The 144,179-nt window shown below is 37.1% G+C and overlaps 6 protein-coding genes, 1 long non-coding RNA gene and 2 pseudogenes across 13 annotated transcripts in view; 4 read left to right on the forward strand and 5 right to left on the reverse strand.

Annotated features, from left to right (window-relative positions):
* The first annotated feature begins 779 nt into the window (after positions 1–779).
* LOC121296788 lies at positions 780–27,063 on the forward strand (annotated as a pseudogene).
* A 12,258-nt stretch (positions 27,064–39,321) lies between these two features.
* kif3a (kinesin family member 3A) lies at positions 39,322–54,476 on the reverse strand. Of its 3 annotated transcripts, XM_041223430.1 has the most exons (19): positions 54,304–54,476; positions 52,372–52,654; positions 52,047–52,191; positions 51,706–51,790; positions 51,293–51,398; positions 50,951–51,090; positions 50,380–50,577; positions 50,104–50,278; positions 49,625–49,723; positions 48,421–48,489; positions 45,531–45,539; positions 44,191–44,347; positions 43,552–43,732; positions 43,329–43,439; positions 42,856–42,981; positions 42,419–42,472; positions 41,980–42,048; positions 41,498–41,625; positions 39,322–41,046 (listed from the first exon to the last, which is right to left on the reverse strand). In XM_041223430.1, the coding sequence occupies exons 1-19, from the start codon at positions 54,313–54,315 to the stop codon at positions 40,998–41,000; spliced, it is 2,196 nt and encodes a 731-aa protein (XP_041079364.1). In that variant the 5' UTR covers positions 54,316–54,476; the 3' UTR covers positions 39,322–40,997. The 3 variants fall into 3 exon arrangements, with proteins under 3 accessions (XP_041079364.1, XP_041079365.1, XP_041079366.1); XM_041223431.1 differs by lacking the exon at positions 48,421–48,489; XM_041223432.1 differs by lacking the exons at positions 45,531–45,539; positions 48,421–48,489.
* Positions 54,477–57,828: 3,352 nt separating this feature from the next.
* Positions 57,829–65,595, reverse strand: LOC121296967. The gene is made up of 2 exons (XR_005947122.1): positions 65,528–65,595; positions 57,829–58,778 (listed from the first exon to the last, which is right to left on the reverse strand). It is a non-coding gene; the product is annotated as an uncharacterized LOC121296967 (long non-coding RNA).
* A 1,665-nt stretch (positions 65,596–67,260) lies between these two features.
* LOC121296989 (POU domain, class 4, transcription factor 3) lies at positions 67,261–69,166 on the reverse strand. The gene is made up of 2 exons (XM_041222972.1): positions 68,883–69,166; positions 67,261–68,576 (listed from the first exon to the last, which is right to left on the reverse strand). The coding sequence occupies exons 1-2, from the start codon at positions 68,997–68,999 to the stop codon at positions 67,689–67,691; spliced, it is 1,005 nt and encodes a 334-aa protein (XP_041078906.1). The 5' UTR covers positions 69,000–69,166; the 3' UTR covers positions 67,261–67,688.
* A 10,961-nt stretch (positions 69,167–80,127) lies between these two features.
* Positions 80,128–93,786, reverse strand: LOC121297265 (RNA-binding protein 27-like). 2 transcript variants are annotated; one of them, XM_041223470.1, is made up of 21 exons: positions 93,584–93,786; positions 91,697–91,815; positions 91,471–91,610; positions 91,295–91,374; positions 90,533–90,723; positions 89,763–90,035; positions 88,629–88,853; positions 87,604–87,755; positions 87,162–87,315; positions 86,799–86,943; positions 86,319–86,478; positions 85,806–85,997; positions 85,123–85,260; positions 84,362–84,487; positions 83,923–83,997; positions 83,656–83,823; positions 83,359–83,463; positions 82,911–83,102; positions 82,517–82,600; positions 81,413–81,523; positions 80,128–81,141 (listed from the first exon to the last, which is right to left on the reverse strand). In XM_041223470.1, the coding sequence occupies exons 1-21, from the start codon at positions 93,640–93,642 to the stop codon at positions 81,058–81,060; spliced, it is 2,973 nt and encodes a 990-aa protein (XP_041079404.1). In that variant the 5' UTR covers positions 93,643–93,786; the 3' UTR covers positions 80,128–81,057. The 2 variants fall into 2 exon arrangements, with proteins under 2 accessions (XP_041079404.1, XP_041079403.1); XM_041223469.1 differs by having other exon boundaries at positions 89,763–90,038.
* A 1,423-nt stretch (positions 93,787–95,209) lies between these two features.
* Positions 95,210–109,316, forward strand: LOC121297606 (leucine--tRNA ligase, cytoplasmic-like). Its single transcript, XM_041224043.1, has 32 exons — positions 95,210–95,343; positions 95,802–95,914; positions 96,264–96,351; positions 96,680–96,760; positions 96,878–97,018; positions 97,284–97,445; positions 97,536–97,648; positions 97,851–97,914; positions 98,108–98,175; positions 98,408–98,633; positions 98,762–98,849; positions 99,015–99,091; positions 99,378–99,431; positions 99,710–99,850; positions 100,101–100,178; positions 100,493–100,578; positions 100,765–100,830; positions 101,009–101,091; positions 102,586–102,724; positions 102,869–103,081; positions 103,516–103,573; positions 103,694–103,757; positions 104,284–104,467; positions 104,578–104,668; positions 105,063–105,203; positions 105,450–105,590; positions 105,985–106,095; positions 106,740–106,850; positions 106,952–107,056; positions 107,453–107,548; positions 107,992–108,124; positions 108,460–109,316. The coding sequence occupies exons 1-32, from the start codon at positions 95,338–95,340 to the stop codon at positions 108,663–108,665; spliced, it is 3,528 nt and encodes a 1,175-aa protein (XP_041079977.1). The 5' UTR covers positions 95,210–95,337; the 3' UTR covers positions 108,666–109,316.
* A 3,355-nt stretch (positions 109,317–112,671) lies between these two features.
* Positions 112,672–133,856, reverse strand: sh3rf2 (SH3 domain containing ring finger 2). Of its 3 annotated transcripts, none has more exons than XM_041224045.1 (11): positions 133,756–133,856; positions 132,212–132,625; positions 124,655–124,924; positions 123,705–123,800; positions 121,641–121,943; positions 117,401–117,531; positions 115,987–116,157; positions 115,248–115,513; positions 114,258–114,547; positions 113,600–113,895; positions 112,672–113,073 (listed from the first exon to the last, which is right to left on the reverse strand). In XM_041224045.1, exons 2-11 carry the CDS (start codon positions 132,593–132,595, stop codon positions 112,893–112,895), a joined length of 2,388 nt encoding a protein of 795 aa, XP_041079979.1. In that variant the 5' UTR covers positions 132,596–132,625; positions 133,756–133,856; the 3' UTR covers positions 112,672–112,892. The 3 variants fall into 3 exon arrangements, with proteins under 3 accessions (XP_041079979.1, XP_041079978.1, XP_041079980.1); XM_041224044.1 differs by having other exon boundaries at positions 113,600–113,898; positions 133,756–133,855; XM_041224046.1 differs by lacking the exons at positions 123,705–123,800; positions 124,655–124,924 and having other exon boundaries at positions 113,600–113,898; positions 133,756–133,855.
* A 1,782-nt stretch (positions 133,857–135,638) lies between these two features.
* LOC121297497 lies at positions 135,639–138,751 on the forward strand (annotated as a pseudogene).
* Positions 138,752–140,534: 1,783 nt separating this feature from the next.
* LOC121296769 (PRELI domain-containing protein 2-like) overlaps positions 140,535–144,179 on the forward strand; it is a 16,507-nt gene continuing 12,862 nt past the window's right edge. The window contains exon 1 of one of the 2 annotated variants that reach the window (XM_041222538.1): positions 140,535–140,910. In XM_041222538.1, coding sequence (XP_041078472.1) covers positions 140,836–140,910 — 75 coding nt within the window. In that variant the 5' untranslated portion in view covers positions 140,535–140,835. The remainder of the gene's footprint in view (positions 140,911–144,179) is intronic. The other variant, XM_041222537.1, reaches the window with a different exon arrangement.

Genomic DNA, 144,179 nt, shown 5'->3' on the forward strand with positions numbered 1-144,179 from the left:
TTGTTGTTGTTGGTTTAGTGCTATTGAATACTTATACAGTATCTGTATTTAGTTTAATGTTGCTAAACTTCTCAGTTTAAAACTGCCCTCCTGATTTTGTCATCTCGCTGTGCACCTGATATGTCCCATTGGAAAACCTCACACTCTTTTTGAAATCATCCAATAATGGAACCTCTATGTTACTGGGTACCCAGCATTCCAGTGGGTATATACAATACCAGACAAGGTGTTCAGCAATACTTGAGGAGTTCAGTCAATAAATAGTTGACTTTACTTAAATTGATCTGTTGAGTAAAATGCAGTTATATATTGGCTAAGTAACAATAATTTGCTGCACGAACATGGATATATATATATATATATATATATATATATATATATATATATATATATATATATATATATATATATATACTGTGTTACAGACACCTGCCAGATATGCCATTGACAAGTAAAGGGCAGCTCTCCGCCCCTTTATTTTTACACACACACACAAAAAAAACGTTGGACTAAAAACCAAATATATGTTTATTACAAAATGGTTCAAATATATTGATGTACAAAAAACATGTCGCAAAAAAAAACATATTTTATGACGTAAAATGAATGCATGCTTAAAATTGTTACTTAACATAAAGTTTCACTCATATTGTGACAGCATGTATATTGTTATCTACATTAACATCACACAACATTACAATGAATTAAGTCTTACTTTCTTTCACTTTCACGAACTTTCTTGAACATAGCAGAGCTTTATACGGAAGTGTGAGTGTTTTGTTTCCGGGTACAGGGGACCGTATATTAACGCGGCAAGACAATAAGTTGAGTTCGTGAATAAGTACGGTAACAAATTATAGTGCCACGCATAATTAGAAATGAATATAAAATAAACTTTGACTTTACCTTAACTTGTGTCAGGGGCAGGTGTATGTTTGAATTAGCAGGAGGGACAGTCACTGCGCTGCGCTCAAGCAGGGCAACAGAAACATTATTAATCGCTGCACATGCTTGTGTTAATGAGTGCTATGTAACATTACAAAGGCGGGTAAATAAATAAATAAGAAAATACAAGTCTGTATTTTACATAACCGATAATTTGGTTGGCTTTGCTCCGGTTCTGGAGCCGGAGCTAGAGCGGGGTCTGCTGTAGCCATCCAGAGCATGGGGTCCCTAAAACATTGTTTTGTTTAATTATCTAAGTAGTCCATAGTATTAATACTGTTTCATGTATACACACATCAGCAACAAATGTGGATTTTTGTTTGGTATCCAGATTCTGTGCTGTTCCAGGTTTGACTAAAAGCTTGTCACAACGTATAGGTAACAATCTCAGGTGTGTCTTATTAAACTCCTAGTAAACTCATTTAGCACTTATCATGGACTACTGTTACTTCAGGTAGGTTAAGCCAAGTTTAGAGCTAAGCAGTGTCTGTGAAGCTAGCTAATAATAAAACCAGGAATTGGTAGAGGCCAGGAATGATGTTTTGGGGTGAAGTTTCCAATTGCAGCGATTTTTTTTTTTTTTTTTTTTTTTTTTTTTTTTTGGTACAGAGACGCAGCCTCTGACGACACAGCAAGATGTCGAAGATTGAAAAGGTGAGCATCCTCGAGTGAGGAGCTTTGGAGTAGAAGATAAAGAGAAACAAGAAATCTCTTTCTTCAGCCCCTTAACTGTACTAGCGGGACCCAATGGGGCTGGCCAAACTGTATGTTGAATGACCATGTGTATACATGGGACCTTTTTTTTTTTTTTTTAAATAATGTTTTCTTTAATTCATTCTGATTAGATCAAAAACTTTTTTTTTTCAACTGTTTGAGAGGTTTAGAAGTTAATTCTTGTATTTCAAAGCACAGTTTGATTCAAAAGCTTTTATTTTATTTTATTTTTTTATAGCAGTTAAATGTACAGTATAAGTATTATAGATCACAACTGGAATAGAGCAACTAGTCCCTAATGTAACACTTTGATTTTCTGTATACTGTACTAGAATGGAATGGAAGTCAGGGAGATCTACGTTTTCATGATACTTATACTGCAGTCTGCAGACTATTCATTGTGTTATTTTTAATTCACAAGCCAGACAGGAAGCTTGATGGTATCAGCAATCTTTTTTAATGCAAAACAGGTATTAGGTTGACTACACTGGAAAAGGTGTCCATATATGCATTTTAAGTGCCTCTATACACATGCTTAGTATACACTGCTCTGAATATCCCATAATATTTTTCAAGAAGCTTACAAGAGACTCTATGGGCAAAGGTAATACTGACCCACCCCGGGCCAGACTGTTACATCCTAAGTAATGCATAATGTTTAAAATAATTATGTCTGTTGCATAAGGTTGCCAATGAGACAGACGTCAGGGCCCAGATTCGCCTGCAGTTCAGAGACGACTATGGGGAGTTGGTTGCTGTCCAAAGATCAATGGTTTGCACCCAAAAAGGCAAGAAAACTGAATTGAAAACATTGGAAGGGGTCATCACAAGAATTAAGTAAGTCTAGAGGTCCACCAGCTGCATTGAATTGATCTTTTGCTTAATTAGACCTTTTTAATGGTTTTCAACTCTTAAACAGTTGCAAAGTTCAAGTTACTTATAAAATGTTATAACTAACTTGAAATATGCAACTCTGAAGAGCTGAAAACAATTAAAAAGGTCTAATTAAGCAAAAGATCAATTAAATTAAGGGTCTCGTTAAGTAATTGAATGCTCAGTTGGAATAAAAACCAGCAGACACAGTGGGTCCTCAGGACCGGTTTGTAAGGCATGTCAATCTCCTGCAGCACACTGGCTAATTAAAGACAGTTGCCCGCATTTCTCATCATTATGGTTATGAACCATGATCTGTAATACTTTAAAGTTTTCGGACAGATTTTTTTTCATATCAGTCTAGTGAGTGATACGTTATGTAATGTAGTGTAGCACTTGAAAAAAGGAAAAACCCAATAATTTCAGACTAAAATCACAATGTTTTAAATCAGATTAAATCAGATTTGAATGTCAGATTTTTTTTCTTGCAAATTTTTTTACCCTTTTTAATTTTTTTTTTTTTTACCAGAACATGAATCCCATCTTCGCAGTCTCCGTTTGGAAAATGCTGATGTTTTAAACACATCAATGTTACAGGTTAATAGGAGACATGATTTATTTGACACACACACACACACACACACTTGTCTTCGCACCATCTCAATTTTGAGTCTTCTTTTTAACAAGTTTACGGTTTGAAGGCCAGGGGCTTTTGTCAGTGTTTCCTTAGTGCTAATGAAGTGAATAAGTTTGACACACAAAGCAATGACAGGAACAGGCACAACGACTTGAGTTGGCAAACACAGCAACCACTTAGCATTCCGAAAAAATGCCACAAACCATGTACTGGTGCCATTTTTATGTTTTTAAATGGTGTACGATAGAGCTTAGCTAATGAGGGCCTGTATATTGTGTTTCACTATATTAACACTATACGGCACCCAGGGTTGACATTCACTTCAGTAAAAACCCACAATGGCAAAAATATAACGCTGTGTAAATGTGCAAGGTGAAAAATACTCAAACATTTTTGTATGTAAGAGATATGCAAATACCCAGATGTTCCAGGTAATTCCCTTGACCATGTTTTAAGTCAGCAGATAATAGCTTGTCAGAAACTAGTCTATTAAAACTCATATTTTATAAATAGTTGCCTTTGTTTCATCCATTTTCTTTTGATTTTCTAATAACACATCACTTAGGCCTGACTCTTCTAAGAAGTGTCCAGAAATTGATGTTACACACATTCAGTTGATGTGACTCTGTAGCCCCTAATTAAACTGAGATTTAATACCCTTGAGTGACTGTTGTTTGAATGTTTTAATAGAGGGTCACATTCCTCCCTTATCTCAAACTAGAGTAATTAGGGTGTTTGACTTCAACTTCTTACTATTTTGTTTTTTGTTTGCCCCCTCCCCACCAACTTTAGAACCATCTGTTAGACATTGACAAAAACCTGGTCAAAGTGATGAAGCTTGATAATGATATAAAAGCTCTGGACAGCAGGAAGAAGCAAATGGAGGAAGACAACTGTGAACTGGAGGAAAAAATGGAGCAGGTACAAACTACTTTCACAATCACAGATTAAACCCATCATTGTAATGTGCAGCAAATCTCTCTGTTTAGACCACCAAAGGAACCAAGTAAAGCTGTAAATGGGTAACTTGTCTGAATAGCAGCAGATGCTCAGAAACCCCATTGTCATACAGGGAACTTGAAAAGGTTTGTAGTTAAAATGAGCTGTTACACAACCTACACTCTGTTGACCTATATGTAGATGTTCCAATAGGTAAATTGCCTGTGCTAAAGTAAACCTAGAGACTCCTAGACACTGCATTCAGGGTTGTTCAGTTGCTGTGTGGTGGTAAAAGTGCATACAGGCACTCCTTGTGAGAGCCAGTGCGTTGTAGCCACAGACATCACCCCCCACCCCCCAATTAGTTAAATGGTATTTCCTATGCACCAGTGTCAAACCAAAGTGAGAGGAGGAGACAGCAATGGAAAGACAGCAACGGGGATCCACCGTTGAGCTCACAGAGCAGCTCTGTCAAACTAATACAACAATAAATGGGCAATTCATCTATAATAAACCCCCTTCTCCAAACTGGAAAAGACTTGATGTTTCTATGAGATTGCCTTCAGTAATTTGAGTTCATGCAAATACAGGACAATAAGGCATTGCTTAGATAGCTACACTCTTTCTAATGTGTTGCTTTGTTTAAGTCTGGTGTTATTATTGTATTGAGTAACAGGAAAGCATCCCTTCACTGATTGTTAAAGATTAGGTCTTTCATCACATTCATCTTCAGCTAATCACTTTTAGCTGCATGTGTATTTTGGTCAAACTTGTAACATTTTTGGGCCAAAAAGATGAGCTTTCCAGGTAATCGAGCATGTTCAAGGTATAAAAGTTAGCACATAAGTAATACAGGGCCAGTGATGAGGGTAAATGTGAGAAACATTTCATAGAAATTAGGAAATGGTGTCTCTGCACACTTTGTGCAGTCATCTGCAGCTTCTTGCGCATTTGCAAAGACTGTAGAATAAACACAATCAGCTAATGATTACATGATGGTAGTTTGGTTTGCTCACGCGGTCACACCAGTTAAATATAGACTTGTGACATTTGCAGGACGTTGTGAAACCAGCTAACATAGTTCCTCTGCTTTGCAATTCATGTTGTTCCCCAGTTGTTGTTGCAAAGTGGGCAACTAAGCTTATAACCACTGTGTTGAAAAGGAAGGCGTAGAAAGTCTGTTGTAAAATCACTCCCAAAATAGTGTATACTCTGCCCTTTTTTAGAAGCTGTATATTTACACTATATGTTGTTATTTAGCTAATAATTATTTATTTATGCTCGGCTCACCGCTACCACCAGTGTGCTGACTTGGGAGCGGCGAAGACAAACACACGCTGTCCTCCGAAGCATGTGCTGTCAGCTGACCGCTTCTTTACACATTGCGGATTCACCATGCAGCTGCCCAGGAGCTACAGCATAGGAGGACAACACAGCTAACAGGCAAGCCCACGGGCGCCCGGCCAGACTACAGGGGTCACTGGTGCGTGGTGAACCGAGGACACCCTGGCCAACCTAGACTCCTCCCCATCCCTGGCGACGCTCAGCCAGTTGAGGACCGCCTCCTGGCAACTCCCATCCACGGTCAGCTGTGGAATAACCCAGACTCGAACTGGTGACATCCAGGCTATAGGGCACATCCTGCACTCACGCAGAGCGCCTTTACTGGATGCGCCACTTGGGAGCCCCCCTGTGAAGCATTACTGATAAAGCTTAACTACGCTGTTAGGTGTTCCAAGGGACTGACGATCAGTTGAGAAAAATGTATCAGAATCACCAGAGAACTGTGAGGTAGAAGGAAAGGTGATCAAACGATTGTCACTGTGAACTGGAACGAGCCAGCATTGAGTGTATAAGGAGATCTTGAATAGATCGGAAAAACTAGGAATATATTCCAAGTGAATTTATGTCAGCGTAGCACACTAGAGTCATTCTGTAGACATAGCTGTTACTTGACATATGGTTTTGTCTTTCATTTTTTCAGTGCTTTTCTTTAATAAGTCTGACTTTATCTAAATCAGTTAGTGGGCTGGGTGACAGGCTTTTGTTGCTGTTGCATCCTTTTAGATGTTTCTTTAAACAAACTATTATCGATTTACAAGATAAAAAAAACACTAGATCAGGTTCCAGAAGACAGAGTTGAGAATCCCTTCCACACTTCATGGAGATCTGAGACTGTGTGCAATCAGTGAGTCGTAAGTTGGTTATGATCCAGGGTTCCTCACAAGTGGGGGGAAAAAATTAGCTGTTACTTGGAGTCTACACTGTACATTGTCAGTCTAGCCTCATCCAAAGTGGCATTACTTGTTTGCATGGGTGTTGCAATAGAATATTAAATAGTTTCAGAATTGCTAAAAGATTTCCAGTCTGCATATTTTAAGACAAAAGGTAATTTTAATTATCTGCAACGCTGTACCTCCCTTGGGCTTAAACTGTAATAACTGCAGGTAAAGTATATCCGATATGTGTAAAATAGTAACTGTCGAGGAATTTTTCATTTCTCCCTATTGGAGTATGTACTGGTAACTGAGATTGACCACCTACATTCACGTTCACCCCCAACATGCTCTGGGCCAAAACTTTAACTGAAAAAACACTAGTAAGCTTAAAAAAAGAAAAATCTTTGAGTTCCTCGTTACATTTTGCTTCTCATTAAGATTGCAGTATAGATAGATTGATACATTTTCTTGTAAACAAGTATCTTCTGCTATAGTTTTCTAGATGTTTGAAGTCACCAAATTGTGTGCTTGTCTTTAGAGGGAATTCGGAGAGAAAGAAACAATGAAACAGCAGTCTATCGACGAGATAAGAGATGAAAAGACGGAACTGGAGCAAACCATGTACCTGAAGCAGGATATTCAAAGCAAAAAGCAGCTGGAGCTGAAAGCTGTCAAGTCAGAGCTTCAGAAGTTGGTGGGATCATCAGACAGATTGCAGGAGCTGGAGCAGGAACTCATGAAAGCAGTAAGCAAGAACATTCAACATTTTTGACCAGTTGAATCCATAACAGAAAATTAACGTTTAGTCAAAACTCAACTGAATAACTTAAGATTGTAAGAAGATTCCGTTGATCTTTTTTTTTTTTTTTTCTCAAGGAGCGGGAGCTGTGGTGGAGAGCTCCAATGTAGAAAGTTTAAAATCAGAGGTTACTGTGCTTCAGCAGGAGAAAGTGGAGCTTGACCGAGCCCAGCACAAACTGGACCAGCAGAAGGAGTTGATAAACATGCACACAACAACAAGAACACAAATGGAAATGCCAAAAAAAGATAAGGTGCAGTACCAAATAAAACAGCTAGTCTTCAGAGAAAGTGTATGCCAGCAGTATGCAGTACCCCCACCTTTATAAGGCGACCTTTTATATTGCAAAACAGGTTAGAAGGCAGTACATTGTCCACCTTGACTATCATTGTAATAAACATTCAGTTATTACAGTCAAGTTTGCTGCTGAATATGTGTTCTGTTTTTATTTATTTTTATAAAAAAAAAAAAAAAAAAAAAAAAAAAAAAAACCAAAATACCTCATTCTAATCGGATATTGTGCAAAACGAACTTAGCGGTCATGGTTATGTAAGAGATTGTATAAAGGACATTTTCTTGGTGCAACAAGAAATCCCCAAAGTGTAACACTGCCATGATGGGACTACCCATTGCACCTTAGAATCTTGCAAATGGGCCATACTTCTGTAAAAATCTATATATGGATAGAGGAAATGCACTAAGTAGTTTGCTGCACGTACCTTGACATTTGACACATGGGTGACAAATTAGATTGTGTGATGATACCATACTTTTAAGAAGTCATCCACCTCATTTCCATTCACAGCACACATCGAGTGTCGTGATATATATATATATATATATATATATATATATATATATATATATATATATATATATATATATATATCAATAGAAATATAAAAAGCTTTCTGTGGATGGTGTGTTGATTGAATGCTATATTTACACACACACAGTGCCTATGGAAAGTTTACACCCCCTTTCAATATTTTCACCTTTTGTTGCCTTATAGCCTGGAATTTAAAATGCATTAAAATTGTTTTGTTTTTTTTTTCAACTTCCAAGTGAAAAAAAATATTCTAGAAATTTTTAGAAAATTATTTAAAAATAAAAACTGAAATAGCTTGGTTGGGTAAGTGTCTACCCCCCTTGTAATAGCAACCCTAAATTAGCTCAGGTGTAACTAATAGCCTTCAAAATCACACACCAAGTTATTTGGCCTCTGCCTGTGTTAAATTGTAGTGATTCACATTATTTCAGGATAAATTCAGCAGTTCCTGCAGGTTCCCTCTGCTGGGTAGTGCATTTCAAAGCAATGGCTCAACCATGAGCACCAAGGCGCTTTCAAAAGAACTCCGGGACAAAGTTGTTTAAAGGCACAGATCTGGGGATGGGTATAAAAAAATATCAAAGGCCTTGAATATCCTTTGGAGCACGGTCAAGACGATTATTAAGAAATGGAACGTGTATGGCACCACCAAGACCCTGCCTAGATCAGGCCGTCCCTCCAAACTGGATGACCGAGCAAGAAGGAGACTGATCAGAGAGACCAAGAGGCCAATGGCAACTTTGCAAGAGCTACAGCCTTTTATGGCCAAGACTGGTCAAAGTGTGCATGCAACAACTATATCCCAAATACTCCACAAATCTAACCTGTATGGTAGGGTAGCAAGAAGGAAGCCATTACTCAAGAAAGCCCACCTTGAATCCCGTTTGAAGTACGCAGAAAAACACTCAGGAGATTTTGTAGCCATGTGGCAAAAAGTTTTGTGGTCTGGCGAAACCAAAATGGAACTTTTAGGCCTAAGTGCAAAGCATTATGTTTGGCTCAAACCCAACAGAGCGCATCACTCGAAGAACACCATCCTTACTGTGAAGCATGGTGGTGGCAGCATCATGTTATGGGGATGTTTCTTATCGGTAGAGACTGCAGCACTTGTCAGGGTAGCAGGGAAAATTAATGGAACAAAGTACAGAGAAGTCCTTGAGCAAAACCTGCTGCCCTCTACAAAAAACCTGAAACTGGGACGGAAGTTCACCTTTCAGCATGACAACGACCCAAAACACACAGCCAAAGCTACATTAGAATGGCTAAGGAACAAAAAGGTAAATGACCTTAAGTGACCCAGTCAGAGCCCCGACTTAAATCCATTCGAAAATTTGTGGCATGACTTGAAGTTGCTGTCCATTAACGCTCCCCAAAGAACTTGACAGAGCTTGAACAGTTTTGTAAATAAGAATGGTTAAATATTGCCAAATCTAGGTGTGCAAAGTTGGTAGAGACCCATCCTAACTAACTCACAGCTGTAATTATGGTGTGTAGATAAGAGGAAAGAAGTCCTCATTTAAATGCATGAAACTCTGAGGCACTGTTACAACAAAATGTGAAAAAAGGGTGTGTAGACTTTCTATAGGCACTATATATATATATATATATATATATATATATATATATATATATATATATATATATATATATATATATATGTGTGTGTGTGTTTGTTAACAATCTTACAATAAAACAAAATCATATTTGTAAACACAGGGGCTGCATGTTTTAATGACATTGGCCTTGCTGTTAAGTGCAAAGAGGGGCTTTTGAGGTGGGCAACACTTAAGTTCAGAAACTAAAGCCCTGAAAGAACAGATGTTCTCATTAGTAAAGAGGCTTGCTGGAAATGGAGACATCTGGCGCCCCTAGGATGGACTGCATAAGTACATCTTGTCCAGTAGAGGTGGAATTGTAAATAAGTATGATCTCAAAATGAATCAATGCATTTTACAATATCTGGGATCTGAGGTGTATTTATTTGATTCAAATGATGGGATAAATATCGCCAGTAGGCAGACCCAAGGCTATGAAAATAATAATAATAATAATAATAATAATAATAATAATAATATATATATTATATAGCGGACCACCATCACAAAGCACTTTACAAGATACGAGACTAGGGTGTGTGAACTATGCATCAGCTGCAGAGTCACTTACAGCAACGTCTCACCCGAAAGACAGAGCACAAGGAGGTTAAGTGACTTGCTCGGGGTCACACAGTGAGTCCTCCTGATTATAAGCCTGTTTCTTTAACCACTGGACCACACAGCAAAATCCCATTGCTTTCTACACTGATGCAGATGTCGCTAGTAAGGAGTAGATGTGCTGTGTTTTGGACACATTTAAAAGGGTATTGCGTGGATATCCAATTTTTCATGTTGTAACACCTTTAATATATCAAATGAGAAATGTAGCTTTTGTGCTGTTATTTGAATCTGCAGTTTTTAAATAAGCTTAATGCATTTTATTTATTGTTAGGTTTTCTACTGTTGTCGCCCTCTAGTGGACAAGAAGTAAAAGCTCTTAACTTTAACACACGTTATTTTTTCAATTAGATTAATTAAATAGTGTTTTATGTTGATTACATTATTCTAGTTGGTGGTTCAGAAAATCAACCATGGTTTACAAAGCTTCAATAATTCCAAAAACTTGTTTTTAAATTAGTCTTAGTGTGACTAAGGAATTCAATAAACTACTAAAAATCAGTTTTCTATTTGCCTTTTTTAGAGTAAGGACCTGGCTTCAGGAGAACAGAATAAAAGTCACATTAGCACTGAGATCAGACAAAAGGAGCAGCAGCTGGCGAACTACGAGGAGAAGCTTTTCAATGTGTGCGGAAGTCAAGATTTTTTTCGGACCTGACTAAACTGCAAGATGAAATTGAAAAGTCTTCCAAGCAGAGAGGTAGGTCAGCACTATTAAAAGCATACTTCCTATCATTTAAACTTTCATAATGTTTAATTTATTTCCAATTTTTTTATCTATCTATCTATCTATCTATCTATCTATATATAAAATATATATAGCATTTACAATTAAGGAGAATATAACTGTTAATAAATGCTTTGGTTTTTTTTTTGGCCGTTTTAAGTTATTAATAAAAGAGATTTTTTTTTTTTAAATGGTATTGAAAAACATCAGTTAAGTATACCCTTTCAAAGGAAACTTTACAGCGATTTTCCAATTACTGACTCTCAGTTGCAAAGGGGAAAAGTCCGCGGTGCACCCCTGGTTACGGTTGCACAAGCCTGTAGGTGATTTTTAAAAACCTTGCAGATAAACAATATTAGGACATCCTGATTGGACACAACTGGATGTTTAGTTTTTTATATTAAAAAAATGACAGCTGAAACACAGACAAACACATCCGCTCTAAAGCATTGCATTTTGAATTGTTATTTTCTCTCCTGTTTGAAGCCATGCTTGCTGGAGCCACAGCTGTGTACACGCAGTTTATTAGCCAGCTGACTGAAGATCAGGAGCCCTGCTGCCCTGTCTGCCAGAGGCTCTTCCCATCGGAGGCGGAGCTACAAGATGTGACCAATGATTTGCAGTCGAAGCTGCAGCTTTTCCCAGACAAACTGAAGAACACTGAACTAGACCTGAAGAGAAGGGAAAAAAGAAGGGATGAGATGATGGCGCTCAAGCCTATAAGGTAACGAGAGCCTCTGGGTAGGGCTGGTTAAAATGCATTGTCGTGTGACAAAAAAACATCTCAAAATATATACAGTGGTGCTCATAAAGCATAACTTTCTGGCCTGCACATGTGCATGATTTAAAGTAATTCGAAAAAACATATCGGTTAGTACAAACAAAGTCATTTGCACTAAAATTACTTATTGTACAGGTCTAACAAACAATAGTCATTGTTAAAGGAAATGATACCCAAATAAGGTGATAATGTGGTTGTTTTAAGATAATATAACAAATCTGTAAAGTGCTTTCTGTAACTAATTTAAAATTGAATTGAACAGTTTCAGTAGTTTGAAGCCGTTTTCAAAAGTAATTCTTCATATTTGATACCTTAATTGTTATATAGCTGGTGGACCCAGATTAACCCATTTCAAGCCATTTTATGTTAATCGCAATAGTCAGTGGCCCAGTCATGGCAATCTTGTGATGAATGAATTGGGCTGATAAAAGATGAGAAAGAGAATTGTAGTGGCTTCATAACAGCCACAAGAGGTCTGTCTTTCACATAATATAAATGTCAGCTTCCCCTTGAATCAACTCTCTGGAAACAGAGGCATGGAGACAGCAGAAAACTGTAGTAGCTTCATTGCTGCCACAAGATGTCTTCCTTGTGTTGGAGATTATACACATCTCAGCTTCAGTAGGTGCTCTGAAACTAATTATGAGACCAATAAACAGCTGTGCATCAGCCTATAGAATGAACTAATTTTGCTTCATGAGGACAAATGAAACCTGCTGAATAATGTTACGTTAACATATTGAATTGCACACTGCTTTGTAGTTTTCCATATACTTAATGAAAAACTGCAGAAAATTGAAAAATGTGACATTTCCAAAAGTAAAATGAAATACTGTACTATTATTATGGCTTCCGGTAGACTTTTGCGATATCATTTTGTAGTTTCATTGATTTTACATTGTTAAATAAAAGAGCTAAATTATGTTCATAAAGTTTTGTCTTGTTGTTTTTTTTTTTTTACATTTTGATTGAATCTAAAATTCTAGGTGATGCAAAAGTTATTGCCATAGCTGTGTGGAGATATATATGGAGCTCTCTCTCTCTCTCTCTCTCTCTCTCTCTCTCTCTCTCTCTCTCTCTCTCTCTCTCTCTCTCTCTCAACAAGTAAAATGCTCAATGCGCAAACTGCAAAGGGAAACGTTCTTAAAATAATACTGCACTTTTATTTCCAAGGCAAACAATATCCGAGTTAAAGGAGAAAGACCTGCCTGAGCTACGAAACAGAGTGCAGAATGTAAACCATGATATTGAGCATCTCAAGAGCGATATTGAGGAGCTGGAGACACATCTAGCGACCCTGATATCTGAAGAGGAGACTGCAAAAGTTTGTCTCCAGGACATTTCACTTATGGACAGATACCAGGTAGAAATGTCATTTTTCAAAGACACACATTTTGGTGGTGTCCAGATAGAAATTGTGAACAAATACATACACTCTGAAGCGAGTTTACTCTTTTCAATTGAATTTTGTGGGTTTTTCCCACACGTTCATATGTGGAAGGCATGCAAAAGATCCCCTAATATTCTGGACACTCAAGCTTTTTGTGTGCATTATAATTCAACAAGATAGGCGGTAAATGACAACCGTGTAGTCGCATCCTGTCGAGTGGGAGCCTTTTAATAAGTGGGGATACTCTGAACTTTCTGGGTTTACTTTTCTGTTTATAAAACAAGTACACGATTATGAAATGTTGTAGATGTGGTCTCATTTAATAAAAAAAAAAAAAAAAAACTCAATTAAGGATTTTATTTTCCTGGACTCAACATGGACAGGCCACCAGCTGAATGGCCATTCCATTACAATTTGTACACTAGATTGACATTTTAATAAACACCAAAAAGTCCACTTCTTATCCTTAACTGTTGGAATTCAGATAAAAACGTCCAAGATAAACATCCTAGTCCAGTACTCAAATGTTTAGTAAGGTAAAATAAGCAAATGCACAATATGTACATTTTTTGTTGAATGAGATCTGGGATGCATTCAACACATAAGCATTTGAGACACTCTGAATTTTATTTTTTTTTGCACAGTTTGTGTTTTGAAATTAGCAAGAATGTATTAAATCTGTAAGATTTATTTGTGTCCACGTATCAGTATCCTGTTTGTAAAGTAGTTCATTTAGTGAACAGATCAAGATTTCAAAATCCATTTTCTTACCTTTTTTATTCACTGGTCACAAAGGTAACACTATAGATGAAAAGTGGCTTCCTGGTACCTAATCACTGGGTGTTTTAGTTCAAAGTCCTTTCAATGGGGTAGCAGCAATCTGCAATTCAAACATTGGCATGTCCTGATCTGTTGTGTTAGATGGACCTGAGAGATGTGGAGCGGAGAATTGCTCAGCAGGCTGCCAGGCTCCAAGGGCTGGACTTGAGCCGCACAGTCCAGCAGGTCAATCAGGAGAAACAGGAGTCACAACTTAAACCGGACACGGGTAAGTCAGTGGAAGCCATAGTCACAGGGGTACATATTTAACTTGTACTGTAGGTAAATAAGGCCCCATAATACCGCCTCAAAACCAGTTCTGTTATATGTAGGGATTCTTTGTATTGTACTGGAGAGCTGGGGAAAATAAAACTTGAAAATTAGTTAACTGCTTGAAAATGTACAATAGGCTGTTATTTAGTATTTCAGTTACATTGGGTATGTACGTTCTTTCTTTCTTTCTTTCTTTCTTTCTTTCTTTCTTTTTTCTTTCTTTCTTTCTTTCTTTCTTTAGCGTCCAGCAGAATTGAGCTGAAGCGGAAAATGATCCAAGATCAGCAGGAGCAGATCCAGTCTTTAAAAAGCAACGTTCATGAAATCAGTACTTCAAAACTGCAGATTTCTAGTGACATGCAGCGCTGTCAGCAGCTGGAGGAACAGTGTGCTGATCTGACAACAGAGATACAGTCTTTGTATAGAGAGATACGGGTAGGCCTATACAGTGTGCTGATCTGACAACAGAGATACAGTCAGGTATAGAGAGATACGGGTAGACCGATACAGTGCTGATCTGACAACAGAGACAGTCTTTATAGAGAGAGATGGGTAGTCTGATCACATTTTCTGCTGACTATTAGGGCTTTAGAACCAAAGACAAATCACATGGGCACACGTCCCTATGTTTTGTCTTTCTTTTTTTGTTAGTGAATATTCTTACCAGTTTTTCCTTTTTCAGAAGTGTCACTTCTCCTTATCTAAAGTTACTGTTTCCAAATAACAACACTTATGTCTTGACAAAACTTGATAACAACTGGCATGCCATTTCAAATTTGGCAGACAATCAGTTTTTTCTTATTTTTTTTTAGGATGCTAAAGAGCAGGTATCTCCACTTTCAGCTAACCTGGAAAAACGTCAGCAAGAGAAACAGGACTTAATTGAAAGGAAGAACCACAAAAATGATGAAGCAACGGAGAAGGTCTGAAAAATGTCACTGAGTTTTAACATGCAAGTCCGCTTAGCACTCGAAGGCCTAAAATTGTAACTTGAGTTTTCTTATTAATAAACACAATTAAAGAAAAGGTTAAAAACATCAGTGCCCATGAGAGAGAAGTAGAGAAATATGTTCAAGAAGGGAAGGAACAATACAAAGAGGTAAAGTTGCGAACCTTCGCATTAGAAATTCCCATTTACCGTTTCTAGCACATGTTATTTATTCAGCTCTGTACCATGTGTTGTAGCAAAAAAAGACGGAACTGCAGGACACAAATTCACAGCTGCACGAGGCTGAGCGACAGAAGGAGAAGATTAACAAAGAAATCGGTCATCCGACAAGACATTGACATGCAGAAGGCAAGTGAAACGGTGTTGGTCTGTCTTTATTCACAAATCCTTTGTGCTCATGTACGTATTTTATTTTTTTCTTCCTAATCCTCAAACAGGTTTGTAAAAAGATTACAGCATACATTCAGCTAACGGGATTCTTTGCATATATTTGCATGAAATAGTCTCAAGGCTACCAGCACTGCGTAAGATCAGCTTACGGTATGTCGAAGTCAAAATTCGGACTGCTAATTCTGTACCAAGTCCCATATATCGTTTAAAGGGCAAACTATATTCACTAGTGCTTGCCGTTTTGAGGTGCTAAAGGAAACTGCATTCTGTTTGAGTTACAGTAAGCATTGTAACACTGACTGCATTTCAGTGGTGTTGACAATGTGATAGATCTCATAGATATGGGAAACTGTTTCTGTTTAAGGTGATTCACGAAAATGATTAAACTGCTTTTTCATTGTCTTTTGCAAAATATTAAAGTTCTTATTTGTACAAAAAAAACTGAAAAAATAATGCTGTGTCAAATTTAGACATAAGCTACCATTTTGGTTACTAACCCGCATTTTTAGGATGTTAAAATAGATTACGTTCACAGTGTTAAACGGTTACGTTTAACACTGTGAGTCAAATGTATGGCATTAGTAATGTCAACTTTTTAATAGTAGTAGACTTATTCCAGGATTTATACAAGTTTTGAGTTACAGAGTAGTTTACAGTATGTTGGCAGTGAATGAATATGAACTATGTTGGTTGAGCCTGTGCTTGGAATACTGTCCTTTCATGCTCGCTCCTCTCTGATCTACACTGTGATCAATTATCGTGTCAGTAATGCGTGCCTGATTGCTTCACAGGTCCAAGAGAGGTGGCCGCAACTTTAACATGACTCTACGCAAGCGGATGGAAGAGCTAAAAGAAGATGCAGCTAAAAGAAATAGAAGTGATGCAGCTGAGAAAGTAAGAAGGGTTTACGGTATGGGACTTTTTATGGTCAAGATGGCAATAAAATCTCAAGAGAAGGAGTAATTTAGTTAGAAGGAGCCATTAGTTTGCACCTTTCCCTTGTAGCTCTGCCTATGGAGCAGACTGGTCCTTCCACAAGTTATTAGCTCATGGACACACATTGATTGTGCATTGCAGAGATGCACAGATACAGATATGAGATAAGGGGGCTGGGGAGGGTAGTTTAAATATGTCATATGTAAGAGGCTTAGGTCTGGTACCAGGTTCTGAAGTGCTTCAGATTACAGGACTGGGCCCTTTTAAGGATTTAGTGGGTTTTTTTTAGTTTTTTTTTTTTAAGTGAACGCAGAGAGCTGGATAACACAGTGGAAGATTATAAAAAGAATCGGAGCTTGGCAATGGGCAGGCAGAAGGGATTCGAAGAGGAGGTCATTCGCTTCAAGAAAGAGCTGCGAGAGCCTCAGTATCGGGATGCAGAAGAGAAGTTCAGAGACGTGATGATTGTAATGAGGACCACCCAGCTGGCAAATAAGGACTTGAATATTTACTACAAGACACTTGATCAGTGAGTTAACCTTTCCTCCAATTATAGAACTCTGACATACCCAAAAGAAGAGCCTGCTCTTCAAAAAATGTATATACTTCTCACAAGTGGTTCTCTGTAGCAGTGAACTGCTGGACGTGAAAGCGCATAACATGTATCTGGTAACCTGCATTACAGAGCTGAAACTGCTTTAGGGAGTTGCTAGATATGTACCTGCTTTAATATAAATTCCATTTAGGTATTTATAGGGGTTGGTACTTAAAGAATGAGCTAAGTCCAGTGAAACCGGAAACAGGTTTAAAAGAAGTGGACCCGCTGTTGAGAAATTAAACGCAGCGATCCTGGCTTTTATATATGTTATTGTTCAGATTTAAGGTGTAAGACTTTTATTAATACAGTACAAATCCATTACAGCTTTGACAACCATACACGATTCAGAATGAAAGCCATTTCAACCTTATAAACACCCCTGTATTAGAATGAAGCCAGTATGACTCCTTTGACCTTGTTTAAAGCAGCATCCTGTGTAACTTCATTAGATCACAATCAAGGCTATGGTAACTGCTGGGTTTCATGAAGCCACATTGATTGTTACCTGGAAGTCTGTGAGAAGAGGAAGGCTTTTGAAAAGGTTGCTCCATGACGCTGCAATCTTCTCCTTCTAGCCTTTACATCTATAGCTTGGTTGGTTGCAATGTAACATAAGTCACGTATCAATACATTTAATTTTCACTGCCACTCATGAACGTCACTGCAGATTTCGGTATTAGTTTGCAAGGTTCAGCCACGCCTTGCCACCTACAGTAAGTGTTGTATACTAATGCTTTTAATAATAATAAATTGGTTTTAGGTATTTGGAAACTTTTTGTTACACAATACGTGATCCATTACATCCTTTTTTGTCCCCCCCATCTTGTTCATTAGGATAAGCAGATTTTTTGAAGGAATGTGATAAGGACATGCTTAGATTCTGTTATTAGCACAACTACAGAGGTCTGTACTACCCTTTTTTACATTACAATTCAGTCGAACCAAGCACCCTGTGTCTGCTATAAAGACCTTCGTGACTGAAAACTTTTAGCTATTACAAAAAGTAAAAGTGGAGGATACCCTGACATGCATGTCTTGTTTTAATTCATAAAAGTTTGGTTGACGTATTAATGGATAACCCATAGGGTCTATTGGGGGTACAGCAAGGCAGCTCGGGTGTGTGCTTTATACACAGGGTGAGCGTTGCCTTCTAAGAATAACAATATGTAGGAGTGTGCTGCAGCTTTAAGTATCTGTGGAGGAAACCCTTCCCGGTCTCTGGTGGGTTTTTATCTAATACAGGAAGTGGTAGAGTCATCATGCTGCAGTTTCAGACAAATAAGACAGTCATCATTTATAGGTAATCAGTTACAGGATCAAGCTCTTGTAGTTTAAAGTCACTTTAGCGAGGGCCTTTTTATCTATGGCAGTGGCTTCCAAGTTCTTTGCAAAAATGTGCATAGCTTGTTCGTACTGTTTATACATCCACAGTACAAATAAATAGAGCTCTACTATAGAATTGTACTATTTAAGGGGTGAAAAGAAGTTGCAGCTAAAAGGTAGGAACTTAAAAGAAATGGGAGAGATACAAGTGATGCAACTGAGAAAGTAAGAAGGGTTTACATAATGGGACTTTTTTATGGTCAAGATGGCACACAGTATGCTGTTAAGTCCTTGCAGTAAAGAAATAATAAAAACAAACTTTTGCTTTTGAGAAGATGCTCAAGCCAAGGCTTATTTTATGTTAAGGTAAACTGAGGAAACATCAGTGTTACACGAGCTTCAGTTTGCTGTGCTTCACCCATCGGCTTCATGCAGAGTGCAGTAATGATATACTTTCCCGCCTCATATCCCCAAAGCCTTGATGAGTCTTTTCAGAAACAATTTTTTGCCGGAATAGTTAGTAAGCAGGGCAAATAATGATCTGAGCAGAAATGACAGCAGGGAATCATACAGCACGCAAATAATAGGATATGAAATATTAGGATCGTTATATTAATAAAAACCCTTTTAAAAGGTAGTGTTTTTTTTTTTTTTTCACAGCTGCAAAACTCTAAAATGTTTAAATCTAATCTAATAAAGCATGGATGTGGTAACACAGGAAATCTATGGCTTTTATCTGATCATTGACTTTAGCTAAATGCATTGTGCCAAGTCATCTTGTTCAGTTGTTACCGCTGCTTGCTGAGAAATAGCAGCATATTTGTAATAACCAGAATGTGCTGTGGGTCCTATGATAAGACCTTTGGAGATCAGGGTTTTCTTGAGCGTGGGTTTTTTTTTTTTTTTTTTAATGGTTGGCCCATTACCTGCATATAGATTTACATTTTTAAATACTCATTTAAAAAACTTTATATATATACAGAAAGGAATACATCCCCCCCCCCCCCCCCCCCACCCCCAAAAGAACTGCTCTACAGGTACGTGTAAATGGCATACGCAGTTAACCTCTAAGCCATTTGGATATCAATAGCTCATAGTGGTGACCAATCAGAAAATGTTTCCAGGCGCATGCACCCGCCTCTTGCACCAGCTTATAGCCAATCATATTCGTGCTACCACAGCAGGTGTATGGTGGGATTGGCAGTGGCGAAAGCACACAGCCTCCTTCGTGCTGCACGTGAGTTCCACGGTGCATTGGCAAGGTCCGTGTTCTCTGGCTTGGGGATCCTGTGTTGGAATGGGATGTTAACCTGGCACATGAACTAGGATCCTTTCTGTTGTGAGTTTGCAAGGCAGCCTTCGCTTTGATCACTGCTGAAGCCCTTTGCGTTTCCATAACAAAATCAAACCGTTTTTTTTTCCTGTTCATTTTTAACAAGCAAGAAATAACACACTGCCAACGAATGACCAGTAAGTCGAACTGTGGTATAACTGAAAAAAAATGTATATAAACACACAAAGTGAACAGTAACATAAATTAACCTAGACACTGCAGTACCTAATATCTTACTGCATTTTTCTTTTTAGCATTAATAAATGTTTACAAAAGAGTAGAACTGAACTGTTGTGGTCTCAACCAGGTCCTGAGTACACAACAAAAAGAGAGCAGTAGAGCAGACACATTACCTAGCACAACATGCTTTCCAATGCGTTTTGAGTTGTTTAAAACAATTAAAATGTAATCGTAATAATAATACAAGAGTGTGTGCGTGTATGTATGTATATACAGCTCTGGAAAAAATTAAGAGACCACTGCAAAATTATCAGTTTCTCTGGTTTTACTACTTATAGGTATGTGTTTAGGTAAAATGAACATTTTTGTTTTATTCTATAAACTACTGACAACATGTCTCCCAAATTCCAAATAAATATTGTCATTTAGAGCATTTATTTGCAGAAAATGACAACTGGTCAAAATAACAAAAAAGATGCAGTGTTGTCAGACCTCAAATAATGCAAAGAAAATAAGTTCATATTCATTTTTAAACAACACAATACTAATGTTTTAACTTAGGAAGAGTTCAGAAATCAATATTTGGTGGAATAACCCTGATTTTGAAGCACAGCTTTCATGTGTCTTGGCATGCTCTCCAGCAGTCTTTCACATTGATGTTGGGTGACTTTATGCCACTCCTGGTGCAAAAATTCAAGCAGCTCGGCTTTGTTTGATGGCTTGTGACCATCCATCTTCCTCTTGATCACATTCCAGAGGTTTTCATTGGGGTTCAGGTCTGGAGATTGGGCTGGCCATGACAGGGTCTTGATCTGGTGGTCCTCCATCCACACCTTGATTGATCTGGCTGTGTGGCATGGAGCATTGTCCTGCTGGAAAAACCAATCCTCAGAGTTGGGGAACATTGTTAGAGAAGAAGGAAGCAAGTTTTCTTCCAGGACAACCTTGTACTTGGCTTGATTCATGCCAAAGCTGCCCGATTCCAGCCTTGCTGAAGCACCCCCAGATCATCACCGATCCTCCACCACATTTCACAGTGGGTGCGAGACACTGTGGCTTGTAGGCCTCTCCAGGTCTCCGTCTAACCATTAGACGACCAGGTGTTGGGCAAAGCTGAAAATTGGACTCATCTGGGGGTGTTTCAGCAAGGCTGGAATCGGGCAAATTTGTCTTTGTGAAGGGCGCATGAATCAAGCCAAGTACAAGGTTGTCCTGGAAGAAAACTTGCTTCCTTCTGCTCTGACAATGTTCCCCAACTCTGAGGATTGGTTTTTCCAGCAGGACAATGCTCCATGCCACACAGCCAGGTCAATCAAGGTGTGGATGGAGGACCACCAGATCAAGACCCTGTCATGGCCAGCCCAATCTCCAGACCTGAACCCCATTGAAAACCTCTGGAATGTGATCAAGAGGAAGATGGATGGTCACAAGCCATCAAACAAAGCCGAGCTGCTTGAATTTTTGCGCCAGGAGTGGCATAAAGTCACCCAACATCAATGTGAAAGACTGGTGGAGAGCATGCCAAGATGCATGAAAGCTGTGCTTGAAAATCAGGGTTATTCCACCAAATATTGATTTCTGAACTCTTCCTAAGTTAAAACATTAGTATTGTGTTGTTTAAAAATGAATCTGAACTTATTTTCTTTGCATTATTCGAGGTCTGACAACACTGCATCTTTTTTGTTATTTTGACCAGTTGTCATTTTCTGCAAATAAATGCTCTAAATGACAATATTTTTATTTGGAATTTGGGAGAAATGTTGTCAGTAGTTTATAGAATAAAACAAAAATGTTCATTTTACCCAAACACATACCTATAAATAGTAAAACCAGAGAAACTGATAATTTTGCAGTGGTCTCTTAATTTTTTTCCAGAGCTATATATATATATATATATATATATATATATATATATATATATATATATATATATATATATATATATATATATATATATATATAATATGTATGTATGATGACAATCTGATCTCTGTAAAATGCAGCTTATTCTACTACATGCTGTAACTTTTTAAAATATTCATTATAGTGTACTATAAATAGATTGAATGTATCCTCAGTATAACATATTCAATATACAGTAACTCTTTGGCCTAAAAAACTGAGGTAGAGAATATTTATATATCTCTCATTATTTTGTGTCCTAAATGCTTCGGCTGTTTTAAAGCATTTTTTTATTTTTTTTTTATGTGTTTTGCAAGACTAGATGTAACACCTCATAGATCACAGAAGCATTGCAACCATAAGCAAGTATTTTGTGTGATTAGTCTTTCCTGGTATGTTATTTCACTTTAACACTAGAGCACACCATCTAGTGGTAAAGCTAGAAATAGCATTAATGTTCTGAAGGCCTATTGCATTATATTACAAAAAACATTTTCCGGAATAATATAACATGTATTAAGATATGATTATGGGATGGAATTTATTTTGTGGTATTATACCATGTGTAACAGTTTGTTTAGAGGACCACAGGAGGGTAATGTATTGCTTAGGATAGTAAACCACAGTATTGTCTCATTCTTGTTTGCTAATTTGTATCCCCACACTCCACCCCAGGGCAATCATGAAATTCCGTAGCATGAAAATGGAACAGATCGACAAGATTATTTTATACTTCTGTCTAGGCTTTTCGTTAGAAACTGTGACCAGCCCAGTAATTGCAAAACATTTCTATTGCCCTGCTTCCTGTAGACATTGAATATGTTGAGATCCGATCTGACGTCGATGACAGTGTTTCGGCGGAGAAGAGGAGGACCTACAACTACCGAGTTGTGATGATTAAGGGTGACGCAGCTCTGGATATGAGAGGGAGGTGCAGTGCTGGACAGAAGGTATGGCCTTGTAGCCTTTACCGACAGAACTGAGTCAGAGGGGCGGGGTCGATCTCGCGTTCTTTCAAACTAAACCAGCCAAGAAGAACCTGAAGTAATGATAAAGAAACTCATTGCTTTGACTTTTTGTTCAAATGTTCATTTTGGCAGGTCCTGTACTCCACATTTGCTCAGACATGTTAGAGGTGTTCCCTTTGTTAGTGCTGGAATGCGGTCACTCTCATAAGCATTGTCACCTTACTTACACCTGCAGGCAATGCAGAAATAGTTTATAAGATGCAAAATAAAAAACAAATCTAAAAACACATGCCCCCATTTACTTCACGCACGGACCATGTCTTAAGATGGAACCTCAATCAAAAGATATTTTAATTCTCATGAACAACTGGGCAGGCTGGACTTGATATTTGATTGCAGCAGTACAAGGAAGTAGTTTGTGATAACCCAGTATATCAGGGAAACACACATTTACCAAGTGTTATATTAATAAGACTACCTTAATGCTTAAGGGTATTTGTTTTATCTTGTGACAATTTATGAAAAAAGAGTCTGCAGGTTCAGCCCTGATTTACAGAAATAATCATGATACTTCAACAGGATTCTGAAGTTACGTGACAAGAGATAAAAACTAGATAAAAAAAAAACCCAAAACTGACAGTGGTGCATTTCCTTAGCTTCGTTTCAGAAAAAAAGAACAGATAAAGATCACATGAAGTAGTTAAAAATATGCAGAAGAGATAGGAAAACCATATCCTATTTCTCTTTTTAGAAATGACCAAATATGTGCAGGGTTCCAGTGTCGTTTAAATCCTGTAACTTTACCTTTTTAGGGCTGCATTTTTAGATATTGGGGAGAAAAATGCGATATATATATATATATATATATATATATATATATATATATATATATATATATATATATATATATATACACACACACACACACACACACACACACACACACACACACAGTGGCTGTCAAAAATGTTCACCCCCCGTGGACTTTTCCACATTTTATTGTTACAACATGGAACCAAATTGGATTTAATTTTGAGTTTTTGCCACTGATCAACACAAAACAATGTGAAAGACGAAATCTACAAATTGTTCTAAATTAATTACAAATATAAAACAGAAAATAATTGATTGCATAAGTATTCACCCCCTTTGCTGTGACGCACCTAAATAAGCTCTGGTGCAACCAATTGTCTTTAGAAGTCACAAAATTAGTTGAATGGAATCCAACTGTGTGCAATTAAGGTGTTTCGCATGATTTCAGGTTAAATACACCTGTCTCTAGGAGGTCTCACAGTTGGTTAGTACGTTTCCTAACAAAAACTACATCATGAAGACGAAGGAACATTCAAAGAAAATCCAGAATAAGGTTCTTCAAAAGCACCAATCGGGGGTAGGATATAAGAACATTTCCAAGGCATTGAATATCCCCCGGAGCACAGTAAAATCCATTATTAAGAACTGGAGAGAATATGGCACAACTGTGAATCTGTCTCGAACAGGCCATCCTCAAAAACTGGAGTATCCGGGCGAGAAGGACTCTGGTCAGGGAGTCCACCAAGAGGCCTATGGCAACTCTAAAGGAGTTACAGTCTTCCACAGCTGAGCTGGGAGTCACTGTGCATATGGCAAAAATAGCCCGGGTGCTTCACAAAACTGGCCTTTATGGGAGAGTGGCAAAAAGAAAGCCATTGCTGAAAAAAACTCACATCAAATCTCGGCCAGAAGGCATGTGGGACACTCTGAGACCAAGTGGAAGAAGGTTCTATGGTCTGATGAGACCAAAATAGAGCTTTTTGGCCTTAACGCTGAGCGCTGTGTTTGGCGCAAGTCTAACGCGGCACATCATCCTGAGAACAGCATCCCTACCGTGAAGCATGGTGGCGGCAGCATCATGCTATGGGGATGCTTCTCTGTGTCAGGGCCTGGAAAGCTCATGAAGATAGAGGGCAAAGTGGATGCACCAAAGTACAGAGAAATCCTGGAGGAAAACCTGCTGAAGTCTGCAAGAGACCTGGGACTTGGGAGAAGATTAATCTTCCAGCAGGACAATGACCCCAAACATACAAGCAATGCCACACTGGAGTGGCTTAAAAACAAAAAGGTCAATGTCCTGGAGTGGCCCAGTCAAAGACCGGACCTCAATCCAATTGAGAATATGTGGAAAGAGTTGAAAATTGCTGTTCACCAAGGGTTCCCATCCAACTTGACGGAGCTTGAGCAATTTTGGCAAAAATGGGCAGTGTCCAGATATGCAAAGCTGGAGGAGACTTATCCAAATAGACTCATGGCTGTAATTGCTGCCAAAGGTGCCTCTACTAAATATTGCCTCAAGGCGGTGAATACTTATGCAATCCATTATTTTACGTTTTGTATTTGTAATTAATTTAGAACAATTTGTAGATTTTATTTTTCACTTTGACATTATGGACTTTTTTTGTGTTAATCAGTGGCAAAAAACCCTAATTACATCCATTTTGATTCCATGTTATAACACAATAAAATGTGGAAAAGTCCAAGGTGGGGGTGAATACTTTTGAGATTGTTCTGTAAGTAATGTATGTAATGTATATCTCAGGTTCTTGCTTCACTCTTCATTCATCTGGCCCTGGCTGAGACATTCTGTTTAAACTGTGGGATCCTGGCTCTGGACGAGCCGACCACGAATCTTGATCGAGAAAACATTGAGTAACTGGCGCATGCTTTAGTCGAGTAAGTATTCAAGGGGCTCTGAAGTCATTCCTATCTTGGCTGCCCAGTGTGGTGCTGCCTTGTTAACATGCAAGCGTGCAGCAAATATTAATCATCACAGGGCTGTTCTCAAATGCATGTCAGAAAAATGTGTTTTTATAAATGTTTAATATTACAGGACGAATGCTGCACTTTGAGGTGAAACTATAAGAAACAAAGTCAAGCTTTGGTTTATTATTATTATTATTATTTAATTATTTATCTATTTATTTATTATCAGATGCCCTTATCCAGGATGACTTAGATTGCCTTTTTAATGCCTTCATTGCTGGAGCCTTTTGCTAATCTTTTTTTAAACAGTTGAGTCATACAAGCATTATTGAAGTCCAGACTGCTGGATTACAGGACAATGTGAGGACAGGGTGTAGAAACATCACACCCAGTATTATGTCCTAGTAACCTTAAATAACCTTGTGTTCCGTAATGTTTTTTTTATTTTTATGTTTTTAATTATATTCAGTAGTTCGTGGTAATGTTTTCCCAGATTTCTTTTAAAAATCAGATACATTTAGTAAAATACAGTGATATCTTGGTGGTTTAATTTCTTTGTTTTATGGTTTGACTCTTATAGCATGCCGGTTTGGTATAATGGAAGTTGCAATATGTTTTGTAGTAGGATAGACTGAGGTGTCTGCAGAGCAGTTTACCAACATAGTAAGCAACTAATCAACCAGACATTTGATCTCCATGTGTTTTTGCCGGTAAAATATTTTAATAAACATTGTACATGATACATTTCTTTTGCTTCAGGATAATTAAGAGCCGTTCCCACCAGCGTAACTTTCAGCTGCTGATTATTACACATGACGAAGACTTCGTGGAGCTTTTGGGTCGATCAGAGTATGTGGAGCATTTCTACAGGATCAAAAAGAACACTGATCAGTGTTCTGAGATTGTGAATACGCTCGGATCATACCTTCACTAACTGAATGAGGAAACTAGAAAAAGCTTGAAGACAAACGTAATGCACAATTAATAATACAGTTTAATATTCAAGCCTGCAATAGCTATTTAGACCAAATGTATTAATTGATTAATATCAGTTGCATCTGTGACTAAGCATTTCTGTCTTTTTTAAAAGCTCTACTCTAATTAAACATCATTATGGCAGGGAGCTGCGTTGTGTGTGTTTTGTTTTCTAGTTTAGTTCTAGTTATAATTCTGTTCATTACTGTGTTACAAATAAATCATTGTATCAGTGTATTTGTCAAAGGTTAACTAACTGCATTAACATTGAACAATTGGGGTACAGTATTTGTTCAAAGAAAATGTTCTGAAAAGGGGTCTGTTAGTAACTTGACTGAAAGGAAGTCATAAAGGAGTTTCCCAATATAAAAAAGTACATATAACGGACGTTATTTACAGAATTGCTGTCATTTTGTGAGATAAGCTGTCTATCTTTGCAGAAATAAGAGAGAGAAGTTGGAAAGGAAATAACTACTGTAGATAAGTTGTCATGTATTCAATGTATTTTAGTTGAGTACTGGATTTTACAAGATAATTGCATGGTGATTTTGGGAATGTTTAAGAAAAAGAAAAAAAATCTGCTGCTTTGTGAAGTTCTTTTATTTCATAATATGTTGGTTGTGTTTTTCATTTGGAAATAAAATGTTAAAGAAAAAAAAAGCCAACGGCTTATAATCAGTTGTTATAAAAAGTTATTTTGTAAGCAATTAAAAGCTTATTAAAACCATAAAGGTATGTTGGTGTGTTTTTGGGGTTTTTATTTTGGAAATATTAAAAGAAATATTCTTGTCTTTAAAAAAAAAAAAAAAAAAAAAAAAAAACCTTCCTGATTTTTAAAGTAGGTTAAATAAGAAAGTGCCCCCTTGCTGCAATAGTAAATCCATAGACAATAAAAATATATAACATGCACACTGGTTGTATTGTTGAAGATTTACAGTGGGCAAGACAAGTGTGGTGTATTTTGTAATGATCAGCACTGCTTTGGTCTACCCAATCAAAGTGGGCTTGTGCGGAGATGTCCAGGGGGACGGGAATATGACACTTGCTGCAATTAGTCCCTGTTTCCAGAGGGGTTCAAGTTGTAGTGCGGCAGACACAGACAACATTACAAAGGGAAAGGTTTGGTGCCTTTTTTTCATGTTCGCTACGCAGACTCAGACCATTGAACGAGAGGTCTGTGTAATAGACTGGCTGGCCACAGTGAACCGTGTCTTGGGCCTTTCTTTGTGCTTGAGATAAAAGATCAGTTGTTTATATGGTTTATATATACAATGTGACCATATTGTTAAAGTGTTGTGTTGAAGGTGTACACAGATACACATAAAGACCATTATATATAATATATATATATCAATCCATTACGTTAGTATTATGCTCATTCTCGCAATCACTGCACTTGTGGTCCCATTTAGTTTATGTTTGATAAATGTATGACTCAGTTTTCTTAGAAGACAGGCTGCCTTATGTTGTTGGTTTTGTGCATTAAACAAGCTTGAATGCAAATGTGTACAAGACATTTAAGATACAAAGTAATAATAATAATAATAATATTAATAATAATAATTTTGTCCTGCAATTCTGCAATGTTCCTGGGTGGCTCAGCAAGAAAACAAGGGCATTAAGTCTGATGAATGAGGAGGCCACTCCTGAGGGCCAGAACTAAAAATAAACCCTGAAACAGGGAATTAATATGGAAATACTTACTGCTTATGAACCTCTGTATTCCTTTGTTAAGGAATACAAAGGAATTAAAGAAATAAAGTAGTCAAAGAGTTTCTTGAGTGAAATTAACGCAATTATCTTTATTCAGGGTTTCTGTATGTGTACAAACCGTGGGGTGATGCGGTTCCGAGTTTATCCATACATGCAAGAATGAATATGTGCTGTTCATGGGATTTTATTTTTAAAACTGATTTTGATTATGGTCACCCAGCTTGCAACTGAGGAGACGAGAAACAGGAAAAAAAAGAAAGTTTCATATATACTGCCTGCAAGTATCACAAGTCTCTCAACTGGGTATCCCTAAGCAACCTCTTGGGAAAAGGAATGCTAGTGAGATGATCTTTTACCAGCTTATAGAACATAAAAAGCTTATATAGCAAGGAATATTTTTTATAAAGATTAAAATTCCCAAACTGGACTTGCATCACGTTTAGGGGCTGATTTAAGAATAGGCGTCATAAAAACCCATTGCTTAGGAGCAATGCAAACCTATGAAATTGGGTTATGCTACCAAAGATGCCATATGGTCCACTATAGTGGAGAAACTCAATGCTGTTGGTGCTACCAGGAGGACACTGAACCAGGTGATGAAAAGGTGAAATTCAGCTATTAGGTCTAGAGTGAGATGATAAAGCCTTACCACTGTATCCTCCGGCATCCCAAATACAGAACACTTCAAGACTACACGCAACAGTACAACATATCCTGAAGAATCGCCCCAAAAAAACATAATTAGTTTTCGAATGAATACCAAGTTTCACTACAGCATCTTTCTAGAATGTTTTTAGCATATGAGCCTTTAAAATTTGCACTTGTTAATGAGCACGGAATTATTAATCTGGGTCATTGGTCTGATAATAAAAAGATGATTTTTAAGCATTTTAAATTTCAGGAAACATGAAGGTTTTAGTTTTGTGATAAATAAACTGCAGTTGAGTTCTTGGAAGATGTTGCACAGATACGATCAGCATCAGCAAGATTTTTTGGTTTGTTTGCATGTGACAGATTATATTCTAATTGGGCACAAAGTGGAATGATGTATTTCCCTTCCATAACAAATGCAAACAGAAATGTTTTTGTGTTAATCAGTATTCCTAAATTCCTGCCTAATTTCAACTCACTGCATTATAAAATATCAGCTGACCAGTTTGTGTTTTCCTATGATTCCCTTTGCTGGCTACTTATTGCACCCATGTAATATTTCTTAGGAGATGTAATCACTTGTGCCTAGGCTGCAACTATACACCTCTACACTCTGGTGCAATATGTACAGTATTCTATATATTGCTGTTTAGGGGGTACCTTGCCTGGAGAGGTCATATTCTATACCCCTACCATGGTATGATCCTGGATTCCAAAGGATGCATTATATATAACTGTTCTGTTATCTTGTTTGTTTTTTTTTTTTTTTTTTGTTTGTTTTTTTGGGGGGGGGGGGGGGGGGGGGGGGGGGGGGGGGTGTGTGTGTTTAACATAGTGAATGTGCTTTATATTTAAAAATCAGATTCCAAAACTAATGACCAATTAGCACCAACAGCTAGTTTTTCTTGCAGTTTCAGCAGTATTCAAAAGCACATTCTATGTTAATTAATTCCAAGATAAAAATCATACAGTATACAGTGCAGTGCACAAAAAAAAACCTTATCTTCTTTCTAAATTAAAAAAAAACACAACTGAGTCATTCTGACGATAATATTATATATATATATATATATATATATATATATATATATATATATATATAATATATATATATATATGTTTTTATTCATTATTCAGCAAACAAAAAAAAACTACCTCTTTGATACTTTAAAAGGCGTTAGCATTTGTCCATTGATATTCATTTCTTGCAGGACTTTAGTCAAGCTCTTAAATCATGCATTTAAAATACATGGTTCTGCTTTGTTCTGTGGTGCTCTTGGTGCAGGGAGGACAAACCAAGAAAAGGGAATTGATGTATAGAGAACTAATTAACACAATTTCACATATGAAGGAAAAATTGGTAAGTTATTTTTCTTTTGCTGCTAATTTTTATTTGCTGCTTAAGAGTTGAAATCCTGTTTTTGGCCAATCACATCGCTGATCTATTTATTCCTATCTCGGTTAGGATGAATGTGACATCTTTCTCCCAAACATTTTTGAAGATAATAAGGTTGGTTTGTTCTGTTATTATTTTTGTGTATGTATAATAAATCCAAGTGGCTTGATATCAGCATGAAAACAGAAAAGGAAGAACTTACTGAGCACCTGTTTAATTTCCTATAAGAAGTAAAGCCCATTGCACACCCTAACTACATTTCATTTGTATAAATATAAATAATTGTTTGATAAATGTGTGCATTTGTCATTGTATCTTACATCCCAATGGCCTGCTATTGAAAACTTTCTGAGTGGATTTCTCCACAGCCATAAGCAGTTTAAAGCTGTTGTATTTAATCATACTTAGTAAATAACGTTCTTTTTTTCCAGGCTGCAAAGAAAGACGTTTACTGTACGGTCATTAATGTTTTACAGAAGACTAACAAGGAAAAAAAATGTATCAGAATAAAAAATGAAATCTCAAAGCTGATTAGAAATTTGAAGGTAATTTTTTTATAATTGTTTAAGTGTGTTTAATAATTGCACTGTGTTATCTATTCATTTATCACAATATTACCATTTCATTTTTTTTATTTTATTTTTTTTTGTATGTGCTTTAGAAACAAAAACAGCAATGCCAAATACGTGAAGACTCTCAAATCATGATGCCCACATTTCTGGAAGGACTTCTTCAATATTTAAAGACGATGTACAAAGAACAGAAACAATAGTTAATAATGAGAAGTAGCAGGACTGTAGCACAACCTTTTCAATACAGTAATGTATACATCAAGCATAATTTCAGTTTAATATATCTAAGTCTACAAGCGATGTTTGCAACGCTGCACGTCTGCAGTGGCTATTTTTCTTATGGTTCTCTATATAAATGCAATCAATTGAATGTATTGAAATTGATTAAAGTATGGTTATCTGAGTTAGCTAAGGTCATCTTCTTCTTGCTTAGATTCTTTGAATCCTTTTCTGTTTTAGTCATCTTCACATACTGGAAGTTCAGAGCACTGTTGTGTTCTCAATAGAGCTACCAGAATCATGTCTAATCACCAAGGACAAGTGGTGCGCAAGTGTAAGCATTAACCTGCCCCCCAACCCTGCAACACCGAAATACCACTACATAGGAAAGTGTGGTGTTTCTTAAATTCACAGGAAGCAGTGTTGCAGGAGGACCAGTTAATGGTTACACTCTGGTGTGTCAAAGCCAATTGGAATTAGTTAACTCAGTTATTTCCTAACCATGCCAGAGGCTTTAGAAATGTGACTGTATTTTCTTATTTATTTATCTTATTTAAAGCCATATTTTTTTCATAGAACACGTTTGCATGTAAAATACAGTTCATTCCCAATGCACTGCTTTATAAAAAAAAAAATTAAAATAAAAATGCTTCTGTAGTATTTGGTACTCTCTGAAATACAACAGGCAGGTCAATAACATACATCCACACCATGTCTGTCAATTCAAAACCAGAGCTATCTGTATAATGTATGATGTCCATGAAATACACTGAGTGTACAAAACATTAGGAACACCTTCCTAATATTGAGTTGCACCCCCTTTTGCCCTTTTGGCATTCAAACATTGCTCCACTTTTATCAAGGGGCCCAATGTGTGCCATGAAAACACATCCCACACCCCACACCATCACACCACCACCACCAGCCTGCAATATTGACACGCGGCATGATGGATGCATGTACTCATGTGGTTTTCTCCATACCCTAGTCCGATGAGTTGTGCATTCTTTTATGGGTCTTTCGAGACCGATGTTGTACTGGACTGTCAGTTGACTAACGGTATCCAGTCTGTTGCTCTGCACAATTCGTGTCAGCCTCCTTTGGCATCTTTCATCAATGAGCCGTTTTCGACCACTGGCCTGCTGTTGACTGGATGTGAAAAACCTAGCAGCGCTGCAGTTCTTGACACACTCAAACCGGCGCACCTGGCACCTATTACCATACCCTGTTCAAAGGCACTTAAATCTTTTGTCTTGCCCATTTACCCTCTGAATGGCACGCATACACAATCCATGTCTCAATTGTGTCAAGGCTTAAAAATCCTTCTTTAACCTGTCTCCGCTTCATCTACACTGATTGAAGTGGATTTAACAGGTTACATCAATAAGGGATTATAGCTTTCACCTGGATTCACCTTGTCAGTGTATTTCATAGAAAGAGCAGGTGTTCCTATTGTTTTCTACACTCAGTGTGTATATATATATATATATATATATATATATATATATATATATATATATATATATATATATATCAACTGTATGTACAGAATAATATAGAATAAGAATTCGCAATGACATGTTTAATTATCATAACAATAAGATATAAGGCCACTCTGGCCTTTCCTCTCCAGGTCTAACAACCATATTAATCGTTTAATAGAGAGAAAAAATATAGAATTCTCCAGTAGCCCAATGGCCTTCTAGGACCAGACGTGCCACCCCCACCCCCCCCCCTCCCCAAAAGTCGTCACAATTGGATAAGCATTTTTAAAGACAATAGACACCCATATCTATTTATTTCATCCTTCCAGTACCCTTTTAACTAGTCTGATATCACAGCTTTTCTTTTCCTGTGAGGGCTATTAATATAGAGCTTTTAATATAGAGGTGATGAGGTGACAAAAGAGTTAAAACCAATAGAAATGTTGACTTGAAACAACTTTCTTTGTCGGGGTGAACCACGTGTGAATGTTGTGGTAGTGATTTAAAAAAAAAAAAGAAAAGAAAAAAGAAACTCAGTTTGTAGTTGTTATGAGGAGAGATTCTTTTTAGGTATTTATTGAGCAAGCAGCTTGTAATATAGAGGTGACGTGAGCCATCTCTGCAGCGATTAAAAAACAAACAAACAAACAAACAAACAAACAAAAAACAACGCAGTTTGTGGTTAATATATGTGGTAAAGGACAAACAATGACACGTGTTGAATCAGTATAAATAATTCACAGTGTCGAGTGCCATTAAACATGAGAAACTGGATTATTTTTCTTACCAATTCAACATTTTCAGTTGTTTATTCAGCTTAAAACATTGCTTCCTAATTGATACTTGTTCCATAACGAAATTCAATGTATTGCTAATTAGGTAATTTGATTTTGCTCCTTTGTTACGCTTAGTTCAAACAGGAGTTAAAATGTTTGTCTCTCACATTACGAGATCCGAGTATAAACCCACATATAGACCTGAGTCTAGCCCTGCATATAGCGCTTTCTATAGACCTGTATAGACCAGAGTATAGACCAAAGTATAGACCTGTATAAACCTGAGTATAGACCAGAGTATAGCCCTGCGTATAGTTCTTTGTATAGACCAGAGTATAGACCTTTATAGACCAAAGTATAAAACAGAATAAAGACTTGTATAGACCAGAGTGTATAAGAACATAAGAACATAAGAAAGTTTACAAACGAGAGGAGGCCATTCTCTCCATCTTGCTCGTTTGGTTGTTAGTAGCTTATTGATCCCAGAATCTCATCAAGCAGCTTCGAAGGATCCCAGGGTGTCAGCTTCAATAACATTACTGGGGAGTTGATTCCAGACCCTCACAATTCTCTGTGTAAAAAAGTGCCTCCTATTTTCTGTTCTGAATGCCCCTTTGTCTAATCTCCATTTGTGACCCCTGGTCCTTGTTTCTTTTTTCAGGCTGAAAAAGTCCCTTGGGTCGACACTGTCAATACCTTTTAGAATTTTGAATGCTTGAATTAGGTCGCCACGTAGTCTTCTTTGTTCAAGACTGAACAGATTCAATTCTTTTAGCCTGTCTGCATATGACATGCCTTTTAAGCCCGGAATAATTCTGGTCACTCTTCTTTGCACTCTTTCTAGAGCAGCAATATCTTTTTTATAGCGAGGTGACCAGAACTGCACACAATATTCAAGATGAGGTCTTACTAGTGCATTGTACAGTTTTAACATTACTTCCCTTGATTTAAATTCAGCACTTTTCACAATGTATCCGAGCATCTTGTTAGCCTTTTTTATAGCTTCCCCACATTGTCTAGATGAGTCAACAAAAACTCCTAGGTCTTTTTCATAGATTCCTTCTCCAATTTCAGTATCTCCCACATGATATTTATAATGTACATTTTTATTTCCTGCGAGCAGTACCTTATACTTTTCTCTATTAAATGTCATTTGCCATGTGTCTGCCCAGTTCTGAATGTTGTCTAGATCATTTTGAATGACCTTTGCTGCTGCAACAGTGTTTGCCACTCCTCCTACTTTTGTGTTGTCTGCAAATTTAACAAGTTTGTTTACTATACCAGAATCTAAATCATTAATGTAGATTAGGAATAGCAGAGGACCTAATATTGATCCCTGTGGTACACCGCTGGTTACCACACTCCATTCTGAGGTTTTTCCTCTAATCAGTACTTTCTGTTTTCTACATGTTAACCACTCCCTAATCCATGTACATGTGTTTCCTTGAATCCCAACTGCGTTCAGTTTGAGAATTAATCTTTTGTGCGGGACTTTGTCAAAAGCTTTCTGGAAATCTAAATAAACCATGTCATATGCTTTGCAATTATCCACTATCGATGTTGCATCCTCAACAAAATCAAGCAAGTTAGTTAGACACAATCTCCCTTTTCTAAAACCATGTTGACTGTCTCCCAGGACCCTGTTACCATATAGGTAATTTTCCATTTTGGATCTTATTATAGTTTCCATAAGTTTGCATATAATAGAAGTCAGGCTTACTAGTCTGTAGTTACCTGGTTCAGTTTTGTTTCCCTTTTTGTGGATCGGTATTACGTTTGCAATTTTCCAGTCTGTCGGTACCACCCCTGTGTCAAGAGACTGCTGCATGATCTTGGTTAGCGGTTTGTAAATTACTACTTTCATTTCTTTGAGTACTACTGGGAGGATCTCATCCGGCCCGGGGGATTTGTTTATTTTAAGAGCTCCTAGTCCCTTTAACACTTCTGCCTCAGTTATGCTTGTATAGAACAGAGTATAGACCTGTATAGACCTGAGTATAGACCAGAGTATGGCCCTGTATAGACCTGAGTATAGCCCTACATATAGCACTTCGTATAGACCAGAGTATAGACCTGTATAGACCTGAGTATAGATCAGAGTATAGACCTATATCGACCAGAGCATAGACTTGATTATAGACCAGAGTATAGATTCGACTATAAGGGCATGTGAGCGTTCTTCGATTTCATAAGCCTAAAGCCAGAATTGTTTTTACACCGAGCAATCGAGAGCAGAGGTGGGCTACCGATTCAGGAGAACAGAGATCAGCCCTGTTTTTTATCCACTCTGAATGTACTTAGTGTCGGGCAAGTAGGGTTTGCTGTTGCGCTATGAGGAGAAGCAATCCCTGCTGGTTTCCCATCCCCCACCCCAGGAGTGCCAGAGCCAATGTGACGCCGCCCTCAGGGTCCCCAGCAAAGTTCAGCCTCTTTGCACAGCCTGGACGTGAACTAGTGCCATCCAAGCTGTGTGACTCGTCCCATGCTCCCAGCGGCAGTGCTTTAACTGGATGAGCCACTCGGGGTCCCTTGTATTAGTTTACTTTTAGCAAACAATATGACATACTAAATGGAAATCGCAAGCCCTTTTCTAGTGTTACATTTGCAATGTGTAATACTAATTAACTACAGTAATTATTGAAATGATTGTTCCCTAATAAAATGCTATTCACTTTTTTGATTAATTGTTCTGATTCACTGTGGTTTCGTTAATGAGTACACAGTTTTCCCCTTCTCTTCAAAGCCACTCAATTTTAGTTAGAAGGTTTTCAGAATTAATCAATCAGAAGATCAAAGGGCGACGTTTCAAATGAGTTCTGGATTGTATCTGTCCATGCATGTAAGGTCAACTATGAACATGGTATATACTGTCACTTTCAAATACCAGTTTGGTTATTTGAAATGGTGAAAACATCTCACAAAAGATTACTGAAGCACTAGAATGTGTGCCGTCATCAGATAATGGTATGAACAAAACATTTCTATTAAAAATTGCATCCTTTAAAAAATGTGATTTATTTTTCCCAATAATGAGTTCCTAACTGAAATTGTAAAAAATGTAAACCAAATACACCATTATGAACACATCAATGTCAGTTTTAATTTGCATTCACACATTTGAATTAAATAAAATAATAATCCTGTTGCTGGCGAATGGCCAAAAATTGGCCATTTATTATTTCTTAGTCATAGAATAAAAACTGTCTTGTAAGGTAAACCAACTTGTGATGACATTATCACAAACTGACATCATTATCAACATCTAATCTTTAGTGGCCAAAATTTCCTTCCTATAGTTTGCATGCTTGCAAACGAAGATAATAAATCTGGTTTGTGAGTCAGAATTTACTGGCAAAGGTAAAAGTTGGGTATATATTGCGCTGCCTGCATTTTCACCAATCGCCATCAGCAAGAACTACCATCTTGAACTCCTGAAAAAGCAACGCTCTGAAACCATGACTAGAGCACTGCAGAGCATGGTTCTGCTCTTTCTTGCTGTATCTATAAATGCTGCCTCCATCAAAGATGCCACTCTGAAAGAGAAAAAGCATTTGGAGGAGCTCATTGACATACTTCAAATAAAGAGTCAGGTAATGCTTGTCAACTAGTTCAACTTGGTTCTGTTAATATTGTTACATGCTGTGGGGTGGGGGGTAGAGAAGTATAGTGTAACTGGACTAGTTATGCTATACTACTAGTAATGTAAAAAGCAGGGTAAAGTAAATAGAAGTGTGAAAACCATGTACAGTGGCGCTTGGAAGCATTGGCGATCGATGGTTTCACATCCTTCAGCTGTCTGAAAGTAACATAACTGGCAACATCATGCTACATTATGCAACTTTTTTGCATATCCTTTTCCACTGAAGGCATTAGTTTCAACTGGTCACTTCTGGTTAAACACTAACAACTATTTTCTTCCTTTTACAGTGCGCAACAGAAAAAGTAGCTCTAGTTTCTTTTATTGACTGCAAGGTAAGGAAACATTGATATCCACATTTCCCTTTTTGTTCAAAGGTTATTACAGCGATTAATGGCATTTTCAATACATTATTTATTGTATGATATGAAAACTAAACAAAAAAAATGAAACACCAAGCTCAGTGATAGACCAAAAAATGTATTCAGTTTACCTTTAATGTATGGTTATAAATAGAATAATGATGCATTGTAATAACCTCTTTATCTTTGTATTTTATTTTAAAAGCCTGATGTGTTCTGCAAAGCTGGAGCAGTGCTGAAAGATCTCAAATGTGGAGAAGGAGATTCTGTTTCTAAACTGTACCGATCCCTGATGGGATACAATGCCAAACATAAGGTATTTTACTTACTACATTTTACATTACATTGTACTTTACATTTTACATTACATTTTACTTTACATTTTTGAGAGCACATCCACCTTTTCTTCAAAGATGAAGGGACATTTTTTGGTGGCTCCTTGCCACACATGTAACATGAATATGGATTTCACTTAAGAAAGCATGAGCCCATGCGTTTGCTTAGTCTTTACCTTCAATCACCATAATAATTACTAAAAGTAAACTGCCGGTAACACTCCACTATAAGATTTATGCATTAAATCTTATAGTGCATTTATACATAAGCTGTCCTGCCTAGGTAACTTACCCTTTCAATGCTAAAGAAGAGGTGATGACTTTATTGCATATATAGTATACTGTACAACAGTGCCATAATGGAAGAGCAGTAGTGCAAAGCAGACAACTTGTTGTGTCTGCAGGCCCTTACCCAGCACTGACAACACACACAGCAACTACAGCATTACAGCAGGAATGTCCAATTATTTTAATAATGAAACCACTGCTCTTTTGTTTGAGGAGAATCAATTGCAGAGACATTTGATGCAATTTTTAACCATGTTTTAAGGGGTAAATCCATGTAGCAAATAACAGGTTTGCTAAATACAAAACGGGGCAAAAGTAATACAGAAAAGATGATAATATATTTATCATGAAAAAAAGATAGCGGCAGTAGACAAGCTCACCTCAGCCTCACTCACTTCTTGTATTTTTTTTTTTATTTTTGGAGTTTTGTAGATTGTAATTTATCCTCAACTTGTTTTTGGTTTTTGTTCAGGCATCTTGTAAGGTCAGCAAAGAAGTTGAGATCGAGCTCCAAGACTTTCTGAAAAACCTGAATCGGTGTGCTAAACAGCATTATCTGAAAACCTACGGGCATCACTGAATTATTTATATATGATGACAGCATTACTGTATTATTTATTTAGATAGAGTGTTACTCATTTATAGACATGTTGAAAACAACATGTAAATGATGTATTTAAAAAATATATAAATTAAAGTAGTAAAAACATTATTTATTCAAACATGAAATCTCCAGTGTTTGTACTTTTTGACATGGTATTGCTGCATGTTTATGCTTGTTCATTTGAAAAAAAAAGCAGGATTATTGTAACTTGCTATAAGTGTGCATTTCACATTTAAAATAAAAATAGCCCAGATAACAAATATTATAATCACATTTCGATAGCCAGAATACCCTAAATGTATAAAAAGACTATTGTGACTACATTACTCACACATTAATTGAACAAAATCTCTCTCCACTCTACTCTCCTAGCCACCGCTAGCATCTATGTTGCATGAATTAAGTCATAATTGTCCGACAGTCTACCTTCTGCAAAATATCTTTAAACATTGTGTCTTAAAAATGAAACAGACAGCGCAATCTGTTGCTTGCACTGTTGCCTAGTCTTTGTCCTAATGTTATCTGTCAATCAGCAAATCACGTTATCTGTAATGTGGGTCACTGCTGAAGCTTTCACTTAGACCATGCTTGCAGAAAATCTGAACAGAGCAAAGAAGAGAACATTTACACTTTTATACCTCAATCACCAAAATGCATGTAGGGCCTTTCCTTTTTGAAGTAATGCTAAAATCTGCCACCATTATTTGAACAATGCTAGCTATTTCTATTGTTCATTACATTGTGTCACTCTTAAGTAAAAGTGAAACTTATATATTACCTGAGTGCTTATTGAAAAGGGAAACAGAAGAAAAAAACATTAAAAGTACACAAAATGATAAGCATGTGGTAGTTTATTTCTTCAAGACTTGCTGAATATATACACATATATTGTACCACAGAATGCATGACTTACTCCCAGGTGTATATAGAGAATAAGGTCACTACTGTTGACACAAGCATTTTTCCTTTTTATTTACTGCATTCCTGTATTGTTAAAAACTAACCTCAGCCTTGCTAATCTGGAATTCTCCAAAAGCACTGGCCCTGCTACTGCTTTATCGTCAGCAACTGGAAATCCTAATGCTAATAATCAATACAATTTCTGTGCAGGTATAAAAAAAAAAAAAAAAGTACTACTTACAGAAAAAACTTATTATAATATAATTTATTTGTGATCATTAATAAAATGATTTCCCCTTGAAGCCCCTTGGCTTTGTTTGTTTGGTAACTATTATGTGCCAAAACAAAACTTCCAATGCATGTTGTTAAAGTACAGTTTTGTAATTCACCAGCTATGTGCACTTCTTTGGGTACCACTGGGGGCAGACTGGAAATGAACATGTTGATCAGTTCAGTCAATGTAGTTACCACACATACCAAAAGAAAAAAAGAGCGCTACAATATTAACTAAATACATATTCTGTGTCCTTAGAGAATGCTACAGTACTAACTAAATACATATTTTGCGTCCTCTGCAATAGACTAGTAGTTATCCGGATATGCATTAAATCAAAATATAACACTAAAGTGATGCAATTATGCAAACTCACTTGAGTGTAAGCAGCGTTGAAGTATTATTTGCAAGGGTCTTGGTAAATGCCAACAGTGCAGAACATTTCTGCAGTGAAACATTTAAATCACCACAATGCATGCTTCATGCTTGGAATTAAATTAAAGTGCATGCATCTGCAGCATTAGGTAATGCAACATTATAGAAGCTAACCACTGTATGCCTGGTTACAAGTCAGAAAACCTGTATGGTCCAAAAACAGATTACAGATTAATGTAATACAAGTGTCATATTTTGCATATAGACAGATATTAAAAAGTGTTGAATCTGTGGATTTTTATTTTTATTTTTTACAAGCCGGTGTTGTTCATCCAATCCGCATATGGTGATGTTTCACTGAATCTTGTCCTGCTAGTATGCTGGCATAAAAATAAGGTGCAATACGTACATATTCAAGCAATTCTGTTGCTAACAACAATATTACAGATGGTCCAAACAATTAATTTAGCATTTATTACACAGCAGATGTGTTTACTTGCATTCAAAAGTACTTTAATACTCTCAGTCTTTTCCAGGTGAATGTCTTCACAATGAACTTCAGCTGTCATTAACCACTGTACGTTTCTAGTCAACAATCCAAAACATGTGACCTGTATCATTTGCATTTCATCATCACAAGACAGAATTTTACAAATAAAAAATAGTAAGAGCTGCACAGTTATCCTATGTGGAACATTGACATATTAACACACTTCCAGAAGTTCCAACTAATGTTACATTGTATGGTCATGCAACACTAACAGATTTGTTAAAGACTATTAAGATGTTAGTTTATGCTTTAAATGTTACTACATTTCTTTTTTTAAGAATGTGATCCTGCTTAAGATGTGCCTTAATATTTCAGAAAGTCCAACCATAAAAATCTTAATACTTATCTAATTTTATCTAGTGTTTTCTTCAAGTCAGTCTTCCTTTGAATTATAAGAAGTCATTTTTTTATTATTGAAGAAGGGAATCAATTACTGCTTCTGCTTTTGAAGAACGTTTTCTGAAACAAAATAATACAAGTTCAGTGAAGCTTAGATTTGGACAAAATATAGTTAATAATATATAATAGGCCAGCTAAAGCTGCAAACACCAGAGCCATATGGATGATCAATCAAACACCACTGCCCTATGGATGATCAATACCCAGTCTATCACATGCTTGAAATCAGTTCAGACTTACTGTAGTAATGTTTAGCAAATTAAAATCAGGTTTTTATTATCCCTAACCTAAAAAATTACCAATGTTTGTTAACAGTTAACAAACAAAAACAGCCCTTAAAATAAAGTGTGACAGTTTATTTTATTAAAACTATAAAAATGTCCCTGAATTAAACATATTCAAGAAAAACACACACTGCATGTGAAATAAGTAAAGACATTTTAAAAAATATTTTTAAAAAACTCAGTGGAAGGTAGCAACCCAATAACTCAACACTAGTGTATGAAGTTACCTTCTGCCACTTTTAGGCCTTGATTTCCCCCCTTTGGAAGTTCTTGGTCTCTCTAATCTCATCAGGGACTGCCTCAGACTTTCCTCAGTGTAGGCCAAGTAAACATGGGACAGGTCAACCTCGAACGGCTGCAACAATCAACAAGAACAACAACAAAACACACAGGAAGATTAAACAATGCTAGATGTGCACAGCTGCTTTCACAGACCCCAATTAACAGTAACCTTGGGCTAGCTAATGTCATCTTAGGTAAAGGTAATCAAAGAAAAGTGCTCGACTGGGATCTTTGAAAAAAGAGTCAGATTTTAATATTGATCCCCTTCAAAAACAGGGGGAATACAAGCTGTCACTAGAGCTTAATAAAAATGACAGATGACAATTTTCTTAACACCTTAGCACCAAAAATAAGACTATTGCGCATATTGTGACTAGGAAAAGATCGCGGTTTAAAATGTACCAATAAATAAATACACGTCACTTACATCTTTTTCTGTGTTATCAGGTAAAGGACTTTGTTTTCTCATGTTATTTCCAGTGTACGCAACACATTTCTAAAGAGCAAAAAATAACAGCATGTATTAAAAAAAAAAAAAAAAAAAAAACTAAAATTGTCTTAAATAAAAAGAAACCACTCTTAAGTTAAAGGATTCATTCATAAAAACATCCACAAATGTGTTATTAAAGATGTTGACACTTAATAACAAGGAATATATTATATTTTAATGACACATTACTACCGTGTTAAGCTATATAGCAATTATACTTTTTTAGTTTATAAATGATTAAGTTACATGCTATACAAACACTGTGTTGTTAGAACATGCTTTAAACTATATTTAATCATGGATTGTTTCTAACAGATTATTAAGCTAAAATGATACCATGAAACATCAGTAATGCTGCAAAACATTTTCAACTTACCAGCTGCCACTCTCCAATGTCTTCATTCCAGTGCACATAGTTTTCAATCATCTCCTACCAAGGAGGAAAACAGCATTTCAATAGCACATTTTTTTCAGAATATTCTAATTCCAAAGTAGACAGAAAAGGCACACCATTTTTAAGCTGGAAACACAACACTGTAAACCAATGAAGTGTGCAGATTTGAACAGAAGATCTCATTACAGTATTGCAGAAATGTAGTATTAATACCTTGGGATAGTCATACATTTTTAGTTACCTGGCACATGTAAAACACAATTGTTATGACAATTCTTTATGACTGATTTCGACTTTGTCATGCTTATCTGTAATGTAAAACAAACTAAACACTTTATTAGATATACTGACTTTCCATGTATGCACATGTAAAAAAGATGAAGGCAATAGAGTGGCGTTGTTAAAAGAGATTTGTCTACCTGGTATTCCTGTGGTATAAAGTTGTCAATAATCAACATCTGGAGTCGAAGCTCTCGGCTGAGCTGCCTGATATTCTCGAGCAGCCCTTCGATTTCCCTCTGATGCTCCTGCTGCAGGTCAGCCATCTAGTAGAATTTGAACAAAAGTAGAAAAAACACTCAATTGCATGTCCTTTGACAGAGCAATTTAGACAATGTTGCAACACGTTAGCGAACATCAAAAACCCACGGCTGCTCTACATTTATATTATAGAAATATACGTACACTATATGTTGGGTATCAATTAATTATCCCAATTGCATTCCTTAGCCAAAGCATTGTCTGATGAACAGGCCTTGCATACTTAAAAGACAGAGTCATAACGACAACTATGTGTACCCAATGCCTATAAACTACAACATGAATAATATATTACAATCAGGTCAGATCCTCCGCATTTCTCTTTTATTAAAACAACAGACTATTTAATGACCTCAGATTTCGCTGCCATTAGCATGGTCCACACTTTCTTAAGCTTCTTGGTCTTTCCTTGAGCCTCTTCTTGTAAACTGGTGTATTTCTCTTCAATATCCAGGCGCTCTTGCTGTTTAAATATAAAACAAAATATATACAGAAGTTCTAAGTGAGTGAATTTAGTTGCTGTCCAGGTCACCGCTGGCACACCTACTCGACTTTGGATTTCACAAAGCGGTCACCTCTTTCTCTTCCAGCTCCCTGCGCAATTGCTCAGCCTTTTTTTTTCTCTCATCAAGTTCGTTGTTGGACTCTTCAAGAAGCTTCTCCTGCTCCTCAGCTTTGGCCAGCAGATCCACTCCCCCTACAATCACCTTCTTCTCCAGGGCAGACAGCTTCTCCAACAGAAGCTGATGCTCCTGTCTATTAGCACAGATGATCAAGTGTTACAAATAGGTACAGCACAAATGCCTGATCAAGGAATATATATATTTTTTACATTTTTTTTAAAGCTCAAATGAAAAGGTACACAACAAAGTTGTAACTTCTGCCTAAGACATGCATTAGTATTTGTTTATCTTGTGCAAGGAACAGAACGACTGTGGGAAGAAGTTTAGTGACAAAAAACTACAAATAAATGAATCACTGCGCCATTGTATTCTGCACTAGAGTATTCAGTTGTTCAGTTTAGCAAAATGTTGGCATTTGTTGGTTTATAAAAAAAACTATTTAAAAAAAGATATCTGCCTACAAAATTTGAAGCAAATATCTAAAAAATGGTTGCTTTTGATCCAGAATCCATAGTCACATGGAACATCATGCTGAAGTTTCCTTTAGATTGATGCTTAATAACTGAGGAGGGGTGGGACATTATAACTTACTGAGCTTTAAGCAAATCTTTCTCCCTCTTCTCCAGCTCAGCTCTGGCCTTGTTCCTCTCTTCTTCCTCCATGTCAAGTTTAGCTTCAAGAGCCTTTCGTTCCTCTTCAATCTTGGCCTGCATCTCCACCATTTTGTCAGGGGAGACCTTCTTTTTACCTTAAAATACATGCATTTTATTTTTTAATGGCCAAGACCTTGTTAAACCGCAATCTATTCTTGTTAAGCATTTTTAACGTGACTCAATGCCTCTAAACGCAAAGCTCAACCCTAGTGGTGCAGGACAATACAATATAATTATTTTAAACTCTGGGACCATTAAGAGAATCAAACAAAATTACAAAGGGCATAAGAATGATAGATAAAATATTTCTTGTAGCCAATGCTTGGGAGTAATACTTTAAACTATAAGCAGTTTGACCACTTCACTCAATGACACCAGTCCTTCATACAACTGTGGTAAAAGCAACAAGCTGCTGTCGCCTTAGGGACAGCAAAGCTGCAGCTCAGTTATTTTTAGAACAGCACTAGCAAGCTGGAAAGGACTTAAAAGTAAAAAGAGAGTACAAGTGGCATCAGCAACAGAAAAATTCAAAGTGATATACTTCATAACAAAAACGATCACATCGTGGATGATGAAGAGACTCTTGTTGCAAAACTGTTTGATCCAGTCTAGCTTTTCTACTGCAAACTTAATTGGCCTATGAAAAAAGCGTAATTAGTCACTGTGAAAGCGTGAAAAGACCTGCAAACAGATCAGACTAACAAACTTTTTTTTTTTTTTTTTTTTTTTTTTAAAGTTAAAACCCTGTAATAACAATTATAAAAATTTTAAACACAAATAAGGATGTCATCCATTGGTAATATGTAAAGCATACTGTATTAATTCATAGCTATACACCTGGGCCATAAATACATTCATGTGCAACGCGGGATGGATAAGAAAGTCATGGGCAAGCTAGTTTTGGCTTGGAACATTCCCAGAGTGATAACAGACTTGTATATATCGAACACCGTTCTTATTCTGTCGGCACTGCAGCTTTATAGGCAATTTACATACAGAATGCCTACAGCCATGTGAACACCAAGGAAACAGCTATGCTAGGAGAAGTATGCAATAAAAATGATCATATGCAATAGGGTATACTTGTGCTGGATACAATAGTTTGCATTTGCTGCTAATGAACAGCATAGTGATGTGTAACTAGTCTTTTGGCAATAGTGACATCAAACACACATACACTCACATACAGCGGCATGACTTGTAAGACATATATAGATGCAAATGTGAAACTTCCAGCACGTGTAACAATGCAAAATCATAAAAAGGGATTAAACCAACCTGTTTGATCTTGCATAAAGAAGAAATTAGCAAACAGGGAGGCAGCATTTGCATCAGGAAAAGAGAAAAAGAAGAAAACAAAGCATTACTTCTTGATTTTTAAACCCCAGTGCGAATCAAAGAAAAACCAATCAAAACACACACACACACACAAAAAAAAAAAACACTTTGGTGAAGTAAGAAGAATGAGAAACTAACAACTTCACAAAACAAGTAAACACTGATTTGTGACACAAGCAGTGGATTCCATGGGCTCCTGGCACAAGAACTACACAAAGTAAAAGTGACTTTCCCCTTCTCTGCATTAATGCTACCATTTAAAACATGTGAATGAGTTTCATAGGAAAATCTGAGCAGTTGCTGAGAAAGTTCACCAAGGAGACAGCACTGCTCAGATGCAGGATCTCTACCTTGTGAAATAATCTAGAGCAGTGCTTGTCAATCCTGGCCCTGGGCGACCCCTGCTGGTTTTTGTTCCAACCAAGCTCTCAATTACTTAATTGAACACTCATTTGAACTAATAATTTGCTTAATTCGACTTTTTCAAATGTGTAGTTTATAGGAAATTGGAGATTAAGTTCCTTATACAATTTTATACTTCACTTGAAATCTCCATCTGTTTAAAATAATTTAAGAGCTCAGATTAGGCAAAATATTAGTTCAATTAGGGTTCAATTAAGTAATTGAGATTTCAGTTGGAACAAAAAACAGCAGGATTGCGAACCACTGATCTAGAGAATTCACTGGGAGTAAATAAGAATGTATAAATGGTTCCCTAATCTCTACTGAAGGGGAATAGTCATTTACAAATGAATGTAGCCAGTATTCACAAGGAAATGACTTACAATACAATGAAAAGCAGACAAGAAATGGAAGCACAGCAATGATCCGCTAGGCAAAGTAACAGGAAGAGCAATCAGTGTTTTGCTTAGAGTGAAAATGGTATGCCAGTATTCTGAAATGAAACATATTTTGATACATAATATTTATTTTTCAGGCGATTTTTATATATATATATATATATATATATATATCGATTTGCATTAGTTGGAAACCAGTATAAGGTATAGGCTTGCCACTGTTCGATTTTAATTGGTAAAGCTGGTTAAATGTCGAATCCCCCGAAATATGAGTTAAACTGGAATAAAAGTATATAGGATAAGCGTCAGTAAAACCATTCCATTTTAAATTTTCTTACCAAAAATAATCATTTAAAAATTGTCTATAGTCTGTCCCTATAGTTCTGCTCCGAACGGCTAGGTGTCACTGTCAGTCAACTCAGTGGTCCCTGCGTAGGCTACTGTAGTTTCACTGTCAGTCATTTCATCCTGTTCTGACAGATCTCATCGACTGAGGCAGTTTACATGACTGTCAATCACCAAAACCCGCACCAATTGTGCACTTTCATTTCCCAGCTACAGCGCCTTTCATTTGAAGCGCCTACTTTGAAATTAGCAGGTTAATGTGTAGTTAGGCTTTTGCTATAGGTATACAGTGACAGTTACTAGTTTGACTTGAAAACGGGGCACAAGAGGGAAACACTTAAGAGTATTGTGCACAATACCCTGGCCGATGGCTGCCGTCTGCCTTGCCTTCCAATGACCAGTCCAGCTGTGCTGAAGCAGGAGAGGGAGAGCTCAGACGTTTAGTAAGTGCAAGTTAGTTCTGTTCAACTATCTAAGGTTTTGTTCTGTGTGTATTATTTTTACTTGTAAATGTATGCTATAATACAGCGTAATACATTTTTATATGCTGCGTTTTCTACAGTTTACTTGAGACAATTTAATTTGTGTAGGACCTAAATCTATACAAGCTATAGCTCCGCTGTGACCAAACGTTATTTCAATTAGAATGTTGGTAACCATGGTTTTGTTGCATGTTGAATACGATAAGGGATTTTGCTAAATGAGACGTTTCTCAATGGCATACAGTGTGTGTGTGAAGCACATAGATCACACCCATTCTGCTTGAACTGAAAAATAAAGATCGAAAAAAAAAGAAAAAAAAAACCCCAGTAAATTCTTTCAAATATAAACGTCGATATTAAATCAATTTGACAAAAAAAAATTTAATCAAATAGTAGCAAGCCTAACTATTTATATATGTATATTTTGTTTTAAAAAATGTATGTTTTGTTGCACAATGTTCATTCATTTTTAATATGAAGACCGAAACGTGTAAAACTCCTAAAGATTTTTTTTTTTTCTTTTAAAAAAGATTCTCTGAATATCTTTGCAGAACTTAAAAACGTAAGGTGCACTTGCATGTTTATTCTGGATATTTTGTACAGACTGTTCCAAATAAAATTACATAAACTCATAAATTAAATACTCCAATTGTTGTTCATTTTTATAATGTGTACTATTAACTTTACCAATGCTGCTGACTTAACGTTTCTGTTTGGGAAACAGAAAACAGAGTTAAATGACATGATTTTGAAATGTAGTATGCAACTTAAATAATATTTAAATACTGTTCGAAGGACAATTTATTAAAATGGAAAAAACACATTAAAAAAATATATAAACTTGATTAAAGTCTCACCAATTATATGCAACTGGCTAAACATTTAGCTGTATTTGTGGCTAACTTGTAATTTCATGTCTTTGCACATCACATTTTTCCATAAAGCACCTCTGTCAGGACGCAAATTCAGTCTATACATGTTTAGTGAAAGGTGTCGGCATTAAAGGCAATGAAGAAAAATTCTACACATGCAATCTGATTATTCCTTAAGCCTGTTTATATAAAACAAAACTGATATTAGCTTTTTCTTGTAGGGACAAAAACATAAAAGGGATAACTTTGGTTTTCAAAAGATGGCCAAAGCAGCAAAAGAGAAAATGCCAAGAAAAAACTAATGTGAAATCAGTTCTCTTTTCCCACTCACTAGTATGGGATTTATCCAGAGGTTTCTCTATTACAGAGCATGTGGAGTCTGAGCTACTGCTGCTACTGCCTGTAAGAAAGAGAGAGAAGCTCCAAGAGAAACCCAAGGGGGACAGATAACAGAGGAATGGCAAAGAGTCACAGGGTGAGATTACTTTAAGGCTAGTGACTGGAAAGTTTTCAAACAGCTTGAAGTAGAAGAACAGGTTTATTACTATTTTTCTCAAAATATGTTTATATTATGCTGTAATTCTTATTTTATCAATACATCAAGCATTTTGTACCCCATACATCTTTGTTGACTTGCAAACTCATACTTTGTCTAAAAATATAACATGTTCATAAATAAAAATGACAAAAATATAATAAAGTTAAGTATAGTTCTCATTCAAAATGTGACCCAGTGTTACAGATTTACCTACAATGGATTAATTAATCTTCATGTCACCACACAATGTCATATTTCAAGCTGCATTAAATGACATAACACTAGAAATAAAACGAAAACATACCCATTCTACTACTTCAAGCAAATTTAGAGATTAGTTTACAGCTAGAGAGAAGAACGTAAGAACACAACATTGAGCTTTAATGCAAACACCTGCACCCATTTCTGCTTTAAAATGTGAGAGATCAGGCCCTTTAAAGCTTTCTGCAGATTTTGTGTTTCAGGTGTCGCAGATTAGAAACTAGGCCAGGATACTTTTCTAACCAGAGATATTTCAAAAACAGTTTCATGCAAGATAAACAAATAAATAATAAATAAATTTAGGAGGAGGAAGCCGCAATTTGAAAATGAACGCTTTTGCAAACATCAATCGCGGTCCTGAACATAATAGTTGTAATACAATTGTGTGGATCACAAAGTGCTGGTAAGGCACTGCAGTGTTGTAACATCGACTGATGTAATGATGAAACCATCACAAAAAACCCCTAAAATCTAAAAAGAAAAGCATCAAAGTAACGCGGTAACCCACAAGCCTACTCAACTTCCTCATGAATAGCAACCCATTTAGTTAGGGGATTTCTTTTGTATAAGCCACATCATGCTTACAAACATCTGGACTTTTTCATGAAAAGCTTTTTTTTTTTGTTTTTCTTTAACTGAACAATGTGTTATTGAAACGCAACGCGATGTCAGATAAGATGCTTCTGCATGCTAACCCCACATCTGGATGAGCCGTTCATGCATTGTCAATTCATACCCCTGCGCTTCCTTCTCTTCTCTCCGCCTTCTCCAACTTCTCCTTCGTCATCTTCATCGTCTTCAGATCCACTGTCGTCTGAACCAGAAATCTCTTCCCCTGGACAGATTGACAATTAAGCAGTTTATTTGTCCTTTTTTATTTTTTTTGTATCCATGCTGTATCTATTTTTAATTTACTTGTAACAATATGCTATCATATAAACCTGTAGTAAAATATTACTTTAAATATACGTATGTCTTGCAATTCTAGGGGACTCTAGAGTAAGAATTAAGACGTGAAATATTAAATTAATAACAACCAACCTGACATTAGAGTTATTTTACATTAGTAGGGCTTTTGAAATACATTTTTTTTTTTTTTTTTTAAGAAGACAAGCATGCCATCTAGCTGTTGCTAAGGCAATATGTGAACAAGCCTTTAAAAACGTAGACCTGCCACTGCAAACTGCAAGATTTTATTTTATTTTAAATCCATACCTTCTTTCAGTTTTTTCTTGAGGTCTTCGATTTCCTTCTGAAACTGGCGCAGCATAGCATCTTTGGGGTCCTCATTAATTCTGGCCTTGTTCTTAATATTCTTTGCACGGTTTGCATATCTAAGTGTACTGATGGTTTCATCATAGTTGTAGTCTGCCGGTCCAATGTTTGCACACTGTGAGGCAACGTTAAACATGCTCAGCAACATACACAGCAAAAGATGCATAGCTGGTTTTGTTTTTAACTGTATTTAAAAGTTATCTTTAGCAGCCTTACCATCATGGTCTTTGAGTTTCCTCCCAATGAATCCTGCAGCAGGCGGGTCAGTTTTGAATTCCTATAGGGGACATGGGTGCTCTTCCCATCTACCAAAGCAGAGATGACGTTGCCCAAGGTAGACAGAGAAAGATTAATTTTTGTGGCCTCCTTTAGTCGCTGTCCAGTTGATCCGGTCTTTCCTTGTCTCTCTGAACCCTACAAAAAATGTACAGAAATATGCATTTATAAACAAGCCAAAATTGTGTGCAATGTACTGTTGACAATATCAGTTCAATCACCCTTCTGACAGACAGCCAGGCGTCACTCTGAGGGACAAAAAGGGAATTCTGCAGCACTTAAACACATCTTAACTGCAATTAGGAATGCCTGTACATTTTCAATTAGACTTCACGCAACATTTTAATAAAAACTTATTTTAAACAAATATGTTAATGTTCTAATATATTTGTCTTTTTTTCCCAGAAATATTAAAGGCTACAAAGCACATCAATGACACACATTTCTTTGATGTCCTACAGATCGGATCATTATTCAGTATGGCAATTAATATGAGAATCCTAATACTTACAGCCAGGTCCACAAGGTGCAGTTTGCCCATACGCACATGCTGGTTTCCGTCAACCCCTTTCTCACTGCATTCAATAGTGATTGTGAAAATAGCATGGGAACGGGAGCTGTGCTCATTCATATTCGTGGCTCCAACAGAACCTAAAAAAAGACATATGTTTTCTCAACTCAGCTGGTATTTTTAAATCTTAAAACAAATACCCCGAGGATATCAAAGTGCAGCTTGATTTCTTCACTATATTCTTGTGATTTAATAACTGCAAGACTCCATTTTGAATCCTTCTATTTGGATGCTAATACTATTTTAAATGTATAAAAAGTTCAGACGTGTGTATATTCTTACGATTTTTATGTCCTAATGTCATGATCCGGTCCATGTCATCTGCATTGTTCACCACATACCCAGAGAGATCCTTGATGTATACTCCAACATCAGGCCTTTCCTTAACCTGGTTCACAGGACAAATAAATACATTTAAAAACGCAGAACTAGCCTGTTTATATGCAATGATATACTGTCATGCAACTCATGTTTCCTTGTAGAAATAGATTTACATGCGAAATAGTCTACAGTTATTAGCTATGTCATTTTTACAAAGTGCATTATTACAATTAAAATATAAATGTATAAATCAGAATAAAGCTTGCTCTATTCAAAACACAAAAGGAAACCCATCTTCTTCTGTGGTATATTATTAAAAAAACAGAGTGGTACTCATTTGCTAAAATAGGAACTGCATTCCTTTTTCTGCTCACCTCCAACCTTTGCATCTGATCTTTTCCTAGCAGGTCGCGAACTTCTTCATTATAAATTTCCAAATAGGACACTCTGACCAGGAACCTGTTAAAAAATGAGTTTTTTTTTTGTTTTTTTTTCTATTTACTTTAATTCCGAACATTTTTCCAAGTTAAACCACAATTGCTCAGATTTACCTTTTAAAACTGCACCCAACCGCACAACAGTGCATCACTTAGACATTTGCTTTTTCCCCCACCGACATATGAGCCAAACTAAAACAATAAGTTAGTAATAAAATTAGACAAACACTTTGCCGAGAAGTATTTGTCAAATGCCGTCTTTAGTGTTAATTAAATACCTGGTATCCCCTTCTGCTTTTGCAATGTGGCCAAACACGTGAGCAAATGAATTTGGAATGATTCCTCTAAGTTCAGGCACGGCTCGCACACCTTCCATGGTAAAGGTCTTCCCAGTTCCTGTCTGCCCATAAGCAAAAATTGTACCTAACAGGAAAAAAAATATACTATTTAATATAGGCGCCTGTATCTTACTCCAGTAAAATGTAAGCAATCACAGAGGAAGGTTTTTTATTCAACTATATATAAATCATCTTGAAGTTTATTTATGTCTTCTGTGTAACCATTATTATATACTACTACAAAAAGCTTGGAAAAACCACTCACCATTATATCCTTCTAAAACAGAATCTATAATCGGTCTTGCTGTTAAATTGTACACATCCAGCTGCTTGCTGTCTTGTCCAAACACTGTATCAAATGTGAAAGTTTTCGGCGGCTCATTGGTGGAATCGATTTTATTAACAGTGATTGTCCCTCTGATCTCATCCACAGAGACTGCCTGCTTGTACCCCATGCCTTTCTCCTTCTGGTTCATTGGTCGACATCTCACCACTACCTTAACGGTGTCACTGGTCTCCACCTTTTCTTGTTTCTCAGGCTTGGTGCTCTGTGAAAATATCAAGCAATATTTAGAAAGTGAATAAGGATATTTCACACCATCTATATATTTTTTAATATTCCTTGATTTTCAACCACAGGAGCTGCATTTTGAAGGAAAAATACTCCTTAAAACTCCTTTAACTCTTTAAAGCTAAATTTCTGGGGCGAGGTGGTTTGAGAAATTACAATTATGTGCGTGCAACTAATGTCTTCCTCTGTCACAACTGTGATTTATCAAATGGAAAATCATACAAAAATCACGGCTCTGGAGGGACGGAAATTACAGGTGCACACCCCCTAGTGGTCATTTTTTAATCACTTCAGAAATTCGGAGTGGTAGAGGGCCAAGACAAGTAATTAAATATAATGAAAACACAGTATATAAAATAAAGTACTAACTAAACTATGTCAATCCATCTGGTAAAATGTCTGTTAAATGTTGGAACCAATGTATTTATATTGCAGTTCCTATAAATTAGATGACCCCTATTCTGAACTGATTTGTAACGGGGTAGTTAGTCGCAGTGCTGAAATGATGGGGATATCAAGACGTGATGATGATGATGATGATGACACATCTTATGATGGAAATTGAAACAAAGGCCGTTTAACACTAATCATGTGACTTTTTGTTAGAGCACAATACTAGATCATGCATCACATAGAAAGGTGGATGTACGCCATTAATTACTGCACACAACTGTAAAAGAGAATAGAGACTTTGTCTATGTGTTTCACAAGCAGTGCTGCTTCAGAATTCCCCTTTTGTATATTATTAAAATGACCAGCGAACTGCTCGCACTTTACACGACACAAATATGTCCATCCTATAGTATTCACATGATAATGGTGCCACTGTGTTTTTATCTGCAGATATTGTGATAGTGTGACTTTTGAATATATACCTCAGATATACAAACTGACTGGAGGCCTTGAACCAATTTGTACCCCGTATCCACTAAGATTACACGGAGAGAGAGAGAGATAGATAGATATATATAGATAGACAGATAGATAGATAGATATAGGGCACACATTTAGTAAACCGCGAAACAGCACTCTTACGCTACAACTGTATATTGCGAGAATCTTGTTCTATATAAATTCTCCACCCTTATTCGCGGTGTCCGGGAGTCGAATAAACTCTTACTGTTTTAGGAGTATTACTGTAGTTAAACGCACAGCATAGTAGTTCCACAAAGGTACAATAAATATGTAATGCATTAATTGTTTTATCGTTTACGGTTTTTATTGTTTTTTTTTTTTTTTCTTTTTTTTTTAAGGTATTTAAAAGAAATGATCCTTCCAAAACACAATTTAAAAACACAGCCCACGGTATATACACACAAAGAAACCAACAAAAATACCATGCACATAACTAATATATGCAACACAAATGACATGCTTTTGACAGTCTATTCCTGTTTTGTGCTGTCGGTACTCGCTCTGACAAAGCAATAAATAATATGGCCTATTTTAGCCATTTGCATCCTCCTAGTACTGTACGTGAGTCAGCCCACCATAGCAACAGTACCGCAGTGCTGCCTGCTGCAGAACTCAAGAGAGGAGCCATTAACACAAACTGCCTACTGACTACAAAGCAGCCTGTAAACAAAGCAGAACAGAACAGAATTCCACACTGAACAGATTTCCTACCGGCATTGTCATGAATTAAAATCACAAATGTCCTTCGGCGAGACGCTAGAACACGTCTGCGTTCGTTGTCAAGATTAATATATATATATTACAATGATTATATTATTTGTACAGACACAGCCACAACGCCCAGTAAAAACCGAACAATGTACTTTCTCCTTCGACTAACTGAGCATGAGCAGTACGCATTGGCTCGCCCAGTCTGAGCGACGCATACAGACAGAAAAATTAGCCACTTAGAAATAGTCCTAGTATCAGCGGTAAGCCAATCAGCTTGACTTAAATGGGGTGTGCGTACAGTTGTTGATTGACAGATGAACAAACCAATTAAAATAGCATATCTGAACGCCAAGGGCGTAAGTTCTGAGTGTCTGGTGGTTGCCAAGGGAGATAATTGCAGTTAGGTGGTTAACATCGTTCTTTCTTTCTTTCTTTTTCTTTCTGAAAGACGTTCTTTCTTTCTTTCCCTTTCTTCAAGACTCTCTTTTGTCACCCAACGTTCTTTTTTTTCCCTCTTTCGTGCTTCTTTTTCCACCTTCTTCAAGTTCTTTCTTTCTTTTTCTTTCTTTTCTTTCTTTCTTTCTTTCTTTCTTTCTTTCTTTCTTTCTTTCTTTCTTTCTTTCTTTCTTTCTTTCTAAGGCACAGATGACCTCTCTTTTCTGCAGAAAAATAATTAAATAATAAAAAAAAAAACCTGGCATCACTTTGATGCAGTATATGTTGAAATAGATGAATAATGTAGTTTTGGACACAAAATAAATATATTTTCCATTGAAAGTGTTTTCAGTTTTTCCCATTGCTTTATATGGGAGAAAATGGCTTTTTAAAATAAAATCCTCACATGAAGTTTCCATGCATTAAAGGGTTAACAAAAAGTTCCCAAACTAACTGACAGACAATACCAGCAGGTGGTGCTGTGCTACGGTAATAGGCATTCAGACATGGCAGGTTTCTTCCTGGGACAATAAAATACAACCCCCCCATATACAATATTAAAGATGAATATGTATGATTGCTGTTGGTGTCAACTTCAATCTCAACATGTACACTTCTAAAAGTCGTGTGAGGTCAGGAAACACAGAGGGAAAATAATAAACCTATCTTCCACACACTTGTGTCTTAGAGTCCAATGGCATGTGTGCAAATGCACTGGTAATGCAGCAATGCAAAATGGTCATGACATAAAAAATTTAGAAAGTCCCAGATGTGAAAACAAGAAGTTGCTGAGGAAATTGAATATATGTGGCCTTCTTTGGTCACAACAAGTTACCAAGATGTATATCCATCATGGCTTTGTAGCTTGTTGTTTGTGGAAACTGTGAATAGATTTTTTTTTGTTTTTGTGTATAAAAAAGTTTAACCTTTTGCATGGAATTGCTTACTAACTAACTAGAAAGAGTTCCCAGGCTAAAGAGTGTCCATTCATTTGTGTGGAGAACAAAGCAAGTTTAGTTGAAACAGATATAGTGTTCATCCTACAATGAGCATAATAATTGACTTTATTCATAGGTTTTATATCCATTTCCTTTATTTGTTGTATATTACTCTGTCTGTAAAAAAGACTGACAGTAGAACAATCTGAAGTGCTGTGTAAATTAGCAGTGTAAGTGGTACCCCAGAAATATGTATTTTAGGTTGATACAGACACCAATAAAAATGTGTGCACATATAAAGTATGCTATGTAACATCATTTGTACACTGAAACAGTGTGTTAAAAATAAGTGGTTTTATTAATTAAATACCTTTACAATTAAGTAACATTTAATTTAAAAAGTATTAGTAAATATTGTGTGCCAGGACACTGCATCCAGCTTTTCTAAACCATAACAAATACTGTATTCATTTAACTAACAGTTCAAATAACAGTTCACCACTAGAGATGTGTGAGTCCTTTTTAAAATATGTTTCAGGGTTCAGAATGTGATAATAAGTTTTACAATGCCACCTGTGCATGTAAAAAACAATATGTAAAAAACAAAGATTTGACTTCCTAAATCAAAGGGAAATGAGTGGCGTGATTTACCGCAGGCAACATGTTATGACAGCATGTTAGCAATTTTCATATCTGCACTGCTGGCAATAGCATGGTTTATCACATAACATACACTGCAACATTGCTGAGCACATTACATACCAGGAATCAATGATGTTGAGTAAACTATGTCTCTGGTTCAAGCAATACATTGTGTAACAGTGCAAAGTTGTCAGGTTTTTGTTGTAAAATTCCTGTACAGAAAATACTGTAGTTATTAAATAATGAAATTGTGTCAGGGCAAAAGTGCTTAATGTAAATAAGGTGTAAATATAGGGTTGGCAGGGAGGAGATTAAAATCCTCCCTGCCAGAATACACTTGGGAATGTGGCTGGAGCCTCAATTGAATGATTGATGGTTAATTACGCTCCAGCCACATACTATATAAAGAAGAGAAAATCCTTTGTCTGGTGAGTTAGGTGAGTTCCCAGCTCCCAGTGCCCAGTGCCCAGTGCCCATTGCCCAGCCTGACATCAGTGCTTCTATTGAATATTGTTTTGTTTAAACCTTTAATCTGGCCACCATGCCTCTGTTTGATTGTTCCTGTGTTTTTTTTTGTCTATTAAAAGCGTGCATATGTGCTTAAACTGCAGCTTTCTTGAGTCTTCTGAGTCTTTTTTGACACTCTCCTGCTACAGAAATAAAATCCGATACAAATTTCATATACAGGGTTTCAGGTGTCTTGCTTAAGAGACAACAATAATGTAAATGAGAAATCAAGACCAAAGACAGGCATCGCATGTTTCAAACCCAGATTTCATGACGGGTATAATAAAATAGTCATGAGTTACTGCCTCCGGGCCATAGGTTGCAGTCCTTACATATGACTGAGCTTTTGTTGATTTTATTTGATCTGGGTTCGCTGCATTTAAAAGCTCAGCTAATTGAGCACTGCACACTGACATTTTGTCAGATTTTGTGAGGCTTTGGATGAGGTTTGATGGAAGATTTGAAAGTTTGCCCCAGGCTGTCTGCAGGGCCAAGACAGTAAAAGTGGTAGCAGCATCTGGAGTGGGAGACCCTCAGGTCTTGTATAGACTGTGCTGCTCTGTTCAAAGCTAGTGGGGAGTAAACCTCATCAAGGCTGTGCTACAACACACACACTCTTATGTACTCAATTACTTTTGTCAGCTTCAGCCAAAATGGCACGTGTAAACATAACTCCCCCCCCCCCCCCAAAAAAAAAAAAAAACAACTATGCATTTGTTGTTGAGCTTTTGTATATTTCTTTCAAAGCAACTATTTTTTTATGAAATGGCAATAGCCTGTAGTTCAGAAAGTATTTCATACCAAATTTATTGAGGACAAATTGGATATACGTCCTAATAAAAGCACCTCTGTCAATGTGCCTTCAGACAGTAGGCCTAAGTGGTGTTCAGCAATAATACAACAAACAGAATCATTATTTTTTTTATTCTGAGATGTCCCTATGTGTTGCATTCGGTAGTCGTTTAAAAATGAGGACTGTTTCTCCAGTTCCTGAGGCTTTTAAAAAAAAAAAAAAAAAAAAAATGTACACCTGACTCTAGGGGTGTGATATGTTCAAGTCACAAAACTTGCTTCTGTAGAACACATATACAGTACAGTATATCTTGAACCCAGCCACATGTAGTTTAATTTGTTGCTTGTCTGTCTCTGGGAGAAGATGTTTGGCCTAATGTATAACATTATGCTTAAACTCTTCTACTCATTTTATAGTCCAATAACAGCTAACTTCTCTGGGCCTTATATATGACCATTAGTCACAAAGCACGTCACATGATTCAGCTTATTTAATCCAACAGTGTATTTTGTGTGTCTATGTAGAACAGTGCATGAATGTGTTGCCTTGATCAGCTGCCATCGCACCGCTGAGATCTACAGTGGAGTGCAGGCCTAGTCGCAGGTTGATTTAATGATAGTGCATGCATTATGTAGAATGACCTTAAGTGACTCTAGCGCCATCCCTTGTGTGCTCTTCCCACAGCCATCAACACAACAGGGGTTCCTGGCTCTGAACTGATGCTCTGCCTTACATTAGTGATCATTGTGAAGACTAGAACTGAGATGTATGGCCTACTGCACATCTAGAGAAAGCAGACTGCACAGGGAATGCATTTGTCCTACGGTAGCCAACCACTCAACTGGTACAGATTCATTGTTTAGTATTTCAAATGGATGATACAAGCATAGATACAAGATACTACAATGCCATAAAGGCTAACATGGATTTTTAAAACTGTATTTTGAAGCTGCCTTTGTTGCCTTTGTGCTTTTTCCGAAGTAGGGCCTATATGTGCATTAGTCAGCACTGACTAATGCATTGTTATCCAATGGCACTACAGTAGCACAATCTTTTGCCACCATATTTGCTTCATTTTCTTCTTCTGGTTTATATTCTGTCACTTGCTAATGGATGTTCCATCTCTTTTTGTATCACATCAGTCTTCCTAACATGTGGCCCTGGAAAAGAGCAAGAAACCAATTACAGAAGAATTGTTGAAGCAGTTAAGAAATTATTATCTTCACACCTGTGATAGCCCAATTCAAGAAAAAGAACCCCAGAAATGTGGTATTAATTTGTGCAAGACGTGAAAGACTGCCCTTTTAAAATGAATACCAATTGTAGCTTATAAGCACCCATTTAAATTGTGTAATAAGTTCTAGTTCCATAGGAAATCTTACCTTGATAACTTAATAACCGTGTAGCTAAAAAATCTGTGATGAACTTTAGTTGAGACAAATACACTGTGTAAGATTTCCTAATGCCACCAGAACTGCCTAAACAGAATAATAACACCTTACCGATTTACTTCCAGCATAGATTATTATGCCGACTGGTTGCTTGTTGTTGCTATACATGCTGCGCATTAAAAGCACCTGCAAATCACACTGTCAAACCAAATGTGTGGAAGTAATGAGGACATCATTTTACAAGCGTCTAAAACAGTCAAATATTATAAATGCAAGATTTGATAGGTAATAAACAAAACCGTTTCCTTGATGTGTTTCTAGATGTTTCTACTCTCATTAAGCTGTGCCTTATTCAAACTGTATGACTTATTATCCAAGAGATACAGGTGTACAGTGAACGGCCATTAAAAATAAAGAAGTACAATGGCATTTGTGTAATGAGTGTCCTCTTATGTCCTGGAAGTTTGATGGCATAAAACAACAGAACAGGAAAGAGGCTGTGTGTTCTGTGATTGAATACCCCTAATGATCAGTTCAAAAGAAATTGCTTTGTTTGCTTTCACTACTTTTTATTTAAAAAAAAAACTAAAAACTAGTCAACAGAATTAAATATTTCACAAGGTGTCATACTAATCATGTTATCTATATGGGTCTACTGTTGCTAAAGATTCAATTCTCTACAGTGACTAGTCAAGTGCTGCTTATGTTGTGTTAAAAACTTAAGGGTTTAAGTTTTGGGACTGTTTATAACAGAAATGAGTACATTATATTATTATGACCTGTTCTGTAGTAGCAATTCTTTGATGAAACACATGTATTAGTTGCTTTAGAAAAGAGTAATCCTAAATAATTTGTATTCAAGCCGAGTTTTCTGCTTTAACAGCAGACTGTAAATGGTACAAGGCACCTTTGAAGATTACCACGGGACTCTTCTCCAGGTTTTCTCTAATGATTTGCTGACTTAGTTTGAAATGGTTGCCCATGTGATGGTGATAGGAGCAGACTAATAAAAAGCAGGGAGATAGTTTGTTCCCTCCGTGTTGGTCCTGTTCTTGTTTGTTGCTGCTGACATTTTATGAATTATTGAAGTGTCAGTGTCTTTGCTCTCCCACTTCCTTTTCAGAGTTGCTTCGATCGTCGTCCTGCCTGGGAGCACAGCAACATTCAGCTCGGCACTTCGTCTGCTGCAATTAACAGTGCCCATTCCCATTGTGTCAAGCATTGTCTCTGCATCTCAGACAAACTTTCTTTCAGGGCTAGAGCTTGCTTTCTCCTTTCCTCTTGCCACACTGCTATACCAAGATGAAAAACAAAACCGACGTAAATAAATAGAGAGATGGGCAACAAACCCACCAGCTCCAAAGCAGCAAGTGTTTTTAATTTTTAATGGACATTTTTTTTTTTCTTTCAAATGATCTATTTGTCATATTATTAAATTAATCTTTTAAAAAAAAATGCAAGCTGGATCTAGGCAACCTTGATTGGATTACCTTGAGAACAATGATCAGTGAAAGTAATTGGCAGTAGTAACAGTATGTCTGAGTATAAAGATAATCTTTCTAGATTGTGCTGCTGTGTATACTCTTTTGATTACAGTCTCTTACAGTTACTCTGTTAATGGTTGTTCCTTTCAGGCAGGCATTGTTGATAATAAAACGATCTGAAGCGTAATGGCCTGAAACGATAATGAAGAAAAACGTCTCTACATGCTGTACTGGGTAAAATGTGTGCTATATTGGTTAGTGCCTTTCTGAAGCTCTATTTGAATGTGCAAATGCAATACCTTTAATAAGCGATGAATAATTGATCTGTCTCTCACTCTCCACATGTTCCACTCCTTCAGCAGATTTCCTCTCTGTTTACCTCATAAACAGTTTGTGATGACATTCAATACATGTGGTATTTCATCTATCAGTTATTCACACAAACAATCCATGTTTAAAACACTTCCCATAGAAACGATGTTTCTTCCAACTTTTCTCCTGTCTATGAACTTTTGTACTCAATCGTATTGAATCACAATCTTTACTTTAACATGGGGTTGTCAACAGCAGGGCTTGCTTGGGAGAAGATTCAGGAATGAGTTCAAAGGCAGCTTTTTGACAGCTCTATTACAAGGCTATCTCATGCTAAATTGTAGGAAAAGGTGTTCATTGTGTCCTATGCTCAAGGTTTAGGATTGTAACAAAGCAAAACGAGCAAATATTTTTGGGAAAACAATATATAACGGTTCCCTGACAACAAATACACATTAAAGGGTTTTTGACAAAGCTAAATAATGTTACACTGTATGAACCTACAGTAATGTGTAGTAGTAGTAGTAGTCATAGTAGTAGTATCAAAAAAAAAACCAGACCCATTTTCCCTTTGTGGCACTGAAAAGCTCATGGTATTTGATGTTTAATTCATGTGATCAACTATTGCTGTCACATTGCAGATATAAAGCAAAATATTGAGTAAATGCCAAACCCTCACTGATGCACTTCGGCTACACACAGAAATGCATGCTCTCCAGTTCTAGTAGAAAATCTTAAATAATGGCGTGTGTTTCCCAAACTCCTGGCTTACATCATTCTCCTCTATTACATTAAACTATTAAACAATATATTTCCAGATGCAAATCTCTGATGATACACAACACATTGCTTTCATGCATATTCAATAAAATACTTTTGGGCCACTGCATTCTCATAAATGTTATTTCTGTATAGTGTAATGAAAAAGAAAAAAAAAGTTCTGCAGGTTGCTATAGTATATTCATTTATAAGTATTTAGTCTTCTGTTTGATAACCAGGATAACTACTTTGACGGAAGCTTACTGATCACGAAACTGCCAGACAGTGAAAGACTGCCATGCTTATGTAAATATACTGGGGGAAGAAAGTCCAACTTCAAAAGCACAGAAGACAATTGAATGCAGGGAACATTTCTTGGTGCCCTTTGGGGACTGCGTAACAGGTGTGGCATGATGTGCACAAGGAAACCTTGATCTGTGTATCATGTAGCCACAGAGCTGCTATCATATGGTATCAATGCTCCTTTTAACCCTCCTATAAGCTCCTATCGATTTTCCCTCTACATTAGTTTTTGGTATTAATTATTGATGGGATTTTTTTTTCCATCATGATTTGCGAAAGCACATTTTGTGTAAAAATCAATTGAGTGAGCTTCGTAAGTGACTTGTTTGGTTTCTCCTGCTTTCATCTCTCTGTTGAATGGCTTTAGGGAGAGTGATGAGGATATTAGGGTAAAAAATGAAAAGAAAATCAATGCTTGCTAGCTATTCATAAGACACATATCAGCAAGGGGCTTGTCTGGGAGAATCTCTTGCTATATGTTAAACTCAAGTCACTATCAATTTCAACAGTAAAGGTGTTTTTGTTTCCACTGTACTTGCATGTTGTGTTCTTAGAATCCTGTCACAATAGACAGAGATAGGCAGAGGGACTAATGGGCTGAAGTTGTTCTTTTTGTAAACCAACCTTGCACGTCGAAAATAAAACCCTATATATTTATATATATATATATATATATATATATTATATATATATATATATATATATATAATAATATAATATATATAAGAAATATAAGTAAATATAAGTAAATCATTTATATTCATTTAGTACTAGCATGTTTTTATAAAACACTGTAATTATAAAATAGTTTGCTGGTCTTAGCTTAGCCCCCAGTGGACATATGGTCCACATGACAAAGCTACCACAGTGTTGTGGTGTGTGTATACTGTAGTGAAATACATGTTAATATCCAATGGAGAGATCATTCCTGCTAGATATTGGCTGTTTGAAGAGAGTTTCAAGATTCTAAAGTCCTGTTTACATTAGAACCTGACTGGCTGACATGATCCGTGAGATTTAAAAAGAGTTTCTATTTTCATTACCTGACATTAGAAAGTTCCAGAATTCTTATGTAACAGATAGTATTTTGTATGTTGACTAGTGTTGGAAAGTTCTGGACACTACTAGAACTTCTATAAGCTATTCATTTATTTTGTCACATTTGATGTAATCTTTAACCAATGTCAGTTCATGTTGAAGCACCTTGTGGAAATCCAGAGATTTCCACTGAGAGCACAGCCAGCAGAGTTCAATGTTCACTACGGAGTCAGTTTTACAGAGTGAAAGTTGCCGATTCAGTCTATGTAAAACACAGTAGGTGTGTACACCAGTATAGGACTGCAGGATCCAGGCCAGGGAACCGGGCTGTTGAAGAAGAAACCCATAGCTCTTTGAAGACTAGGGACTGCAAGAACTAAAGATACAGCAGCCTATTTTGTTTTTGTGCTTTTAACAACAATACATGATTCCATGTACACAGGACTCTACCATCTTATTTGCACATAGCTTTAATCTCAGCTCTGTGGCCTCAGCGAAAAACCATAACTCTCAAGTGCATTCGTCTACACAAAATCTATTTCAATGCACTTTTCAGTTTTTACTTCATCTCGGCTGCTAGCTTCCCATTCAATTGCCAGCACATTGACAATGAACATTAATATTATCAGATTTAAAACACAGCTAATGCAGCTCCTAATAGCTAATTGATCTGATGCAACTAGCAGATCATATAGAGGTCTGGAGGAATATATACAATTAGTCCAGCTTTGGAAGGAGGTGAGTCTGAATTGAAACAGGGCCATTTATAGGGATAATTTACAATGGTGGGACATTAAAGACACCTGGGAAGCTGTAAATAAACAACAGCAAAACAAAAAAAAAGAGTCTGCCGAGACATCAACAAAGAGAATGCCCTTCATGCAATAAAAATCATGTATTATGAAATATAAGGTTGTATAATCAAGTCTTACTGCAGTTCAGCTGGGTGGAGTATGTTTGTTTCATTAGGTGAACACTTCAGTTCTCTATGATGATCCATACAATTAAATAATTGATCAAAATAATATATATAGTACTGTAATTTAAACAAGTGTATTATGGAAATATAAAGTTATTTTGTATCATAATCAAATACATTATATCAGTAATATAATTACAGCATTATAACAGTAATATAATTATTAGGTGAATTCACACAATTTGTCATATTGCTTTAATTTCCACCTAAAAAATACATGAAAATCTTCCAAAATGATTTCAATAATTTTCATTGCATTTATTTTAGGTTCCATTGATATCTGAGACAGATATGACAAGATATCAGTCTTTGTTCCCAATAATTGTCAATATATATGTGTGTGTGTGTGTGTGTGTGTGTGTGTGTGTGTGTATATTCATATGACAATGGGTATTTGTGTGTTACCATTAAACAACACACTAATCTTTAAATGCTTCTTCTGGAAAAGTCGAGAAACAGGACTGACTGCCTGAATCCTACTACAATATTTCATCAGGCGCCATGAGGCAGAAGGAATGGAGAATGAAGCGGAAGATTGGACGATTATCCTTTTAAGAGTCTGAATGGCGATGTCCATATATTCTTCTAACTATTATTATTTATTATTATTATTATTATTATTATTATTATTATTATTATTATTATTATTATTATTATTATCTGGTGAACGTCTAGTGTAGAATGTATGCTCGATTTTGGAGATAAGCTTCTTTTATATTCTCCAAAGGCGTTCTCCACCGTAGTGATGTTTAGGCTATTAAATATCTTTATGGTTCGCTTCTAAACTTCTTTTGTGTTATTACACCCGAGACGTGCAAATGTCAAAATAATGATTCACCAAGAAGAGACGTAAACTGTCGTCTGTTCAGCCTGTTGGTTGTTTCCATTGATCATTGTCACGGTGTTGAAGAGCACAGAATGACAATGAAACCCGCATGTTAGTGTGTGTGGGTAATCTGGTAACAGCAAAGACAAGCACAGACGCAAGACGTGTTTTTTACTTATCACATACAGCAAGCACCGCTTATTAAATTCGGGTCCTAATTGTACATGTAAGATCCTCGCGAATATACATGTAATATATATATAATATATATATATATATATATATATATATATATATATATATATATATATATATATATATATGCAAAATGATATTTTGCGAATTAGGCGCATATACTTCAAAACACAGACACTGTCGTACAAGTGAGTTTGTACATAAAAATATGGTATGCGTCACGTCTATGCTATTTAATTGATCCGTTTTCCAAATGTCAAATAAATGCTATAAATATTAAAAATTTAAATACTGGAACATTATATAATTGTGTACGCTAAAACATGCATACAGTTGTGATGTTTTTATTAATAACACTATCTTACTAATTGTATCTTTAAAATAAATTATCTCTTAATAAATGTTAAAAATGATTGATTCCAACAATGCCGTTAAATATCCACTCAGTTTGTGAAAAAAAAAAAAAACATTCATTACAGCAAAGTTTTTTTTTTTTCCAAAAGATTGATAACTATACAACACAGAATTGATATAATATAATACAGCCTTGAGTTAATTGCACATTTGTGGTGTAAACTGGAAAACTATTTTTGAAGAGAAGTGAAAATAATGACATTCTTACCTGAAATAAAGACTATTTCATCAATTCAAACCCTTATGGACATTTGCCGAGTCTCTTATGAAGACTGAACTGCCTTATGCCCTGTTTTATATCACTATAGCCAATTAATATTGCATACCCTTATTTTAAATTTTCAAAACCCACAATATAATGTAATGGCATAAGGGCATTTATTATTAAAGGACACTTGATTGGGGGGGGGAAGCGTTGGGGCTGATTAAAAACACTCAGGAATGAGACACAAAGTATAGCTGTGAGATCTAAAAACTACATGGAGGAAACAAACACAAGAAGAATTAAGAACATCACAACGGGGTTTTATTTATTTATTTATTTATTTATTTCTGATTTAGAAGTTTGACTGTCAGTCATTGAAATTCAATAGTAAAATATTCAGCAAATACGTGCTCGGACCATTAATTTTTAATGGCAAGAGAGCTTTAGGGATTCATAAATAAAAGAGCGTTGTATTTCTTTAAACCTCATAAGATTACATAGGCTCAGTTGGTTCTTGGTTTCATTCCGCTTGCACTGTAAAAAGGACCATATTTATACTCAAATTAAACGTTCCGTATATGCTATTATGTTTAAATTCAGCCAAAAAAAAAAATTTGATGCAGCCATATTTAGAATAAGCCTTGTGTATAATTTAACGTTTTATGTATTTTTTGTAGTGTAGGTAATATAATATGACTTGTTTGTTCATTTATTTGTAATTAAAAATGCTTTTAAGAAGAGATTGACAATGCTTGTTTATTAATACACACATTGTTGTCTATATTTTTCATTAAAAAATTCATACCCAAATTGACCTATTTGTGTTTTTGTTTTTGGAGCAGGTGGCAAGAACAGTGAATGTAAAATGTGGTTTAGTGGATGTGTACAATGAAATGAATGAAATGCAAGCCGATCAGAGAGAACTGGAATTATGTTAAATGGGACGATAAATGTTTCATTAAAACCTACAATGAAAACACGGTTTGATTTGTCACGATATTGAAGTTTGACACTTGCTTGCATCATTTTTGGCATAGTTGACCTGATTAAATTGTGAAAACCAAATTAACTTAAGAGGACAGTGCGTCACTTTCCCGAGTTAGTCAAGTTTTACCGACTTATGAACTTTTCAAATGGGAAACAAATGAATGCATGGCTTTATGTATTACTTTGCTCTTCTGGACAGTAACAGACAAAGAATGTAGGAGAATAATTTTAGAATTTTAAAAATAACAACGCATTTATTGTCACAACTATAGACAAAGACAAAACTACATACACACTTTATCAGGTACAAATAAGGGGTGCGTTTAGGGTCATGGTTTACCTCTAGGATACCAGCGTGATAAACAAGTACTCTGTGCTTAATATTTCACAAGTACAACTGAAAATAAATGCTACACATGGCGTTTAGCGTCACATACTTAGTGTATGAATAAAAGATCACAGTGATATAAAACACAGTATATGGTTGCGTGGTGATTCTATAAAGTTTAAAAATATACTTATTTTAGGAAGAGTAAATCAACTTTTTTGAACAAATAATGGAATGAAAAAATGTTTTAAGTCTAATATTTGTCTCAGTCGTATCAGTGAACCAGCATGCAACGTACGGGCAACCTGTAAAATACATTATATATATATATATATATATATATATATAATATATATATATATATATAGATATATATTATATATAATATATATTGACTGCATTTATTTGACGAATAAATTAGATATATTTAAAGATTTTAAAAGTGTTCATTTTTCTGTCAACTCTTTTCCTGTAAAATGTCATATGCCCTTATTCAGAATTAATTCTGAAAAATCCAAGCTTACATTTTTGACACAGGTATTTTTGTTCAGTTTAAACAAACCCTTTATAAATTATTAGATTATTGCAGCATGGAAACAAGACCATTCATCAAGTAAATCTTAGCAACAAACTTCTCCAAAGTGACAAGCAATTACTTTTTAGTGCACAATACATATGTTTACAAGTACATTTCTACAAATAACGTCAAACCTTTAGACTGTGGTATATTTGAAAGAGTGAACGAGGCAAAAACTCTGTCCATGGCTTATATTGAAAGTCCTTATAGAAGACATGAATAGATCCCTGCTATATTCTTAATACAATATGAAGTCACACTGAGTATTGCAGTTAGTGAACTGCTGAATATTTCATCCTTTTCTGCTTTTGTCTTTGATTGCAAAACCAGACTCTAACTACGTTCTTTTTAAGGTCCAGTTTTTCTGCGATGGCCGCGATTTTTTCCGAAGAGGGACGGGGTTGGATGGCAAAATATGCCTCCAAAGAGCGCTTTTCTGGTGCTGCAATTGAGGTGCGTTTGCGTTTTCTTTCGCTGCCATTGAAAAGGTCTGGCTTGTTGTTCTTCTCCCGGTACGCCGCCTCTGCTTCTTCAAGCCAGGCTTGCAGGACAGGTTTAAGAGCGATCATGTTGTTGTGGGACAAGGTCAAGGACTCAAACCTGCATATGGTGCTCTGGCTAAGGGAGCCTACCCCTGGTATCTTCAGGTTGGCGAGGGCTGAGCCAACATCTGCCTGTGTCACCCCAAGCTTGATCCGTCTTTGTTTAAATCTCTCCGCGAACGCTTCCAACTCGCGCGGGTCTGATTCCACATCGTTAATGCAGGTCATCCCATTGTGAGAGGAGATGGAGTGGTGGTGCCCCATGCCCATTGCTTGGTGGAGATGACCCATGGTTTGAAGATGATGCTGGTGAACTTGAGCAGACATGACAGACGGATCAGGTGCCCCCATTCCGGTTAGACTTGGAGAGATGTGGTCCAGAAGGTCTCCTTCCAGACTTTGGTGCAGGTGGTGGTGCGGGTGTGAGGTCAAGGTGGACGGGTGAGAGATGGGAACTGTAGAAGAGCTAGAGGCGCAGGAGACACTGCTCATGGTATGATAGGTCACGTCTGGCTTAAAAGGATGGCTCTTGCCGTGGGAGACAATGTCAACAGCCGCCAGAGCTTCAGCGCGGGCCAGCAGACTCTCATCAAAGCCTCCAAATATATTGCCCTGGAGCTGCAAGCAAGAATGCGCACATTGGAGTCAGTGGGGAATTCTGTCAACTCAGGATTAAAAAACATTTTCAAGCACAGAGAGAATCCTCCTCAAAGCCCAGGTCATAAAAATTAATATGAAGGCAGAAGCTTTGCTTGAATAGACATGAGGATCAGAGACAGACAGAAAGAGAGCGAGAGAGGGAGAGAGAGAGAGGGGGGTACAGAAGTACAGTGATCTGATTGTTCTGGCAACATGAAAAAAACATTAAGCCAGTGCCTGTCAAAAAATTGTGCCTTAAAGCACTAATTATGCAGATTTACATACCTGTGGGTTTGGGAGGCAAACTCTGCGCATCGCCTCTGAACTGGAGTGCAGGCTGTATTTGGGCTCTTGCAGGGTATGGTGCATAGAGAAAGGCTGTTTGCTATTCATGGTCATCATCTTTGCTACGCACCTTGCAGGTGAGCGGTCCTGGCATAGATGCTGGGTTGACTCTCTGGCTTGTTCCTGTCAATGTGAGCTATTTCCAATGACAGAGCCTCTCTCTATGTATCTCTCTCCACCTGCTTCTTTACTCATCTTACAAGCCGCATGCCAGGAATAGGACCGGCAGCTGTGCGCAAGCGTGTTACAAGCAGAATGAGAGGAAATTAGCCCGAGGAGCCAAAGCCATTTAGTTTCAAAGATGTTCAGTGTGACCTGGCTATTTTATGGAGGCTATTGATGCTAGGTTTATTAAAATGCAATTGGCTACACCATATTGTATGACGCGCTCAGGCAGCAGGGTGTAGATGTGCCTTGTATTTTAATTACCCACATTACTAATGGAAAGCACTTCAGCTCAAAACGAATAGTCCCAACTAAAGTGCAAGTAAAGCTGTATATGTTTGGTTATTTACTGTATATTTATGTATGTATTTATGTGAAGAGTTTTACATTTGTTTTACATCATTCACGCGAGCGCGTGCGCGCGCACGCACACACACACACACACACACACACACACACAAACACACACAGAGTAAAAAATATCGTATTTTGAGCTGTATTTGTTGATTAATTCAAGTGTATTTCTCTATTATTAAAGGTAATTTTTTACACTAATATTGAACAACTTTTACCATGTTAATATTAAGGTGTGTGTGTGTGTGTGTGTGTGTGTGTGTGTGTGTGTGTGTGTGTGTGTGTGTGTGTGTGTAGAGCGAGAGCGAGAGAGAGAGAGAGAGAGAGAGAGAAAGGGAGAGAGAGAATTAGTCTTCTGCAATTAGTTTATGAACAATACATTTATATTCCAAATGTTGTTTAAAACTATATATGCTAGTATCACCGAATGACAGGAATTAAGCGAATTAGATTACTCCTGTACAATAAATGCATAATACAAGATCAGAGTCGCTGGGAAATGTTGTTTCCTAAGGTTTCAAAGAAAAAAGAAAGAAAGAAAGAAAGAAAGAAAGAAAGAAAAGAAAGAAAGAAAGAAAGAAAGAAAGAAAGAAAGAAAGAAAGAAAGAAAGGATAAAAGAAAGAAAGAAAGGTTAAAAAGGCTTCAAGAGAGAAAACGTACTTTCATTATTCTGAATCTATATCATCAACTTATCCATTTTTTAGGAGCTCGTCTTTGAAGAATGTAAGTGGACAATGCTGTGGTTGCATTCAGCACGTGTAAATATCATAAGCAAATACCTGGCTTATCTTCATAGCATTCTGTTGACATTCAGCTTCATTGAAATTAAATGAAGAGACAGCCATTACGCATGCATACTGCTAGATACGGTGTTTAGTTAGTAACTCGCTGACATATATTTAGAAGCGCCCTTGGGACAAATTATTTCTGACATCTCGTCACACATCGATATGGTCTAAAATGTCCTAACATCAACGGTTTGTTAAATACATCTAAAAAGAATACTCAACAACACAGAATTGCGATTTCCTGACCCCCTAGTTAATCTTTGTCTGAGCTGTTAAAATGCTCTGGAGAAGGGATCAAAGTATCTTAAATAACTTTCTCAACATTGGGACTGACTGAATCATTATCCCAATATTCACGGAATGTGTATGTATAATGTTAGAATGACTTATACCACCTAAGCCTATAGTTATTAATTTCCCTCAAACTTTGTTCAGCATGAATTATTAAATGCATTAATGGGTGGTTGTTGAGCTTCAAATTTGACAGTAGAACAAACACACACTGTGGTGCAATGTCAGCTAGTGGATTACATTTTTTAAAAATTGCGATTAAAATTTAAGAGATTTTAAACGTTGCTGCAAGCCCGTAACATTATTAATATTATTATATTATATTATTATAATATCCAATTACTGGATTCATTAATATGATTAATTATTGTCTAGTTTTATAGTAATGACTATAGAGGTATGTACTACTACTACTACTACTACTAATAATAATAATAATAATAATAATAATAATAATAATAATAATAATAATAATATTCTGGCAGTGTATCAGTCGTCAGCGACGTGCTCCGTAAAGGATCTGAATTGTGTACGGTTAACTCTTTCATATTTAGTGGGTTACAGGGTCCATTGCAGTTATTTTCTACAATAAAGCCAACTCTAAAAAAATGTATTGAAAATATGAAGGCGGTTGAAAAGCACACCGGACTAGGGAAAGAAGAAACTTCCTGAAGTTTTTGAACTTTGAAGTTCACTTTTCACGTTGACACTTGGCGTCGAAGTCTACAGCATTGAGTTCAGCACCTTGGAGAGCTCACAGCTCAAAACAAGCGGAGGTACCCGAGACAAGTCATGCCGTCCTTCGATAATAGTTTCTGTCATCTTTCCGGGGACTTGATGCATCAAGATGCCTTTCTTACATCCCCAGCGAGCCCAGCCACAGTTGAAGATAGCTTGCATGCTATCATTTTTCATCAAGCACAGCAGCTGCACAAATGGAACCTGAACATTAGCGAGTCTTAGAAAGAACTCGTCTCAGTCACATCAGGGGAGGGAAATCACCGTCTTGTCGTATATCTGCATGCCTTGATTTATTATAAAACATTTAAAGCAAATCATTTATATTTCACAGGGCCTAAATAGCTACATGAAAGTTTTATCTAAAGTGGCACCATATTTATCGCACACCCGTGTATGCTGGAGGTAATTAATAGATGTATAAATTGTATTGGATTTCCACTTAATTATTTAACGTAGTTCTTATGCTTTCGTGGCTAGGATGAAAGTCAACATGGAAAACAACAACATATATAATACGATATCCCATCATTATCGGTTTAATAATCACATGGTTTTTAATGTCTCGAATATGTTCATCATTTAAAGCAATAATATCATGCTACTTAATATCAGCCAGAAAGCAGTGTAGTAGAATGACCCCCATATTCATAAAACTGTTACAAATGAGAAAAGGATGTTTTTGTACTAGGGTGCGTGTATGTAGTTGTTTATAATATATAATGACTGATGTACACGACCTAGTAATAATAATAATAATAATAATAATAATAATAATAATAATAATAATAATAATAATAATAATAATAATAATAATAATCTTTTTTGCATATACCAAATATAGCCTTTTCTCTAGTAAACTGAAACAATATTTAACAACAATGTATGTACAATAGAGTATCGCTTTAATTAAGCCGATAAAATATTTATGCATCTGGCTATGTATATTGACGTTGCACCTTAGAAATAGCAGGGAGAGGCCTGTGGACAAACAATAAAATGCAGAAAAGAGCCCATATGGTCTGCCATCATAGTCCATCAGCAGGCTTAAATGTGTCATTGCAATGGCTTGGCTCGTTCATTCAAATACCCGTAAATAATTGATCACTCTTCTGAAAAGGCCTGCTAAAAATTCAAAGGTGGCTTGTATCAAGTTATATTAGATAAAGTGCTGCGTCGAACTACCTCATGGTTCCAGTTTTATGAAATTGTATTTTTTTTTTTCTTTTAGTATGTCTTCGTTGTTTTTCTTCACTATAAGAATCTATCTGTCAACGAAGAGTTTTCGATATATAACACGTAATGGAATAACCTACTTATAAACAGAACCCTAATTATTTGTTAAACGAGCAGCACCGAATAGTGGCAATGGCAAGATTATTTTCATCTCAAAATAACTGCATTTCCATTTAAACTGACAAAACAATTATGCCTTAGTGACAGTGATAGAATTCACGAAATTTAGTTAATTGTAAAACTTTCTAAGAGGTTGCTCTAGAAATATGCAGTCCTATTGTATTCACGTAGATATTAAATACTTATTTTATTATAAGATAAAAGGGCATTCAGAAACGTAAATAGGAGGCACTCTTTAACACAGAGAATCGTGGGAATCTGGAACCAACTCCCCAGTAGTGTTGAAGTTGACACCCTGGGATCCTTCAAGAAGCTGCTTGATGAGATTCTGGGATCAATAAGCTACTAACAACAAAACGAGCAAGATGAGCAACCGTCATTACCCCTTACGACCCATATTCTCAGCGCATTCCCATTGCGGTTGCTGTCTACAGTTACCACCAGGTGTCTTATGAGTAAATAATATTTACTAGAAGACAACATTGAGTTATACCGTCGATCTCACATATACCATTTTGAGACGAGCCTATATGCCAAAGTGATTGAAACAAAACTTATGCGCCTGTTAATATTTTGTAACTCCACACGATTCGTTTGCTTACATCATTATAAAGGAAGGAGAAGCCTGCTAAAGGCATGACTTAGCTGTTCCATTCCACAATCTGATCCAGGCAAGATCTCGCGTTACCCAGACAGTAAATTATTTATAAGGTATTTTGGAGGCATCCGTTACCTTGTCGTATTTTCTTATTCATTAAGAAGATTAAACAGCACACTTTAACTGACTAGAAACCAGTTGCCCAGAGACGGGTGAGTCACAAGACCAAAGAATGTGTCTATACAGTTCAAAAAGTCAGATTTTTTTTTTTTTTTTTTTTTTTTTTTTGTCTAATTGATAACAGCGCCATTTGTTTCTGGTTTCTGAATTTAAACAAAGGAAGTAACATGTTTATTGATAGACTATCTATACTCTACCCTACTTTCTTTATCTTTGTTCTAACGCTGTAAAACTCACAAGTATTTATCCTCATTTCTTTAGACTCAGGTTGGGAAATAACCAGTTATAATCCCAAAGTACTTGGTGGATTTCTGTCGTTGCACAAGCCTAGAATTAGTGAATAATTTATATAGACCTAATTACAAGTTGTTCTAATTGAAATTATTCTTTTGACTAAAATTAAAGAGAACCTCAGTAAAGTATCCTGGATTGCCAAGAATATCTAAATCAACAAGGATGTATATACACTGTAACACGAAACTGCATTTAACAATATAGGCTATCATGCAGTATAATAGTTCTGCACGTTTTGAAAAAGTAGTTATCAATATGGTGTACACCTTTTATTTTATTTAATAGGAACTATACCAATTGAGACTACTTAATGCTGTACACTAATTACAGCAGTCTCGACACTGAATTATTGCTAGGAGTAATTAAACTTGTACAACACAAATAATGTATACATTTATACTTATAAGATATAAGAGCACTCTGAATAATGAATATGTCTTGCTGAGCTGATAGCTTGCAAAATAAACTTGTCATTGATGGTATTATACACGTCTCATGTCAATATACAGAGAAGTATTGTAGTATCCAACCATATACTTACAGTATATAATTTATACAACGTTAATAACCTTTATTAACACTATATCGTGCAATAGCGTTACTGTATACCGTCTTTCTTTGAATTCAGTTTAATGGGTCTAGGGTTAAGAAATATTTACTTTTTCTGCTAAGAAAATATCTCCAAGCACCTTAAAATAGGAAAACCTTTGCATTTAATGTCTGTCAGCTTACTCATCCAACATAACGACGATGGAGTTACACATCAACACAAACGCATGTACATTCATTTCCACTCGTCCCAAAATGAATTGTAAAGAGAATATATACTAATTATGATCTATATATTTTTATAATAAAGAAAAAGTTTTTCGTGTCAAGATTTATTTAGCTGTTTCTTCAACAATTCCCATATCCAATGTTCAGATATAGATCTGAAACTTCTACACTGCAACCCTATGTTTAATTTAGGAGTAGAATCTGTTGGGCCATGTAGCTCGTACTTTCGATGTTGCGTGCACCAGCATGAAGTTAATTGCTCGCTGCATATTCTACGCAAAATGTTCTCACAAAGACGCAGCTTTTCAGTCCTTTCCACACAAGAGCGTAACACATTTCATTTTTCAATTTAGTTTTTTTCCCTTATTGGAATTCACTCCTGGGCTAACCAATTCACAGAAGTAGTCAAACTAAAAAATACTGTGCAGACCTTAACATAAAGATATCAATAATGCACAAAGTCTGTAGAAATTCAGCACAGACCAACATCAAAGAATGTTTGTGGTAGACGTGCCTATATGTATCAGACTAGCATGGTTTTTCCTGTCTCAGCAATAATGTTGTGAAATCGATTATTAATTTTCCTTTAGTGTACTTGTTAGAGCTGTATAACGCAAACATATTTATTTTAATTGCATTAGAGCTTTGTAATATCACGTTATACCTCAAAGGTACCTGCTATATTTCTGTCACACAATTTGTGTTTAATTTATGTACAGCTAATTGCAAGTGTTTATAATTGCATGTCTTTTTGGACAAGACTCTTTTAAGGTGCATAGTTTAGATCAGCCGAAGTATCTTCATGTTAGTAAACATCAGATCATAGTGAATACCTGCTCTGTATTGCCAGTAACACTAAAGTAAGTGTTCACTAGCCTAGTGCTTACTAACAGAAGGACACTTCAGCTAATCTAGCCTGTGTTTCTTAACTCAAAACAAAGCACCTGTGCACATTTCATGAATATATAATTGAAAGCTAGTATATACTTTTTAGTGGTTTCCATTGACAAAAAAAAACAAAAACAAAAATTATTTTATAGAGCTAAACTAAATCTTGACCCAAATATAGCCCAAGTGATATAAGAGATGAACTGATGAGTGGATAAAGTTGTTGGTTGACATATCTTCACCCTTCAGGGGACCAAGCAGCACTACACCAGATTGACTCAAAGTATTTTTCACATGAATTACTAAACTACAAGAAACGTATCACTTATTTAGTGTAAGAATAAATCAAATGCAGTTAAGCTCTTTGTAATTTCAGACATCCAGAAGGTCCATGTTGTACCATCTTTGCAAAGAGTATAGTGTTATAAAAACACTGTGTGCATGTACAATTAATGCGCCAAACTGCAATGACATTTAAGAATTTACAATTACAGTTGCAAGGCCTACAAACCTTGTTGTTCTATTAGTTTCTTTCCATGAAAGCTCACCCCTAAACATTTTGATGAAATGCTATTTTATATGATATGTGTTGTGCCAGTGGACTCTTGAGTATGTGCCATAAAACCAGTGTGACAGGCTGGCGAGTGGATAGAGGCCCAGAGACAGACTGCAGTTCAAAAAAATAATTTTTTTATTATAAATTAACACAAAATAAAAGGGCACAAGGGCCAAATAAAAGATATATAAACACAAATAAAGCAAGACAAAAAAAAAAAAAAAAACTTACAAAATTAAGTTTTCCAGGCTGGGCAATGCCTTCACTGGATTCAAAAATTCACCCAACCCCAACCCCAACCCCAACCTGCTTCCTCAGCTACCTCCTCCTAATGGGAAGCAGAGGCCTCCTTTTATGTCAGGTGGCTTGACGCTGATTGATCATTAATTAAGCTAACCATCTAATCAACCCCAGCCACCTGAACATAATAAACCCGGGCAGGTAGGGGAAATTAACCCCATCCCTGCCAATTTAAAAACGGCAGAGCTGTGCTCTGCCACAACCAGATTGACTGAGCTTTTGCTCCAGTGCAGTTTGGGCATTTATGAAAGACAGTATTGAAAGTCACAGCCCTGCCTTTTCTTTTTCAAGAAAACATTCATCAAACATTAAAAACTGGAGAGTAAAACACCCTTTTCCTTTAATATGCATAACATTTTATCTATAACTGCACCATAAACTCTCTGAGCAGTGCGTCACCGTTCCATGATTCATGCATACTGATGGTTATAAAAAAAAAAACAGAAATTGATTTGGGAAATACTTTATGTTCAGTGATACACAAGTTGTGTTCTTCATTTTAATTCCGTAACTTTAAATATTCCCCACAGGTGTAGTTGATTAAGCCTCAACCAAAAGTTTTCATAAATGAAAAATCTGCACGCATTTCTTAATGCATTTTGTTTTTAAAAAACGTAAAGCTTTTAATGTATTTTTGTCATTGTCTATATTTTAAAAATAGCTAAGGGGTTAAAAAAGTATGCTTTTTAAAATAAACAACACCACATTTTTATTATATATATATATATATATATATATATATATATATATATATATATATATATATATAAATTTGCAGAACATTACAAAATATCAGATAGGCAGCAATACCAGCAAGATATATTATAATGTGTATTAATATAGTTTATGTCTATGGAAATATAGAAAAACATTGAAACATTATTGAAAATAAAATAAACATTGATTCTTATAGAGTCAAGACACTTCAAATGTATCACATTTACCGGAAATATATTACTGGATCAAAGATGATATTGGTTGAAAATGTGTTTAACCAAAAATTAACATAAACAAATATTGCATTATGTATGGCTGCCAGTAAAGTGGCCCCAAAAAAAGGTTGCATTTGCAGTCTCTAGGGACCCGAGTTCAAATACAGCTCGCAGATGGAAAGACCTTGCTGGTGACATTTGATGGACATAAATGAAATGCTTTGACGACAATAACATTCAGGACTATTGCATGTGTAAGTCCACAGCATAAACTCTCCAGTAAAGATAACACACAATCACATTTAAAAATAATACATTCCACCTACTGTATATTATAAAAAATGTAACTCTATAAAATATCTACATGCACCATGTTCTTTGTAAAGCATGATTTATGATGCATTTAACCCATAGAGTACTTGAGTTGCAACTACGGCATCTTTGTAAAGCACTGCTGTCATGTTTGTTACTCTGACACTACCAAAACACACTATTCACTTGTTTGATATAAATATTACTATTGTAGATGAGGGATACACTAACTTATATACCATACTAAAAAAAAAAAAAAAAAAAAAAAACAGTTTCCATCTACAGTACTTTAGATGACACACATTTAACTTAAACTACAAGCAAGCCAATAATAGTAAAAATACAATTATGCCTAAAAAATTATAACTATGCCATCCAGGCAGTAGGAAATGTTTACATGCTTAAAGAAAAAATAAAATAAAAACTGGTTCTATGTTTTAAAAAAGTTACCAAGTTGTACACCCCCAAATTTGAAAGAGAATTTGCCTTAACGGAGTAGCCCAATTCAACAACTAGACAAGAAGTATGCTTGTCTAGTTGTAATAATATGTAATAATACATATTATTACATACCATGTAATAATACATAAAGCACCAAAGGAAGTTCTGTCCAGCATTCCTCCCTCCCCAACATGAATCACCACCACCCAAAACCACTTTAAAAACGATTGAGACAATTATAATCAAAAGAGAATAAATAAGCAAGAGCCATTTTTGTGCATTATATTTTGGAATGGTTTCATTTCATTTTTTTGCCAAAATCATTTATTTTTTATTTTTCTGTGATTGTCCCCCCCCTTTCCTTTACTTGTTCAAACCATTCCATTATCTTTATTGGAAAGTGAACATGCTAGTGTGTTAGAAATTCATATTATAAACAATAAATCAAAATACATCCACAAATCCCAATATATAAACAGTTACAAATCCAATAACGGTTTCAAAATGTAATACACAGCAACAGTATGTAAAACTATAATACATGGTTTGTTATTCTACAAATAAGGGGGAAAAGGCAGGGCCCTTACACATGATTCTTAGTCACTCAACATGAAGTTCAAGCATCACTTCACAAAACAATGCAGTCCACCCTTGAAAGAACAATTAACTTACAGTGCCCAAAATACACTTTCTATTGTAAAATTAATCTTTGTGATAAGGCTACAGAATATTAGCACAAAAAATGTAAAAGGAGGATTGTATCAGTGGTGTATTATCCTTAATAAAGCCCTAAACAACGGTATATTCTGTACAACTAAACAGATACAGTATATTCTGTACATATAGGTGCTGTTAGGTTGTGAAAAGCATTGTTTTTTCACTTTAAAGAAAAAAAAAAAAAAGACCACCACTTGTTGGTTTAAAACACTGCAACTGCCTTGTGGCTGTAAACAAACGTTTTTACACCACTCAGTACCGTATCTGTAAACAATATTGCAAATATTTAACAATACAGTAATAGATTACTTGAGCTAATCTTTCAGTAGTATTGTACTCTGCTCAAGAAGTCATACAGAACACTAGGCAAGACAACAGTGATTCTACTCAATAACACTGAGTTCAGATACTAAAGAAAGCAATGGAAAGGGATATTTTATTATTTAAATAAAAGTAACAATACAAATACTCCAAGAGATCATGACTTGGGTAAATAAAACCTCTACTTGCATCGTAAGCAGGTAACTGTGAAGTTATGAACTGCAATGTTACTTCATTAACTACCCAAAAACTGGGCACAAAGAGTTGAGTTCTGTTTAAATCATGTGCACAGGAATTTTTTTTTTGCCACTGCCACATACTGCCAACATATTAATTTATTCTTTAAAAAATAATAATAATATCTACATTATTTTTATCCTTGTTTCCCCCCCAAACATTTGTACAAAAAAAAAAAAAAATACACAGGAATCTCATAAAAATGCAACTGTCTGCTGGTAATTTAATACACAGTAAGGCAAAATTATATACAAAAGAAAAAATGTTCTAAATTTACATTCAAACAACATTCCTTGCCTATAGCAGATGCATTTAGCTGGCTCCCTGCTAAATAATACAGACTCCTGAACAGGGATGCGAGAAAGGGTTGCAAATGTTAATAATTCCAGATCCCCCAATTACAAACAGAAACTAAGGCTGGATAATGATCTGGGGGGCAGCAGAAAAAACTTACACTGGCTATCAATATATTTATTATAATATGAGGCGATTGACGTTTTTTTCTCCAAAAAAAAATACTGGCACCTGCAGTCCTACCTGTACATATAGTGTCACAGCATATTTAACAAAATGCAAAAAAATACAAATTATATATATGGGGGGTGGGGGTGTCATTTCTGTAGATTATTTTTCCCTGATTTTAGCATTTAGTTGGAGGGGTGTTAAAACATTCTCTCTCTTTACCAAAAAAATAGTACATCTTCACTCTGATCTACTGGTGTACTTTTTTAAAATAACAGATTTAAGACCGTTTTAAAAAAATAGATATTTTGGTTCTTTAACACTAACAAGTTACAGGTTTTTGTTTTACTAAGGAGTTGGTGAGGTGGCTCCGAGGAAGCCGGGGGGGAATACCTTCATGATGTCAACATGTTTTTGATGGCATCGTGAAAGGTATACATACAATTAACGGTGGATCAAATTATTTAAAAAAAAAAAAAAAAAAAAAAAAAAAGAGGATCTATATCTCAATATCGTTAGCAACATGTGTTTGTGCTGGCTTTTGCTATAAACCCGTAACAAATGTTCAAACACTGTCTTTCGTTTAAAATAAATGCAATACATTAGGTAAGCAGCTTACCCAATGGGACGCATTTCCAGTGCAGAGCTTGCAACACTGCAAAATTCTACTTTTGAAACAATTACAGTTTTTTACTCTACTTTTCAATTCCAGAAAATGGTGAGCATCTTTTAGAAGAGCAGTTCAAAGCCCTGTAAGGATTTAAATAATTTCCCTTAGTGCTTCTTGTTCCTGCAAAACAAAAGCTCTGGATGAGCACAGGCCTGAAGGTAAAATCTTTTAAAAAGGCAATTATTTTGACACCCTGGACTATTGTAATTTCTTTATATATAGTCAGGTTTTGTGTATTTTCTTTTATCGTTTGTTTTGTATATGAAACACCACAATGACGATCACAATTACATTTTACACAAGGACTGCAACATTTCTTCCTAACAGGGGTTTCAACTAAACACTAGAACTAGAGAAGTTTACTGGAATGCCATACTCTTATAAGAGCAGCTAATTTTAACAAAATTAAAAGCTAAGCAGGAGGGGAAATAGGTGAATATGCAGAGCATTATAATGAGGGATGGGGCTCGCAATTCTTTTTTGAGGTTGGATCTTTGTAAACACAAAAAGCGTGCCAAGACGTGAAATTAAAAGACTGCAGTTTTGTCATTTTCTCACATTCCTATTTTCTCTACTAGAAAAAGTACCATTTCAGATACTTCAATCATTTTGGCATCCAAGATCTCAAAACTCAACCTTTCAGTTTCAAAATACGTGATTTTTGCCTTAAGAACTAAATTGTTCTTTTAAAAAAAAAAAAAAAAAGTCCTTTTCACAAAAAAGGTTATCGTTTCCTCTCATCTTCTCCAAGAACGAGACTCATCTTCATCATCTTCGTCATCATCCTCCTCTTCCTCAGGCAAAAGAGCGCTTCCCGCCTCCTAGACAAAATGGAAAGAATAATGAGAACAAGAAAAACATGACCACTCTGTATCTCTCCCACCACTGAAACGTTAAACGTCAAACCTCATTTGAAACGTTAAAAATCAGGATAGTCAAACCAGTATTAAAAAGATCACCTATACAGAAACCCACCATGAATGCCACCCTTCCCCCTTTAAAGAACACACACACAGTCTCTCGAGCTGTTATGATAAGCAGGTTTGACTGTCGTTGATACATGCGATGGATAGATTGTGCATCTCTTTCTACCTCTTCCTTTGCTTCCTCTTCATCTGGCTCTGTTGATATAGACGGAGTCTTGGGCTTATACCACGATATCTGCAGAGTGCGACCTTTGAACCTTGCACCTTGGTTTGCAGCCTGAAAGAAAATGGGATACAACTCATCACCCCTGCATCATGTAATCCAAATCAGTCACCACTGCATAAACATGCAATGAATTTAAGCAGCACACAGATGAAACTAAAATATGACAAGTTGTTCAAAACAGGTCTATTCAACCGATCCAAACAGTGGCTAAATATTGCTGCTTCATGGATTACAGCTGGGTTTACTATTTGGGTGCCAAGGTTATACATTGTATCGCCTTGAAAGTACGCAAAGCCCCTTCTTTAATGATAAAAAAAAAAAAAAAATTAAAAAATGATGCAGTATTTAGGTCTGTTGTTGTTTAGATAGACCTAAATAGACCACTCTGCCTTTCAGAAACCAAACATCTACCACATTGATTGTGAAGAGAATACTAGGTCGCAGGCTTGTTTGCAGTAACCTTAGCACCCTCTACAGGCCTAATGTGAACCTGCACTGGCATTAAAATAAAATATAATAAACAAAACAAGGAAAGGTAAGTATGCCAAATGACTATTCAAATATTGTATATTATATTATATGTATAATATTTTGTAAGTAATCAAACCATTTGAACAGATTTTAACATACACAATGCAACTGAACTGCTATTAGCTTGATTCATTTCATAATACATTGGCCAAAAACAAAAATATCAGTTTTACATGCATTCCATTCAAACAGGGCATTTGAAAAAAAAAATCTGTAACCAACTATACAGTCTACTGGACTTCATTGCAACAACAGACACTGGGGGTCTGTTGAGGAGCTCAATACAACATGCAGTTCACCTGACACCTACGATCATGTTACAAAACATATCTTAAACAGACCTGGCAATGAACGTCTAGAAAAGTTGAAAGCCACACAGATGATCAATAACCTCTAGATCACTGGCTTTGAATATTATTAATATTAACAGTTACTTACAAATCTAAGCATTTTCCCTAATGTAAATTATGAATGCAGTACACAACACTTTAAAATAAAGAAATGACATCTTACATTTTCCGCTTCACTTCTTGTTCTGAATGTCACCACAATACTTGTTGCATCATAATCATGTAGCTCTTCAACCTCCCCAAATTTCTGAAACAAAATAAAACAGACACTTAAAACCAAGGGCCATCACACATTACATTTCGTTGAAAAGTAGACAGGAAAAACAAATTCAATATTATTATTTATTATTATTATTATTAGTAATAATAGTAATAATAATAGCTGGATTCTCCCTGGTCTGAAGGTTTTTGCGCTCTGTAAAAAGGAAGCAAATGTGTTCTACTGGAAGATCACCAATTATTCATCTTTAAACTTTCACAAACCATATTTCTACCTGCAAATTACCAGTCCACCTTGGAAAAAACCCACATTTTAATTAACAGAATTGCTCACTTACTACAAAGTGTGGCATTAACTCCTCTTTTTCTTCTTTAGTGACCCCCCGTATTGCCAGCGCTCTTGGTCTGTGATCAACCACCATGTGATTCATCACTCCTCTTCCCCGCACACTTCTCCCTCGACCCCTCCCACGGCCTCGGACTGGGGCAGCCTTTCCACGACCTGCGGGAATGAGACCCAAGCGGGCAGCCTGGAAAACCAGAATCGGCATGATTAACCGCCCTTAATGACTCCACCGACTCAAAAATACTACCCAGAACAACTTTCTCAATTTAATCTATATAATATCTTGTGTTCTCTGCACACGAGGATGGCACAGACAGAACTCTGCCACTTGCGTGTTGTTAGGATGACTTGCAATAAAAGTTATCTGCAGTATGCCTCTTGAATGAGCTTCAACTACAGCATTAACAAAAGCAATTGACACCAATTCTGTTTTCACTCACCTCAACCTGAAGTTGACCAAGTTTCTTTTTCAAATCTGTAGTGTCTTCTCCTGAACTCAGCTTTTTATGAAAATCCATTTCTGCGTCTAAAAGTTCCTTTTGTGTCTTAGGGGGGGAAAAAAGAAATTAATAAAGAAATCATCAACATTAAAAATGCACTTGGAGATATTTATTATACAAATTATGCAGTGGCGCAAAACTAAATATTGGATAAAGATAATGGTGAGTTTTTTGTATTTCTGTCATATGCCACCAACATTTCTTGTCCCCAACCTGTAAAACACTTTCAACACTTACATCTATTTTCGTCTTGGGCTGAGTGGACTTCAGGGGAGTGCTGGAGTTTGGTTTTATTTCATCCTTCAGTTGTGAAATCTTATCCGTAAGCTCTTTGAAGGTTTTCATGATGTTCGCTCTCTCCTCTGGCTTCATATTCTTATTTTTTTCAAGTCTGTTGATTAATACCTAGAATACAATGATAAAAAAAAATACTTTCAGAAATGTCAATAGCTGTAAAGCTTGCAAACCAATCTTTTTTTTTTTTTTTTTAATATAAGCCCTTACCTTTTGGCATTCAATTTGTTTCTCCAACATTTCTTGCTTCTTTTTCCGCATGTCTTGTTGCAATTTTAGTGTCTCCTGAAGTTAGAAAAACCAGATGTAAATGAACAAAGTTATTCAGATTCAAAGCTAGTCTCCTCAGAAAGCCTAAGATAAACAATATATTTACAATGATATCAATATTTAGCCATCAAGATCAAATATTCATTTGGGTTTTCACTCTTACAGCATGCCATTCGACAACTTGAATGATGTCATGTCATTTACTTTTAACAAATATAACTGGAATTGTATGTAGATTGTATGCTTTTATGAAGTCTAATGGTTCTGTATCTACTTTGGTAGCTTGTTCTCCTTAATAAGCAGCTGCTCCAATTAAGAGGCTACTCCGATGTATAACATTTCAAATAAGAACCAGTTCCCAAAGGCTGTAAACATGTACCTGCTTTTTCTTCACTGCCTCGTGTGCTTCAAGTGCTTTGGTTGATTTTGCCATTGGTTTTGAAGTCATCTTCATGACTGGGGAGCTATAGACTGTCTTCAGGTGACTTGCAGAGGTATTCAAACCCTAGAAAATTAAGTGTAAAAACTATTGACGGCCTGCATGTATTACTGAATTATGAAAACAAGCTTTGTTACACAATACAGCTAATGACACACGAGTAACCAATAGTTAATCTGCACTGAACGTATGTTGGAAATTATAATGTCTATCTACAGTGTACCTAAACTGAAAGCCCAGCCTCTACTTACCCTTCTTTGTCACATGCATCTGATGAAAGTATGGTTAATTATTTTTTTAAAAGTAGACACTTCTATTATAATTAAATCATGCATGCATCCAAGGACTAGACACAGGTCACTTTATGCACTGAACTATATTCAAACAATACCCTTTGAGGAAGGCAAACATTCTAATCCAACCCCCCATTTTTCTCAATTCCATTTGCTAATCCTTCGAAAACATACCAGAAAACAGTCTAGTTCAATGTAGAAAAAACGACCTGCTCTAACACAGTGGTTGTCACATCCTTTATTCTCTTGAGAGAATAAAGTACACTTAAACAATGCGTCACTTCATATCAAAAAACCAACATGATTTCAACTACTCTGTTGATCGGCAAAGCTATGGGATTAGAAGACATAAACAAACTGGTTTAAAGTATTCATTTTGGTGACAGTTGAAAAGCACATTGCTATTACCTGTGAAATCTCTGCTGAAGCACTGGTCTGGATGAAACTTGTATGTAGTGGATCAGCTTTATTTACATCCATTGCTCCAGGTCGGGTTTTCATCTTATTGAGAGAGAATGACCCGGGGTTCAGCAGCTTGTTCATTACCTTAAAATTAAAAGAAATCTGTATTTAACTTCTGAAGGTATAAAGAAATGCCTAAAACAAACACCCTCCCGCTGGAAAACATTAAAACACAACAGAAACATTAATGAAGTCCTAGCCCTTTGTAAAGAACCAAACCACTGCATCCCAAGACATCAACACAGACTACAGTACATTCATCAATATTTCTGTTTGTGAACTCCACATTTTATTTATTAATATATATAGAAAAATATATATTGTTAGAAGAGATGTGTTTAGTTTTATTTATTTTATATATTTGAGAGATACAACACATAAAAACATACATCAAAACCAGCCTGTATTAACAAAAAAAAAAAAAAAAAAATAAAAGAATGGATAGAGCTACTGTAAACAAGCCTGAAGCACATAAAACAGGGGGGTGGGTGGCACAGCAGGACCATTCACAAGCCTTTTGTCTGAGAACACAGCTCACCTCATGTGCAATGACAGGTTCTCATTACATCTTTCCCAAGGCCCTGACAAGCAGCATACTTTATATTGAGTACACTAAATGAAATGCTTACATTGGCATGCTGAGGTACTGCTGAAGCAGCCTGAGAGGGTGTCTGCTGTTGCTGCTCATTACTCTCCCGGTGCCAGTACACTCTGATAAACCTGTTATTTAAGACAGCCTCCGTGCTAGAGATAGCCCTCCTGGCTTCCTCATTCACAGTATACTGTATGAGAGCCGCTTCTGGATCCCCTCCGAAGACAACCTGAAAATGAAAAGCCAAATCACTATCAAGAGAGCGAATGAATACATCAGCAGTGCTCGCAGGCACAAAATAGTCTGCACTTCCTATATTCTGAACAGCGTTTTTTTTCAATATAATGTGCGAACAGACACCTCTACCGGCAAGGACTTCCAATCAGTAATAATAAAGAATACTTTTGAAAAGTCTCAGCTGTGCCCAATACTCAGATCTGGTGTGATTATTATTTCCAAAGAACAAATAACCAGCCAGTAAAAATAAAAATATGACTTGTTTCTTTTAGCACATGAAATAAAACCCTTTGGGATGTTATGGAAGTCTTACCTGAATGTTAACAATAGTACCAAATTTGCTGAAATGCTCATTCAGTTTGGCAATATTGTTGATATCCCTGGGGATTTTGCGAACTTCAAGCTTGGTGTTGGCGTAGGCGTAATGATTTTTCTTTTGAAAGCCAGGTTTATGCTGGTTGTTGAAATTTTGCCTTAAATCAAAATTCAAGAAAATGTTAAAACACCTACATAACCGTTGTAAATATTATAAACCAACAGTAACAATGTATTCATAAGAACAGATTGGTGGGATGGGACATTTTCTTTAACAAACAAACAAAAAAGAAAAAACAACTGTATAATAAACTTGAAAAGTTCACCTAATAAGTTAAGAAATGACAGACTAAGGACCATTCCCTGATCTTCCTCCATGGAAGATAGTAACTGTTGCAGATAATTCCTATCTGCACAAGATTAACCCCACACCCCTACTTAACAAGACAAACACCGTCTTGAGAAACACTGCTCTTACTTTTCCAGCCAGGATTTCTTAGTTGGGGGGGCGTCAGTGACAGCCATAGGCCTCTTCCTGTTGTCTTGATCACTACTGAATCTTGATAAATTATTATTCATCATGGCCGAGGCTGATGGTTCAGTCTGGATAACTATATTGGCAGCTAAAAACAGGATAAAACATTAACAAATCCATTTGCAAGGACACAATACACCGTTTCCAAGAAGTCTAAGGCAAAGATTTTTCATAGGTAACAGATTTATATACTTAAATGAAAAATGTTCATCTTCAAATTAACCTGTTTAAACAAAAGTGCATGTACAGGTTCAATAGAAAACAGTTACATTTAAAAAAAAAAAAAAACGCAACAGCAGCTATTACCTCTTGAACTTGGTACATCCATGTCACTGGAGGTAAGTCCAATAAGATTTGACCTCTGGGTCTGTATTCTGGGGATAAACTGTCTGTACTGAGGTCTGCCTGAGGCTGTGATACCAGGTGCCTCTGGGTTATAAGCTTCAGGATCATAGTTAAAAAAAAAAAAAAAAAAAAAAAAAAAAAAGACCAAAAATAGTGGTTTAATAAAGCGAAATGTTAATTATAACACCCCCCCCCCCCCCCAACATGCCTATAAAAGCAAAGAAAGCTGAAAAAACAGTTAAAAACAGTACTTTAAGCATTGCTTTAATCAGGAAATAAATTGTATTTTGTAGCTTCCCCATCAGAGCATCTACAGGTGCAAGTTTGGTACTGTAAAATATCTCTGAGATTCACATTCTATATAAACACCCAGGCAATAACAATTATCATATATATGCTTACACTCTGCTAATGTATACTGTGGGTGTGGAGGTATAGAAGGACGAGGAGGAAGAGGAGGAGCTGGTCCTACTCCTGTTGGTGCAAGAGTAGAAACTGAGCTTGTTCCAGAGTGTTCACGATTATCTATTGCACTTGCTGGGATTAAAGGTGGTCCTATAAAGACACCATGAAAAAATACTCTAAAAATTGCAAATTTATTTTGCACCTTTCATCCTTACAAGGGAAGACACACATGAAAAAATACTGTGACTTTCTACAGATGTACATGTTTGACTCAATAGCTAGCATTGAACACCAAGGATTAATGTACCTGATAATACTGGATTAAGGATCCAGATGGCAAGAGAAAACTTATGTTTTTCCTCGACAATAAAATAACCATGTGGTGGGGCTCATACAGTGCTCCCCCTTTATAATACTGTAGCCAGGAGCCATAGTTAAGAGATGTGCTATTGTGCTATTTATGTTCCGCCTTCTAAACGACAATATTGGTGTTAGTGTAATGGCATTATGGGGCAAATGGGAGCCATGAGCGCATTGCCTTATAACCTGTTCCGCAGTATAAAAGACCACCTTATAAAAAGGGGGAACACTGTATAATGCACAGAGAAGAAGAAGAAAGCTGGTCGAGTGGATGCTCACAAGACAAAGAACCAGGTGATTCTGAGTTTCAATCCCAGCTGCGCCACAGCCTTTCAAGTTGGAAGCCAGACCCTTCTGTATTTTTTGCTGGGCCATCTTTCTCAGTAATATTTAAATCAATACAACTTGAACAAAACCGTCTATAGCTAAAGCTTAATAGAACCATTTGATCATTTTTGTTATCAACTAATTTACTGCATGACTTCATTTTTAGGTTATTTAAATGAATGACTCATGTTTGAGCAGGTGACTAGAATGAATTGTCATTTGACACAGCAGGTGACTAGAATGAAGCATCGCTTTTTAGTGCTCTGTGTACTAAAGGAATTAATATACTGGATATTCTGTAACTCACACAAAGCAGCAAAGACAAAGGTTACAAACCTGGCATTGGGAAGATGCCTGGGGGTGGAGGCTGCCCATGTGGAGGAATGGGTAACCGTAGGTTAGGGGGCATCCCTGGCATTTGGGGCATTGGGAGACCAGGCGGAGGAAGCCCAGGAGGTGGTGGGAAAGGAATCATGGTTGGCAACGTGACGTCATCCACTATTAAAGGGTCATTGCCATGGTCAAAGGGGCAGAGGTCACCACGCACACAAAATCCTCTCTCTGGGGGAAAAAAAAACACAATAGTTATAATGTCTCTTTTTAAAGGTTGATAAACACAGGAGTGTAAGAGTAACATATATTAAAACTGGTAAATGCCGGAATTACCCAACTAGTTATTTGGCTATGCAAAGAGCAAAGAATAGGTCAGATGAAAGCACCTATTCAAGAACAGGTACAATTATGCAAACTCAATTTAAAACAAAATGCATTTGCGGCCAGTTCAAGCAGTGTATTTCTCCACTCTCAATAAAGCAATCTGCTCTAGTTCGATATGCAGCTGGAGAGCTTGTTTCCCTAAGAGATGGATGCTATAAATACCCGTGTAAATGAGGTAAACAGACAGCAGAGGACGCTGTCCTATGAGAATGCATCCAAAAGGGATCAGTAGTGTGACAAAGGGCTGTTTTTCAGAAAGGATTACTCCATTATGTTACACAACAAAAAATAAATTGTTTTTGGAATGAACACTGGTAGCAAATATACATTTCCATATTGTTATATGAAAAAAGAAACAATAACAAGCTTCCAATTCTCTAAAATATTGTACAGCCTTATAATATAGCACAGTACCTTGCCCAAGTTAACTGTTTTTTCCCCAAAACTCTTTAGACAATTCTGTATCAGTGGGAGAGCGTACCAAAAAAAAAAAAAAAGTATATGGTTTACTTTATCTTCATGTTGATAATAGTATATTTTCTGGAATACAATTTCAAACATTCGTTACAGCCTCAATTTAATTACAACAATGTAATTTGGAGAAGAAAAAAGATCCCTGTGACTAGACAACATTTTACACTATAATTTGTAAAGTTAGCATTACATTCCATTAAAAATCCTTCAAGCTTTTTGAACTCGTACATGTCTAATACAACAGATCAACATTGTAGGGACACAGCTTATTGTCCTCACCGTCGTAGTCTCTGCAGCGGCGTTTCTGAGCGGTGCTCCTGCTGAATGGCTTGCCTTCGTTGTGTTTAGAGTAATAGTTAGACCAGCTCTCTGTGGTGCTGTCTGGGAGGTGAGCAGGTGCTACCACGGCAACTGTGCTGGGGATAGCTTGGCCCCCAGAGGAATACTGCTGCTGCTGCTGCTGTTGAGGCTGCATGGAGATCGAGGTTGGCACAGACACTGGGGCATAACCCTCTAGCTCATTCCTCTCCGCCTCAAACTTTAACCTGTGATCTACTAAAGTCAAGAGGATGTTGCGTTTTACACACAATGTGACAATCACAATGCCACCTCCTCACGCAATCCTTCCGTAGACCACAAAGCAGCAGAATTAAAGTGACGTTATCTTATTTAGCGTGAATTTATTACAAACTAAATACTGCAAGATAGCATACATTATAACACTGATTAAGGGCAGGATATCAAATAAGCAAGGATATTATATGAATCAGTTTTACTCAATTATGAAACATTAACAGATAGAGATAGCAAATATTACACATTTTTTCAGCATGGAAAGAGCCTATACTGAACTACACCTGTTTAAACTTTTTTTTAAATGGATTAATAGGTTACATTTACATAAGTACAGGGTGCAGCATTAAAAAAACCTGATTTCATTCAGGCTACCAAGGTCAAATGGATCCATCAAAATGAGAAAGACCTATAGTCAAAACATTTGCTAAATAATTTAGGGAGGTACCAGTGCTTGTTACAGTAAAGTAACTCACATTTTGCTCGGCTGTGATCTCTGTCTCCACTCTTCCCTCTGCTACCACTTCGACTCCTACTCCTGCTGAAGCTTCGCCCCCTGCTGGTTCCCCTGCGCCGATCATAGCGCTCTCTGTACGGGTCACTGTTCTTGTTATGCCGGTCACAATCTCGTCGCTTACGATCATCCCTTCTCTTGTCATCACGATTCCTAAATATAGTCAATTCTCATTAATACGAATTTGAAGGGACAAGCAAAACAATATTATCAGGCGTCCAAGAGAAATGCATACCGCCAGTTTTTATTGAAGTTACAAGAACGCTGAAATCAAACTTCAATTATAGAACAATGAAAAGTATTATAAAATTTGAAAGTGCTGTGCATTTTATTGAAAATACAGTTGTAAATGAACATTTTAAAAGTATACATTGTAAATGAACAGCACTTGAAACCTGCATGTCCCACATTTTCAGAATGGTTGACACAGTATTTTTCTTCCCTGGAGGGGCTCCAAAATAATTTGGACCAACAGGGAATTTGTGTTAAGTGAATTCATATTAAAAGTAGTAATTTATAATGAGTGACTGCTAAATTTGTCCGGAACAATGCAGAAAATTCGTAGTATCAGAATATTTGTCTAATCTGAGTTTGTTTTAATGAGAATTGCCTGTATATTTACAGGAAAAACAGCGTGTTCCATATTCTTCAACCAAATACCATCAGCAACAACAGAAATACTCTTTCTAGATAAAGAAATGATATTATCAGAGATGAAGCTTACCGCATTTCATTCGGATCAGGCCGGTTTCTCAACGGACTTTTCTTTCTTCTTCCATCCCTCTCTTCCTCCAAACTTACAGTCTAAAGATATACAATATTTTGTTTAATGGGATATTTTACCGCAAGAAATACAAACTCCACTTTAATAGGGCCTTAAATACTCGCTAAACAACTTACCACTTCTTTATTTTCTTCCATTTTTTGACCTCCTGTTTTCATTTCCACTTTTGCAGCCTCCTTTGCAAATTGATCTTGATTTCCCAAATATTTTTTTGTAGTTAAACCTTCAAAAAGTTTATCCACAAAGCCAGTTGTTTCTGCAAGTAGATAATTTAAAAACACAGGTAAGCCCCAACAAACAGTGATGAAAAGCATGGTGCTAAATTTGATTTCCAGTATTTACCTTTTTGTAAAAAGACATCCAACTGATCAGCACAAAGTGCCTTTAACTCCTTTTCAGGTTTGTCTTTCTTTACTAAGGCTACAACATAGTTTGCCAAAGCCGAAGGGTCTGCATCACATCTGTAAAGAAAATGTTTTCTTTCACATATCTCACACAGAATCAGTATCAGGGGTCTCCAACCACAGTCCTGGAGAGCTACTGTCTTCTGGTTTTCGTTTCAACAGAGCGCTCTGTTAAACTGAACCAATAATTGGCTTCATTAGTCAAGATTAACAGGTGTTCCAGATCTTCAGCCACTGATGACATAAAATGGACACCTATAAAACCTGAGGATTTGGGGATCTCCAGGAGCAGGGTTGGAGACCACTACAGTACAGCAATGCAATTCTCCTTTTAAATTAATAAACATGTTTAAATGACATGCATATGTTTGGTCTAACATGAACAGGAGGCAGATGCAATGCATCAGTAGGGCATTAGTACTGTAGTAATAATAAAAAATAATCTTAATCACAAAATCAATATATAGATCACAACAACCTATAATAGCTGCTGAAAAGGCTGTTGTGCAAAACATTTAATTAAAAACCATAAACAATGTTTTATTATTATTAATAATTGTAATATTTAGTTTGTTTTGTTTTTTTTATAAAGGATTCCATGTCCTTCACGGCATTAACATTAACTCACTGTAGTTTAATAATAACATTTTATATCACTGTTGCAAAACATTCAAGTTAAAAATGACATGCACTATATATATATATATATATATATATATATATATATATATATATATATATATATATATATATATATATATATAGAATATAACATATGTGTGTGTGTGTATATACATACACATGTCTTGTATGTATGTGTGTTAGTACAGACATTGGTACTTCCTTTAACCATGAAACAGATGAAATAATAATAATAATAATAATAATAATAATAATAATAATAATACGTTCTTACAAGGCTACATTTCCATGGCAAATACCTGTGGAATCTTACATTTACTCACGTGGTGTTGGTCCTGTCCTTACTGCTATTAATAAGAGCTGTATCGTTTGCATATTTTCTAGTATCTACAGAACAATCACGCTGTATTCTTGATGAACACTTAGTATTATACTGCTGTTGTGTTGACAGCTATGAATCGTGTTGTGCCAAGTCTGGACCAAATATATGCATGTTCATAATAATAATAATAATATAATTATTATTATTATTATTAAGCGCTTAACCAAAGAGTAGATATTGAACAAACTAAATCCCAAAATTAAATCAATGGGTATTTTACTAATTTACAAGTATTAATTGAGCAACATGCAGTGACGATGAAGTACAAAAGAAAGTTACCTATAAGTACATTGAAACAAACAAAAAAAAAAACAGAAAAACTTCATAATAAAGCATTCTTATTTTACTCGTAAACCGCAAAGATACCACATTGGCCTTCCAAACCTGCACAAATTCACTTATTTAATTACTGTGTGTGTGTGTGTGTGTGTGTGTGTGTGTGTGTGTGTGTGTGCACACAGCAACAGAGTCCAGTGAAACACAGGAATCAAAGCCAACCTGAAGTGTCTGTACCTTCAACTTAAAACATCCCAAAACTAAATCAACTTGCATTACTGTAATCGCTGGCCTAGCGCCCCTGCATCACAGTGCGTAGTAGTAGTACAGTGTGTAACCCTCCCGCACTGTAACGCTAATTTAATCACATTTTTCTACAAGTAAAACAAAATATTATTTTCTAAACTCACCACAAAATGTACAGTTTCAACATTTCATAAAAGAAAACGTCGTAGTTGGAAATCTGTAAACACTTCATGGACACATCAACATTTGTTGTCATCTCATAAATGTTAATATACTTACATGGGCTGCAGCAGTTTTGACAACCACGATTTCAGAGCTTCCACGTCCTCTATTATCATCTTCTTTAAACGTGTCTTCAAATACCAACTATAAGTAAAATATATAACGCGCTAATCCCACTTTCATAATCAAATTTAATAAACTGAAGTCGCACCTTTAGGCCTAATAGCAACTTGCAGGTCTGACAAACTGCTTTACGTTCATGAGCGGTTTCCGTTTGACTGGCAGGCTGGCAAACCAATCAGAACTGGGATCCTGAACGGGGCTTAAAGTAATCCAATCAGCATACAAAGTAGGCGGGAGATGTGGATCTCAACAGATCAGAATGTTGACGAGGATTTTCAATTAAAAATCACTCAGTTACACGATATAATGTATTATAATGGGTTTTTTTTCCCATTGCTTTTGGAAGTGATCAAAATAAAGTCCTGCTATAGACAGGATTTGTGGTTTTAATTACAACTGTAGCGCCTGTTTTTTTGTTTGTTTTTCGCCTCCAGGATAATACAGTAACATAATAAACAAAATAGACAGAAAGTAGCATTTTTTAAATAAGCGACTAAAACAAAACAAACAAAAGAAAAAAAAAACAATACATGCGATTTAAAAAAAAAATGTGATTGTTTCTTTGTCAGTTTCAGTTATTTTATATAATTCGGAAATTAAAAAACAAACAAACAAACGATTATTTTTCCATTCTATTTGCGGTTATGTAAATAACATGTAATCCGTTAAACGAAAAGACTGACCACATGTAAATTGGGGTAGACATCGTCTAGAATTATTAAATAAATATTATCTAACTTCTGGTTTCACAGACCCCAACACTATTACTAAAGGCTTGCATATTAAACACGTGAACTTTCTTTTGAACAGGATTGACACAAATCCTAATTTGTAAACGTCTTCTCTTAAATTTGATGTTACACAACTGTCAAAAGTTTATCTCAGTCTGGACTGTGCTGTCCCGCTGATTGCAGGCAGCTTCCTGAAAATATTATTACAACTGGCTGGTTTAAGAGTGGTGTACTGTAATCCCCGCCATGGAGGCTGTCACTGACGATGTGAATTTCTTAAAAACTACACAATGGATGTCTTATATTAGTAGGCAAAGAGGTTTGCTTAGGTTTATGGATTGGGGTGAGGAGTTAGGTGAAATATTTATGGAATTTGGAGGCGGGGTTGGTGCAAGAGCTCTATTCATGCCACCATCCCCCGCAATCGTTTTCAATGTCTTTTATATATGATCCTTTCTGGTTTTAAAAGTGTCTAACGTTTCTGGCATGGTTTGATGTTCGTTTTCATTTGATGGCGAAGCAGAGTTAATTTGGCTGATGTAACTTAGGCTTTGCCACGACATGTCATGCATGTCACATTTGACCGCTTTAAGTTTAATGTCCCTTTGCACTCTGGGTTTTGCAGTTTCTTTTCCTCCCTGAGCCTTCGTCGTAGGTCACAAAAGCAATACCGTCTACAAGTCACTGTAAATGCAAATCATTAAGAACAAATGTTTGCCATTCTGTAAGACTTTTGGTGACTTCCTGTGCACCATTTGATGCTTGCAGCCGTACAGGGTCGGGGTATAAACTACAACTCCCAGTATGCAGTACATGAGGGTCTCACGCCTCCTCCGAACCGTGTCGTCACCGGGAAGGGACGTCTGAAGCAGGTTGTGCTCGTATCGTGCAATTTCTGACGTTTATAGTTATATTTCAGAACTTTGAAAACAAACGTTAACTGGAAACCTGTTTAACATGGCGGTGAGTTTATGTCATACTTGGATCTTATTAATTGTAGTTTATTTAAATAATTACAAGTTTTAGACAACACCGCATGCCCGTATGCAACTCGCAAGCGATGCCCGGCTGTTCTGTAGGTCTGTTCTGCTGACACTGTGCGACCATTGCTGGCAGCCTATTGACTTGCACAAATGGAAAAGTAAGATTGAGTCAAGGTGCCATACATCGTGAGATAAATCTTAAGATTACTCGGATATGTGGCGTGGTGTACATTGACGTCTGCTTTCAATTTGCACCGTGCTGATGTCAGAAGTAAACGTAATACATTACAGACAGAACATTTATTTTTCACTTCGGCCCCAACACGAGCATGCATAAATGCAAAACTCATATTTCAAACTTTAATATTCTACCTTCTAAAGATATTATGCATATTTGTTTCTAATTGTAAAGTTGGTCCTTTTTTTTTGCCGCTTTAGGAGCGCAAAGGAACAGCAAAAGTCGACTTCATAAAAAATATTGAGAAAGAAATCCAGCAGAAATGGGATGAGGAGAAAGTGTTTGAAGCTGATGCAGACAGCGAAGGGGAAAGGTTTGTTATTGAAAAGTTTAATGACTAGCGATGTGTATCTAAGTGGCTGTCTGTGGAGGCTGACATTTTCAAACTACATAGTCGTGCACAATTGTGAAAAGTGGGTAAAGCATTTGTTATAGGCATCCCATGTCTGCAAGGTTCCCCTGTCAAATATTAATAAAACATTCTTCAGTGCTGGGCTTACTCTAATGATAGCCATGTGAACAATATGTTCCTGTCTTAAGATCTGGTCCCCAACCCTGAGCTGAACATCTAAACATATCCCACACTGCTCAGTGAGACCTTTTAAAGCATATGCCTCTCATCAGTAAATCTAAAATGCCTGATCCTTCCTCTCTCTTCACAGTAAGAACAAGTACTTTGTCACATTTCCTTATCCGTACATGAATGGACGTTTGCATCTTGGGCACACGTTCTCACTTTCCAAGTGTGAGGTAGGTAGTTATTAAAAGGTGCGTTTTAGAATTCACTGACCATCGTGCTTAGCCCTGTCATGCATTAGGTCTAAATACTGAAGCAGTCAATGCAAGTACATGTGTTATAGAGTCAGGAGAGCCTTAAACTGAAGACATATGACTTTTATGTGAAGTTTAATGTGCTTGAAACCCACCTGAGCAGTATATTTGGCTCAGAACCCCAGTCAGTCTAATTTCCTCCACAACCTGCATACACCTCTCTGATTAAATATGCAGGACTTGAAGGCACGTCTACAGTTGAAATGTGTTTGGTCTTGTTTTAGCGCTGACGTTTCTCTTTCTGTAGTTTGCAGTGGGATACCAGCGCTTGAAAGGAAAGCATTGCCTCTTTCCCTTCGGATTGCATTGTACCGGGATGCCCATCAAAGTGAGTTGCTGAATTTCTCCTGCTGGTTGAAATGGCTTTGTTATTGTAATTTCCAAAGACGTTATTTAGGTGTTGCAAGTATTGTGTTAATATTTACATCCTGCAATTATTCTTCAGGCCTGTGCTGACAAGTTGAAGAGAGAGATGGAACTTTATGGCTGCCCACCCCAGTTCCCGGATGAAGAGGAGGAGGCGGAGACTCCAGTAAAGAAAGAGGCAGAGGAAATAGTTATCAAGGACAAAGCAAAAGGCAAGAAGGTATGGCATATCTCACCAAGACACCTGAGTAGAGGTTCATATTTAAAATGTGCCCCAGCACTATGTTTTATAAATATGTACAATGATTGCTGTTGGGGGGGGGGGGGGGGATCAATCTTTCACATTGAAAGAAGAAAAAAAAAAAGATTAGCAGTTGGCAGTGGTCTTTGAGCTTAGAGTAAACATGGAAAATGATCTTCCTAAAAAGTACCTGTTTTGCTGAGTCATGCATGGCATTGCTGATCTGTTTTTATGATGTTTGTAGAGTAAAGCTGCTGCAAAGTCTGGAGGTGCAAAGTTTCAGTGGGACATCATGAGGTCCTTGGGCCTGTCCGATGAGGAGATTGTCCAGTTTGCTGAGGCTGGCTACTGGCTTGGTTACTTCCCTCCTCTGGCTGTTCAAGACATGAAGAGCATGGGAGTCAAGGTAATTAACCACTGACCTATGAGGAGTTAACCACTTAGGAACCACATACTCTCTGTTTCTCCTTTAATCATCCATGGGATTTCATTGCAGGTGGATTGGCGGCGCTCGTTTATTACAACTGATGTCAACCCATTTTATGACTCCTTTGTCAGGTGGCAGTTTGAGACCCTTAAGGAAAGAAAGAAAATCAAGTTTGGAAAGAGGTAAAAATATCTCTTAATGCGATTGACATGGAAATGCCATGGGAAGTGAAGTCAGAGCAATACCATTTTATGTCACTGTTTTTATTGTGTTTATGAAATATTCCAAATTAGCATTTGTTTGATAATAAAACGGATATATAGACGATAGTAAACCATTTTTTTTATGAAGTGCTTTGAGAAATCTTGTATTTAATCTTTGCAGGTATACCATTTATTCACCAAAGGATGGCCAGCCTTGTATGGACCATGACAGACAATCAGGAGAGGTAAGCAGAAGTCTGTAAAGAACCTAATTATAAAAAAACGGTTGAGTTGTCTTGTGCTTCACCCATTTGCTCAGTGCTATGATAAGATACATCAATAAGAACTTCCAGCCACACACCCAGATCTTTCCTAACTCAAGCAGCTTGTTCTGCATATTTCTCCTGAGATTAACTGTTAATTACTTTCTCTTCACAGGGAGTTGGTCCTCAGGAATATACTTTAATTAAAATGAAGGTGGTTGAACCGTTTCCTTCAAAGCTAAGGTACTGATGTACACTAATGTGTCAGTGTTTTTTCTTTGTTCTGTGATATTCAGCTGAGCTGGGTTTTCAAAGCAAAGGTGACACTGCTAAACAAAAAGCACTTTTTGGTTTAGTATTTCAGTGGTTGAATGATAATTGGGTGTTACTGGCTCACTTGAAACCACTAAACTCATCTAACTTGCGACCCGCAGAATTGTTGTTTTAATCTTAAGTTCTTTTATGTTTTGATTAGCGGCCTTAAAGGCAGAGCCATTTTTTTGGTAGCTGCTACTCTTAGACCGGAGACCATGTTTGGACAAACAAACTGCTGGGTCAGACCTGACATGAAGTACATTGCCTTTGAGACGGCAAATGGGGATATTTTCATCAGCACTCGGAGATCTGCCAGGAACATGTCCTACCAAGGTTTCACCAAAGAGAACGGGGTGGTACCTTCTGTGATGGAGCTTTTTGGAGAGGTAGAAAACTCTTTGGTTACATCTTGCTGCATGTCAGCTAACCAATGATTTCAAAGGCTATTTTCAGCTTTGTTTGATAGAATTAGTTATATGTGATGGTATCAATTTTTTTGTAAACTTCTTTTCAGGATATCCTTGGTTGTGCTCTAAGTGCTCCTCTGACATCCTACAGGATCATCTACGCTCTGCCAATGCTCACAATTAAGGAAGACAAAGGTAGTATACGTTGCTTGTCTTGCTGGGGTCTATCAGACAGAAAACACAACATGCAGACTTTTCAGAAACATTGCGTAACTCTAACAGACACAGAACTGTATTTACAGTTAAATAATGGTGACTGTGCTTGTTCCGTGGGTTTGTTCTGACTCCATTGTTTTCTAGGCACGGGAGTGGTCACTAGTGTTCCCTCTGATGCCCCTGATGATATTGCAGCACTTCGAGATTTGAAAAAGAAACCGGTAAACAACGGTGTTCTGTACATCATCTTACTAGAATGATCCAATGGTTACCAAGTATAATATAATATATATATATAATATATATAGATATATATATATATATATATATAATATATATATTTTAGGTTTCAAATCTAACAGACCGAAAGGGCTGTACATATTCACGTTTACTTAAACTGCTGTTATGAAAATGAACATTTAGGAAAACAATGCAAGTGTTCGTTCTTTGTGCAACAGAATATACAAGTAGGGTTTTCTGAAGTTCTTTATGGGGGTTTCTTTGCAGGCATTGAGGGAGAAATATGGGATCAAAGATGAGATGGTCCTGCCTTTTGAACCAGTAAGTTTAACTATGTGTGATTCAATGTAAGTACTGTATTCTTTCCATTTAGATAATATGGTATTTCATACAGGCTTAGTACAAGAGGTGTTCCAGAAGTGTCTTTTTTAAAATGTGTCCTTTGTCTTGTATGCAAAATTGTCATGGAATATACACCATGATAAATTGTTTTATTTCAATAGTAAGTACAGTGTTTAAAATCGAGATGGTCCCATGAATGGATGTGCTACGCCGTCAGATTTCATATTGGTAACCTGGGTTTGTTAATATGTATCCAGGTGCCTATAATTGAAATCCCAGGCTACGGGAATCTGTCTGCACCCCAAGTGTGCGACGAGCTGAAGATTCAGAGCCAGAATGACAGGGAGAAGCTGGCAGAAGCCAAGGAGATGGTTTACCTCAAGGGATTTTATGAAGGAGTAAGTTTAACTAGTGAATGTGGATATTTGTAGGCGTTCCTGATTATCTTTAGACATTTTGGGTTGTGGGTTATATTAAATACCACTATTGCTTTGTTTCCATATACCTGAGATTTGAAATGCTCCGGATGGAAACAGATTCAGTCTGGAACCAAATGTAGTTACAATGGTTTTTTATATTTCTCTTCTTTTTTATTTGCTTACCATTTTATTGGAGATTATTTGTTTTGTATTGTTTTTTTTCCTTCAGATAATGCTGGTGGACGGATACAAGGGGCAGAAAGTTCAAGATGTCAAGAAACCAATTCAAAAGAAGATGGTTGATAATGTAAATATGTTGTTTCGCTTGATCCATATGATTTGTATCAAATCAAATGGTTATCCGTGAAATAAAGTGTGAATCACTGGAAGTTAAATGGGACATTTCAGCGATTTCCTTTTGGATTTTCGATTTTTCTTTGCATTGACAAATCTGATATGTTTCACTATTATTCTTACTTTATAGAATAGATACCCAGTTTATAAATTAGTCACTTACTGGTTTTCATTAAATACTTAAGGTAGTCGAACAAATAATTTGAATGTGGTAGTGTAGTCTTTCATGGTATACATACACATTACCAAAATCCTTAAACTTTGAAGGGCGAAGCTGTAATCTACATGGAGCCAGAAAAGCAGGTGACATCCAGATCCTCAGACGAGTGTGTGGTGGCTCTCTGTGACCAGTGGTAAGCATTCCAGCTTCTCAAAGCCTTTGGCTGTCAATTGGAGAAGAGGAGAAGGGTATTTGCTCTTATTGGTAGGTCTAATGAGTGTAGAACGCAGCATGACTTCAGTTGGAAATTATTCAAAATTACATTTGCTATCAAATTGATCACAGTAATCGATTATTAAACCTATTTCTTTGTTGACAGGTACTTGGATTATGGTGACAAGAACTGGAAAGAAGCAGCATCAAAGTCTCTGAAATCTCTAGAAACGTGAGTGACCCCCAAATAGTGTAGTTTTTCAGTTCTGAATCGACATTAAAACTAAGGAGAGAATTCCCTTGGCTTCCCTTTTTTTGTCCCTGTGATGTTTTCAGGTACCATGTTCATAAGTAATCAGATTGCAAGTTCACAGGACATTGATACAGTATATCATTTTCATTCAATCCAGATTCTGTGATGAGACGAGGAAGAATTTTGAAGCTACATTGGCGTGGCTGCAAGAACATGCCTGCTCCAGGACATATGGCTTGGGTAAGGTGTGTGTGTGTGTGTGTGTGTGTGTGTGTGTGTGTGTGTGTATATAGTAGCACCCCGTTCACACTTACTGAGTCGGCCTTGGGCCGTCTCTGTGCCACCTCAAAATTTCCGTTCACAGTTGAGGTTTATGGGGCCTAAGCGCGTTCACGTATGTGGCTGAAAAGGAAGCCTAAATTGTAGTGAAGTGCTTGTCAGGAATGTAAACGGTGACGTAAACACAGCATTCCTGGAAGTCAACATAAGAGATTGAGCTGGGAAATTTGCAGACGTAAATAAGGCAATCTTATTTTTTGCAACACTGTTGGTACTGTACTTATTGCATAAGATACGATAAAGGCGTGTGTTGACAGTGCAGTCAGTTACTGTGGAAAGAAGTGATCGTGTTGGATCATGTGTAAATGCAGCAAACAAGGACCTGTACATTACATTAGTCATAATACAGATTATTATATTAATGCTGACTGAATATGCAGTGACGTATGCATTATTTATCAATATTGAGATTTACAATCTTAGCTACAATCTGAAATGTGAGCGTGAGAGCGCACAAGTTTTATTGTTTTAATGAAAGCTGTACGATGAAGAAATACTTACCATTCATGACTGACCCAGCATCATCATCGTCAAAAGTGTCAGTGTATTCAGTGCATTCCCCGTTGCTATTTAACGGGCTGGAGATCGCTGTAGGTTCCATAAAGTCCAAGATCCATGGTGGGTTTATTTCTGGCCTGCTGCTCAGTATTTCCGAGAATTCTCGGACAAACTTGCAGGTTTTCACGGACATAAAGGAGATAGCTGCTTCTGTATCCAGCGCTCAAAGAATATCACAGACATTTGCAGAGCTTTTTGAGATGTTATAGTAATAAAATAATGACTTGGATCGTATTATTGAGGAGTTTGGTGATAAAACGAGTGATCTGGAAAGTATCAACGTCTATAAAGAGGTATGTGAAAAATACAGCAAACAAAGGTGGGGCTTGGCTGGAGGTGCAGGACTGTCATTTTGCGATTCAATGCATGTTAAACCTGCTTTACTCGGGGGGGTTGGGGGGGGAATGAAAACAGCGCGTGTTGAAATAAACCTGATGCGCCTGACAAACGCTGAATAAATGGAGCGCTAAGGGTTCATTTCTGCATCGTCCCCGCTGCTACCCCTTAAAACCAACATTGTTTTGAACTCTTACGCTTGACCTAGCAGGGGAGTGGTTTGAGGTACGTCACCGCACTGACGTGTTAAGGGCGTTTAGTTCACACATGCAGATAGGCTGGCCCTGAGGCGGCATTGGTACTTTAGACCACATCAAAAAGCTGGTCTAAATTTCCCTGGGCCGGGCCTAAACTGCGAGTGTGAATGGGGTGTAGGTCTGTTTGAGAAATGAACAAAAACATCAGTTGCAAGGCATTTCCCGGTATTTAAAGGTCAGCTTTGACATTCTATTTTTCCCTACGCATAGCAAGCAAGATAAATGTAGATTCTTCCCATTGCAGGTACTCGATTGCCGTGGGATGAACAGTGGTTGATCGAGTCTCTCTCCGACTCCACGATTTATATGGCCTATTACACAGTGGCTCATCTTCTCCAAGGCGGCGTTCTTAATGGGCAAGCACCATCTCCACTAGGAATCAAGTACGATTTATTTAAAAACTTAAACTAAAAGAATCTTGAGGCATTGGAGAATTTTCACTTTGGATATAAGAAAATTCAAACGAGCTTTATGTACATCAATATATATGTGGGTGTGTGTGTTTTTTTTTTTCTTCTTTGAAACAGACCAGAGCAGATGACTAAAGAAGTGTGGAATTACATTTTCTTTAAGAATTTCCCCATGCCCACAAGCGCAATCCCTAAACAGAGCCTGCAGAAGCTGAGGCAGGAGTTTGAGTACTGGTATCCTGTGGATGTTAGAGTCTCTGGCAAAGATCTTGTACCCAACCACCTCTCCTACTATCTCTACAATCATGTTGCTATGTGGCCAGAGGACAGGTTGGTAACAGTGCTGACAATGGGCACACACATACACTCCTGCATGTTAACTGGTATATTACCAGGTGTGATGGAGATGGGCAATATTACGAAGTGGAGATTTCACTAGTATATTGGTATATTAGTATATTTGTGAAACTCGTTGGGCTAAAAAGTAGTCAGGAGCATTATCTTAAACTACTTCACACCTCCTTGAGCTCCTTCCTTCGGATGAGACTGAAGTCCTATTGTAAGTGAGTCCTATTGCAGTTGTGATGCATAGTTTACCCCCTGGTTTACTAAATGACAACTTAATAATAATACTGTATATAGTACATTGTAGGTGACTGTGGAGGTCTTTTTCATTATTATTTTAAATTACTCAAGTTAAATAAACCTTTACAGATACAAATGTTGATGCACATTAACTGTTGTGTTTCACCTTTCACCTGCAGTGGAAAGTGGCCTGTAGCAGTAAGAGCCAATGGACATCTTTTACTGAACTCAGAAAAGGTATACTGTTGCTTTTCTTAGCCATTCATTATGTAGGAGCCTTTGAAATCTGTTACTGTTCAGAAAGGCCAAAAAGAAACCCCCTACGGATTATTGATTTTTTCTCTTTGTCTTTACCAGATGTCAAAATCTACTGGTAACTTTCTCACCTTGAGTGAGGCTGTCAACAAGTTTTCTGCTGATGGTAAGTTATGCTCCTGTCTCGCTGGAGTTCTCTCTGAGATTTTAGGAAATGTAAGTTCCTTGCTATCGAAACACATGAATGTAACTTGTAAATGTAACATTCAGAACACATTTCTGCTGAGGTTAATTATCACTGTCTGAAGGCACTTTGTGATGACGAGCATTTTAGTTAGTGCCGCTTGCTAGTTTTAGTTCACAATGAGTTTGGTTTATCAGTGGTGAGTTTTTTAACTGTCTTCTATTTCTCAAACATTGGGGGCTCCTTAATACATACCTTTTACATTTAATTAAATACTGAAGGTATTTTGGATGAAGAAACACAGCTAATAAAAAGCATCAGCATATAATAGGCTTTCTCCATCAAACAGTGGCACTCCTATAAACAGTAACGATTTATGAATCTGAAATATTTAACACGTTAACTGTGACAAAGAAAAATGTCAAACATACCCTTAGATGGTTCATTCGGACTTTACATGGCCTCAGCAAGTGAGGGTTAAGTGCCAGCTGTTCCTTGTTTCATCCAGGTATGCGGCTGGCTCTTGCCGATGCTGGCGACACTGTGGAGGATGCTAACTTTGTTGAAGCCATGGCCGACGCTGGCATTCTCCGCCTCTACACCTGGGTGGAGTGGGTGAAGGAGATGATCGCCAATCAGGACAGCCTGAGGAGCGGTCCAGCCAACACCTTCAATGACAGAGTCTTTGCCAGGTAGTAAAGCCTGCAGAGTGCTGTTACTAATTTGAATACAGGGCTCTCTTGTAGGTCTCATGTGGAGATGAGTTACTGTTTTCATTGCCATTTCACTTTGCTTTGTGCAGTGAAATGAATGCAGGCATTATCAAAACGGATCAGCATTATGAGAAGATGATGTTTAAGGAAGCTCTGAAAGCTGGATTCTTTGAATTTCAGGTATTTTGTTTCTTGAATTGATTCAATGCAATTTTGTATTTATTTACCAATGTATTTTAATTGTACAGTATTATACAGGATAATTATACATGTATACAAACACTAATGTATTAAATTGCCAGCTATCCTGACAAAAGAGCATTTTAAGCAGGATCCTGTAAACGTCATTGAGTTGATCTAGAAAATAATGTCAGTATGTGCATGCATGTATATGCACTTTTTACACACAGTTGTATTAGCATAATCAAAACAGTCTTGGGGTATATACAGTAACCCTTTTGAAACTGTGAAATGATTTGTATATTTTAAACTACTGTTACCGTTGTGATGGCACTCAAATGTATGCTTGCATGTTGTAATTAATTGCCACATAGTAAAGTGTCTTTTGTTGTAGGCAGCCAAGGACAAGTACCGTGAACTTGCTATTGAAGGAATGCATAAGGAATTAGTGTTCCAGTTTATTGAAAACCAAACTCTGCTGCTGGCACCTATCTGCCCTCACCTGTGTGAATACACTTGGTCTCTGCTTGGAAAGGTAAGAGTAATAGGGCACGGCACTGTATATGTTACTTGCATTAACTTACCACGTATTATTAACAGCGGTTTTCTATGTACATCTGTGTTTGGTTTTAAATACAGATGGTTCCTTGTATGACAGCTTTATTTTGCAGTCCTTGAAAACCATCACCTTGACAAATCGTTCTGGAACGAGCACCATAGTGAAGTGCCCCAGCGGTGTGCTTCTGTTTCAGCTCAACATATCACTTGGTCTTCCTTCCAGACGGGCTCTCTAATGAAAGCCTCCTGGCCTGTTTCTGGCCCAGTTGATGAGATCCTGATCCGGTCCTCTCAGTATCTAATGGAAACTGCCCATGATCTGCGGCTGCGCTTAAAAGGGTACATGGCTCCTGCCAAGGGAAAGGTAACGAAGGGCAAACAGTGTCTGTCTTTTGCAACTGTATGTGAAATCGTATTGGATCGTACTCTTGCTTAAACCCTTTTCAGCCTGGTTTTACAATTTTTCAGGAATGGGTATCTTGTCCTTTTTACAAATCAGCAGTCAAACAGAGTACAGTTACATTACAGCAGACAATCTTACTTTTAAGGATAATAAGTGTATCTGATGTATGTCTCCTGTATATTTTAAAGATGACAAAATCTAAAGGTGCATTTCATTTACACTTGTATTCAAGGTGGCTACGCCTATAGTATAAGGTGATTGCGAAATCACAATTGTGAAACCACAAAGAAAAATGTAGGATTGTTTGTCTTGGCTTTGGTGAAATTAAGTCATTTTTGTTATGTGAACTAAACAGAAAGGAGATAATAAACCACCTCAGAAACCATCCCACTGCACCACATATGTGGCCAAGAACTACCCACCTTGGCAGCACACCACCCTGACCCTGCTGCGAAAACACTACAAGGCAAGTACTCTTCACACCTCCATTCATTTCAAGAGTTTTTATCCATTGCTTTAAACTTTGTTTGTCCTTTAATTACTGTAGCTAAGGGAAAATTGTTGTATAAGTAACTGGCAGTGTGCCCCGCCCATGTGTGTTATATGTTGCGTGTGGTGGGTTAATGTTGGTGTATAGGTATTGGTGCATGGGATATAAGTGGGTCACGAGTGATTTAAAATATATAGCTGTATTTAGGCACAGGGATTGCACTTCACTTCACATGCAGATAAAGTAGGTAACAGTATGTGAACACGGGGATTGCACAAATTAGTTCACGTGCTGGGATTCAAGTGAACGATTAATTAGTAATTGTATCCCGGCACAACCGTGTATATATAGATGCACGTTTCACTTACTGGGTTGTGTGTTCGAGAGTGGAGAACAGGTGTGGAGAAGGAGAAAGTAATTCTAAATTAAGAGAAAAATAACAAATGCTTCTCGTGCGAGAGGACTCTTATTTTGTTTCTATAAACAGCAGCAAACAAGAGCCTTCACCATTTCACTCGCAGTGCTGTGTGTGTTTTTTCCAGGGTCTGACGTCACCACCGCAAGCCATCTGTGACAGTAGTGTTTTTAACTGATTTATTTATTTATTTTTAACCTTTTAGGCAAACAACGGCCAGCTTCCAGAGAATAAGGTGATTGCCAGCGAACTCAGTGCTTTGCCCGAGCTGAAGAAGTACATGAAGAGGTTGATGCCTTTTGTAGCAATGATTAAGGTGAAGTTCTGTGCTTTTCAAAGATTATTGTAAATAAAATAAACAATGCAAAAACTAAGGCCGGGTTTGTTTTTTTGTTTTTTTGTTTGTTTTTTGTATAGGAAAACCTGGAGAAGAATGGAGCTCGGGTCTTAGACCTTGAACTGGAGTTTGATGAACGTGCCGTCTTGTTGGAGAACATAGTTTATCTGACAAACTCACTCGACGTATGTACATGTTACTGTATTGTTGTTATTATGGTGGTGGTTGTTATTAGAGCTGCAGAAACCGATTTACTTGGATCGAGGTCTCCACAGAAATCAGGTGCTCACAATCAGGGGACTGTCATTGGTGCTGATTTGGTCTGATTTTATCAGTGAAAGTGAAAGCATTAAAGCAGCAGCTGCTTGGAATTCTGCTGCTTGCTGTGGAACAGAATTCTACACAGATCCAGAGATTGCCAGCACCTGATTTATGGGGAGAAGCCAATCCGAATAATCTGTTTGTGCAGCACAAATTATTATTAACCACATTTTTAAAAGAAACCTAGGAATATATTATATGTTAATTGCAAACATCAAATACTGCATTACATTGCAAACAAGTGTGACTTGTTCTTGCAGTTGGACCAGATAGATGTGATTTTTGCATCCGAGGCAGATGATAAAGTGAAGGAGGAGTGCTGTCCTGGAAAACCATACTCTGTCTTCAGATCTGAGGTAAGGGCAGCAGTCTGTGTAGATCAGGAGTTTTTCATGTATTATCAATTGCTGTTTTTAATTGCTATATACTAAAAAGAACACAGTGTCAGGATTATGTTTGTGTTGTGATGAATTTTGTCTTATTTCAAATGCAAGCTGTGGTTAAAAACTGAATCGTTTTATGTGTTACAATCCTAATCCTGTGGCGTTATTTCAGTAGCGTCTCATGGAAAAAATATTGAAGCCTGATTTCTGTATGTAGGCTTGGTACTATGTTGGTGGGTGTAAGTTGCTGTAAATGTTAACACCACGCCATGCCATGCTAGAGAAAGTACATTTTAATTGAAATGTGTTCAAAACATTTAAATGAGATTTTCTTCAAAATTTGTTCTCGTGAAGAAATTGAAAAAAAAAGAAGAAAAACACATTGTTGGTGACCTAAACACTCTTGTGTCCGACAGCCTGGTGTTTCTGTGTTCTTGGTGAATCCCCAGCCTGCCAGTGGGTATTTCTCCACCAAGATTGACATCCGGGAGGGTGATACCAAGGATAGCATTATCAGACGGCTGATGAAAGTGGAAAGAGCTATTAAAGGTAGGGGTGCAGTCACAGTAATGTACTGTATGTTATGTAGCAAATAAGTTAATCTATTTGTTTTCCCTAACCTTTTATGAACATTTCATTGGTTTCACCTGCCGTGTAGACTGTATAATTATTTCATTAAAGCTCCTGTATAAACCAACTGCTTCACTGCCACACATACCAAACATAACATTTTTTTTTCACATATCCTTTTCACTTCAAGTTTAAAACCCTTTCCATCAGAAAAGCCATTCCCCTCCCTTTGAGTGCACACTCTCTCCCCTGCATTTCTAGATTGATAGATCTGCAGTACAATATGACAGCGGTTTTCTTTTTCAATGTTGCAGACTTGCAGAGAGTGAAGCTGATGCGATATGAGGACCCAGTGCTTGGACCCCGCAGAGTGCCAATACTTGGGAAAGAAGAGCAAGGAAAGGCGGCCATCTCTGAGAAATCCACCTTCCACATAGATCTTAATGCCAAGAAGGTTCACATTGCTGATAATGGTCTAAAGGTGGACATTGGAGATACTCTGGTTTACCTGGTTCAGTAATCATGGTAAATGGTGTACAGTTTGGGCCAGGTGACAGTGAGAAAGGGGGTGGTGAATGGTTAGGATTATGGATGGTAGAGGTAAGTGCAATAGGAATCTGCAGATCAGAAGGACAGAATCTTGAGGGAAAGGTAGTCTACAAAGGTCTTAATCTTCACGTTTTGGAAGAAACCTGGAGGTTTTTATTTTTTATTCTTAAAAAGCCATAGTGTGAGTCATTTCTATGGAAAATCCACACCTAATTTGTGCTCCCCATTATCTTGTTGTTTTCAATGTTCTGAACACAGACAGATAAGTGCTGTGGCTTTTTATTAATGGCAAACATCAAGTTTACATGTCCTTGGATTCTGAAAATATGGTCATACATCTTGTTCCTCACGCTAGTATAATATGTGTTCCCACTGTACACAAAATATTACGATGACTACATACATCCTTGTTTAAAAAATATCAAAATGAAAACATGTAAAAGGGCTTACTCTGTTCTATAAAAAAGTGATACAATACAATCCCTGGCTATTTTCTATCTTAACTCTAATGTAACGCATTGTTTATGTTTGCAGATGGCATTTCTTCACACTGTGCTAATTAACTGTACCATTTGGATTGTAGTTAACATAATAATAATAGTAATAAAAAAGTTTTAAAGCATTGGCTTGTTTTGTCAAATTTTTATTTTTTGTTTTTTTTCCTGGCGGGCGTTGTTAGTGCCGTAAAAGGAGATACATTTCAATCAGTAGGCAGCAAGTGTAAGTAGTGTATGTGCGTTTTCAGCGACTCGGAACAGCAGAAGCTGTTGCACACATCAGAGTAATAAAACAAGTGAGCTGATACCTGGCGCCTGTAAATATAATACTTTTTATGTTTATACAAAATAACCAGCAAGTAAAGGTGTTTTGACATGATAATACTGTATTTATATGTGTTGCATGTTCCAAATTTCCAATAATAACCAGCTATTTGGGGCCAACTAATGAAGGTAAGCTAATGTAAATTGCAGAAGAGGCCTTTTGATCTGAATTGATCCTGGGACATGCTTTAGAAAGTGAACGTGTTATCTGCTGCTGCCAGATATAGGAACAGCTCGACTTGGAATCTGCTATCTGTTCTACCCAGGGGACACTCAATATATTTCTTCTAAGGCTTCTGTGCGTTTTCTGTTCTACGCTGAGACTTTTAGGTGGTCTTACTTGCTGTACCTCTGTGGAGTTGTAACAAAGTAAGTTAGTCTTCTATTGTAAAAATGAGGTTTGCGATTTTCAACTTGGTTACATCATAATTGACTAAAGCATTTCAAAGTGAAATGCCTTTGCGAAATATATATATATGTTACGGTTAATAATAACTATTGTGTGAATTGTATGTATGTATGTATTTATTTATTTATTAAACTGAATAGGTTTTTAATTGTTAACAAGACATGACAGAACTACCTGTAGTCACGCAGCCCGGTCTTGGTGTCACCACGACAACTGTGACCACCGTCACTCAGACTGGGGGAGATTGGAGTACAGGCCTCTTTGACTTCTGCAGTGACAAGACTGTCTGTGAGTTTTTACTCTGGTCTCTGTTTTTCATATAGTATAGACTGTGTCTACCTTCTGTTAGTAAAATATATGGTCAGGTTTCCTTTCAACTCTTCTGAATTGTGTTGGTGTGAACTGAGGCTGTCTTAGTAAACATCTCTGCATTTTTAGAATAGCCCCATGTGTTTGCTAGTACAGTCAGTGAATACTGTGGCACTGAAATTAACACTTGTTTTTGTGCTTTGTACCAAACGCTTAAATACTGTATACAGTATACTGTAAACAAATAGCAGGCATTAGTGTTATTATTATTAAGATTTTAATTAACCAGACAACCATCTCATTGAGAATAATCTCCTTGTTTCAAGAACATCCTGGGTAGATTGCAAATCATTGATACATTTCCAAGATGCAGACTTACAAAAGCAGTCAGCAGTTACATGCAGGCCTCAAACAAAGAAATGTGAGATTACTGCCATCACAGCCATCACTGTACAATGTCAAGGCATGATTTTAAATTTGGTCTTTGTAGGTCTTGTTGGTACCATGTGTCCTGCCTGTTTAGAACTGAACCTTTCTCATCAGTATGGGGAGTGCTTGTGTTTGCCGCTGCTTCCCGGATCTACGTTTGCACTGCGTGTTGGCATTCGAGAAAAATACAAAATACGGGTACGATTTCATATTCTTTCCTGCTTTGTGCCCAGAGGGAAGTTCATTTCAAAGCATACTAGAGACACTAACACACTTTGTTCATCAGCTAACCTGAATAATAATAATAATCATAATAATAATAGTGTTTCATTTAATTACAGAACATTCATTTTCATCAGACAGAATCCCAGTCATATTGAGGGGTATATTGTCTTTATACTTCAGATTTGTTGGGCTGGCTGTCTAAAGCATGGTTCAATAGACATCTCTTTAACGTTGCTTTTCAGGGAAGCGTCTGTGAAGACTGGACAGCAGTTTACTGCTGTTGGCCTTTTGCTGTTTGTCAGATGGTACGAGAACTAAAAACAAGAATTAAATCCCAGATCTTCCAAGTATCGACTGCTATTGAAAGCTCTTAAATGTTCTAATCTTGAACATCCCACACAAATCACATGACAGAATATGCGTTTCTCTCTTCTTGCTTGCCTTGTGTGTTTGATCAGATTTGACATTAAAAGTATGACCGTTTATGAATATCAGTTGACTCTGCATAAATATCCCAGTAGAATAAATAAGGAAAACAGCAACACCTCAACTATTTGGCATCTTTACTGAGAACGTACAAAAATACAGATGTTTTATTATACTTTATTATTCCTTAACAAAGTTATAAAATATATATGCTAAATATATTGCTAAATCCTATCCCAATCTTCAGGCCCTCGGGACACATGATCATGTCACTCAAACTATCTGAGGTACACGTTTTAAGATTTGTTCCATGAGAGATCATAGAATTAATTCAGATGCTGACTTTTAAATTTGATACACAGCTGCCATCTGATAGCACCTCATCTTCCACTCAGTGAACCTGTGCCCTACCTGTAAATTGTGGCCCCTCAAGAGCTGAGCTATTTTATTAAGCTTTGCACTTTTATTTGTTACAGTAAGTTATACCACGGCATACATGTTGGTGTCAAGATATATAGTTACAGTGTGTGTAGGAGCAAGTGGGTTGGGAGACTCCAGCTGTAGCGCAGTATGTACACAGGACAAGTTGAATTCTTGAATAAGCCTACAAAGGCAGGCATGTGTTGGTGAAAGAATGTACCCATTTACACTGGTCCCATACAAGCATGGTGCTAAACAAGGTCTTATTTTTTTTACAAGCTTGCATATGTATTGAGGATTTGGTATTCTTCTATATGAAGGTGTCACACAACAGTGTGTTTTTACACTACATACAATGTTTTGCTATTGCCGTTTTTCCTTTTAAACTGACAAACTCCTCAGCTACCTGTCAACGCTGCACTGCAGCAATAAAAAGTTTCTATTAATAGTACAGACTCCCTTTATCACCACTTTCCAATGTCTCTTCTGTTTTCAGTCAAAATTCTTGCTTTCATTTCATATCTTCCTATTCATTTAATTAAAAAAAAGCTCCTTCCTTTACAAATACAGATAACACTTTTCTCACTTCTGCTTCTAAAAAAAAAAAAAACGTCAAACCTTTCTTTCTGTGCTAATATAAATGTCAGGATTAGAATCTCAGTTGCAACTGACAAACCAGTAGATTACAGTGTTGTGCATTATCCAAAGCATATGTCCTCAGTCCTTTGAATTTGTAATCATAAAGGGACACGACCGTTAACTGATTCAGTCCTATAGTAGAGTGATGTCCAAGGCACTTAATGTTTTATTATTAAAGTACAACTAACAGCACCCTCAGTAGGAAAAGTAAGTCAGGAATGATGACGCAATATCTTTGTGTGAATCACAAGAGACCTTCCCTGGACAAATCTGAATAAATGCTCAATCTGACAAAAGGATACGCAGTACACATTCCTACCTTTTAAATTAATAATAGTCGTATTAGAGCAAGACAAAACAATAATAATTCAGTGCTTCGATAAGACTTTCTCAAAGCGTATACATTTGAATTGTGGTCAAGATTTTGACAAACAACACAACTTCCCTTTAAAAGAAACATGCAATATATGTTACATCTTTTTGGCAGCCTTTCTTTACAGTGTCAAAAAGTGGCAGTCAGCTAGCTCTGTTTTTCAAGAAGCTCCAGAAATTTGTACTGGAGAAGTCCAGTTTTCCCGGTCCGTTCGTGGATTCCCTGGAGCCAGCCATCCTGGCGTGTCCTCTGTACCAGGACCAGGTCTCCTTCCTTCAGATCCAGCTCTCCTTCTCTTTGTGCTGCACAGGAAATCAACACCCTGTACCTGTAAAAACGGAACAGACACAACTTACTAATGGGTTATCAAACGAGCAAAAGTCTTCAAGGTGAAGTTTTGTGATTGTATTATGTACAAAGCGTGGGGAAAAACGTGTCTTGAATGTGGACTATGTTATTTTTAAATTTTGTTGCACTGTTATATTTATCCACAGAGTATTTGTTATCTTACATAGATTTCCTTGTACATAGTTTTAGTTTGCTTGCAACTTCCTCAGGGTTGTGAATCTGATCAGTTCAATTACAATGTACTATTGATAAGTCAGACTCACTTATTGATCAGCAGTACAGCATATATAACAGAAATGCTTCAGGAAGGAGAGGATATTGTAAAAAAAAAAAAAAAAAAAAAAAAAAAAAACAAGAAGTTCAGTTGACTCATCCAATTAATACTGTAAACACACTCACTTTTTTATAATGAATTTAGCTTTATAAAATAAATACTGTAGATGCCCACCTTACTTCATAGCCAAGTAAATGCGCATACGATAAAATACTGCAGGAAGATAGATTACCTTCCAGTTGGTGGTGGCTGTGTTAAATCTTGCTTTTTGATGGAGCTTTGATGAATATGGGCAGGCATGTCTGGAGTTGAGAGATCCAGAGAGTCTGTCTTGTTGTGCTGTGGTATTTTGCTCTCTGTACCCACGGTGTGGTAGACGGTGGTCCCCTGGCTGCTATTTGATTCCTGTGTGGCAGCCTCAGTGCTCGTCTGCTCCGCTCTTGTTAGGGTGATTTGTGCAGTCGGCTGGGAATTGCTCCTTTTCAGCTGGGGCAGGGAGTCCTGAGTCTGGAAGCGGACTGTTTTGACCTGCTGCAAACAAATCAAATATCTCTTATTGTTTTAACTGTTTACTGCCTCCGTCAATCTTGACATTATTCATACATTTTAAAATTACATTAAATTATTATTATTAAACCTTTAGAAGGCAAATTCTATGTACCTCAAGTATTTGACTTGGGTGGACTACAGTTTACAACTTAAAGTTTGTGCTTTATTTACAGCCTTTAAAAATGTTAACCAGTTTTAGGAGAGGCTCGAACACAAAACTGAATGGCCCAATAAGCTGTTAATGAAAATAGCATTAAGTTCTACTGCTTCTGTTCCTTGTGTAGGATAGCTGCTGTTTGTATAGAAGAGATGGCATTATGAAGCTTGGGGTCATCACTTACCTTTTCTGAACTGTTTTTGTAGGAGTCTGGTTTAACCAGTATGGACTGAGGGGTTATTTGTTTTGTAAGTGTTCCAGTTACAGCAACATCTCTGGTATTCAATGTTGCTGAGCTACCAGCAGAGGGTAATGTTGCTTCAGAAACCCTGCGCTGGGTAGTTTTTACAGGGTGGTTTTGTCTCATCACCGTGGCAACAGGTGCCATTGTAGAAGGTTGAGGGTGGGGCTGCTGGGGTCGAACCAAAACAGAGGGAGAGGGACGGAATGTACCAATAACCGGAATTGAAGACCCTGATAAAGAGAGAAGAGAAAGCTCAATTGTTTTTTTTTTGTTTTGTTTTTTCTTACTTCCACATAGCCCCGAGCAGTTTCAAAACCCTTTTTGTATACAAATGGCATACCTACAAATAAATTGTGCAGATAAATGTAAGCATTAATATGTAAGCAGTGATAATTGATTTATGTGATTTGAGCACTTTTTGAACAGGCTCTTTCAATGTTTTACTGAAAATATAAACAGTGTTATAGAGTGAGCTGGAGAGAAAAGACCTTTTGTTAACCTCCTCTTGTCACTTGACCCAAATCTTTAGTGCATGGGAGGGTCCAGTTAACCATTTCATTATTTTTAAGTTAAAATAAATACAGCTATTTTGCACATTGTGTGACTTTATGGCAATGATTTTTTTGCTTAAATTGCGAGTATCTGGTTTGTTGAAAAATACCTGTTTTCATACTTCCATACTTTCTGGACTACAGCCCCCCCCCCCCCTTGTTGTATTACAGTCTGTTTTTAGGGTGCTACAATTCCGTAAATTGTGTCATAAGCAGATTTAGAACTTGGGCAAAGTCTTTGTTGCATGCATACAGTTTGACATCATACAGAAAAGGCAACATTCTGTTCTCTCCAGTGTGTGGTACATTCCTCAGAACAGTATCTAATTGAGCACCACCTTCCCTGGTGCTTGTTGAAGCTTGCAGCTGCTGTTCTTACCCCTCTGTAGAGTGCTGAAGACACTCCTGCCTGTGCCTCTCCCCACAGTGCTGGCTGGCTGGGCTGCTGCTCTCACCAGGCCCACTGATGTCACAGGGGTTGGCATGGCAACGGAGCGTACCTGCACGGCTGGCCTTGTTGTCCCATCTGAAGAATTTCTGTCAAGGGGAACGACTGCTGCTTGCGGTTTAACAATTCGTGACCTCTTTCCAGTCTGACTCGTAGTAAGCACAGCTGGCTTACGCTCTGAGACTGTAGCAGACGTTCTGTTTTGGAAAGAGTAAGCATTATCAGGCTACAGTAAAGGCTGATAACAGTGACACTTGCTCACTGTTATCATGCAGAGACACCTCTTAATGTCATACAGCCCTTTTAATGTTCCATTACTAAAACAAACAGAGAACACACGTAGGGTATATTTACAATTCCTCCTTCAGTGATACGAGAAGGACAAATTGTACTTTGAGCCTAATGGATTACATATACCTAATTCTAGCACTGAAATAACTGACCCTTTTTTGTCTTTGTTAATTGTGCCACCCGGTGGCAAACAACTGTGCCATCTTTGAGTAGGTTATAGCTTAATGAATCATGTAACGACAAAAATAATTTATAAGAAACGTCTGGTTGTTCTAAAAATTCTTAATAATCACTTATTACGTATAAACTCATGATCTTTTACAGTATAGATAGATTAGACAGATATATAAAAATAATAGAAAACTGAATCTAATTATACCTGAGCACTGGGGTGACATAGTTGCCTGGCAGGATGCCCACTTTGCCTGTTCGCAGTGACAGGCCCCTCAGCCATCCTTCCTGGTACTTCCCATAAACACCAACCATCTCCCCCTTCTGTAGCCCCAGCTCCTCTACCCGCCGCGGGGTGTATGGGTACAAGGCAGCACAGCTAAGAGTGAGACATAAGCAATTAGCAAAGCATCTCTTTATCCTTATGACTAGGAATGGCAGGAGGGTAATCACACCCGGTTTTTGATTCGCTGCTGTTCAGTCATGTCTCCAGAGATATGTAACCTCCTGGTAGGAGATAATACTGGGCCTAATACTGATAATACACTTACAGTCAGTTGTACATGGAGAAAACAACAACAACAACAACAACAACAACAACAACAACAACAACAACAACAAAAAACATCAATGTTAAACAAATAGTAGGAAACACCTTGTATACATGATCTCTAGGTTTTCCATTCTGAGTTGTTTGTTACTGGTTTTGAAACGGTTTCCTTTTAGGAATAAAAACATGTCCCTTTGCATGATCGATAGATCGGGGATATTGAAAAGATAACTCTGCATTGCTGCAGTCTACCCAGAAGAAACAAGCTACATGAGGATAACCAGAGATTTTAGGAAAGCAACTGGCTGATGTTTTAGACAAGCTTGTCAGAAATAATCAGTGCATCTCAAGCAGCTTTTCAATATTTTAAATGAGCAGACGAAGTGAAGGCTGGCTTGCAGAGTCTGGCTGACACGCATTTGCATTTCTATCTGGTTTTATTTTTAGCCAGATAATTGCTAGCGTGGATGCAAGCATGGTTCAGTGGCTAACCCATCATTCCCTATTCAGTGAACTTAACCCCATGAAAAACACAGCAATCAAATGTAAGTAAACACAACATTATGCTGTATGTGGTGCAGACTAATTCACCACCCATTTTATTCAGAGTCACGCTGGAAACAAAGTCTGCCAAATGCAGTACCATAAGTATGATGAGTATTATGACTTTGATGTTAACCATTATAATTACTATTAAGCTCTGTTATCAGGTTTATCTTGTATACTGTTCTGCATAAAATCATGCCAAACAGGCCACACCCAAAACCTCTGAGGAGTTTTAGACTATAATGAAAAAAAAGTAACTGAAATGATCCAGCATTTGGCACATCTTAGATTTTGATCACATCCGCTAAGCAAGACTAAGAATTGTCTGTAGTTATATTGGGCTCATGACCAGTATTGTCTTTGACATGATAAACTTAAGGCCTCCCTGCTTTGTGAAGATGCCATGGTGTTTTAGAAATAGCATAGCAGGGTTATAAACCCCTTACAGGTTACAATACTGCCCTGGCAAACCTGCTCCCTGTATTTTAAATACAAATCTCTTCAGTAAGCAAGCAGGGTTACTTACACGGTGATAGACACTTGTCTGGAGAGCGATCTATCTCCATTGCTGGTCATGGTTTTTAAGTTTGTAGGTTCCACAGCAGGGGAAGGAGAGGGTTCGAGGGCTACTCCTCTCTCCACAGGAGCGGCAGGTACCTAGACATACAACAAAGGCTATCACTGGAGCTATACTTATAAGCAGTATGGTGAAGTCCTCTCTTGACCATTCCTTTCAGTCCCATACTCAATAGGGATTCCATTACTTGTGTGTTTTACAAAATAAAAACCTTACACTGTGATATCAGACTGTAGCGAAATGTTTGGGAAAAGCAACCAAAGAGAAATTATCAGAAAAACTTTCATTGTAAATCTAAACATTCCCAAACACAGTTTCTTAACCAACTTCTGAGCCTTTCCACTCCCAGAAACTTGTCTGGTTTCCAACATCGGTAGCTATGGAATTTCATCATATTGAAGCAATCTCTAAAAAAACTATTTCAGCAACACAGTCTAGGCACAGAAAGCGACGCCCACTACATTGTATTACCCTGTTCACAGCTCATTTGTGTGAAGATATTAGTAATGTGGTTGTGAAAAGGATTTTTTTTTATGTTAAAACCATCTACTTTACAGTATACAGTATGTATCGCACAAAACCCTTATCTCAACTGGTTGTATCACACTTTCTGATTTTTTGTTTTTAATCATATTTGATCATATTCAAACTGAACTTTGAATGATTGAAGGTGAGGTCTTTCTTGATTCTCTCTTAGTGCTGTTAACATCTGTAGCATGCTGTTTAGCTTTCAATAATTTACACACACCCCTAAGAGCCCCACCCACATAGGCAGTCGAGTGCTTCAGTAACTGTGTACACAAGCAGCACAAGACAACAGGGCCCTGCAGAAATTACATTAGTACACATGTGTGCTGACTGCTATACTGCGTCAGAAACCATCCAGAGTGCTTTTTGGCAGCCCTGTGTTTCCATTTCAATTTATTTTAAGCCATGATGTTTGCAGAACACTTGTCTGCCTGGTGAAGGGCATTGTTAGTGACTCTCTTGCAGCCTAATGCTCAGCGGCAATGCGTCTCAGCCTGCATTCGAACACAGGAATAACAAACAACAGATGACAGGAATAGTTGTAGACTTATTCAATCCAGGCCAGGTGCAAGACAACAACCTATCACTTAAAACAGGTTCTGTTCTCTATTTAAATTCAGTTTGCCAGCCTGAACTAAGTATAGCCAATGGGGTTGCTGACAGAGACACCAAGTCTAGTGTCAACTCATTTTAGATAGTGGGTGAGAATGACATGTTTAGAAAAGATACAATAAGTGTTTTCAACACTCCTACTACTGGGTTTGGGCCATATCCGCCATGGTGAAGTGTTATAGAATCAAACTCTAGATAAAGATTTTTTCCGAGCCTGATAATCAAAACAGGCACTTCATAGAAAAGCATACACAACACACAACCAGGGAAGGTGTAAATATTTAGTGTATATGGCTGCGCTCACTTCCGAAGAACATTAATACGTTATGTTATGTATAATCGTTTTGTTTGCAGTTTAATGAAGTGACAGCTGGCCATGAAAACAGATAGCGGTATGCTGCAGGCCAGCAGCACTGGCAATACAATATATTTACTGAAGTATGACCGCTTCAACTACTGTCAACCTCATTCCCACCAGAACTGACAATAGCAATGCCAAGTTCCAGCCCTCAGTGGGGATCAAAAACATTCTTTATCTGCAATGTCAACAGAGCAGCCCTGCAGTGTTATTTCACAAATTAACTCCTACAGTTGATGAACTACAAATCGTTAGAAGGTCCATGCCTTGGCCATAACCTCAATCAGTAGATAAACATTCAGTGTGAGCCGCGTATTAGATGTCTCAGTGCTGCTCAGGACCCACTAACAGCAGCACGCAGCCGAGTTTTATCCCTGATCTTTAAGCTAGTGTCCCTCCAGAGTCTGGGATAATGGGAAAGGCAGCCTGCATGAAATGGGAATCAGAACCACAACTTATTACTGTCAGTGATCCTGCTGGGAATCAAACATTTGAAAGCATAACACAGGATACTCCCATACCATCCTTGCAATTAACAATGACTGTCAGTTTCTATTACATTTGCATAGGCTACTCATATAATAGGTATGAGTTTAAACATCTGAATGCACGTGTTGCATGCAACAACCATGTGATAGTCCTCTATTAACACACATGGCATTGGATTGAAAGAACAGTGCAATTTTCAGTAAGATATAAGCTTCCAATATCACCTCATTAAATAAAGGTAATGCACACATTGGCAGATTAAAACAAAAGAGCTGTGCAATGCAATTACATTCCACATAACATGCACTTCAAATAGCAAGCTACATCTGAATGCAGTTAACATATTTTGTGTTAAATAAATAAATAACAATAAATGTGACTGTTAGTTCTGAAACTATCTTTAAAACATGGTTTAGCTATGAAATATCGCTTTTCTATTGCATTTACTATCTCTATCAATGTGCTTGTACTTGACACTCTTTTCTGTATTTAATGCTGGTTTGAGCTTCTTAGTCCTGAGCTGCTTGTGAGGTTAGAGGCTAACAGTCTGCTGTATTGGGGTTGGCATGGGCCCATCATGCTAGGGGCTCCTGTCTCCTCTCCAGCAGACTAGAGAAACACAGCTGTTTAATCTCTTTAACTAGCCTCTAGGCAGGTCAAGAGCTTGCTCCTGATGACTCCTTTTAGATATATATCAAGATTGATTACTACCCAGCCATGGATCCATACAGTAACCACTATGATGTTTTGGAAGGTAAAAAATACATGAGAATGGTTTGCAAAAGAAACCTACCCTGCTATGCTGGTTTATTCTTGAAGCCTACTAAAAAATATATATTTCGATTTTCTACAGCCCTGGAAAAGGCTGCAATCTTCTATTTTTCCAGCAGCACTGTAGATATAGTGCGCAATCCTGGCTAACTAAAACCTGATTCTTTTGACTTGGCGAGGATTCACTTGGCCAAGCATCGTGACTCTTTATAAACAGAAAAGGTTTTTCTCCAGCACAGGTGAAGCATAACATGCAGCGCCATCAGATTCTTTTCTGCAAAGGCTTAATTAAAACGGAGACGCCTTCCCCTTTGACTTGGAGATGCTGGATCCATTCCCAACTCCAGCTGCATGAAATACCTGCCTGGGCTTCTAAATCTGTGTTTCCCCTCCCACACACAAACCTATTGAAATCCACCTACCACTCTTTGGAGTGTTTGTCTTGCCTATAGGCAGCTATTGACAGCGGGCTTGTGCATAACTCAGTCTCGAATGTAGCAATGCTTTGTTGGTTTGCTAGTAATAATCCATTATTGCATCTCATTTCAATTGTTGCTGTTCTTAACAATGGTTGCCATTTGGACATTTATTTTTTTTCATAACATTAAATAAAAGCTGTATAAATCTGTCAGCACATCTCATCCTGTCTTTGTTATTATCCACTTTGCAATTCTAAATTCGAACGGTAATGCAAATGCAGCTCAAGATAGTAAGTCTGTAATGCATTTTGCGATGTTAAATGAGATCATTTATCTTTGGCTCAATAACCTATTTATGTGTGTCATTGTCTGTTGCTGCTTATTTACTAACATTTCCAGCGATGTCGATTTTCAACCACTGGATCTGCTTCTGAAAAACTAACAACGCGAATTTCTGAAGTGGGATGGAACAAAAATTATGAATACAACTACAGTTAAACATCTCGAGTGGTGGTTAAACAGTAAAGAAAAACAAAACAAAACAAACAAAACAAAGAGTAGTGGCTTAACTCTGGCGCGTAAAACAGATTTTCACGAACTGACCTCGCAATAGAAAAGGGTGTTTAAACAAGGAGTGGGGGTTCACAACTACAAAGAACAATAACTTTTCCTGTGCTCCTAAAGACGAAACACTTGAAAACTGGGGGGGAGTATACATCTGCTTTGTGGGTGGGTGCCCCCCCCACCCACCCCCCCACCTCACCTCGCTCTCCCTGTCTACAAATGCAGTATATATGCAGCTGTTACTGCTCTTCGACCCCTTCCTTCTTCAACAATGTAAAGCATACTGGAGCCACAAACAATGTTAGACTTTTGTTCCAATGTTACATTTCTGAGTCAATTCCAGAATATTTTCCAGAAGTCCCTGTTGGAATTGAAATGCGGACTGTCTGCAACATACAAGGACTGAAGTTGCCTAACCCCTGCAGCCCAATAAAACATGCCTGATTACCTGAGAAGAGAAGCCTGCTGATCCCTCCCTGCTCCGCTCGCTGAACTGGGCCACCAGAGCGGGGTTACTGGAGCCGATGAGAACTGGAGCGCTGATCTCTGGGGCCTGGCGCTCAGACCCAGGGGATTGGGTCCTTCTGTTGAGCCGGTTCAGGGTGCTGGTCATGGAGGGCTGCTTGAGGCTTCTCCTGCAGGTGTCGATACTCCTGCAGCTGCTCAGATAGGTGGAGGAGTTGTTCCCTGAGATGCTCCGACAGCCGTTCGCTTTGCCTTTCTGAAGTATCTTCATAGCGGCGGAATTAGGCTAAAAAAAAAAGAGGTATGTTTTATGAAGAAGATTAATTTACTCCGCTACCTGGTACTTTTACATAATGCTTAAACCAAATGACCCAGTAGATATGCTGCATCCCTGCCCTTTCGTTCAACATGAAGCTAAAAGTCACCGCTAATTGATGGAGGCAGCGTGAGCTGGTGTGGGTAAATGAGAGAGGCAGGGCGGACTGACACATTTGACTAGACCGCCTGCCTAGATTGATACACTCTCCTAATGTGTAGGTGTGCCACCAAGGCAAAAAAGCATTACTATGCTTAATGTGCTGGTGCCCTGAATCATCAGAGCATTGCATCCAGTCAGTGATGCTTATAAATGACATCAAGAGTTTGGGACAGAGTAAAAAGCTAGCAGTTTAAAAGCTTTGCTGGTTTACCTGCACATACACTATGCTAACAGCATGATATATAATTAAATATCCAATTTATTATAAATCCTTGTTATAACACCAGGGAATACCTCATTAGGAGACTGTATGTTGATGCTATTTATGAAATATATAAGCGACGAGAAACAAATCTCTGGGCACATTGCTAAGATATAACAGTGTGGCATGGTCTGCCATTATCATAAAGCAACAGGGTGGAATAGTTAATCTGTTCCACTACCTCTGGGAGCTATCTGATCTGACGGCAGCACAAAGTCACATTGTAAATCAGTTCGGTCTTTCTGGGCCAGGATCCCAAATTAATTAGCTTGACAAAACCAACAGCATAATCCCGCCCCCTGCCCCCTCAACCCAAAGAGCAACTATTTCAATTTCAATGAAAGCCTAGTACTGAATCCAGCCAACAACTGTACAGTCCAGTTGACATAACAGCTGCATGGAATAATGCAAGCACTTCATCACTGGCTAAGCTCTTCGGCCCTCTGGCTGGTCTGATTACACACCCAAACTGTAATGTGATTGTTTTCTCACCAACAACCACACAAATAGGACTAGATTTACTAAGATAACATTTTAAAGACAGAACTATATAACTCATTCAATAAAGTTAGTGCCCCCGTGTAACAGGACAGAGGCTGGGCGCGAACAGGCAACCACACACACTGCAAACACTATGTGAAAGAGCCAATGCTCATCTCAGAATCTGCAATGGCAGGCCATCACACAACACCTGCAGGTGTCTCAGTTGGATTTTTTTATTAGTTTTCTAACATTACCAGAGGATATGTAGTGCACCTATCAGTATGTCCACTGAGCAGAGCCCATTATCACAAAGCACTCCATAAAGATCTATTTTAATTTGACAAGGTGTTGACAGAAAGAGTCACGTGCAATAGGAACCCATGCAGCAACTTAGCTTTCCAAGTTGTAATAGAGAGAGAGGACTGGGGAAAGCCAACTGCAATATCTACTGTATCAATATTCTATGAGGAAAGGGCTATAAAGTTTATAAATACATTATAATACTGCTATACTACTAAACATAGGATGCTCAATTTTACTTAAATTTTTCTATTTTACTACCAAAGAAAAACTGAAATTCTGAAAAACTTGTTTCTTAAAAGCGCAACATGACCCATGCAGAAACACCCACTTTAATCTGCTCAGCTCTCAGACTTAAGAAAGAGTTTTCTTTCAGTCATGAGGAATATCCATTTGGCCAATGTGATTAGGACATACTAATGCCTTCCACCTCTTCTGGGCTATTCCCTGTGGGACATGGAGCATTTCCCTGACTTCAAATGCCTGGTATTGTAGGCCTGGAATAAGCTCTGACCTCAGCCTACCTCTGAAAACAGGACAGGAAATATTCCAACTTTATCTCCCAGCTTGCCTTCGGCCCAGTTCTCATCAACACGTCTTATCAGTGTTATGATGTCGTCCTGCAAGGCAAATTTAAAACAGCATGTGACACTTTCAGTAGTTGGAGGTAGAAGGGAGAGCTAGACTAAGTGATTCATTAAAACTGGAATCGATTTACTGGCACAAGATTACAATAATGCGCTGCAGTGTACTGTGTCTGCGGTTCAATTCATTTCCGCTTAATATACTAAATTCGGCTATTGCTTTCATCAACCGGCTATCAAAAAGTCATGTTGGATGAGTTCATGTAATTTGGTTATGAGCATATTAGCAGTGAAACAGCGGGTGAGCTGTGTGTATGAAAGTGAGCAGCAAAAAAGCATAATAGTTCATTTCTCCATTGAAATACTATGCATGACAAGATCTGGGAGAATTAGGGGCGTTAACTGACCAAGAATGGCAATACAACTATATAATTTATAACTTGTACATTAACAATTAACGCCTCACTCTTCTGGAGTGCTTACAATAAAACAAGTAAATGGAGCTAGGTTCGGCCTATTGTCCAAATTATTTTCTGTGGCCAATTTACAAAAGAAACTTGGTTTGGCTTGTTTCTTCCTCAAGGTAAAAATCCACATACTGGTCTATATGGCCGTTACCAGCTAGTATCTTCATTCAAACAATTCCAAGAGTATTCACAATATAGAACACAGGACAAAGAACGCACTTTATTATTAGTATTATTATTATTATTATTTAAACTAAAGTGTAGTGATTATTAGAATCAATAGCGTCTCCAAGGAAAACACATTAGAAAGAAACGTTGCTGTTAGGATAGACTTCATAAGGGATACGGTGCTCTTTGTTTTAACCCAATAATTAACCATTTACTGTACACGTGGTCTACATGTCATGTCATCTCAGAATGTACCTTTCGGAATGTCAGGCAGTCTTTGTTCTCATCCTTGTCTTTCTCCTTCATCTCAAAATTATAAAGAGCTCTACAGAGGGGAAGAGGCTGGGGAAGCTGGTTTATAACTTGAACAAAGCTAGCGGGGAACAGTCCGCTCACACCCTTGATGTCTCCCTGATACCAGCCTCCATCCACTTGCCGCCTGAGGATGATGAGATCTCCTGCTTTGAACTTCAGGTCCCCGGGGAGGTTCCCTCCATAGTTACACAACGCCCTGGCACACGGCACCTGAAAGAGAGGATCATCAAAATACAACTACTCTTTCTTACTTTTCTACTGCTTGGAGGGGGGAATATATAAACTGGAATATAATCAGAATGATCCCTACTTTCATAATTTTAATAGAGAGCATGTAGACCACCACAGGGATTGCCTGTGATCCGGAATAAAGTAGCTGTTAAAACCTGATGAAAGTCATACAGTTATATGTGAATGAAAGCAGACTGCTAATGAAGAATTGCCTTAATACTGCTGAGAAACAAATTATTTCATGTTACTACAGTGGTAGGATTGGATTTACAGCACTTCTCTGTTAACAACACACTTTTGAATTATCCTGATGGACCAATTTAAAGAAAGTCTGGTGCTACATTAGTATTATTCCAGTGGTATCGCCAGAAAGGTCACTTTTCCTGACAGCTCAGCTAGCTCAGAACTGCTCTCCTGGCTTTGCATTAATAGCGAAGCAGTTTTCGGCGAACAAGAAGTAGACACACTTAAGGCACTTGAGGGCCGACAGCAGCTACAACATCCTGCCTTTTCCATCCTGACAGCTGACACAAAAAAGACAGTTGCTTGACCTTGCAGGATTGCTCCCTGATAATGACAATGATGGAAATATCAGTCATCAGCGGATGCCTGGATTGCTTTTGGCATTTATATTTGGGTCCATGTATTTTTTCTAAATGTCAGGTTACATACCATGTCTGTATTTGTGGGGCTTTATGCCTTTAGAAGTAGAACAGAGTGCTGTACTGTACCTACTGCTGCCAGTCTGTGTAATCTGCAAAGCTGTATCAAAGTCTAGTGAAGAAAGGGAATGTATTGCATACTGGTACATAAAATATGTATCAAAATGCAGCTGGAGACTAAGTCAATTATTTATGGGTTGCAAACCAAGGACGGTAAGAAAATGTGGATTAAAACAGTAAGCTACAATAATATAAATAGTGGCATTTTTTTCAGTGAAACAAAGCAGGTTTTTTTTTTTTTTGCAGAAAGTTTTGTATTTAACAAAGAATGAAATACCAATTGCAACATGTAGTTCTACCTCCCAGTTGTAAGTGCAAAGTTACTTTGGTGAGAAACAGGACTACACACCAGAGCCCAATACGGTCTGTGGCAGAGCACAGCTCTGCTCTTTGGAAATTGGCAGGGATGGGGTTAAATTCCCCTACCTGCCTTGGTTCATTGTGTTCAGGTGGCTGGGGTTGATTAGATGATTAGTTTAATTAACGATCAATCAGTGCCCAGCCACCTGACATAAAAGGAGGCCTCTGCTTTTCATTTGGGAAGAGGGAGCTGAGGAAGCAGGTTGGTGGGTTTTTGATGTGTGATGTCTTTGAACTTTGATAAATCCAGTGAAGGCATTGCCCAGCCTGGACATTATTAGTTTTGCTTTTTGTCTTTCTTTTTGTGTTTAAAATTGCTTTGTTTTGGCCCTTGTGCCCTTTTTTTTGTGTATTTATAATAAAATAATTTTTTTTTTGAACTACAGACTGTCTCTGGGCCTCTATCCACTCGCCAGCCTGCCACACGGTCATATACAGAAAATACTAAAAGATGGCGCATAATGATTCCCAGCTGCTGGTGAGGTCAGCAGCGCTGTACTGGCAAAGAGGAACACTTTGATATTTTCAAAGTCTATACTTTTAAGAATCATTCTTTTTTTTTAAATAATTGTTAATCTCAACAAATATAACAGTCCACTGTCACAATTATATTGTCACTATTCTTTATTGTAGAGTACATATTGCCAAATCTAAGCTGATACAGCACATCACTGCATATTCTGTGAAGCTTCTTTTTGAGTCAGGGGATTGCTATGCAGTACAGACTGTGCCACACCCTGCACGCTGACAAAGACAAAAGGACTGCAACAGGAGCAGCAACATTTTTCTTTTTCTTTTCAAACATGTGAAGTTTAAGGTTATCTGGCTTTGACTCACACATCTGTTGACTGTGAAAGCAACTGAAAGGACGCGCCGCCACATTCTCGCTGCAGCATTCTCACATCTCTAAGCTCTAGCTTGTACACGCTGTACTTTGGCAATACTTCTTTAAACAACTTAGAATTGCAGTCTGTTATTGAATAAGTCTAAGGGTCCCATTTTGAAGCGTGCAAGGAATACAACAATTGTAATGGTGTAAAACCAACAGGAATCAACTTGGTTACTGGAAGGTGCTGTTACAGTAAATTGGGCAGGTTGGTTAGGGGTTGTACACTATTGTAAATTCTATACCTTTCATTTTCACTAACCTGACCATGTTTACATCCCTCTTTATCACAATACTTTATGGGTAAGCGTTTATAGTCCTGTCACTGAGACTGTCTTTGATTTATCACAGTCAGAAGCATTCTGAATTCTTAGTTGACTGCCTACTGCTGCGTCTATGGAGAACACATTCATTCTATGTCTGTGTTATGTTTTATTTAGACTATTACCACAGGAACAGAGGAACCCTTAGGCATTCTAATCTGTATGCCTGCTGTGTTATCATACACCTCTGCCTGAGATAACTTTTCAAATTGCATTGCTGTTAATATGCACACAATACTGTGCCTGTTCATGAGATGGTGCTGGCTCTTACAAGCACAGTATACAGAAATAGATCTAGCCTGCATCACACATATCTATGGTGAAAAAGAGGCAGCTACAGCTAGAAATCTGATCCTGAGTACTTTAACAAAGAATATACGCAAATGTAGTTACACACAATACCTGAGTACGTACAATAGGAAATAAGAAAAATGTGAACTGTTCAATATATAACCCAGTATTTAATATATTTAATACATGGCAGCCTCTATACAATCAGACACCACTGTATTGCTCCAAATGCACAATTTCATGAGTGGCTGGCTGCAACAATACAAATACAGCAGACTCTCCAGTTGATAATGGAGAGTAAATTACAGAGACAAGGATAAATGGGCACCCTTCGGCAAATACAGAAAAACCTGAGCCCATTAATTGCACATTGCATACCTAGATCAAGTTTTCTGCTTCCCATGAAAGCATGTACAATAAGCTGTTAAACAGACTGTCTGTCATGGATTGTTCAATCCGACACCATCTTAACCAAATAACATTACAGTGATTCATTCCGAGGTGCATGTGAGGGATTCGTCAGTGTACTGCAGCAAAACAATTAGCGATAAATACATACATTTAACTGGGAATAAAGGACTTTATTGTGCTGTAATTGAAAAATAATACATATGGTTATTTACTATGCAAGGTATAAAACAAATGAAATGCTTCCAGAAAGGACTATTTAGCCACACCTGCAAGGGAACAATGCACATATTCTAAAAGGAATTATAAAACAGTGGAAACATTCCCACAGTAACATTGTAGCTGCTTCTAGGTGCAACTACTGTAAGTTGCTTTTTGCTCTTTTTTTTTGCCATTGGAATGTTTTTTTTTATTTGCTTTCAGAAAATAAGTCCTTGCTCTTGCTCACTTCCTTTTTAACAAGAAATTGGGCCCCATCTTTGATCTACAAGTTGATCTACAGCAGGGCTTCCTATAGGAAAATACACAAGGGTCAGATGGGCTCCTATTCCCTCTAACACAGGACGGGAATAGGGAGATAAAGCCAGGTGTGCAGTGCCTGTCGATTTCCACCTGAATCAAAGTGAAAGGCAAAATGACCACCAGAAAAAAAAAAAGACTTTAGAGAATTCCATTATGCTAGTGAACATATATATTTTTTTAAAAGCCTGTTATTACAGGTGAGAAGCTATTTGTGAACCAACATGTTGATAAAAACACTGTAACCAAGACTGAAGTTCTAATTTAGATTAGATTCAAATGAGTTGGTACAGGTAGTTTACTGTTTATTGCAGTTTGACTTCACTTCCTAAAGGTTTTAAGCATGAGGTTGCTTAAAGATTGCTGTAATATTCCTCCTGACCCTTCTCCACTTAAAGGGATCAGATGCATTTATACTAGCGCTTTGTGATTAATTGAATGGATCCCATTGTAGTCGGCATGTCACACGTTCTCGTCAGGGGACAGGCAGGGAATGAACCTTGTAACTGCCAAATCCTGTGAAGCCATATACATATATACATTGTGTAAAATAAACTGGTACACAGAGTTCAATTACAGCAATTTTAAAACAGTGTATAAATTTTGTGCTTGAAAAAATTGGCTTTGTTATTGAACTATATCATATTCATAGATATTATGATAACATTATATGATAAATTACATGATAACATACTTATTGTAAAATTCTACAGAACATTCAACGTCATCGGTTTTCAACCTAAGTCACACTTCAGAGATCAATCATGTTCTGAAGTTTAATAAAGGTCTTTTACCCTTTAAGAACCAAGCTAGTACGTCCATCATCAGAATTATAGCTATAAATAAAATAACAAATCTGTTATTCGGGGAAGAGAACTGACAGCAGAAGCTTTTCAAGAAGGATCAACAAAAGTTTTCAGTTTTATGATCGATGACAATCATATTAAAACAATCAGGGTGACCTTTAAGCTCCTTTAAGCTTTAAAGGTTTAACACAAACTCCAGCTTTTTAATGCATTACACTACAATATGTAATTACCAAAGTCCAATCTCAAACGTAAACAGTAATACTACAGGTAACAAATCCTCTGCACTTTAGAATCTGGCTGAATTTTAAAATACATGTCTGTTGGTTTAATTCCAAATGCATGTCTCTCTCGGCAAATAATAATGCAGCATTGTAAACAATAATACACCACAGCTTCTGTCTAAAGCCCCTTTCACACTGGCATGCTCTACCCGGGTCAGGACCCGTTGTCATGTGGGTCGGCTATGCGATTTCACACTGCTTTTGAAGAAGCAGGGTCGACCTGGGTGACAGAAGCAAGGACACAATGCGTGTAGCAATGTCCTGGAAGCAGCTTGTTACAGATGCTTCCATCTTCTCTGGATTAAATCATCGGCCCAAATGTTCATTAAAGAAAATGTTTCTTCATCCCTGCTGCAATCTGGCTCATGGTGTGTCTCAATCAACAAAAACATGGCTAAACAGAATAAACAGAAATTTTCCTTGCGGAAATTAAACCATCACGCAGACGTGGCTGTTTGTTATTTCCTCAGCTTACGAATGGCTGTCATGCATTTTGTCTCTTTCAACCCGGGTTCAAGAGCATCGACCCACATTCTGAGGTGGGTTGCTGCCACCCAGGTCAACCTGGGTACCACCCAGGTATGTGGTTTCACATTACGTGGGATTGTGACCCAGGAAGCCAGAACCTGGTTCAGGTAGGAGTGCCAGTGTGAAAGGGGCTTAAGTGTTCACAGGTATACCTTTATATTATACACTATTGTAAGATAATATATGCAAAGGGAATTAATTTAATCTGCCAGCATTTTTTCAAATCTTTACTGTCACAGTCAAAATCTAATAAATTGGTTCTTTTCAACAGCATCACAAATCACAAATGTGACCCAAGAACTGCACAACAGGCGCTTGCCAAACGCCAACAATGTCAGAGTTGCCCAGGCTGCCAGTGCCAGCAAATCGTTCAGCAAACCTTAACAAATGACTTGACTCAAGTGACAAAGACAGTAATATTGAAAGATGTTTGAGGGAAGATTGTGGGATCCAGACCGTTCTCAAATAATTTAAATCCCTTAGACAACTAAATGGCTCCTTTCTTCAGAAACAGCAAAACAATTTCTCACATGAATGAACCCCAGTGTTCTGCTGCATATCAGATTTTATAAAAAAAAAAAAAAAAAAAAGCTACAAGAAAGTGGTGGTTTGCTTATGCATTCATATAGCAAAGGAAAGTACTTAGCAGAAACAGATAAGCGCAAGCGTGCTACTCTAGTGACATGAGAGGTTATTTGGGTTAACTGAAATTCTTATATAAAAATAATACATGAAAATTATTATTATAGTATACAAATAATGTGTTGTGTATAATTTCCTTTTTAAGCTAACGACTACAATACACCTTCATATAGACATGCACAGTCACAGACTATATATTACCAAACTAAAAAGCAATATTATTGCTCAGCAGATACACATACTGTATGCTACTATACTGTACTTACCTTGTGTTTTGTCTTTGTTTCACCACGACTGCTACAAAAAAGCCATTTAGTCAACTTGTACTGAGATACCTTGCAACATATTTTCAATGGCAACTTTTTTAGAGACAATAACAGCCAGGATCATTCTGTTCTTTCTTTCAGGGGCTTCCCTTTGTGACATCTTTTATCAAGTTAATTGCTGAGCTGCTCTTTTGCTTATGAATAATACCATAAAATGTAAACTCAAAGAATGGGACTGTGATTCATATGTCTCACACCCATTGAAAAAACACAACCAATCTGCAGGTCCCTCCTTAAAGATCCTAGTGTTCCAAATGAAATAATGATACACACGATATAAAAATATTAGCTAAGAAGTGAGGGGACAATGGGCCTGCTTTAGCAAGCAGCAACAAGTTCAATCCTAACTACAGTAAAATCTCTTCACAAACAAAAAAACACAAATGCATACAGTGCCAAGCATCAAGTGTATTATTTTCAGCACGGCTAAGCTGAACCCAAGTAAATATCATTCTTTTATGTCCTTGCCCTCATTTTGTGAGGGCGAATTTAAAACAAATGTCAGAGGTTAACACCACTGTTGTTCATCCCACTGAAAGCTACAGCCCATGGCATTCCAAAACACCAACGCAGTGGACAGACCTGGTAGAACACTGCTGGCAGAACAAACTTCACCTCCTCATTGCCACCACTTATCAGGAATAAGAAATCCTGTGTCTGTCAACCGATCTCTTCCAAACCTCCTCCAAACTACCACTTATCTGTTCAACTGTAAACCACTCAATCCGAGTTAAACTACAGAAAACACAGCCTCTCCAGTTCAGATCGGCCCTTGACTGGGTCCTAAAGCACTACCAGGAAAGGAATGGCACTCCAGAGCAGGACGCCTACCCTTGGTCTAAATGTTTGGAGGTTAAGAGGTTAATGACACTATGACAGTAATCCACCAGGTTACACAATTGCCATTGTATAATATTCAAATATAAGGGGAAAACGTATCTTTTATTAAATACGAACACATACTGTACTACACGTTTTCCTGGGCATTCCACAAAAAATAAACAAATAAATAAACAAACAGTTCTGGTATACCTCCAAACGTATGTGAGCGGACATTAAACTTGTTAAGAACTTTCTTTAGAGTGTGTTCTCTGTATATGGAGGTGGCCCATCTTTCTGTATCAGGAATGCCATGGAATGCCCCAGTTCGTTCAAGGTTGTTTCTGCTTACCCCATCCAGTGAGCTCCTGGTATTCTGCAGATGTCTGTGCTGCAGTGCTTGTGAATTCCTTGGCTCCCCGGGTCTTTTTCTAGAGGGGTCCTGCATCAAGAAGACCTCTGGTCTCCGAACAGTGTTTGATTTCGACATCCCACCAGGGCCTTGTCTTATACCATCCAGAAGCCGAACCAGGAGCAGATTAGCAGGCAGCTCCTCGACTTCGCATGTGACTGGGGTCCTGCACTCAGGGCACCGCAGCTCTGCCTTGCCATAGACCATCTTCTGAAGACAGGGCAGGCAGAAGGTGTGTTGGCATGGCAACACTTTGGCCGACACACCAAGTTTTTCTGAGCACAGTGGGCACTCCAGCAGGTCCACTAAAGCTAAATCCTCCATCTCAAGATCACCAAGGTTATAGTCATCACCCTTAAATTAAAAAAATAAATACATAAATAAAAGGACAGAGAACTGTTATGTTATTCTGTGGCACAAGCTAGGGTTAATGATACTTCTCCTCTCTTACTTTCTATCTCCATACAATGTATATCCCACCCTGGCATTGCACTGTAACATTTACTCCCCCCCCCCCCCCCCCCCCCCCCCCCAAGACACTGTAATCTTGCTACTGTGTGAAGATGTAGGATTGTATAGAAAACATTCCTACTTTCAAGTCTCATATAAAAATAAAAAAAAAAAAAAAAAAAAGTTTTCTTTTTATCATTACAGATAGAAAACAATCACTAGCCACTTTAAAGAGAACTGTAATCCTGACTAATGACAGATGAATAAACTTCTGCACCTATCAAGTAATCTCAGGAGTTTCACACCTAGACGCCTCAGAAAACTGTTTGCACATACCCTTCACTGACGTACAGTAGCTTCTAGCATTTCAAAGACTACAGACACATTCTTTCACACAGGAATACTGGCATTGTTTATATTATTGTTTATTGTTTATTATAATAGGATATTATGCATTATTTAACACTATGAAGCACATTTTTTTGTAACATGACAAATGCTCCATATATTGCATTTATTCCACTATTAAATGACTACTGCACTACGACATTTTTTTAGGCTGTGATTTAATGTCACATTACTAAACACTGTATCTGCAATTAAATATATCGTATAAACTGATGTGACTTGTATTACTAAAAAGTTGACCCTATTATTTTCCTTGGTCTTCTCCCGAAACTAAAATGCCCTGTCTCATTCCAAATCTGGAACAATAGTACAGTGCAACTAATTGCACGGCGGGGTATGATTCTGAAGGCAACGTGTTTTTTTCAGAATACCTCGCAGATACACCGTGAAAACCAAGTCTCAACTGTTTACACATAAATACACTCTGTCAGTTAATAACTTTCTATGAAGTGTTGCTAGTAAAAACTCGATCTGGTCACATCTCGTACTATTTTACTTAGGAAGTGTTGAGACACAACCGAAGAACGAAACCAGTTATGCCTGAAAACAAACGTTACACTAAATAAATACAATATGTGTACACACACACACACACACACACACACACATGTATATATAAAACTAACCTTGCGTTTTGTCGTTGTCTGGTAGGGTAGCCTTTTGAAGCGCAGCCACGAAGCTACTGGAAAACGCTTTCACTCCAAAACAGGGACCAACTTTAAAACTATACACTTACTCACTGACTCTGACTCACTCACTCACTCAGATCACATTACCATGCCAGTAACCCTTTCGCAGATGCGTTTGCTCAAACTGAAGTACGAACATTTTTCTCTTTTTGTCTGAACATATGTAGGAGTACGTTTAAATGAGAACATTATCTTAAAATATGCAGTGCCATAAAGGTACATGCTTGAATTAACACATGTGATCATATATGGTGCTAAAAAAAGAAGAAAAAAACATTTATGTTTATGTATTTATTCTGTGATCATTGAGTATTATGAAATAATATATACCTCTACACGACTAGTTTACTAAATTGTCCTTGTTTTAATCTCTAGAAATCTCTTGATTCTCTAGAACTTAGAATAGCCTACTGTTTCATAACACGTTTGTTTTTGGTGGGACTTCTTTCACAGCAACAAAATAATAATCCGGCCTTAATTAACTGCGATCTGTAATGTAGAAATACAGTAGAGTTGAATAATAAATGATATAGCTGCATTGTTTGCTATTCCACTTATAATGCTATAAGAGCGAAATGCACTATAACAACATGCAAATAAAGAAATGGGGGGAAATCTTCTTGCATTCCTGTGTTTATTCCTTGCTGCAACAGTAAAATAAATCTTAATGACACTCGAAATACATTTTAGTCTGATAAAATAAATACTGTCGCTTTTCTTATATTGATGTTTCCCATGTATTATTATTATTATTATTTAATGTTTTATTTCCACGATGGCCACTACAGAGGCTATGGCGTGCATTGAGAGTATTCAAATAACAAAACAAAAAACGATGAAGTCCTGTGCCCAGGTATGAGACTCCCATAGAGGTATGGGACAAATTCCTTTTTTTGTTACCCCTTCATTCATGAAATATTCAAAATAACTGGAGAAATGTATACATAATAAATGTTTTTCACTGAAAATGTTTATTTTTTCTTTCCCCCATTGGCATCCTCATATGAGTTGATCATGCATTTGCATCTTCCATATGTCCCCATAAAAAGACTAGAATATTGTTTAATATCCATCCTATATAAGGTCGCCATATACAAAATCGTTAAAACGTGTACAATAACAAAAAAATGGGCTAACTACCTTTTTAACAGCCCACTTTTTCAGATATCACATGTTTACATGGCTGACCCTTCATTCTAATTATCTGTTTTTGTGTGTAAAACGGATGTGGCCCAGTATAGGCCTACATTTTGTAAAATGCTTTCACAGCATATGGCGAAGCGTACCTGTCAGAATTAAAGATATATATGAGCCTAATGGCTCCTTATGGAATCCTGTTTTTTGACTTTTAAATTTTTTTTTTAAAACAATTGCAATAGTCTTGCATATAGCAGTCAGGAAACTCATCTTCTGTATAATTTGTTTTATTCCTCAAAGACACAAAGAAAGTGATTTAAACCAGCTTTAGTAAAAACCTGTCCATTCTTCTGGACTAATTAACCATAGTAAAGCATTGCTTCCTTAGGGATTCATCCTACAGAAAACCATTTAGCATACTATAATACATGTGGCCATTGTAAACATTTGATCTCTTGCTTTGCAGTGTGTGTTACATCAGATACATGGATTTTACAGAATCCAGTGCTTTATTTAATAGATGAATGTACATGTCCCCTTTAATAATCAATAACACTAAAACTGTAATACAGCTCTGCCTATTAAATTGATTATGCAATGTATATATATATATATATATATATATATATATATATATATATCATACAACACATGTGCAACTTTTCTGCTTATCAAGAATGTTACCAGAAACTGCATTGCCAACATGGTTACAGATCCTGCTGTGGCTGTATAAGTATTTAATGCAACAGTATCAGTTTAGCTGCTACCTCATTACACCTGACTCAAACATTGAATTATTAAAACAGTGAAAGACCACACGGCCGTCCTCTAAAAGACAGCAGAGCTTCATGCAGGACCACAGTGTCAAACTCTCGCTTTATTATGGAGGAATGTCCAAGGAAGCTTAGTCAGAGATATGAAGACAAACCAAAGAAAGTAAGATTCAAAATATCTTCTTCTTACAGCGGCAGAGTTTTGAAACAAGTCTAGGAAGATGGGCAGGCGTTGGAGAGTCCAGAGATGGAATATCCACACAGTTTTATACATGGGAAATTTCCTAGGCATATGGAAGGTGAACTGATGTGTAATTTTGCAGAGTTACAGGATCAAGGATTATATTCACCCACCACCTTAACAGCCCAGAGAATCAATGTTTTCAGAGATGGGTATAAGTACCGTCTTGCTGGAGGACTATTCAGTGACTGCGCCCCAGAGGATTCTAAAGTGAGTTCAACTTCATTCGGTTTTATTTCACTCTTGGCAATGTGTTGCCTCATACATGTCTAATATATATATATATATATATATATATATATATATATATATATATATATATATATATATATATATATATATATATATATATATATTGTGTGTGTGTGTGTAGTGTGCATCTTTAGCACTGCTTTTAACAACTTTGGTGTAATTGTACATTAGAAAATACATATTTAAAAACACAAGGAGACATGCATACTTTCAGCGTTTGATTTTCAAGATAGATTTTAAAATAAAAAATTCAATTGTTAAGATCTATTTTTTTTCTAGAATTGATGTTTCAAAGGTTAGTCTGTGTCCATGTGTTAGTGCTTAAGCACTGCACAGTTGTTTTTACACATAGCTCTTCTTAGTATCAATTACTATTGCTTTGGGTTTGGAAAACGCCTCGCAGTTGGATATTTGTTTCCGTTCAATTTTGGTTAAGTGCTGTTCTTGAATGATTTGATGGTCTGATATTCTTAAGACCGTTGCAGACTTTTTTTTTTTTTTTTTTTTTATAGTTTAATGAATAACAAACTTTGTTTAATTTGTTGAAACAGACAGTTCTCATTTGTTGAATAACTCATAAGTCACAGCCTTGTGAACAGGGTCCTTTGTTCATCTTAGGGAGCGTCATCTGAATACATTTCTTATTTAGATCTCATTAGTTGGTGGTGATCAGAACTGGGTACAATGCACCTGTCCATTCTCTCCTTGCTCATTCGTCCCTTTGTTCAGTTGTTCCTTCTAATTAGAAAAATATACTGGTACAAAAGTAAGATGAGACCCCTCTAGTGGCTGATCAGGGTCACTGCAGGAATAACCCTAAAGTGGCTATACTATGCAACCTGATATTTAAAGATGCCCTTAGTGGATAGATGAAACTCATCTGTGTTAATGATAGAGGACATGTTCAGATTTCTATGCTGCTGATTGTCCCATAGAGTCAATGCCCTAGGCCAGAATGCCACAGTAGATTCCAGGAATTCCACTGTATTGGCACACTGATGTACAACTTCAAAAATCCCTCACTGTCATGATTGTCATTAATGAGTCCTGTAATAACCTATTTATGCCATAAAGCCACAAATTGTACCATGTTTTTTCTAGACGTTCCTAATTCTTTGAATGCCTTGAATGTCTTCTAGCCTTCCCCTGTTTTGGACTTTGGCAAGATAATCATCTATACCAGCAACCTACGAATAATCAGAACTTCTCAGGGGAAGAAGGAATTAGCAAACAGGTTTATTCAGAACCGGGATGGAAGTGATGGTTACTCCATAATACCTAAAGGGGAGGACGGAGCACAGAACCCCACCCAGCGGGTGCCTGCAGAGGATCAGAACGCAAAACCTGCAAACGCTCTGGTAAGATCTGTCAGTCTAACCCTGAGATACCAACCACCCCTGGAGAAAGGAATAAGGGGGACCTGGTTGTTAAATATTTAAAAACAATTAAAAAAGAAAGATTTCTTGTCTACTCATTTAATTTTTTTTCAAAACACACACACAATATATACACATATTATATATATATATATATATATATATATATATATATATATATATATATATATATATATATATAGAGAGAGAGAGAGAGAGAGAGAGAGAGAGAGAGAGAGAGAGAGAGAGAGAGAGAGAGAGAGAGAGAGAGAGAGAGAGAGAGAGAGTGTTATATTTGGAACAGTGCCATGCCATCTCGCCTGCTTGTGGATTGCTCACTAACCCTGTCCTGTCTTGTTCAGGAGTTGGTCTCAGAGTCTGGTTGTCCGCAGTGTGGAGGATCTGGCTGTGCCCCCTGCTCGCTGTGCCACGGAAGCAAACTCTCGATGCTAGCCAACCGCTTCAAGGAGTCAATTAGGGCTTTACACTGTCCTGCCTGCAATGCAAACGGCTTGCAGCCCTGCCAGGCCTGTACACACAGCAACAGCATCTGACTCAGACCATGCATTCCATTGGGAAATGTTTTGCTAATATTTGAAAACCAAACTAAATCCTCTGTTTAGGAGTGTCCTGGAGAAAAGGTATCAAATGAATAAAGATCACAGCAAATAAAAGAAGCAGCTATCTGTTTGCTTGCTGTCAGTTTAATAGCATGTCTGTCTTGAGTAATGAGGCATGTCTTGTCATGCATGATACACAAGCCACTGAAGGCTAAAGATTTAAGAGCCAATAAAAAAATAACATGGTTTTCAGCTTCAAATATGGGGTCTTATACAGTAGCAATGTCTGTTGTTATATCCAACTGGAAGGAGACTCCAAGCTCAGCTGGTTTTTAACTGGTCATGCTGGTTCAAGAAAAAAAAAATAATAACATTTACTATAACATCCAGTGACTATTGTCTACAATTTTAATTGAAACAAACTGCACTGAATCTTTGGCAGTTATTTTATTATTATTTACTAGCTGGGTATTCAAGTAACCACTAAATGGATGCTGATTTCAAACAAGGTAAATTTGCACAGTAAATTCACAGTTTATCCATGGTTATACTTAGGTAAATGTATTTTCAATACAAAATACACAGAAAACGGTATCCAAATACAAAATACAAACTATTTTGGAAACACTGTATTTTGTTTCAATACAAAATACAATCGTATTTGGAAAATGCAATTTGAAATTACAAAATACCTACAACAAAACAAACCAAGATTTTCATAGATCATTAAGAAAAATATATTTTGACAATAGCCGAAGCGAAGCAGTTAACAGGTTTCAAGCTACATTAAAGCAAACATGCAGTGGGTCCTTGTTTCCACCAGGGGACCCAATACCTAACAGAGCGTAGCTCAGCTGGGACCCGATTACTAACACTGGACACTACATTTTGATAGATATCACATAATAGCCTACTTTTTTCAGATTCAAACCATATGGGAACAGACAAAGTACACATTTGTGTATACAAAACTATGTTTACAAAACTATGTTGCTGCATTTTCAACAGAGAAAAAGGTTGCTTGCATTTGAAATCCTGCAAGTCCCAATGGCACAGCAGCAATGTCAAACAATGTATTTTTAAGTATTTTAAAGCTACAAAATACTCAGGTATGTGTATTTTCAATACAAAACACTTATACCTTAGCATTTGCATTACAAATGACAAACATATAAATGTAATGAGAACACGTATTTCAATTCCATGTAGTTTCAACACTGCCCATCCCTGGTTATAGTATGCATTTGTCATGGTGTGCCATGCTTTTCGATGTTTTGTTTTAATACTGTATGCTCGCCATACCTCTCTGGGACTTACAATGCCAAACACCCTTTATTAAAATTAGATTTTACTATGGTAAGCTTTTATAAAGAAAAGCTTACTGCATGCTGGCATTTTCGACAAAGAAAGACCATTCCCAATTAAATTAAACTTTTCGCAGGAGAAAAAAAAAAAAAAAAAAATTTTAAAGCAAATGTGGAGCAAATTTTATTTTGATTTGACTAACACTGATGATGAATAAAACAATGCATTAATAGGTTTGTATTTTATACTCAAATACCAGTAATTCTGAAATGATGCAAGACAATTTAAAAATGCATAAAACAATGACCTACAGTGAATCAATTGACTAACCGGATTCTCGTCATGATAGGCGTATTCCCTTCACTGTAATTTTTATTTCACTTACTGTTCCTGAGAGCTTCTTTTCATTAACTGAGAAGTCGTTTTCTGTTCCTCTCACAACCCTCGACACACAGAAGAGGTTTGTTGCCTCCTGGCATATCTCAGTTGATGTAATTGAAATGTAAACGAATGTAATCAGCTGAGAATTGGTTTAATAAAAAGGGTGCTCTGTATAGTAACGCTGTTTAATTGTACGTGTACAGTAATGAATTACATGTAGAGACTTAATTGCTGGTGGCGTTGAAAGACAACTGGAGGGTCACTTAAGGATTGCTTCATTAATGGGCTTTTCATGACACTAATCTATAAAGTCATTGCGTTTACATGCACACCACACAATAAGTGTGTTTTATTTTATTTATTTATTTTAGGAATCTGCACATTTTTTTAATCGACTTCCACTTGTCTCGGGAAAGAGGGACAGCAGCACCCTCATACTCTGCTTGAAATTAACTACACGCCACAGGAATACAGCTCCTTTGTCAAAACTACTTTGCCAGTACGCCCCTAAACACGTAACATGACATCCAATACTTACTTACTCGAACCGAAATGGCATCAAATCAGCAAATGAGAAACTTCAAGTAGAAATGATAGTGGTACTGCATTTCATTAAAAAATACAGATTTACATGTACGACCAGGAAGTATGTTCACAAATGTTTCCCGTAGCACCAACACAAACGGGTGTCTATTTTATTATTTATTTTTGTAAAACGCAACTTACAAATAAGCCCTAGGAAATGAAAACAATGCATATGTTTCTGTCGTTTATTTTATTGTCCCACACTACAGTAATTCACTATGCTTTTATTTGACTGCTCGTACTTACTCGGTTCTTTTTCCTCAAACGCACTAATAAAGTTATTCAATAAAGTTGACGAGCATGCTTCCTCTACACGGGGAGGGTAACGCGACTGTGCAGTTTTGTAACAAAGTTGCAAGCAGTAGTTTATATACAATAAAATAGTTCCGTTTAAGTTCTTGAATAACATGGTAATCACGGTGGAAGTAAAGAAGATGTACAAATACCCATTTGAACTCGTTGTAAATATACACTTAAATAAGGTATGTCGCTGTTTGTTTAACTTGTATAGTTAATTATATTAAATACGTGATTTGTGTCACGTTGACCTGAGCCAACTCATCTACACAGTATGTTTGTTCATTAGCTCATTTTTTTGTTTCTGTTTTGTAGGATTCATGGTAATGAACTATGTATTTAATAATTCACTGTTTAATAACCACGGTATTATTATTATTATTATTATTATTATTATTATTATTATTATTATTATTATTATTATTATTATTTATGCATATTTAACCAGTTTAAGGATATGTACCAGCTTACTCCCACTCACTGAAGTAAATTACGGAATGCTACTTATTTATGATATACATTTATATTTTTAAAACAGCAAGTTCACTGACGATATCTAGCATGTATTATTATTATTATTATTATTATTTAATTATGTTTTTATTTTGGCTAAAGAGATGTTTCCGCTCAGTATGTTCTCCTATAACGATTCCTAGTAATTTGGGAGTAAAGGTCAAAGTTAAAACACGGTCCGCGCCATCTTTGAGTCTTGTCTGCTAAAAACAGTCTTATTTCAATAGTTTTGCAAAGGTAAATCGAGACACTGTTCCACTCCGCTACAGTAGTAAATGCACGAATAATCAGTACAGTGTTCTCCGATCTTCTAAAGCAGAACATATAAATACCCAGTATTAAACAATATAGTGCACATTATTACTTATTATTAAAATCCTTCTGGAGTGACCAGCACGGCTAAGAGACACTGTTTGGCACCTAATGCGTCAAATACTGCCAAGAGGAGGCTTTATCTGGCACAACACCTACACGCTTCCTGATGCGACCGTCGCGTCCCAAAAGAAAATATTCACAAGCGGGCATCACAAACTGCCCGATGCGATCGCAGGGATGGACACACAATGATGCTTGACCTGCCCTGGATGCATAAAGTACAGCGGCAATGCTGAGAATCATAACATAAGAGGGTTGTGGGTTCAATCCCAGGTTGGGGACGCTGCTGCTGTACCCGTGAGCAAGGTACTTTACCTAGACTGCTGCGGTAAATACCAAACTGTATGAGTGGGTAGTTGTATGTAAAAATAATGTGATGTCTTGTAACAATTGGAAGTCTCCCTGGATAAGGGCGTCTGCTAAGAAATTAATAATAACATATAAATAATAACAGATTTATATATTATAACTAGTGCAGTATATTATAGATGTAAAACCGATCTTTGTGCTAGAAGGCCACTTTTGATCGTAACTGTCCTCTGTACAGTGCATAAGAGAGTAAGAGAGAATTCTTTTTTTTATAAAAAAAGATATATCCCTTAGAATCGGTCGGTACTTTTTAGGGGGGGGGGGGGGGGCAAAAATATTGCCGGCAGAAAATAAGATATGAGGATATTATTATATGTTGTTTATTTGAATACAAAAGTTTTTTTTTTTTTGTGAATAAGTTACTATTAGAGAATTTTGAGTACCAGAGATTCTTCATTTGCAGGACCTGTGTGGTTTTGTACAATGCAAATAAGTAGCTTTTCTTTGCAACATTCAAATGCAATATAGAAGAAATGCAGCCATGTCAAAATATTTGTTGTAATGTAGATAGTACACTTAGTTTTAAATACTTCTCTATCAAACTTTGCATTTTCTGGTTATTTTTGAAGATTCTTCTGTTGACCTTGTCTGGGGAGCTGGTCCTAAATATTTATCGGACTGGCTGCATCTCTGGGCCTCTGCTGCTGTCTTCAAGCTCAGAGCTGCTGGCTGTTCCCTTGACCAGGTGTGCCACTCTGGGAGGTCAGAGGCTCTCCACTAGTGCTCCTAGACTTTGTTTATATCAGGAATTGCATTGTAGGTTTTTCATTTCAGCAGATTGAATAGGCTGGTTTGGCCATTGCGAATTCTACAGCACCTCTGCTGGGTAATCAGTCCTTTCTGTTGTTGTGTACAGGACAGTTAAAAAATGACTTGACCACTTCATAAATAATGTCTGAAGAGTCATAGATAGAGCAACAGTAGCCCATAGGGAACAGAAAGGAGTATTTGAAAAGGGAGCTGTTGTGATCACATTGTGTACAGAAATTAGACCAGATCTCAGTCTAACTGTGACCCTAATGAGCAAACCCAGCCTGAGCACCAGACTATTTTTGGTAGTATAGATTAAGTCATGTTGATATGACAAATGTATCTTTCCAAGTGTAATCTATGTAAAGTTTGCTATGTGCTTAATCACTAAGTTGAAAAAGCCCCAGAGAAAACACACATCTAAATACCAAGCTGTTTCCCCTGCAGAAATATTATTATATAAAAACATGCAAATTGTTCTGATGTTAACAATGTAAATTGAAATTCTCCAAGCATAAAGCGTAGAGTAGAAATACATCTAAATTCATAATCTGTATTAGAGATTTGAATAAATAATAAAAGGTGCCACATGGGGGCGCCAGAGTTCTTCAGTTCTCGACAGAGTCGTGGGGAAATAATTTGTTATTCTTCATGGATAAACGGTTTGGTTTCTAAAATTTAATGAAGAAAAAAATCCTCTAATATTACGATCATATGCAATTAATAAATATGCAATTAAAAAATAACGATACTGTGCCAGCAGGGGGAAAGGAACTAAACAGTCTATTGGTCAGTCTATGGAATCTCATGACAATATCACCGCATCGGGTTTTGAATGGACATGATTAATAATTCCAAAGCTGTACTGCCATGCAGACGGCCTATGGTCAGATAGTGTTACACACAATGAATGACTGTCGAATGCATTCATGTATGGAGTTCCAGTTTAGTAGACACGCTGGGTTCCTAATAAAGTGTCAGCCTCCCTATCTGTCAAGCTGTCACCTATAAAACACATATGTCTCCTGTCTCCCCGGATTATAACGTTAATGTTTTGCTGGGACAAATATTCAAACAAACAAAGCTTGAAATGTATTGAGAGGTAAAAATGACTTTGTCAGAAATGTCAAATGTAATGTATATAGACTGACATATAAATGTCAATACAGGTTGTGGAGTAAGTGCAATGTTAAAAAAAAAAAAAAATCTGCACTGAAGAATGTTTGTTTTTTATTTTGAAGGTGTTTTGATAGAGTACAATTATATTCATCTCAGACTTTAATTTAAAACTCCCATTGCATAGTGGTTTGAGTAACTCCAGCTTTTAGTCTTGAGTTTAATTAACCATAGCATGCAGTACCTACAATTAATGCTCACAGAAATATCTCAGACTGCTACGCAATGACTTCCTGCCTCTACTGTAATACAGTGCTGCACAGCTAAATTA

Source organism: Polyodon spathula, chromosome 22 (assembly GCF_017654505.1).
Source record: "Polyodon spathula isolate WHYD16114869_AA chromosome 22, ASM1765450v1, whole genome shotgun sequence".
NCBI lineage: Eukaryota > Metazoa > Chordata > Actinopteri > Acipenseriformes > Polyodontidae > Polyodon > Polyodon spathula.

Excerpts from the sequence above, each read along its gene's own strand:
- LOC121296989 (XM_041222972.1), bottom strand. The coding sequence starts at position 68,999 with ATGATGACCATGAATAGCAAACAGCCTTTCTCTATGCACCATACCCTG. Across the intron at positions 68,577-68,882 it reads TTTGCCTCCCAAACCCACAG|CTCCAGGGCAATATATTTGG; the intron begins GTATGTAAATCT and ends TCTTGCTTGCAG.
- sh3rf2 (XM_041224044.1), bottom strand. The coding sequence starts at position 132,595 with ATGGAGGATTTAGCTTTAGTGGACCTGCTGGAGTGCCCACTGTGCTCA. Across the intron at positions 123,801-124,654 it reads ACTGCCTGACATTCCGAAAG|GACGACATCATAACACTGAT; the intron begins GTACATTCTGAG and ends TTTGCCTTGCAG. Across the intron at positions 115,514-115,986 it reads TATGTCACCCCAGTGCTCAG|AACGTCTGCTACAGTCTCAG; the intron begins GTATAATTAGAT and ends TTTCCAAAACAG.
- LOC121297265 (XM_041223469.1), bottom strand. The coding sequence starts at position 93,642 with ATGATAATAGAGGACGTGGAAGCTCTGAAATCGTGGTTGTCAAAACTG. Across the intron at positions 91,816-93,583 it reads TCAAAACTGCTGCAGCCCAT|ATGTGATGCAGACCCTTCGG; the intron begins GTAAGTATATTA and ends TTTTCTTTACAG. Across the intron at positions 90,039-90,532 it reads AGATCACAGCCGAGCAAAAT|TAGATCACAGGTTAAAGTTT; the intron begins GTGAGTTACTTT and ends TCTTGACTTTAG.
- kif3a (XM_041223430.1), bottom strand. Across the intron at positions 42,473-42,855 it reads TTATACCACAGGAATACCAG|GAGATGATTGAAAACTATGT; the intron begins GTAGACAAATCT and ends CCTCCTTGGTAG. Across the intron at positions 41,047-41,497 it reads AGGCCTAAAAGTGGCAGAAG|AAAACGTTCTTCAAAAGCAG; the intron begins GTAACTTCATAC and ends ATTTTGTTTCAG.
- LOC121297606 (XM_041224043.1), top strand. Across the intron at positions 99,851-100,100 it reads TCAAGGGATTTTATGAAGGA|ATAATGCTGGTGGACGGATA; the intron begins GTAAGTTTAACT and ends TTTTTCCTTCAG. Across the intron at positions 103,758-104,283 it reads CAACAAGTTTTCTGCTGATG|GTATGCGGCTGGCTCTTGCC; the intron begins GTAAGTTATGCT and ends TGTTTCATCCAG.